The following is a 143,864-nucleotide window of genomic DNA, read 5'->3' on the forward strand; positions in this document are numbered from 1 at the left end:
GACACTAGGAGAGATTCAATATCTGTTTTGCTTTTGTTATTTAAAACACACACACACACTCTTTCGCTTGAAATAATGGAAAACGGAAGTTTAAAAGTGATAACCCTTGATTCCATGCAATAGTTTTTTTCAGTTTTCATCTGCTTTGAGAATTGACAACATATGCTTCTGTGAGTTTGTCAGGGGCTGAAGTGAGTTTGAGTTGGGAGCCATTTATTTCTTTTCTTGTGTTTTTAATCTATTTGTTTTTAAGATTACTTTAACTAAGTTTTTATAATAAACTTAGTTCTATTATTGTTAGCTGTCTTGAATAGCATTTTTTGGGGTGGAAAGGATCAGTATGTAAGAGCCAGTTAATTCTGAGTGCCTGGCTTCACACTTCAGTGGAGACTGGGCAGTAAACTTGGAGCAGGTGTAAGTCACTTTTGTGAACAAACTCTAAAAATGTTACTTACCTTCTCTGTAGGTATCAACATCCCTGGGGACATTTTGCAATAGCTTTAGGCAAATGGGATAAGATAGACTAGCTACTGCACTTTTTAAATATCCCGATGAAATTAGCACACTAATGGCTTCAGCAATGAAATAAGGAATAAAAGACTTCCTAAAATAAACCATTTATTGAGAAAAGCTTTTAAATTTCATCAATCAGCCTTTGCATAACAAATCTGAAGCTGGCCAATAAAAAAACAAAAACAAAAAAAGGTAGAAGTTCACAGTCAGTGCACTCAACAAACAGGAGATTAAAAACAAGGTCCAGAATGCCTGATATAACACTAACCTTTGCTTTTTTCGAACCTAGAAAGTTCAAAAATACTACATATTAACATTACAGTTCTCAATCATATGAGAAACAGAAGGAACAAAAATAAGGTCAATGGTCCATTATACAGTAGTAATGGCACTTTCACTGAAACATGCAGCTTCTTTAAACTCGTGGGCGCTGTCACGGGAGAAACGTGTACCAAGGGAAACGTACAAGAGCAGCAGTAGAAGTGACACTGGTCACTTGTGCAGTCTTCAGTCACGGTAAGTTTTGAGTTGTATTCTGCGTCTGAACACAGTCTTTTATGTAAATATTACATACAGTAGTGATTAAGAGATACTTCACCAGAGTACAGGAGGCCATGTGTTGCTTATAACTTCATTCTTCATCTGTGCACACCTGGGATGAGTTCAAGAAACAGGAGAGAGAGAGAGAGCACATTCATTTATTGCACACAGATCTAACCAAGGGTCTGAAGGTCTATGCAACTCTCCCTGAAGCTGGTGTTTCTCACACACTGACCTGGACCTTAAGACATCTCCCACTGGAGATCAGCAAGTCAAATGCTATTACTACCTCGATAAAATTAAGTCATTCCATTTTTATTTATGAAGAAGGTGAGAGTCCTCAAGCATGCGGCGAAATTCTTCAAAAGTATGAAGTAACCAGGCTGTTTACAGTTTAGAAAGAAACTAGAGCCCAAATCCTGTATAGATGTCACAAATTCATCAGGTTACTATAAATTAACATTAGGAGTGACACAACCAGGGCTTTTTCTACACTTACCAGGCTTAAATTTTAATGCTATAGGATGGGATAAAAATGTTTTAAATAAATAAAATAATAAATACGCTATCTTTAGACAAATCCTATATTAACATCTCACAAAGGGTATGTTAACAGAGCACAGCATCTTTAATTATAAACATGCATATTTGCAAGGGCCTATGAATTATTTTTCTCAAGCAGGAAGAGTTTCTTAAGTACTTTTTTATTTCAAGAATGTTTCCTCAAACTCAGGGATGAAATCCTAGTGTATAATGCACCACAACAAATGTATTTGAACATGTGCAGTGGAAATGGAAAGGAGGCCTAGCTCTGAGCTTGCATGCACATTCTCTCAGGCCTATATAGGCTGGTCTGAAGGCTCAGTTCCCAGGGAAGCAAAGAGAGTTCAGTGTTAAAAAGAATGGCTTCAGATGAACATGCCACATGCCTCTTCCTGTTACTCTCACTCCACATAAACTTACAGCTAGATGATACCTTTATGGTGCAATCCTGTACATGTCTGCACAGAATTCCCTCACACTGCAGACAATGTGGGGTATAGGACTATGGCCTTATAAGGAAGAAGGGAATACTCTAGCACCAATAATGCTGGGGCAAAATCAGGAAGCAGCTTTTACTGCTATGAAGGAAAGGTACATACTCCAGCCTCTTGCTACCCAATGTGGAAGAACTGGGGCAAATGGTTTGTGGAATGGGCTGGCTGGTCATATTCACCGCCATCAAGAAACAAGCTTAACCAACCTTGACAAACGGATGGTCGAGGAGCTGGCTAGCTGTCCATCTCATCCTTGGATCGCTTTCCAGGCAGTGAGAAAGGAAGTCTTTCCCTTCTGGGCTTATCCTTTCTGGTATGGGAGGTTTATGACCCATTCCAACCCTATACATGATCTGGAAATTGTGTTCAAATTCATGCCAGGGCCTCTGCAATAAAGTAAGAGTAGTGGCGTTGAAAGGCTGAACTTGCAAATGATTTGGTTAGCTTATGCTCTGTGCTGCATTTCTCCTCTGATAACAATAAGCCCTTAATAACATAATTAGCGAGTCTGACTTCAGATACGCACAAATTAACAGCACATTCTTTTGGAGAGAATCTCAATCAGTACGTAAAACATAGCTATCTTCCTATTCCGTTAAATCCACTTAAGAAGCAAACTGTATACTAGAGAGCTTTACATAACAATTCCTTAACAGGCAGAGAAGATCTCTGACAGCCAGCCATAAGTATAGCATGAATTAAAAGCTCAACTGGTATAGAAGACACTTTTGCATAAATACACAAACACACTGTTGTTGTTGTGAGGATAAAATGGAGAGGAGGAGATTATGTATGCCTCCCAGGGTTCCTTGGAGGAAAAAAGGCAGGATATAAATGTAATAAATAAATAAAAGTTCTCTCTTACTGCCAAGTAACTAAACCTTAATTATGCTGTATCTATGAAAACATTTCAAAGATGGGATGGGATAATAAGCCAAGATCCAGATGAGCCTTTGGACTCAATTCTTTGGACTCAATTGCACTCAATTCTTACTCATCACTTCCTCGGAACAGAAAGCCAGGAAGTCTTCAATAAACCACAGTGTCCTGTAACATCCAAACCAGGAAACTATAGTCACCAGGTTTAGAACAAGCCAGGATCTTAATCCCCAATTTGAAGTTCTTTTAAGATTCTGCCTTATTCCAAAACTGGTAACCATGGTTTCCCGGTTCAGATATAACAGGCAACTATGTTAACTGAAAATGTCCTGACTTATTGTGCTGTGCCAAGAAAGGAGGAGGAAGGGGTCACTGTGGGTGGGCACAAGGATTATTCATATCCTGTTTTATTAAGCTAAGATCTATACATCTGAATCAGGCCTCCCTGTGACAAACGGGGGAGAGTGCACTAAGCAAATGAGTCAAAGCTTTGTTGGAGGGAGACTGTCTCTCCTCCTTCCACCCATGGCCTTTAAAAGTTCAACCAAACAAAGGAATGTCAAGCCACCAAAAGTTTAAAGTACAACTCCTCCAGCAAAAATTCAACCAGAGGTTGTTTTAGACCACCATACAGCTTTGTAAGCATCCAAAGTTGTCTTAATCTCATGCAACAGGCTTACCTTCCCTGTGACCATTTCAATCACAACACAGCCTAGGCTCCAGATGTCAGCTGCACGCCCGTGGCCTTCTCCTTTAGCTCGTGTAATCACTTCAGGAGCCATGTATGCTTTGAAACAACATACATGATCACATCAGATTATGCAACAAAAGGAACAGGAGGCTTCTAAACAAAGGGATTAATCTGAGAAACCAAATCATGGTCAACAGTTCAATAGTAAGTTACTTAAGAGTATTTCCGTGCTAGCAAGCACAAGATGGTCAGTGTGATGGAGTGGTTAAAGTATTGGACTGGGAGTCGAGAGGTCTGGGTTCTAGCCCCCACTCGGCCATTGAAACCCACTGGGGGACTTTGGGCCAGTCACAAACTCTCGGCCCAACCAACCTCACAGGCTTGTTGTTTTGAGGATAAAATGGAGAGGAAGATTATGTACACCGCCTTGAGTTCCTTGAAGGGAGAAAGGCAGGATATAAATGCAATTGTAAATAAAAAAAATGCTTTCTGGATGATCAATTCTCCAGCAGCTTCCAGGTCACTGGGAAAGGGAAGAGGCTGAAGGCATCCACCCACCCACCCCAGCAACCACTTTCCATGCCGCCAGTAGTGATGGCAAAGCAGCTGTCTCAGCTGCTTTGGGGTCACTGGGGAAAGAGGGAAGCCTCCCCCGTACCTCCCAATCATGACTGCTGATGAGCTGGGCTGCAGGGAAAACTGGATATGAGCCCTGCAGGTTAGGCGGGCCACAGGGAGCATAGCCTTATTTCATTAAGATAAACTTGATATATAATGAAGAGAGGGAACCTTGCCTAAAGCCACGTACTGAATTCATGGCAGAGGTGATATCTGAACCAGGAACTTCCCAATTCGCACCTCAGTCTCCAAGGCACTGCTCTGTAGAAGTTCTGGAAACTCTCTTACATCCCTTTCCAGTTCTGGTACTATTTAGCCACCATGACAGGATCATCATGCACATTTGGTGCATATTTTGTGTGTGGGAGAAAAGTCTCTTGCACCCACTAGTGAGCTAACAATGGCATAACAATTGTTGCCATGCTTTTAATAGAATTATCAAGGTGCTCAAGAGGGCTGTGTCCAGGTTCACTCCACAGACTTGACCATACATACCCTCCCAGGGCTATGTATGAGAGCTCTAGACAAATCCCTCACATTCCCTGGCATTATGTTTTTTCATGCAGGTTAAATCTGCAGAAGAGGTTAGCGGGGGATACAAGAAGACCCTTGCATGAGGACAGGGGGAAGAGAGTGAGGACACTTTCAGCCAGAGGATACCACTACATGCATGTACAAACATGGGCCCTTGAATAAGTGGGGTAAAATATCCTGTATAATTTTCAAAGACAGACAGGGTTTAAAGGCCTCATTGTAAAGCAACTCAGAGGCATGCACACTTCAGGCAATTTAAATAATAATTGGAATTGTCGGAAGTGTGCATACCTCTGAGTCGCTTTCATTTTGTGACCTGTAATAATAGATCCACGTAGCGTTGCCACCCAATGCTGAGTAGGAAGCATTTGTCTAAGCTTCATTGTAGTTTAATCCTCTGAGACTTTTAAGCATTTTTCTCTTCCCTTCCCCCCCCCCCCCGAGACCAGTCTAAATCCATTCAAGATGCCCCCATAGATCACTTGCAGACACAGGCAGCTCTTTTCATTTGAGATGCCGCTAAGTCACACACACACACACACACACACAGAGGAAGCTGTGTCTTATTGACGAGAGGGGAGTATATGGGTGCCTGTGTGGGGATCAGAGCTCACATTCCCATAGTACAATAATGGTCTACAGTAGACTATTTCAATGATCACTAGTGAGCGCTACACACAAAGAAACTTAACTGGGATGTCTTACCTGCAGTCCCCAGAGTACTGTTCACCTCGCCAGGCATTGTCTGTGTATTATTCTTTAATTTTACTGAACAGCCAAAGTCTCCTAGCTTAATCAGCCCTGACGAGGTAAGAAAGATGTTTGCTCCTGCAGGAAAAAAGAAAGTGACTGATTCCTAACTGGAAAGTAGATATGATTTTAAGCTCAAAGAAGGCCATTTATTACAGATCGATCAGCCTGGATTAACAAATTGATCTTTAATTAGAGATATACAAAAAGTTTACATTCCTGGTCAGGAGAGCTAGGCAACCCAGCACGTTCACATACAAACCTATGGAAACTCAAAGACTTAATTTTAGATCTAACAGTGTTGCACGTGATTATGGGAGGGTCTTCACCCATGCCTTGACTCATTTGCCTGAGCCTTGCCTCTCACCCAGTGCTCCAGCACTCCACAAACACAGGGAGGGAGCTGCCCATTAGTAATTGATAGTAAACATCAACATCCACCAAATTACTGACATTTTCCATCACCAGGATGGGTCTGAAGTCTAAAATTCTAAAGAACTCATGCCATATGTGCCTTTAAAGATCGCCTTCTGCCCTATGTGCTATCATAACCTCTAACAACAATCCCTCTTCCACATATCTGAATACACATTCTAGTTAATCCAAGCACCCATGTTCTAGATTACTCCAAGCACCCTTGACATCAGCCAGGTGCAATCTTGGCAGCAGCTCACCTCTGGGCAAACCACCGCCAATGGAGCATTTTGGCTCCAGAAAAGAAACAGTCAGAATTACCTTCTGGAAGCATTAAACTCTGACAGGAGAAATGGAGAAGGCTGATACTGACATAGCACGTTATTTGAGATAATTTGTGGCTTTTGTGTGACTTAATTCTCATGTTCTCTTGTGTTCTGAAAGTTCATCTTTGTATTTGGTTTTAAATGCAACTCTGCAGATCGGTTCAGGGCAAAAAAAAAAATCATCTAAATAGTGCAAGAGCCTTTTTACCTTTGATGTCCCGATGCACTATACCATGTTCATGCAGCACATTGATGGCTGTTGTGATCTGCTTCGTGTAAAGCCTAATGACATGTTCCTGGAGGCCCAGTCGTGACACTTCCTCCAGAGTTCCCTCATCACAGTATTCCATGAAGATGTACATTTCTTCCTGTAGTTCGGGAGCAAACAGCATCACTTGGTCTTGTTGCATCTTCAATATGTAGGATATGAATCTTTCAAACACGCATGTTCCAGGAACCAATGAATTGTGTTTTTGTATATAGTGTATTTATACCCTGAAGCGCACTTGATATCAGAACTGTTCTCTATAGACAGCAGCTTACATTGGGAAAATAGGGCAACTATTTGCTGTAACAGATCATGAATATGGTTACTACTTATAACAGAACAAAAGTTGGAACTGCTGTAACTAACATAAGAGGAGAACAAGTTGCTACTCACTCCAAGCTACTATTAACTGCAGAGAGAAGAAAAACAATATGGATACTCAATGTTGCATTTGTGTTTCCCACTCACCCCTTGCAGGGGGAAATGATGAATCCTTGCTCATCCTGAATCCAACTCCGCGCCCACCATAACAAATAAAAAGATGTTGGGAAATCAGATCACAAATCTCCCACTTCACATGTAGTTTGGCCGTTAAGTAGCAAATATCATTCTAAAGAAAGTCACCCATCAGCAACTACCACAGGTAATGCACACAAGAGATATGATGAAATGCAATGTGACATTTAATTTGTAACATAAAGCAGGGAATGAAGATTATGTTCATTCCTGTTAATTAAGCTGATTATAATTGGTAGGTTTAACCTATTCGTATCCGTGACCAATATTTGCTTACCCTATGGAGCTCTACACCAAAGTACCGAACCAGGTTAGGGTGCTTAATGCCTTCAAAAATTTTCAGCTCGTCTGCAGTTTCTTTGATTGTTTTGTGATCATTTGGTTGAAATCTTATCTGCAAAAAGTAGTAGTTCTTCTTGAATACGGTTGCTAACACCAAGCATAAAACAGCAAAACAAATGGGAGAAAAGCAACCTAGATACTTCCAGTAACAGGACAGCAAAGAGGATTCAAAGTCAATTGTCTTTATTTAGATAGACATTCCCATTTTGCCCTTCTAGTGCCTATACATACTACTAAGGGCAGCCTATAACAGCTTAAAATCACCAAATCATATAAGCCAATGCATTTAATAGAAATGTAACAGAGGCACATGCAACAGACAAAACACAACAAAGGAAGTAAGCAAGGACCTGCCAGAATAAAAATGACTTCATCAACCAGCAAAATAGAGAGGGAATCCCATGTTTCACAGGACAAACTGTTCTTCATTCTTGGTGCAACCACTTAGAAGGCCCTATCTCTTGTTACCATCAGCCACTTTTCCTCCCCAAGGAGGACACAGGAAAGGACTCTCATTTTGATATTAGGAGGAAGGAAGGTTGATACTGGAGGAGGCAATTCCTGAGGTATCAAGAAGGGAGTCCCACTTACTGGGATTACTGCAATACGCTCTGTGTGGGGCCACCCTTGAGGATGACATGGAAGTTAGCAGCTACTACAGAATGCAGCAGCTAGATTGCTGTTGGGAACGGCTTATAGAAATCATAACACACTCAGTTTAAAGGAACTCTACTGGCTGCCAACACGCTTTCAGACTGAGGTCAAGTTGTTTGTGATGACATTTAAAGCCCTAAATGTCTTGAAATCCCAATATTTAAGGAAGTTCCTCTCCCTGTATACACTTGCCCAAGAATGAAGATCTGCTCAGGGGGCTCTCCTCTGCATCCCACTATTGGGAACTGTACATTATGGGGCAACACGAGAGAGAGAGACACACACACTTTGTTGAATGTGGTGCCATTTATGGAATGTTCTCCCCTTGGAAGCCCAGACGGTGCTGATGCTGGTTTGCTTTGGCACCAAATAAAGATCCGAGTGATTCAGTCTGAAGTCTTATTGATTATAGCTCAATTTTGATTCATTTGCTCGGGTTATTAATTCTGAGTTGTGGTTTTATATTGTACCTTGCCCTGGGATCTGTTGATTGATTGATTCAGGGCAGGGGATAAGAAATAAAATTAAAAGGAGTAGCCATTTTTAAAAGCAAAATTAATTGTGCTTTACAAACACAGTACTTACTTCTTTCATAGCCATCAATTCACCGGTGTCAACACTGATACAGGTATAGACTTTCCCATACTGGCCTTCTCCTGCAGAATTACAATAAAAGTAGAAGGCTCAGTTCAGACAACACGTTATATTATTTATTATTTATTTATTGCATTTGTATACCGCCTCACAGCTGAAGCTCTCTGGGCAGTTCATATAAGATAAAAACACTTAAAAACAATGTACAAAAATTAAAATTCGCAACAACAACGTGGAACTCTGCCTTTTTTCATTCTATGTCTTTTATTGATTTCTTGGGAGCTGCGATCACCCTAGAGGCCAGGAGGGAATGAAAAATGGGGCTACAATTCAAAAAGCGATATGGCAAACCCCCGGGCAGAGGAGGCTCCACGCCCCCCTATCCACATCCCACGTCTTGGCAGTAGAACTCCGACAGGCTTTCAAAATCTTTATATTTGAGCTGTGTACTTCTGCGAGGAGGACCTGCTCAGCCTTTAGCACACAGAGTTCGCTGAGATGCTTTTTCAAGCCGGTGTACTTCTCGTCCATATTCAGCCTCAGCCTGTATAGACTATGGCGGAGGCGGCGGAGCCAGGTAAGCCCCCCCCTCCACTTACCTGCTTCCATCACGGTCCAGTGGCGGCTTCAGTTGAAGCCACTGCCGGACCGCGACAGAGGCAGGTAAGCCCCCCTCCCCCCTTACCTGGCTCTGCCACCGTCGCAGCACTGACTGCGGTGGTGCCAGGTGAGCCCCCCTCCCCCACACACTTACCTTTTTTTGGAGCTCCGGATCGAGGCGAAGGATCCGCTTTTGTCTTGATCCGCTTCGTCTCGATCCGCAGCTCCCCCGACTTGATTCGGCTCCGCCTTTGGCGGAGGCAAATCAGGCCGCTCCGCTACTGCTTCTACGAATCAAAGCAAAGTGGAACACAGCCCTAGTTTTTAAGTAAACCGACCAAATTCGCACTTCCAAGTTTATTTTTCCGTATCGGAGCATAGTTAACCTTTAGATTCCACACTTCCCGAAATTTTGCAAAACAGTTTTCCTCTCAAATATTCTGTACAAAAATGCGGATATTATGGAGAGATACAAAATGAGTGTTAGGGAAAGATATACACAAAACTGCATATATTTGGGGAAGGTGCATACAAAATGCATGTATGAGGGAAAGTTGGGGGACTACCCTTTAAAGGAGGCCTAAAATAATTTAAAATAAATAAAAGCTCCATATGAAAATAAATGTGGATTTTTGTGCAGTTATTTTAAAATGAATTTGCAGAAATGATGCAGAAATTAAGACAGAATGGACTTATGATGGAATAAATGCAAAATGATACAGACTGAATATGGAGCAATTTGTACATCCCTACTTGTAATTATGCAGAAATGGAAAATCAGGTTATGCTTATACATTTCTTCTCCTACACAAAGATTATTTTCCATCAGGGAGGGGGTTGCTCTTTGTGTTACAATACAAGGAAGCTTGGAACATGTTGCTGCATGAGTACAAATTATTGCTGGTCATTTAGAAATAAAATTTGACCTGTTCATACAGCTGTGTAAAGAGAAGCAGGGTTGATTGCTTTATTATAAATACACAGGTTGATAATGAAAAGCAAAGATGCTGCTCCAGATAAGGAAATCAGGATCATTTTCTAGATCGACAACCACATTTGGACGGCACCCAAAAGCTGCATTTCTCCTCCACATGTACAAACTCACATTCGTTCCAGCTTAACTAGAAACATGCATATATCATGCTGATATGCAATGAGAGTTGGATCAAGGCAAAAATCTCTTAAGATAACCAGATTTATCACGCAACAGTGTACCAGGAACTTACCAATCTTGTTTCCTCTCTGCCACTTAAAGGTCACTTTTCTCAAGCCTACATGCATGACGTTATCATAAGATTTAGGAGTGTCACAGACTTGGCCAATAATATTTTTCCGCCTCATTTCTAGGTACCGCTGTTCTTCAAACACCATGACAGATTTCTGAACTGCTTCCATGGGTCCCTGCCTGGAAGCAGTGTCTAGAAGCCAAGAGGAAAAGGCAACTTCACAAACAAGTTTGGTTATCATAACATGAACTACCGATAAACTGCAGCCTTGCTCCTGTGCTGTTAAAATGGAATATAATGTCATTAAGGATCCATTACAGAATGGGGTTGTACAGCAGAGAACACGCTAACCCACACTCAGTGGTTGAGTGTGCGTTGTTTTGAACCATGGGTTGCTTGTTAAACTAAGGGTTACTGTGTTGTCTGAATGCAACATGTTTTCCACTGGACAATACAGCCAAGGTGGCTTCTGAATAACCCAACAACAAACCATGACTGTGTTTGGACTACTGCAATGGGGAAAGAAGCCACTGTGGCTTCTCCCCTCAACCATTGTGTGTACAACCACCATTTCCATAATCCCCGGTGATGCAGCATGGGTTGGCACGTTGTGGCTTCGTACCCACCCTACAACCCACTAGTAGAGGTTGTAGGGTGGATACAAAGCCACCCCTGCCATGCCATGCCCCAAGTTTGGTTGCCATGCCAACCCATGTGGCATTGCAGGGGGTTACGGAAATGGCGTTTGTGGCACGCATGGTGAGGGGGGAAGAAGCCACGATGGCTTCTTTTCCCATCATGATGATGAGAACAGGCTCCATGGATTCACAAGTGGCTTATTCAAAAAAATAAGTCCCACTGCATGGCTAACAAGCCCCCAACGGGCTGCAGTCAGATAACACGATAACCCACAGTTCAACAAACAATTTACAATTCAAAACAACCCACAGTCAACCACTGAGTGTGGGTTAGCGTGTTGTGTGGACAGCCCCAATGCGTCTACGTAATGAGCTTACTTCAAGTCACTTGTTGAGCTAAAGCTGACTGATTAAAACGTTTCTTATTTTATGAGAGAAAGGTAACATATTTTGAACATAATTTTATCCTGGTTGTGCTTTAATATTGTATTTTATATCATGTTTTTATACTGTTTGGTTTATACTTTGAATGGTTTTAATTTTTGTGAACCGCCCAGGGAGCTTTGGCTATTGGGCGGTCTAAAAATGCAATAAATAAATAAGTATAATCCCTTCTCAAGGGAAGGCACAAAAGGTAGGATCCAGCTTCCTCTCTCCAAGGAGAAACATTCCCTAAGCAGAACTCCACTCACATGCTCCGATAGCTGGAAGAAGGGGGAGGCAAGCGTTGCCAAAGCCTCCTCAGCTCCACCTCCCACATCATTTTGGAGGGTCCCCTTATTTGCACAGGAGACAAATTCTGGATTCAATCAATTTACCCCAATGGCTGCCTGAACTTCAAGAAATGTTGCTCCCATCTTTACATAACAAGTTGTAACTGAACATAAATGAATGATAAAGGCATACAGAAAGCCAACCCAGACTACATCAAAGCGGGGTTGGTTAGGAGGTGAAATAGCAGGAGCTGAAGTTGACTGATCAGCAGCTGACTTGCAGGGCCTGGGAATAACCTGGAGAAGAACATTGTGTACCTCTGTGAATTGGCGCAGGTGTCTCCTCTGCCCATTACCTACAATCCTGAATGCAGATGGCCATCCATGTACTCGGGACTAATCAAAGAGGGGCTCTAGCTTAGAGCACCCTTCCCCAACCTGGTGTCCTACAGGTGGTTGAGCTACAACCCTGCCTGGGGAACATCAGCTGGGGAAGTGGTTAGAACAGATGCTTTGCTCAGGTCTCCTAGGTTCACTCCCCCCCACCTTAAGTTAAAGGGATCTTAGGTAGCAGGGTGGGAAAGACCTTTACAGGGAATCTTGAAGAGCTGGTGCTAGTCAGGATCGGAAGCACTAGCTTAGATAGTCTGACTCAGTATAATTCAGCGTCATGCACCCGACTGCCAGGCATTTGCCTAACGTATCAGCTGCAGTTAGAAGGGGACATTTAGACAAAAAAGCAAGCAAGGTGTATAAAACCATTACTTATGTGTTTAAGATGTGGTAAGTGGCAATGTTTTTGGCAGATCTGATGATAACTCTTGTTACCCTTTAAATCAGAGGTGGGGAGCCACTTTTAACCTGCAGGCCATATTCCATTTTGGAGAATCTCTCAGAGCTGCATTCCAGGGATGGGTGGAGCTCAACACACACACACCCCATCCAATCCCATTGTTACCAATTCCTAGTAGGAAGTATGTCTACTCAAAAGTAAGCATCAGCAGCATGTCTACTCACAAACATAGAGGACAAGCTGCTGCACACTTACTCAGAACTAAGCAGGACTGAATCCCAAATATCAAGCCTGTGCATATTATTATTATTATTATTATTATTATTATTATTATTATTATTATTTATATAGCACCATCAATGTACATGGTGCTGTACAGAGTAAAACAGTAAATAGCAAGACCCTGCCGCATAGGCTTACATTCTAATAAAATCATAATAAAACAATAAGGAGGGGAAGAGAATGCAAACAGGCACAGGGTAGGGTAAACAGGCACTGGGTAGGGTAAAATTAACAGTATAAAGTCAGAACAAAATCAAGTTTTAAAAGCTTTAGGAAAAAGAAAAGTTTACCTACTCAGAAGCAAGCATGACCATCATGTTCACTTATGAGTAAGCTTTTATCCTGGGCCCCACCCCCTCTGTTCTACAGGGAAAAGTTCTTACCTCTGATCAGCAGCTGATCAGAGACCATGGCCTTAGCTAGACCTACCTGTTATTGCACGACAGAGGGATGAAAATCTTGCGATGTTTTATCACACAATCTCCCCTCTGTTTACACGCAGCATGTGACAACCTCAGAGGGAGAGGCATTGCGCCCCACCATTTTGTTTTGTTTTTAAAGGGGAAGATGCGCACGAGCCCTCGTGCGCAAAAGGTAAGGTGTTTGTTTTTTTAAAAAAAAACTTATTTTCCCTGCCCCCCCCCCCCGTGATGGGCCCAGTGCTCCTGAGGAGCTCTGCGCCCCGTGCGCGGCTCCCGGCTCCTCACGAGGAACCAGGACAAACCGCTACGCCCGGCCTCACATTCCGCAGTCTCGGGCTCAGCCTGCGACCGTGGAAAAACCGGGCTCAAAGGGTAGGGTGAGATCCCGGGGCAAGGGAGGGATCATCCCTCCCTGATCCTGGGATCCCCTGTGCGTCATGTGGATGCACAGGGACGATCCGAGGGATCGCCCCGGGATTTTGCCCCGTCTAGCTATGACCCATGCTTCCTCTTGATTAACACTGAGAAAGGGATTCTTTTTCAATGCAAAGCAGGGAAAAGCTGGATGGGGAACGCCTGTGGGCCTTATCAGGTCCGGGGTTTGAAGGTTGTCTATTCCTGTTCTAAATTCAGGCCATCAATGTGATTAGATAAAGGCTAGACATTTTTGCATCCTGCTGAACTTTCATCGTGTAAATCTGAGGCAGTGTGCTGCTTATGCGCCAGCTGTACCACCTCAGGTTTCGTGTGGACAGGCACTTGTCTTGCCTTTGCCCTCAAGAGAAACCTATGATGCCACAGAATAGGCTTCTTTGAGACTGAGCAGTTTGAGCTGGCAAAAAGAAGTATTATTTAAGTGTGCTGATTTGTTCCAGTACTCAGGATGAGAAAGTTATAGTTTTGTGACAGTTTACAAGAAAAGCAACTAGTATTTAGAGAATTCCTAAAATCAGTGCTACTATTAATGGTCACTTAAAACCCAATTCTTAACAAAGTAACTGCCTCATATCTTTACCTTTGGTCTGACTGATAAGAGTCCGAAGCTCCCAACTCCTTCGGGCTGATCCGCCTGAATCTCCTTTTGGATAAGACGGCTCTATGGAAACAAAATACTATGAAACACTGATGGAACCAAAAACAAGCCGCAAACTGATTTTTCACCTGTTGTTCAGCAGTGTTCCTATTTATGTTACGATACGGAGAGGTTAGTCAGGATATGAAGGTGCTGCCACGGATCCACAATGGGAGATACTATTCATACACAAATGGAGCAACTCTGCCCTAAAGAGTTCACAATCTATGTAGTTACTATGAGGGTGGAATAGCACCACCTACTCTGCTGGGCCAGGTAAAAGAAGGGGGCAATGCTGTTAGGAACAGCTCTTGCGTCCTTCATGCTGGACTCCTGGCCCTGGAATCAATGGGTTGGGCCTACAGAAGCACGTGTGGAACAAGGCTTTCCTGCCCCTTGCTTTGCACTGCAGGTTCCAACGTCCTCTGAAAAGATACTCTTGACAGTCAGAGGGCCCTCAGGAATACTGCAGGACATGTCATAGACTTCTGATTGGGGAGGTGCTTACTTAAAATCATGTCCCCTTTGGGACCTCTGGATCCAATCCAGTTACTTTCTTCTTTCAACATGGTTAAATGAATTTAAAATGAATGGAATAATTAGTAAAAAAATGAATAGGCAGTACTATACAACATTCATTTTACAAAAATTTCAGGCTCAACACAAAAAAGTAACTGTGCACAAGCACATAGTAAAATGGTGAATTATTAGTTCTAAGTTCCATTTAAAAGAAAGATGAAAAGTAAAATGATTGTCTGAATTAAACGCAAAAGGGTGCATCAACCTGAACAGTTCTATTTCCCTTTCATGTGTAATGGATTGGACCTCAGGAGTTTGCCATCTAATGGAGTATATTAAGTAGGAAAAAAGCCCAAAAACGTTTGTAAGAATATAAAAGCGAATGTATCATTGAAGTAAAGACTTCTGATGATGTCTGTGACAGGAACGACTTTGCATGTTGAGGAGGAGCAAAGACACCTGTCTGGAAGGAGCCAGAATTGATTTTACAGATCAGGATTTGGCACCTTCTACACAGCAGGAGTCCAGTCGCTGGTCACTGCTTAGACAGTGCTGAGAGGGATTATGATTTGTTTTTGCTTTTTGTGTGAATCTACTGGACTGGTTTAGGGCATCTGTGGCCAAACCATCCATGGATTTCTGAAGAATTGTGTGAAGCCATTCAGACAACTGTGCTTGGTAACACTATGAAGGACTCTCTGACGTTGCCTCTTTACGATACGCTGCTGGGTTTGGATACTTATGCTTAATATTGTATTTCAATGGACACTTTATTGATTGATTTCTCTTTGTCCAGATGTAAGAGAAGGGTCAGCTGCCTTTGTAAGTAGCGAGCCTTGAAACACACGAGCAATAGATAAATCTAGAACTAACAATTTCTGGATTGGTCATATACTTCATAGACTGAAGTCATCCAAATAAGGGCAATTTCCCATATTAAAATATTGCCTGGGAGGTTTTTTTCCATCTACTTGCAAAAAAATATTTGAGGTAATCATGTACAGCCTTCTCAATAGTGGTGCTTATATTTATTGTACAAATATAATCTCCTCAGGAAGTCTATTTGGTTTCCATCATGTCTTGCCTTTTATGATTTCATCCAGAGCCTTTTTAATTAGGAGTTCTCTCAGTTAGTTAATTAACTGGTGGCTCCCTAGGTTTACAGCTTCTCATATGAGTTTACTGGTTGTTAGACAGCTTTTATGGGTGTTGATCTAACTGCAAATCTTGAAGTCTGGGAAGCTTGTGTCCAAGGGAATAAGTCATGCAAACAGAATCCAACAAAATGAGAAGCCCCCAAACAGATCGCCCAGAAGCAAAAAAAAAGTGTTATATATTTATTTTATATTTTAAAAATGTTTTTAGATATTATGTTGTCTATTGTGCATGCTGTTTATATGTCTTTATGTAAATGGTTTTCATACTTCGTATAATGTATTTTAATGGTTTTTAATTTTAAACTTGTATGTGGTTTTTAATTTTTAACTTGGTATAGAAATAAAAGGAATGAAATTAAATGAAATTCTGAACAGTTTAACTGCTTCAACATCTTTCAGACCTTCTGGAGAATTTTCTACCATAAACAGCATGTAGTTTCTAAGCTATCAGGTTCTCTATACACGTTATGGAATGAGAATACCCCACTGAAAATTAGGCAGAACATTATTTCAAAGTAAAATGGCAAGTTACTTTAAGGGTGTGTGTGCATAAACGTAGTGTTACAATGATAGCAGCCATCACCTTCACGTTCTTCAGTGGGACTGGAGTGGCGGCTTAATGACCGAAACTGCAGTTCAGCGGCGATTGAAGCCAGTCGATCATTTTCAGGGACGCTTGAACCCCTGTTTAAAAAGAACACACACCACTGCTACATTAATTAGGACTTCCACTCCTTGCTTTTCTAAAGCGCCACAGCATTGGAAAATAATATGGAAGTAGCCATGACCCAGTATGCCAGCGAAAGCCACATATTAGGAATGCAAAGGAAACTTTTATAAATTTTACCTATCCTCAAAGAATCTCACCACATTTTCTTTTTAGGAAGGCTGCTACTAATATTTGGCAATATACAAAGGAACCATTGCATGTAAATTAGGCTGGATTTACATGTAATAAACCAGTCAACAACTCTGTGAGAAGGTGGTGATCCAAGTTCTTTCAAGCCTCAAGCCATCAGAGTCTGACGCATAAACTGCAATTGGAGTGAAAGGTGGGATAATGTACACTTCATCTCTCTCTCTCTCTCTTTCTCTCCCCCCCTTATAAATCTATATGAATGAGAGAGAATGAGACATTTGGTGTCATGTGATAATGTTATGCCTTTGGAGAAACAAATAATTCAGAGATGGCACTATCACTGTTCCAGACACAATTGTCTCACTTTTGGTCTTTCTATCAGAAATATGGGGTACTAGAAAGAATAATAAATGAATTACAGTAGTATATATGCATTATTTAGTGCTCCAAAAAAAGTCTTATGGTGGATTTTTCACCAGTTTAGGTTTAATTGTTTAAAGGTTTGTACTAAATATATGTCTACATGTGCTCATGGGAAGAATTTTATAAAACTAATTTTCCACTACTGTACATATTGTAGCCTCTCAGTTCAGTATGAGTTCAGTCACCACTAGCTACTATAAAACTGCAAAGGAACTAGAGGAAATGAATTGCACGTGTTAATGACACTAAAATAAAACAAATCTATAATTTGTTCTCAAACATGCATGGTCAAAAACATGTGTGTGTTTTTTTTAAAAAATAGTTGAATATATAACATGCACTTAGTACTGGTTCCCCCCCCCCACCCCCAGCCTGAATAGAACCAAGAAAGTAATGGGGAACACATCATGGAACCAAAAGGAACACTGGGAACTAAGTGCAAGCAGTTTATATGAGTGACGTGAACAGGAATGAGTCCGCTACGTTGTGGAGTGGAGCTACCTGATATCATTTGCACTGCTGACAGGTTTTGGCTGAGTTGAGTCACCACTGATGGGAGTGGGGCGACTAAGAGCAGGACTGCAATGGTTCCGTACATCGCCTGGGACACTCCTTGTGCTGCAGTGAGAAGAAGAGCTTCAGGAAAAGGGGGTTTAGGTCCATTTCTAAATGGATTTTTAAAACACGGTGACTTCAAACGGCCGTCAGGAAAAAAATCTTGTGACCCATTAAAAAAAAAAAAAAAGGCAAAATGATTTGAGACCAAAATAGATTTAGTAGCAGATCATGTCTCTAGATTGCTCTCTAAAATTATGGTTGCAACTGAGAATTTAGATGGGGTTCAGCATGCAAGAGAAGATCTTATAAATATGGAGTATTGAAAACAAAACTGGAAAGGAATATAATGAAGGGTACGAGCCCCTACAAAAGTGCCTTGTTGAGTAATAGCACATAATACGACAGGCCTGAAATGAAATTTTTGATTTAATTTTGTAGCAAAAACTTTTATAGACGTGAAGCGACAATATTCATAAACATTAATTTGGCAATGCTCTAATTTCTAAGATGACAATTTGCCACCATATTCAGCTAAATTTCATAAACTACGAAGCAGCAATATCACAGTTATATGCATGCTCATATATGCATATTAAAAGTGGGAAGCATAACAGAAACTCAATTTTTTGCATCTCAGTTCTCTGAGGGCCATGATCTTTATCAGTAGCATTATACTAGCGCTATTACTAACATAGCATCATTAACATGCTATCCTGTCATCACTAATGGATTTAAGAGGGTACATCTGCATGGGAAATAGACATGCTACCGTTTGCAACCTTTAGAGTTGGAAAGAAAGCACAGCTACTATAGAAATGGGGGGAAATGGTAGGATAATACAGTGGTGGGCTGGGGAGTGGGGAGACAGAGAGTTGCTTCACCCTTGCTGCTTTTTATAAATTAGAAAATAAAAATGCAAAAACTCTATCTCCAGCACTGTAGTAGCATATCGGCGAAGCACATACATGAAGGAGGAAAAGAACTTTTGTCAGAACAAAAGTTCACAAAATGGTTCAGGTACAGGGAAGGAGGGGGAGGTGTTATGTCACTATATCACTAAATGCTCACACAGGCACTATCCAATTCAGGACTGCCACATTTCATGCAGGACTCAAAATGGCAAGAAATGTTAGTTCCGGGGTGGTGGGGTATGTGGAGGAATATTGTGGACTTGATAGAAAGGTTCAGATGGGTGACGTTGCTTGAACAGCTTCAGAAACACCCGTTTTCTCTGTACCAGGGGTATGCAACCTAGTCGCCTTGCGCCCTGTTCATCTAGAGAGCACCAGTTGCCTACCTCCACTCTAGACCCTAAGCAATGAAAGTGTGGGTAAGCTCTTAATACCTGAACCCTTCAGGCGTTGGGATGATGAGGTGAGGATTTGGGGGATCACTATGGCATCGAGGTACTTTCACAGGACGGGGACTATTCCGATGAATAGCTACAAACAGAAAGAGACAGAAGGAGATCATTCAGATGGTTAAAGCAACACCAAAAACATGCAGGAGCATTGTTACTGAGGTCCAGTTCATGCAAAACTGAAGAATCTGCACCAGTTCACTGTGAGCTGGTTCACATGTAATGAGAAGCCACCATGGGTGAAACAGGGCTTCTTGGTGCAGCGCCGGCTGCCATTTTGAAAATCCAAGTCGCCACAGCTTGTCGTTATATGTGAACCTGGTCGGAATGGATTGTTGGTTAACAAGCCACCCACAAACAGGCAATGGATTCTGGGTGACTTGTTAACCACCCCAACGACCCACCCTCACCAGGTTCACACGTAATGCAAGCTGCGATGCGCGCCAACCACAGCTTGAATTTTCAAAATGCAAAACAATAAGCCCTGGAGGGAAATTCACCCACAGTGGCTTGACATTACATGTGAACAAGGTCTCTGAGTACAGATTTACTGACAGACCATGACAAGTGGACTGAATGAAATGGATCAGCCCAACCCAAGCAAGCTAGTTGTGTGGAGATTTAGTGAGCTATGAAAAAGCAGCACAAATAAGCAAGTTATTTCTATTTTTTAAGGTCATTCGGCATAGAAAATTAGAAAAAAGTTGGCAAAAGTAAAAAGCTGTAAGAAAACTCCAATTCAGGAGATTTGTTCCATATATTCAGATATTTAGCTTGACTACATATACTTTCATAATGGACCTAGACTTGTTTGAACCGAAACCACTCACTCTTCCAGTCCATCTGTGATGATCAAGTAAAACACAATTTTAAGTTTCCTTCTTTTCATCTCCCAGTGTAGCCATTATTTCTTCAATATACTAGACCATTAGGACCCGTTCAAGCTCAGCCACAAGTAGCGAGAAAGAACATCCATTGATCTCACTGGAACCGTTCCCGTCATTTGAATGTTTTTGTTCTATAGCTGTACATGTCATAGTAATATTGGCATTTCTCAACATTAGCATCTCTCTTGCTTATACCGTTTTCTTGCAGGAGAAGCCACCGCCAACTGTGTATGTGAGACAAGGCTCCACATTTGATTGCATGCAGTTCTGCTGTTGTTGTGACCCACGCAGTCCAATGAAGGCCACCCACCCACCCACCAAGTATTTGATTGGGTTTGCTACTTGCCAGCAACTGCAAAAAAATGATGGGAGTGGGGAGTCTTTCAGCACTTGGAATATACACAATACATGGCTGAAGGGGTGTGGCTTGTTAGGTCATAGGGGGTGCAGGCTTAAGTTGAACATTCTTTGAAACAACTCTCCCACCCTATAGGCCTTCAAGAGGCAGCTGGTCAACCATCTGTCAGGTATGCTTTAAGGTGGATTCCTGCATTGAGCAGGGGGTTGGACTTGATGGCCTTATGGGCCCCTTCCAACTCTACTATTCTATGATTATATGATTCTAAGAAGGTCTGGGGAAGACATTTATGCAAATATTTGAAGAGCTTGTTTTAAATTTTGTATTGTACACTGTCTCGAGAGTCATTGACTAAAAGGAAGTAAAAAAAATAATAATAATAAAAAAAGAAAATTTCCAAGGCTCAGTTGGCAGAAATGTGCAAAACGACCTTCTCAGTTGCTGAATCAAGACTTTAAAATACCATACACTAGGAGAGATGCCTGGCTTGCTACCTGACATCATTCCAAGCAAAAGTGAAAACCTCTCTATTCTGTCACGACTTGGCCAATTAGATGTGTATCTTTGCCATTCTGTCTGATTCCCTGATTATATTTCTGAGTTTATTGTCTGGTACTCATTATATTTTTTAATGTTTTTAAAATTGTATTTTTAATCAATTGTGGTCATATTGTTAGCCAGTTTTGTTATACTGAGACAAAAAGGCAAAACAGAAATGCTTTAAATAAACACACACACACGTGCTTTGCTGTAATCCTTAAGTGTTTTAGATGAACACTTACAATTAAATCGTCACATTTCAATAAATTATAGCTGTAAAGTTCCAGAGGAAGAGACTGTAGCTGCTGCCTTACCAAGGTACAAACCTGTAACGGGACTGTGAGGCTTTCCGATGACATGGCCAATACATTCATTCATCAATGCCTGTAAATTCTAGAAAACAGAAAACAAATAGCATTGAAACAATAAAAAACACATTTTTAAGTGGTACCTGCAGGCATCTTTAATCCACTGAAATGCGTAATTTAGGAATACATATTGGTGAAGGATGAATGCTGATGAACCATCAAAATGCAACCCTTCTTTCCCAATAGGTACTAATCTGGTCTCAAATATAGGCAATAATGCTTGTTAACTTAAGACGTAGGAGTACCTAATGACCTACCAAGAAGTCGTCTTCAGGCAGAGCTGACATAAAGGCTGGCTCAATGGCTTGAAGAAAATCAAAGCCCTGCGTTGCCCACCTGTTGAGCAGAAAGAAGTTATTTGTTAACCAGGAATAATTATATAAGGACTTCTATTTATTGAGAGAAACTATCTCTGTTGCTATACTACTTAAAAATCTTGCCTTTCTAAGCATTATGCAAATATAAAAGAAAGTGTGCTCAAGGCTCTGTTCCCTGCAGCTATATTTGTATGGATATTCATAGGAAAGAACACTGCATTCCCAACATTCTTAATTAGAGGTGTTTCTAAAGAAATCACATGATCCTGCAGGTCATTGTCTCTCAATCCAACCTCGTAAGGTTGGGTTTTTCTGTGTACAAAAAGAGGTACGAATGGCAAAACAGAGTGAAAAGTGCTAGAGAAATTACTGATAGTAATGATTGGAGATGCAATGTTGTATCTGGACAGAGAAGGCAGGGCTCAAATTATGTCGCACTGGGTGGCCTTGGGCAAATCAATTTATATAAAACAAGAAGATTTGTGATGGTTGCTTTAGATCATCCTTTCACCAACCTGGTCCCTCCAGACATGTTGGGCTGCAACTACGTTCATTCCCATTGTCACACTGGCTGAGAATGATGGGAGTTGCAGTCCACTACATCTGGCGGTCACCAGGATGGGGAAGGTTGTTTTAGATGCACATACGCAAAGCATGCTCTATACAGCAAGACATTCACATGCAGTTATTTGATTTTACCAGGTCATTACACAAATGGTGAAATGATCAATACCACATTCCCTATTTGGGTATTGCAAATGAGTAAGACTAACTAAATTGTGTGATAGGCCTGAATGATAGTCATACTTTCCTGGAAACCTTTGAATAATCCGGGTTTTGGATTATCTAAGGTGTCTTATTCTTACCTAAATGTTGTGACATTTAGCATTAATAACATTCCTCAAAGTGATGTAGAGAGTACTATTACAATCAACATCTGCCCGCACCCCAAGGGCCACCGCCAACAGATCCTAGGAAGGTGGCAGTAAGGAAAAGAGTCTTTTCAGTGGTAGCCCCCTGACTATGAGCTCCCCACTGAGGCCCTCCTGGGACCAACACTGTCATCTTTTTGGCACCACGTAAAGACCACCCTCTACTACCAGGCATTAAATGGTATATGATGAGGCATCTACGTCTGCAGTTTAGAAAAAGTCTATTAGGAAAAACATTGTTTATTCAAATTCTTTTTAGCTGTTTACATTCCTTTACATTTTCTATGTTAACATTTTTAGACTATTTTTATTACGTTGTATTTTGTATTTTTACATATTGTTGTAAATGGTCCAGAGATCTTTGGCTATGGAGTGGTATAGAAATGAAATGATTAATAATAATACTGCTCTGTGTTTAAAATACAGAAGATCTCTGAAATGAAAGGGATCAAAGGTACCAAAAAATGTCTGTTTAATCTTTACCTGGGTTTGGTGCCCCGACCACTCTCACATTTGGTAAGGACATAATTCATCCACTTCCTTGCAAAACTGATGTACTGGTCTCCGATTTTCTGTCTGAATTCTCCAGACATCAGGCGAATGACTTCTTTGTGATACTATAATGCATTAAAATTATCCTTCAAGGCACTGAAATAAATATTGCTATTTTCAAGCATTAGCTGCATGCTGCAACAGCATTTTTTTATTTCTTAAAATTCTGTATCTTGATTCACAAATGCTCAAAATGACCCAACCCACAGAATAGCTACTCTGAGAAACAAGCAATACAAAAATGTGTTATATCTGTGTAACAACTTGCATACTACTCCCGTTCATATCCACAGCAAAATAAAACTGTAAGGTCAGATAAAATGAAACCATAAAAGAGGTTCAGCATCCTTTAAGAGGCCAAGCTGAACTGAAAAAGCAGAGACTGCCGGAGTCTGTCTTCCACCCTAGAGCATTTCCCACAGCCGGCAAACCAAATTAGAGCTCTCACAGCAACGGAGCCCCAGTATATGATATTTATAGATGAGTTGTGATTGGTGGACAAGGCTGTGGTCTCTGCCCAAAACACAGGGGATTGGTTCTCTTCTCTCTTTCATTTTGGTGCACTTGCTACACAGCCTCCAATACCGACTTCTCAACACAAAGCTTAAACTTTCAACAAAACTAATGTTCTCATCATGGGAAATATATTTCAAGTTCTCTGCATTTTGCATTTGCACAAAATGGCAGCAACTGTACTGATTCTACACACTCTTCTGCTCTCAACTAGGCAATGCTGTGTTTCAACTTTTCCCTGAATTGCCTGAAGTGAAAAGCAATAATGCAATCCACAAGCTATTAGAAAATATATGACAAACCTGTATAGAAATATAATTTCTTTTCTTTTGAAATGACAGAAGAGTTCTTCGGTCACCTTGCACTGTGAAAAACTACGCAAGAAATTTCTCCTGAACCCACCTCAAAACCAAAGTTATAACACTGAATCATGGCTTCCCGATAATATTGCTGCAAGGTGGCAGATTCTGATTCATCAACCTCTGTGTCGAATTCAGATGTGAACATTTGATCAACTCTGTCAATGGCACAGCTTATCTTATTGCATAGCTGCAAAGCATCACTCTGGAAAACAGGTAAAAAATATCGGCTGAAATGTTATTACTGTAAAGACACATGATGCTGCAGGAATTTTATGACAATCCTAAATGACTACTTCTTGCAATACAAAAAAGTAACCAAAATCTTTGGGTACCATAGGCTGCAATTCTATACAGTAAACCTCACTGAACTCAAAGGGACTTACTTCTGAGCAGACATATACGTTTGCACAGTTAAAGACTTTAATGGATTGTAGCATGAACTTTAAACAAGACTCTACTACATCAGAAGCATGACATGGGTTCTTCCCAGTGTATACACCCAACAACCATTGGGTAACTGTCCACACCCTCTACACAAACACCATTAAGAATGAGATTATACCCCACGTAGAATGTTGCAAACCCCCATGTTGTGTTTTGGGGTTTTAACTTTTGCAAACCACCCGGAGAGCTTTCCTTAAAGATGGTACAGAAATGTAATAAATAAATAAAAAGTAATTATTTTCAGTCCTGGACTAGACCAGCTCCCAAGCATTTATGGCAACTTCTAGAAACCTGTAGCACTGTGCAAACATTTATGAAACTTGTAACAACAGTAGTTATCATAATCTGCAAGTAGTAAAGCTCTTTTAGGGAAAGGTTGCCCCCCACAACTATATTTTGCTGTTATGCCATGCCAGTTCAACAGTGGAATTCATATTTTCAATCTAAATTTTTGGGAAATTGTTCCACATCAATCAAAGTATAAAATATGTCCTCCCAATCTATACATGCAGCCTTTTGCAAATACTATACTCAACTTCTTTGCCTGAAACTGCAGTTGCAAAACATCTTTTTCTGTTCACTTCACAAATAGGAGGTCTCACTGGGTTGTTACATGTTTTGTAACATCACTCAACTTAGCATGACCAACAAGCCAAAAGATGATAAATCAGAAAGGCGCATACCTTCAATTGCTGCAAAGCTTTGGCAATGACAGGCTGGCTGGATGTTTGCTCCTGATGCAAAGAGATCAGCCCTTCAAAAAACTGCTGGAAATTTTTTCTCAGGTTCCCAAGATGAACAGGCTGCATGACTACAAGGAGGAGGTTATCAACCTAGGAATACAAGGTTAACTTATGGTATTGCTGAAAACCTGCTCTTAAAGTTGTACTGTTGAATTCAGTAGTAGATATTTTGAAATGCAAAGTACTTCCTTCACTCTGAAATATTTAAAATGGTACTTCCTTTCTTCCCACAACATTGCCAATTATATGGAAAATCTTTACAATTATAATTTTGGATTTTCTAAGGAGGTCTCTTCAACACTCAGTATGATCTATTAAGTGACAACTCCAGATGCAGAATCAGATTTCTATGCATGGTTAGCCACCGAATATGCACTACAGCAGTCTTCCCCTAGCTAATGCCCTCCAGATTTTTGGATTTCAACTCTCATCAGCCCCAGCCAGCATTGCCAATGGGTAGAAGTCCTGGGAATTGTAGTCCAAAACATCTGGAGGGCACCAGGTTTGTAAGGCTGCACTAGAGGCTGCTAGTTGAGGAGGAAGAATCCCCAGTGCCATGTCAGCAGTCCATGAAACTATCAACACCATAACAATATTATATTTTCAGTTATGTTGTTTCAAGCTTTGTTTCTCGAAGAAATAAAAAACATGCACAGCTGAACTTAATGCATGTTGTTAATGACAGCAGTACTAGTGGTCTCAGTCTCTTGGTCTTTCACTGTCTCTCTCTCTCTCACACACACACACAGCACACAAACACAAAAGAAATGGGAGAATTTGACATTTTTACATGGAGGCAAGTTTTCTCAATCAGAATCGTAGCAAAAACATTGAAGGCTCTTAATCACAGCCTCTAATGTGTTCTAAGTATATATTGACAATGTATTTGTCATCCATTTTATGAAACGGAGACCTATTTCACAGCAAATTGTGGATTAATTAACCCACAATTAGCTGAGGTGCATGCCAGGCATGTTCCGCAGACATTTGGAATATTCTACCTCCAATCAGGGGTTTCTATGCGATGCCTGAACCTAGATACTATAGGTTAATCATGGCTTGAACAAGCTACAATTAGTAGCTAGGCTAACTGTGCATTGTTTAATCCTCAGTTAAAATTTAAAAAGACTGCAAAATACGCCCAGTATGTGCCACGACAAATCTTGTGTGAATTAACCCATGATTTGCCACTGTTAAGTGTAAATAGCCTCAGAAACAAATCTTTTTTTTTTTTTTTTGCAACATGAGCATCTCGATCCAAAGGGAGAGGCAGGTAAGAAATAAATTATTATTATTATTATTATTATCATCATCATCATCATCATTATTATTATTATTATTATTATTATTATTATTATTATTATCTTTTGTAAATTATTGCCCTTATAAGAAAAGAATTCCTAAAAACAGATGGACAAATTCTCAAGTCCCATAATCCTAGACTAATACTATTTCTGATATAATTTAGCTGTGAAAAAAACAGAGCATCTCTTAACTTTTAGAGTCCTTACCCACTTATCAATTAGAAGAATTTCAAAGACTAATATAAAAAATCTTTACCTGCATACTTCTCAGTGTATCAATAGTTTCCACCTGAGGAACTATTTTGACTGGCTGTCCTTCCCAAGTGCTCCAGTTGTCATCAACTTCATGATCTTTATCACTATGCTTTGTCATAAGCAGAAACGGTTCACCTGCAACCTCATCAGAATCTTTGGAACAGTCTTTTCCTGCAGCTGTATTAAGCAACTGCAAGATAATAGACTTTTCCCCCGCAAGGTTAGCTGGCACAAAGATCTGTAAGTTTTCAAGTCCAGGGATTTGCACCTGAAAAAACAAACCAATGTGTCTCAAATCATTAAGACTTAGAGCTGCACCAAATTTTCACAAATGAAATTCTAAATGTACCTTTATGCATCATGAAAAAGGGATGCAGCTACTGTGTCTCCCCCCAACATATGCACACACTGCTATTCCATCTCCATTTTCTTCTCCCTCACTGCATGATCTCAGCCAATCAGGGATCACATAGTGAGCAAGATTACATAGTGTTGACACTGAATGCAAATGAAGCAGCATTACTCTCGTCCCAGGGAGTCAAGAGAATTCATCCCTATGGTGCTGAGCTAACCAGGCTAACATGCATCAACATAGGAAGCTGCCCTTATACTGAGTCAGACCATTGGTCCATCTAGCCCAGTACTGTCGATGCTGATTGGCAGTGGCTCTCCAGGGCTTCAGGCAGAGTTTTTCTAGCCCTACGTGGAGATGCTGGGGATTGAACCTGCGGCTTTCTGCATGCAAAGCAGATGCTCTAGCACTGAACTATGGCCCTTCCCCAAATATATCTTACCATGCTACCTACCCACAAAGTACATGAATAGAGGAACACCTGCTGATTGTCTTACCCACAAGGTGACACATTCCCTGTGCTGCTGGGCATTGAAACGTCAGCAATGTAGCACCTCACCAAAGAGGGAATGCCTTCCTTTCCCTTCTCTCCTACCACAATGGTGAACCCTTTTGCATATCAGGGAGATGGTCAGGCTACTACCCTTCACCCTGACATACTAGTTGTTTTCTATACAGTTGTTTTCTATGTGAAGGGAGCATTTTGTAGGGAGACCATTCCATCATGTGAACATCCACAGGAGGTTTGAGATACAGTCTTATCACCTCAGTGACAATAATGCTCCCATTTACTCAGGGGAGGGAAACCTCTTTCAGCAGAGGGCTGAATTCAGTTTTGGAGAAGCTGTTGGTTCCCCCCCACCCCCAATGGTGGGGAGGGCCAAAGACAAAATGGGGCAGGGCCAAAATACCAATCACCCCCCCACTAAAAAAATCACCAAGCATATATTAGGTTAAAGCTAATCACTAAGCTTTCAAGAGTCATTTAGACCTTTTAAAATGGGGGGAAACGTGCAAGAGCTGGAAAATCACTAAATGATCAACAGTCAAGTGAAAGGAAGCATGGCTGTTTGGGGAACACCAGAAGGCTGGATTTGGCCCACAGGTCTGAGGATCCCCACTCCTGCATTAACTGTGCCTTTGGATCTTGGCCTTAGTAGTTAAACATGCACAAAATCCATACCTCACACATTTGGTTTATTTTCCCATTTAACACATTTAGGCTGCAATCTTAGGCATGTTTACTTTGGAATAAGCCCCAGTGAGCATTACTTTAGAGTAAACATGCTATTAGCATTCCAATGCCATTAAGTCCATAGGTGATTTTACCTTCATGTACTGTTGAGCTTTCAGGGCACTGAGGAACTCCCGCACAGAGGCAGATAATGTGAACTCTGCTGCTATTTCAAGGTCCTAAGAATAAAGAGAGAAAAGGAATTTTAAAAATAAAAATTGTCACAAAGGAGATCCAGATGTGCTATTTGTTTGTTGTGCCCTTGGATGTATTTGACACTGCCCTGATACCTTGGCTCTGAAATCCATTTTGTTCTGGAAGGCAAGGCCGGTGCATTTGCCAGGAACGAAAATGACTCTGGAATGCTATACAGTGAAGAGCCATTTTTCTCTGCTGTAATGTTTGCGCCTGTGTGTGTTTGAGAACAATCTTGGTAAAAATAAATCTTGTTTTGCATTTCAACCTAGAGAGAGTGTCTGAGCTAATTTCTCTGAATTAAGTGTGTTTGACCCATGTTCTCTGCACTGAGAAGCAGCTTTTATTTATTTATTTATTTATTTATTTAATTACATTTTTATACTGCCCAATGGACGGTTCACAATTTGAATACGAGTGTAGCACAAACATCTGCCATGACCATACCACAACTCTGGCAAAGTCCCTCTATAGTCCTACGTTCTACGTACGTACACGTGAAACCTGTTTGTCGAGGTGTACGTGTGGGTGCGGATGTGAGGCAACCAATTAGACTGCTAAGTATTTCAATGCAACTGAATTTGGTACATTATATAGAATCCCTTGTTTTACCTTTCTTAATCTCTTAGCAAAGCCAAGAGCTTTGGATGCTCTCTCTCTAGCTTCATGAAACAGCTCTTTCAGTGCCCGGCTGGTCTCTATAACAGATCTCCTACAAAAATTCAACAGAATGCAGTGATTTCAATACAGTTTCACACACATATTCAAATGTGTGAAAGAACACCACCACATGGTGTTGTTTTGGAATGCAAATATGTACAAACAAGAAGCTAAAAATGTATCTAGGACTGCTAAAATGACACATTCTACATAAAAATATACAACCAAGTTAAGGAAACAATGCATAAACAATGTTCTCTTATCCTTAACTGTGGGCATTATTAGGCCTACTATACATAATTAATTAATTTTGGCTGCAATTTTAGAAAACAAACAAGCAAGGTTGTAACATGGTAAAGACACTTGTAGTGCAGTTCTTGAATAAGAACTGAAAGAGCATTAAAAAAAAGAGAGAGAAACTATGAAGATTTGGGATTACCTGATTTCATCTGAAGCAGAGCTGTCATCAGCACAAGCCCAAAAGTCATCACAGCTGACTTGTAAGCCACAGTCCAAAAAGATACCTGTTGATTTTAGCAGCACTCCTGCAATGTCACTAAGAAAAATAAAAATGGAAACAACGGTCATTACTGCACACAATAGAGACAAAGGTTTGTGCGTCAAAACTTCCAAAGCGCTACAAGGTTACAGGGCCAGTGATATGAAAGTATTAAAAATAGTAAGGCGTATGCCAAGTAGTTCAGGCAAAAGTACAGCATACTAAACTCTTATTATCTTCCTTGTTATTATTTTCTTAAGTAAGTGAGGTACATAGAAGTCAGGAAAAAAATGGACTACTCATGCTGAAGGAATAAAAGCTAAAGAGAGGTAACATCATTTCTCACGCACATTTTTTTTACAAAGGGAAAAAGAAATAAACTCTGTAAGCTAGAATCAAACATTTCTGATGCAGTGACTTCAACAGTGTTTAATTTTTCATATAGCTATGGAAATTGCTACCATATTCACTAAAACATTTTTTAAATAATATTTTTTTGTATAAGAGCTTAAAACACTGTAAAACTATAACCAACACCATACATATGTGCTGTATTAGGCAAACACAGCACATATGTAAGAGTATCACAAAATATCATATTCACATACAAATTCCAAGAGACAAATATTCCACAGATGTGTATTATGCCAAGACTTTCTTCTTTTATTATTGAACAAAAAACAGCAAGACAAAGAGACCAGTTGCGAGGGTGACAGCTTCAGACATACTGACTGGGTTCAGATGACAAGATAACCCGTAATGGGTTAATTAAGCCACAATGGCTTAATTAACCTCTCATGGATTATTGTGTCTGCGGGTGGAAGTTTTTTTAATCCACAGTAGCTTATTTGGCCAAAATAAACCACTCTGATAACCCACAATCTCCACAGTGGGTTATTTAACCCATCATGGGTTATTGTGTTGTGTGGTGGTCACAGTGGGTTATTTTGGCTGGCTTCAGAGCTGTGCAGCAAGAGCAGTCAAAACAGCTGCCACTCTGCTCTTCGCTGGTTTACTGATTACAAACATGTTAAAGGAACAAAGCCAGCAGTATAGAGGAGGCAGGGTATGAGGTTTGGGTCTGATCCAGCAGCCCCACCCCCACCCCCAGTTGTTATAGGCATATCCTCCTTTTGCGTGCACTTGGGATTTTCACTGCTTTCAGAATTAAGGCACTGGGTTTTTATAGTGCATCAAGTGCCTCCTTAGTAGAGGAGGATGGCTATGAGATTTGGTCCCGATCCTGCAACCCCCCAAGGTTTTCTAGTCACTTCCCTCTTTTTGGTGCACTTGGGATTTTCCCTCCTTGGTGTGTTACTGCACAGGGGTTTGATGGTGGATTGAGTGCCTCCTGACTGGGGGAGGCTGTGTATGATGTTTTGTCCTGTTCCTGCAAACCTCCATCACTTCAAAGGTGAAACAGCGCCAATGCTCGGGCAGGAGGACTGCAGCAGGACCGCAGGCAGGGGGTGAGTCAAATTACACACAGTAACTTAATAAGATACTCACAGTAGATTATCTGTCTGATTGAGTGGGGGATAACAGTAGCTTATGTTCAGAATAAACTACTGTGAGTATCTTATTAACCCATCATGACTTAAAGTGACGTCCGAATGCAGCCAATTTCAGGATGCCGTACAGGCAGGGAAATCTTTGGCCACAATGACAAGGCAGTCTAGTTTACTATCTATTTGGAAGTTCTCCCTAAAGCACCGGAAAAACAAGCTTTTTGGAAAGGACAAATGAAAGCATCATCCCTGCCAGGCAGAATGCTTGGCCCATGCTACTTTAGCAACTGCCCCATCCAAAATGTGGAGTGGTGAATAAAAAGACAATACAAGCTCAGCACAGGCTAAGATTGATAGTGGCCAGGTATTCCTAAGGCAAACCTCTATGTTCCTTCAAAATTGTTCACACATGCCCTGCTTAATATTAAACACCTACTAGCTATAAGTAGCTAGCTATAATCTATAAGCTATAAAACTAGCTATAAGCTATAACTAAGATCAATTTTTCTTTTTGACAAAACAAGAAAATTGGGAGATATACAAGTAACTTGTTAAGAATTTACTGCAGTGTTTAAGGGAACTGTAATAAAAGGAAAACATAATTTTAGTTTTATAACAACTACTGGAACTTCATATCAAGGAATATTTTCGAAAGCCATTACATTTCCAATCAATATCATTTAATTTTGAGCTAAGTAGACATGAGAATCACAGTAATAGGGAGTTGTACCAGAACAGTTTTCCAGCTTGAGCTTCACCGCCCCGTATGTAAGGAGTGATTTCTTTGGTGAAATTCCATTCTTCCTCCAAGAGATTTTTTAAACTATGAGATGCTTGAGGTAACTGCTGTAGCATTTGGATCCAGCTTCGCATATAATCAAAATAAACCTTGAAATAGGAGGAAAAGCAATTTAAACAGTAGTTTCACAACATGCTTGTACATTCAAAACGTGCTGCAGCAAAGTACTCACCCATAATATGAAGGTGGCTTCCTAAAATGGGAAAAGGCTTACAAATACAAGAAGAGCTATGCTGGATCAGACCAAGGGTCCATCTAGTCCAGCACTCTGTTCACACAGTGGCCAACCAGCTGTCGACCTGGGACTCACAAGTAGGACACAGTGCAACAGCACCCTCCCACCCATGTTCCCCAGCAACTGGTGTATATAGGATTACTGCCTCTGATACTGGAAGTGGGACACAGCAATCAGGACTAGAAGCCATTGATGGCCTTCTCCTCAAATAAATAAGATTTGAGTAAGATCTCAAAAAAAATCTAACTGTAGAAAGTCCCTCATTTTTTGGTTCAGAAAAACAAGGCCTATCCATGTAAGGGATTCTGTTCTAAATCTGACCTATACCCGTGACAAGACCAGGGGAGACAAAATTTGTTCATTATTGCTTATAGTTAAGAGAAATCAAACTTGTAATATTAGTAGTATTTACTTTTCCATCCCCACTGTATATGAATTTTCAAATAGGGGTGTCCCAACCCAGATGAACATACAGTGCGATTGCCTTACACAGGGAGACTTTTTACAACTAGATCCTAAACATGTTTACTCAGAAGTCCCATTGAATTCAATAGGACTTAGTCATTGCTTAGGTAGTTGAAATGAATTTCCAAGATTCTGTAGCCAAAACACACACATTCTATGAGCAAACAAAAGGAGGTCTCAAGAAATTTGCAATCCTTCCTATTAACACAGCACCCTTTCATTTCTAAGAACATTAACAGAAACTGGGCATGCACCTATAAAGCAGAGTTATTTTTTAAAGGTATTAAAAAGAGACAAGTGGAAAGCTGCAACAAAATGTTGCAGTGTATCCCTAGCCCCAAACAGGAGGTCCCTTTGTCCAGGGCCCGAAAACCTGCAACATGAGCCTTACTACTCCCTATGTCTTCCCACTTTTCTTTTCTCCCCCCACCCCACCCCAGGACACCTTCAGCATTCTGTGGCTCAACTACCCTCATCATTCCATAGGCCCTAGAACCTGAAAGGTCTTTTTAGTGCCCATTTTAGAAGTTTAATATAAACCTCTCTTTCAATTTATTAAAATTAATGCTTATAAAGTGCCTACATTTTCTAAGTGCTGTACAGATATTAAAAATGCAGACCGTCCTGCAAGCTGACAATCTAATCAACATGATACAAAAGGGAAAAGGAACAGGGAGGGAAGAGGAAAGCCAACACTGAACCTCCAGTGCCTGATGGATGGGGCCACATTGGTCTCCCTCTTGCCAAGAAGTTCTTCCTGAGAGGCAAAGGGGCATAAGTGTCCCAGTGGTTCTTGGTCGCCTGGCCAGTGGCAGAGTTCAGAGTGCACGGGCTGGTAACTTCAAGGCTCGACTTCTGCAATGCTCTGTACATAAGGGCTACCTCTGTGCCTAGTCCGGAAACTTCAACTAGTTCAAAATATGGCAGCCAAGTTGGTCACTGGCACACCTAGGGGTGACCATATTACCCCAACTTTAAAATCACTCCGCTGGCTTTCAATTAGTTTCCGGACGAAGTATGAAGTACTGGTCATTACCTTAAAAGCCCTACGTGTTTGGATCCAGTTTTCCTGCGGGATCGCCTTCCCTTGTACAACCTGCCCTGCACACTCAGGTCCTCTGGGGAGAATTTACTCCAGTCATCCAAAACTAGGCTGACAACTGTTACCCAGAGGACTTTTTCTTCTGCCGCCCCCAGACTGTGGAATGGCCTGCCGGGAGAGATTCGTCAACATAATAGTCTTGCCAAGTTTCAGACAGCCATAAAGACTGATCTCTTCCGGCAGGCCTACCCAGATGTTTTTTAATATGTCCAGTTGCTAATCAGTTTTATATGTTTTTAATCAGTTTTATGCATTTTATGGTGATTTTGTATTTAATGTTGTTCCCCGCCTTGATCTAGAGGGAGAGGCAGGTAAGAAACAAATACTCTATTTTATTCGATTCTATTCAGCTCTGCAATTTCATAGTAACTTGCATTTGGAGCAGAGTGTTCGTTCTAGCTGTGGCCAGGGGGAAAGAACCAAGCTCCCTGCAGCTGCTGCTTTTTCGGCTGTGGGATGGAAACAAGTTGGTTTCCTCCCTTGCCATGATGTTCTTTCTGGGAGGTAGGGGGTGCAGCCTCCACTGACCCTTAGTATCCTGGCAGTGGCAGAGGCCAGAGTGTGCCTCCCTTTGGCTACACAGTCCCAGGGTAACACAGCATTCCTAGGAAGTCTCCCAAATATGTGGAACACACACACACAACCTTATTCTGGGGTCACCCTGCCTTGCTTGCAAAGCAACAGGCTCAGGATCGCAGGATTCCCATTATATGCCATATGATTAAAAAAGAAAACAGTTTCTGCAGGCTATAGAAACTCTTGGCTAATGAAAATAAACTGAAAACAGTCTATTCAGCACTAGCTGGACAAGCTTATAGACTTGAACCACTAAGTTATGATAAATTGTTACTTACCATTAACATCTTATGCAAGTCTTCTTCAAAAGAGTCGATGTTGCAGTTGTTCTTCTGTAAGTCATCTAACACTTCACGTAACATAAACTGATAATATTGCTTCATTAACAGACCTCCTTTCAGGACCTCTTTACACTCTCGCACTAGCTGCAAGGAAACAGTCCATAAACAGCAATCAATCCAGGGTTTTCAAATCTGGAAATGCAAAAGTTCTCTAGAGATTCTAATAGAGTCTGAGGACATTTATGATATTAAAACCTGCTGATTCATGAGGTGAAAGGATCAAGCAACTCAAATTCTACCGTGATAGAGCAGCTGGTTGCTCATGGTTGATTTCTACAGATCATTAAATCTACCAAGTGTTTTACAACCCTTTTCTCATTCATCCTCCCATTGATCCCGTGGCATAGGGCTACTCAAATTCTAATAAATACTGCAAACAGAGATTACCAGTGCTAGAATTTGAAGCCAGCTCTCCCTGACACAAATCTAATCATTGTTAAAAGTTTGGAATTTAAAAATATATTTTTTAAAAAATCTCCCAGATCTGCCTTCATTTTTTAAGCTTGTCTACTTGAACCATGGGGAAAGAGGTGCTTGTGCTTCATGCTCTCTCTCTGTGTGTGTGTGTGTGTTTAAATGAAAGCAACTTCTAAAGAATTTGGATTTTGTTAGCTACCATGAGCATTTTTTGGGCAGAAAGATGCTGGTGAATAAGTGGCAGCCCCTCTAAAGTGCCATTTTGATACCGTTGGAAGAAAGGGCTGCCCCTTGCCAGGGAGGCTTGAGGCAGCTCTGGTGCAAGAAATTGGGAAGAGCAGCAGGGTTTTTCTGCTGCTCTCACTGAGTAGCTCTATACCTGATTGCCGCAACCCATGCTGGGTTGGCTCTGCCGGGTTCGGATGACATGACAACCCACTGTGGGTAAAACAACCCCTAGAAAAAGATATGGGTTGTCAGGGGGGCTTATTGGCAAAAAAAAAGCCACCCTGAAGGAAGCAGTCTGGGTTTGGATGACACAACAACCCACACGGGTTATCATGTCGTGCAAACCCAGTCAAAGAGTATGTTAGAATTAACGGGTAATTCAGATTGTAAAACTTCTGGACAGGGTATTATACAGTAACTCAAGGATGTTAATCTCATTAAATATATAGGATTGATGCTTAACTTTCATTAACTAATAAAACACTTTCATTTAGTTGCAAAGGATCAAGAGATCCTCTGCAGAATCTTCAGTAATTGTACATTCTTACCCGAAATAAAACTTTTGGTAAGAGCAGGGAATTCTTTTTTGAAGTATTAGAATTATCCACAGATAATCCCTTCCTTCATCATCTTTTAAGAGTGCAATCCTATACATGCCCTTATCTAGCTACAGTTATCCATAACCTCTCATCTGGATTACTGCAATGCATTATGCGTGGGTCTGCCTTTGAAAACAGTCCAAAAACTTCAGCTGATCCAAAACTGGGCAGCAAGATTGTTAATGGGGACTGGGCAATGAGTCCACATTACGCCAGTACTTTCCAACTGTACAGCCTGCCAGTCCATCTCTGGGCCCAATTCAAAGTGCTGGTATTAACATTCAAAGCCCTATACAGCTTGGGGCGAGGTTATCTGAAGGATCACCTCCTCTGATATGTGCCTGCCTGGACCCTAAGATCATCTTCAAGTGTCCTTCTCTGTGAGCCCCTGCCCAAGGAAGTGAGGGGGGTTGCTACTAAGAGGAGGGCCTTTTCTGCTGTACCACCCTGTCTGTGGAATGCGCTTCATAGGGAGGTTCACCTGGCACCTACATTGTACTCTTTCCAGCACCAGGTGAAGACCTTTTTATTTTCCCAGTAATTTAGCATTTTATCTTCCTAGTTTTTTTTAACTCTGCTTTTTCAAATCTGTATTTTAAATCTGTAAAATCTCTGCATTACTGCTTGGTTTTATTCTGGTTGTACTTTTATATTGTGATTTAAGTGTTCATATTAGACTTCAAGCTGTACTCTGCGGTTTTAATTTTTGTGAACCAACCAGCTATTGGGTGGTATAGAAATGAAAAAAGAAATAAAATGCTGGCTGGGACTTGCTGGGAGTTGTAGGGCTTTTTTCTGTCTAAACATGCATAAGATTGCTCCCTAAGTGTTGTTTCATGCTACTGGAGAATATCATCAACAATCAAAACACAGACTGTACATTCTTCTGTGGAACATTATTAACTTTACAACAAAGGATAGGGGGAAAGTCAAGAAAACACATCAGGCAAACCTGCTTAATACTCAAGAGAGATGGCTCCCCGGCAGGCCGCTGTTCCAACCTTAATTTGAGACACTCATGGATAACATTGAGAAGGACTCGGCAAAGAACTAGAAATGCAGGCTCAAAAGATGGCAAATCCATAGATTTCAGCTCTTCCCATGACACAGTACTGCATTTTTGATCTGAAGAAGTCGGAGAATTTGACAACTGCACGTAATCTGAACATAAAATGGGATCTGGGTACTCTGAAAACTAACAAAAAATAAATACTATATAAAAAAACAAGTTAAAAGTCTTTCTTCCTCCCACCAGGTTAGTAGCTTATCAAGTGTAAATGCCCAAAGCATCACCTTAAACAAAACTTTGTTGGAAGGCCAAAGAAGTTGATGATTCAAAACAAAATAAATAAATAATCCAAAAGCCTATTAGCTGCATGCAACCACTTGGGGTGTATCTACAATACGTAGTTTGGGAGCTTGAGGATATTTTAAAAAATATAACAAGTTTCCCCAGAAAACAGCAATAATGAACAAGAACATAGCAATTAGCCACATGCGTGTTAAAGAAAACACCCTGCCTAATTCTAATCTGTAACTTTCCTAACTTTGAACAATATTAGGAGAAATGCAGATTAGAATTAAGGACCTCTGCCAAGTGTCACTAAAAGGAGGTGAGGTATACGTAATGTTAAATGTTAATGACCTAAAGGAATAGCTATATGAATTGCCAAAACACTTATAATGTGTTAAAAGTGCCACTTTCAACAAGCTTGTCTTTGAGCTATTAATTTTAAACTCCCAATATTGGAGAATTTGGAGCAATCCAATAAAATTGTTGCTTGCTGAATTTTTAGGAAACTGAAGTCTATGAATTTCATAAATAAAAAGATACCGTCACTGGGGAAGAGATATGATGTAGGAAGTGATTGAACACACATGTGTATGATTGTTATTAAGTCTGTATCCACAGTTTGAAGTGGGGGAGATCACAAACTCTGTACTTAACTACCTATTTTATCCCTAATGCTATGGGATCAACATGGCAATAACATAGAAGTACAGAAGTGCACAGACAAATGAGTCTCCATATAGACATAGAATTGAGAGGGCTAATACCCAATCCTTCTCCAAACTAGTGTCTTCCAGTTGTGCTGGACTACAACCCCCAACAGCTAGCTGGGGATGATAGGAGCTGTAGTCCAACACATCTGGATGGTACCAACTTGGGGAAAGCTGCCTTAGACTGTTCAATGTGTAAATCAGGTCTGGCTCCAGGTTTGAGGGGGCATTTGGCGAAGTGCCCTCTGGTAGTCCCCATCATGAGAACTTGGCAGTTCTAGCAGCACTACAAGCACAGCTGGGAGCTGCCACTGCCATTCCCCCAAATGCCATAGAGCACCTGCCATAGTGTCACTCACTCCAGGCACTGTGGGCAATTAAAACAGAGGCTTGTAAACTGAAGGTAGTGCCCAATGTTAGTCCTATGTAGAGTAGACCTATTGAAATGAGAGGCCCAAGTAAGTCTTGATTAACTTAAGTCTCATTCATTTCAATGGGTATATTCTATGTAGACTGGCTACTACCCCGAGCGGCCCAGTGTGGAGGGTATAAGCGCTAGCAGGCTCTGTTAGGGCACTGGGGCTGCAGAAACTTCCCTGGGATGCCAAGTGCTGATGCCAGGTTTGATGTGAAGAAAGCCCCTTTCTAGCTTTCAAATCATATTCCACAGTGTGCCATTTGAGCATATTCAGTTTAAGTAATAAACAATATGATTAGCATCTCAGTTCTTCATCTCTTTTCTTTCCAGACTTAGAAAAAGACAAGACACAAATGAGTGGGGAAATGTAAGTATACTAATCCAGAACTTTAAATTTACTCAATATCTTAGATTTTACAACATGCCAGCATCAATTGTTTTCCGTTATATCCTTCCAACATACACATGCACCCACACTTTTGACATTTCCTTTGTGCTCTGACAGTTAAATAATTGCTCCTCATCACAGTATAATTTCAGACCACAGAATCAGATGTCAGGAATGGATATACTATGAAATATACCATTGCTAAAGTGTACATTTCATTGAACATTCATTAGTTGATCAGTATTTTCCAGAGAGCAAGCGCTGCATAAGAAAGAAGAGTGGACTTACCTGCATTGGAAACCTCTCAATTAAACAGCCCTTTTAAATATTAGATTGTGAAAATAATGAAAGCTTTTCATCCCAGCTCTAGGCACAGCGGTGAGTAATTTGGGGAACATGGATTCAGTTCAGAACCTCAATGTTGTTAAACCTCATTGTTCACCTCCATAGTTTTCAAGATGGGCTTCTTAAAATCACATGTAATTTCATTTCCCATGGTTTAATTCTTTATAAAAATAGCAGAAAAACGTGACACCCTATAAACTATTAGTAGATACCTTATGTTATCACTAAATGGTTAAAACAAGTGCAATAATAATTTCTTCACATTTACATTTCAAAAAATCTGAATGGCAGGAAAGCAAATTAGATATTAGGAAAAACTTTCTAAATGAGGTATTATTTTGACCATGCAACAAGTTGCAGAACATTCGTTGGGCCATTTCAGAAGAAGCTACGTTATGGCAAATCCTCTCTCAAGGCAAGGACTGGCCTTATAGTGCCTTTCAATTAAATGCTGTATTTCATTCTATTTTATTACTTTCAAATTGGTTTGAAACTATGCTACGGCAATTCGGTATACAAGGCACAAATAAGGCATTCATGATATCTCCATGTATATTTACAATACCATACCCATGTCAGTTTTACAGTATAAATATGCTAAAATTCACATTTTAAAAGAAAACCAACAGTTTTAACTCAAATGTCAGGTTTATCTTCTCTTAGACATAGCATATTCCCAAGGAACACCTTTCTATAACATTTGAAGGTCATTCCCCACCATTCAGTAGGAACACATAAATATTGGTGTACTTTGAAAGGTGCTTCTATAGTCATGGAAGACTTTAAATGAATGGGGATGAGGTGTAGGGATGAGGTTCACGTGTTGGACTAGGACTGAGGAATCCCAGATTCAAATCTCCACTCAGCTACGAAATGTACTGGGTGACGGTGGACCTGCCACTATCTCTCAGCCTAATCTACTTCACAGGATAGTAGCAAGGATAAAAGAGGGAGAAAAATCCATGCATGCCCTTCTAAACTCCTCGAAGGAAGGGCGGAATACAAATGCAATAATTACTCAAATTTCTTTGTGACAACCCATACTTTCAGTTTTTAAACTGAACAGATTCCATGTACATGGTACATACTGTTCCAGCTCTTGTAGACACTCCCATAGAAGCTTTGGTACCCTACACTTTACCAATACTGGAAAGTTTCTTTTTTATTCTGTAGCACTGTGTCTCGAAATCCACAGTGTATCAAGTCTTCAAAAACCAAAATCATTAAGACAAAAAAGCAGCAAATAAAGCATCCTATTCTGAACATTTAACCTTCATTTCTAGATTCTGTCCATCATTATTAGTAACAAGACTGCGATTCATTATCCATCAGCTACTAGCCGAGCAAACCGGGGGAGCAGGAGGAAAGTTGAATGAAGATCCAGCAGGGAGGAAGAGAGCTGGGTAGAGAACCACTCGGCACCCTACTAATCTTCCACCAATTGCAGTAGCAATTCAAGGACCAAAACCTCACGGATGCATTGTGGCTTCTCTATGGTGCCTCAGAGAAGCCACAATGCATCTTTTATTGGTTCAAGTCCAGCATATCTGACATGGGAGTTCTATACTGCGGTTTTAAGTATGATACTTCACTCAACACATTACAGTAATATAGATGACTCATTAATAAGATATTGTATATCACAGAACAACTATGTGAATGTGTGTGATATATACACACAGCCATACAACAGAATATTTTTTTGAAGAGAGAATTTGAACAAATGGAACTGTTGCTTGAAAACCTTTGACCAGCAAAGGCAAACCAATTGCACCAACTACCTCCCCAAACCTACCTCCAACTGCTGGTCATTCTTTATCAATGCCATTCGGGCCCTTTGCAGGGAACCATGCATTAACTTGTGCAGTCTTAAAATTAGCTTTCGCAACCCCATTTGTTTCAGTGCTTTATCTACAAATGGCCTATAAATAGAGGTCAAACAGTGTCTGCTGCAGCCTGCTTCACCGCTGCACTCTGTAACGGCCCAGCAGGTTGAGTCGTCCTCAGATTCAAGCCTCTCAAGCTTTCTTGAAAAATGGTCTTGTGCCTCAAAGTCAAAATTTGGCTTATTGGCAAAATTATTTTGGATGGCTTGTCTGAGTTCCTCCACATTTTCCTCAGAGATTTGTTCTTCATCTTCACTTTCCTCTGTGCATGCCCCCGAGGTTTCCCTATCATCACCCTCGTACTCTGGATTATTGTCCCTGAATGGCCGAGGAGAAGGGATTTCAAACACTGGCCAGCCAATGTCAGATAGATCCTTGATGCCCAAAACAGTTCCCATAATCCTTAGTTTCTGGTTTAAGTCTTTTGTAATATTTAGCCAGAGACAGAGTGCCTGCACCCTGTCCTGAAAATCCCTGGCAGCATACTTTTCATAGTCACTTTGAAGGGCCTTCAGAGATGGATAAAGTGCTTCTACGTATTCTAGCAGCTCCATTATCCGCTTTACCTGTTCAAATGAGACCCGCTGGCGATGGAGGTGTTCATGGTAGCTTGAGTAGCCCATAGTGCTAGCTCCATGGGCTGCTTTACACTGTCCTCCTGATGTACCATTAAGACTAGCTCCACTTCCTACACAGGAGAGGTTCCCATAGTTAACTTTGAAAGTGAGGATTTCATTGACAATATCTGGGATGGCTTGACGGGCTGTGTACAAATAAAAGTCTTGGTCCTTAATTGTCCGGCCTGCATGCCAAGCTTGCAGTTCAAGCCAGATCAGTTCATTGGATCGGTTTAACTCAACGGAGGAAGTGCTTTCTTGCCCTTTCTGCTCTTTGTCCTTTTTCTTGGAAACTGAGGTAAGCTTTAACAAAAGCCGCAGGGTTTCAAAGAACTTTAAGCGGTCCGCTGGGTAATCAGTACGAGAAGTCTGGCGTGTAGTTTTGGCTATAGGCACAGGTACAGATACTGGAGGCTTAGCATTGCTGCAGCCAAGGCTGAGGTAAGGCTTATTGAGATCAACATCTGGAATCGACTTTTTTGGCAAGGACGCACTGACTGACTCCAACATGAATGAGCACTGTACGTTTTTCTTGTGATCCCTCTCAGTTGTCCTTAGGGTGGCTCGGATCTTTTTCCCCTGCTTATAGCTGTGCTCTTCTGTGTTATCGAGGGTTTTGACATTGTCTTTGTTAGACAGCTGGTTTGGTGAGCTCATCTTCTCTGAAAGTCATAAAATAAAATAAAAAGCATTATTGTTTTTTTGCACCAGAAATAGTTCCCCTTAAAAAAAAAGTTACTCATACCCCATTTTCTTTATCCCTTCTATTCATAGAAGCTTCAGTTCTGGGATAAGTTAAATGCACATAGCACAAACTCGTCAAAGTTCATATTCATGATAGTCCCCTAACATTATGTGAAGAGTTCAGAAATTACTAGATTTCAAACATAACACAACTGGCATTCAAATATTCTCCCTTTATGTTTTCAAGTTCATTGTAATAATCAACATATTAAAAACCGTGAAGTGCAAATCAGTATTTAACAGATAAAGTGACAGAATGTGCATGGTTGACACAGGCTAGGCAAGGCAATCGTACAGCCATATCCCACATAATTAAACAGAGCACAATGGTCCCTTAGGGGCTAAACCAAAAATATTCAGTGGCTACAATTGTGAAACTCAGATTCAGTAAGTTCCAGTTATCATACAACTACTCTCAAAATTATTTTTCCCTTTAACCTACAACTTTGAACTGCAAAAATCTTGTCAAATAATACTAGATGTCACAAACTATTTGTATGTTTTCTGTTTCTAACTGTTGAACTTACACCACAATCTACCATTAAATCTCAAAAACGTGTATTTTATTGAATAGTCATGAATGATTTAATAGTAATAAATTATCATCACAGAAAAAAAACACTGAAACCCATTTCACTCACAAAAATCAAGACAATGCTGAATCACTTCATAACAAAAGGAGACATAATTATACTGTGGAGCTTTTTAAATAATAGGTTTAACTCTGAAACCATGCTAATGGAAACATTCTGTTGAACTAATTGTAATTATAAGACTTGACTTCTCATTATAATTATCTCTTTTGCTGCACATGGCAGTTGGAATCAGTGACTAAGCAACAGTCCGGAGAGCACACGACTTGATGGAGTGAATGGAGATGGAGGATTTGAGTTCTTCGGCACCTGATTAGATCTTATTAAAAACACATCCAATGCTAACAAGTTCTAAACTTGGAAATTGATGGTGTTGCATATATATTACATATCTACACGTTAATTTTATTTAAAAAGGCATACTTTAGCAACCTTTTTAAATACACTATCAAATTTATGCATATAATTGTAAATGGATACACAGTTTTGGCTGTCCCAGGTCCATTACCTTCTCAAGGGCACTGCTAGGCTGCAAGGGATGGAGGGAATTGCTGTTACAATTTCTTCAACCCTTGAGTTCATTTGTACTGCTGTAATGCTCTTGAGGGAAAAGAGGTTTCAGTGCAGTACAAGCTAATCCTTCTTCCCCACCTCCTTTTTGGCTTCCAGAACCTTCTGTACAGTTTAAACTTCACTGCTGCAGTCATGAAACACCTACTTTATGCATTATACACCACTCTATGCAAACACCCACTCTGGCTCAGTTCAGACAACACATTAGTCAACGCAGTGGGAAAACTCCATTCAACAGTTGAGTTTTTAGGGGCTACTCCCCACACAACATGTTCTAACTCCACCGTTGCGTGACAGTGGGCTACTGTGAAGTTGAGTAAAATCCACTGCGACATTTGATTGACAGTTCCTCTGCCCTCTCTCCTCCCCCGGTCCTCCTGATGGTATCCCATCAGCCATTGGTGCAAAAAAACCAATCTCCACAGCTCTCCTAGAGCGGCACTCTCTCCTTTCGCAGCTCTTGCCAGGGAACTCTATAGCCAGTGGGGAAAATTAACTCAATGCAACAGAAAACTCCATGGAGCCTGCCACACAACACGCAACACAACGGTCGTGCAGGAACTCTCCTCTGCACACCATGGATATTCTGCATGGAGTGTTTTCCCAAAAAAAACTCCACCATGGGGTGGAGTTTTCCAGCAAGACAACATATTTCTCAATGTGGTGCAAAAACTCCACATTGAGAACTAAACCACCATTGAGAAATGTGTTGGCTGAACTGAGCCTCCCTGTATTATACATTAATGACTTTAGTATTGACGTGCATGTACCTGAACCACTAGCCAATCTCCTGGAGAGTTCTGAACTCTCTCTTCCCATTACAATAAATAAATACGAATTAAGTGTTATGTGCAACTGAGTCAGAGAGTAGGCTTACTATAGTGGCTAAGAGACTAGTCTACAAAAGTCCCAAGATCAAATCTTCCCATACTTATGAACTCAGTTGGTGTTAAGTAAACCACTCTCTTAATCTCAGACACCTTTCTGCAATTACGGGGATAATATATTACTGACCTACTTTAAAGGATTGTTCTAAGATTGCATGTTAATTTGACGTACTTGTGACGTTCGTACACCATTTTACAAATGTTTACAACATACAACTAAGAAGCAGCGGCAATTCAGAACATAATGTATTTCCTAGACTCCTAGAATTCAGTTATTGTGCCTGAAATAATGCTAACTATGATGTCACGCCACATCAGTACAAAGAAAAATATGAGATTTAGGTAGTACCAACAGTATCATATTAGACAGCACAACACAGAAAAAGCTATCAATAGTAATGCTGTGCATATGGACTCACACAGCAGAATGAAAGATGTTCTATGCTCGCAATCTTCCAATACTATTTTTGGAAAAAGTACCCAAGCATGAGGTATTACTACCAAAAAATCTGTAGATAAAAGCCTCTCCCTAATCCTCATGGGGGTTAGCCAATATGATACAAAGGTATTAAAAATTCAAGACTGTTCCTCAGCCACTATCAGAGTTACTAGCAGGGGAAGGAGGCCTTGCATGCAGAAGTTCTAAGTTCAATACCGAGTATGGAAACAATCCCTGTTGTTCACAAAAAAGGTTACAGGCATGGACTTTCTCTACCTGAGATGAATCTGGAAAGCTGCTGCAATTCAGAATAGACAATACTGAGCTAAACAAACAAATACTCTGACCTGGTATAAAGCACCGTTCTATCCCCTACCTTTTTTACACTTCTAACTGAACGTCCATCATTACTGTTAATACACTTGGTAACTATGGCAATCAATCAGCTCTCATGTTCTTCCGCTCTACTGTGCCAGGTGCACTGGAACACAGCAGGCCACATCACAGCAACCCGAGGCCCTCTGATCCTCCCCACTGGAGCATCCAGTAGCTCAGCCGTTCCATACCACCCTTGGAAGATTTGGCAGAAAAAGTAGACTCTGAAAATGGAGGCCTAAGCCATCTGAAGCTGTATTCGGGAATAGGGTAAAAGAAGGTTTCAGCCCACCATGGCAGATATATGGCGACCATCATCCAGCAGGAAAAAAGGATGACTTGCTACACCTCTTTATCGTCCTTCTAGCTCACACACAATGCTAACATCCCACCTTCCCAGCCTCTGCTATACTGAATTGCTAGAAAGTCGTAGATAATGCCAGCTTCCACTTAACTGTCTAATATAAACTTAAGAGAAATGACAGCGCAGATTTCCAGTACCACTTAAATGAAGAACACCAGAGAAGTGGTAAGGAATACAAAATTACGCATTCCTGGCTTCTCTGGTCTTTTGAATACAACAAACAAATAAAAAATTCTCACTCATACCTTTCAAAGCAGTACGGCTGGTAGATCTCGCCCCCACATTATTTTTCAGGTGCTTCCTATAGATGCGTTTCATCTGCCGCGGTGTGCTAGGAGGAGAGGTTCCATAGAAAGTTTCAGTATTTGCTTCATCAGATAACTCCTCAGGATCAGATTCTGAGATCTTGCAAGTGACATCTTCAGACTTGCACTCTTGCCTAAGCAGTAAAAGGAATTAAGATATAGAGGTCAGTTAGAAAAGGCAGCCCATTAATATGTCTCCACCCCAACAATGTGAACTTTCTGTACTCTTGCCACTCCCATGTGACATACAGAAACTCTCCCAACAAAGCAGTTTTTTCCAGCTTCTGGTAGGATACTGCTTTTCAATCTTTGGTTAGAAAAGACTGTGGATTAAATTCTGTTTGTGAGAATTTTCACCCACCTCTTGCCAGCAAACAGAAAGCTAGAGCTGGCAATATTCCTAGAACTTCATGCTAAAACTACATATAGTAGTCTACTACAGAGAGCTTCGGCTATGGAGTGGTATATAAATTTAATAAATTAATAAATAAAATAAATAAATATACTCTTGTGTCCATAAAGTAGTGCATATCACAAGGCAAACATGGATAAACATTAGAATTATACTGCATGTGTTGAAACAAGCAAATCCCCCACAAATTACACATGCTGCCTTAGTAAGGGCATTCACACATGCAGAGAGAAAAGTAGTGCACCACCAAATCATTCAAAGGCCACCAATTTCCACGTATATGCTATACAGACCACCTGCCTTACTGAAGGATAGTAGATACCCACTAAGAAAGAAAAATTATCATATCTTACATAAAAATATGAAGGCCCACCAAAACAACAACAAAAACCATAATAAATAAATACTTAAAAATTCCGGGGGAAGTATGTGATCCCTCCCCATTTTTTCTTTGGAATAATGAGTGGAGGAACTATGAAATATTTTCCCATTTGGAATGAAAGAAACTCTTTTTAAGCTAAGGTTTTACTCACTCCAAATGTATAGTATGAAGATTTTATGTAAGATAAACTTACATACAGCATTAAGAGATTAATTCTTGCATATATTGTGGACATACAGAACACTCAAATCTGAGATGCATTATTTTTTAAATTCTGATTTAAAAGCTCAAATCACACTTACTTCCCAGGAAGGGAACTCAAGGTGGCCAATAGGCAAAGGGCAGAATCCAATGTTATGTGAGTAGACTTCTGTTCACAAAATGGGACTTTCTTTTCCTCTCCTCCATTCATCCAGCCTGCCTGAAAATCTGGCCCAGGTAGATCCCCAAACCCTCCAAAACAGATTTTGAGGATGTTCCGGGGGTGGGTGGGTGCAGGGAAATAGGGCATCACCCCATCCCTGGTTCCTCTAACAGAAGCAGTTCTATCAGTGGAACAAGCTTCACCAGCAGTATTTAAAATAACTTCCAACCCTTATTCAAATAACAATCTTAAAAAGTCCAGATTAATAAACACGTTTGTAAAAACACAAATTAGCATGAAGGGCTCAAAAAAACACCCCGAAGTTATTAAAAACTTTAGCCAAATGCCTTCTTAAAGCAGCCAGGTTTTTACAAACTGTTTAAAATAGTACAATATAAAGGTCTGGCAAATCTTGGTTGCCAAAGCATTCCACAAAGTGGGTGTAACCACAGAGAAGGCTGTAGTTGTTGTTACTGCCTGCTAGCTTCAGGAGGCTGGTGGATCTGAAGCAGAATACCAGATCAAGAGACCTTGAGACAATAGAATGATCAACAGTCTGTCTGAGTATAAGGCCGTTTCCTATGTACTGGCCTCGCCCTCAGGTGAAGCAGACAGGGGTAGGGGAAAATGTTTGAAAGGGCCAGAATCATTGGAGAGAGGCTATGTGAGAAAAGATGGAAACTTGGGCTTGTTTTCTAAGACATTCAAAGCTTTCAGTTGCAAAAAGGATGACGGACTGAATCCCTAATATAATTAGGTTTCTTGGGCATTATCCATATTACTTAGTACTAATGATAGCCTTCTTTAGCGTATACTTAGGAAGAAATAAAGATCAATCTATTAAAGCAAAGGTCATTGCCCAGTTCATTCTGGGACAAGCTCTCAGACACAGCATTTTATACCCATATAGAAATACTTGTACACCACATAGTGTTTTGGACAAATATTGATCATGCAGCAATATATGCAAATATGAAGTCATCCAGCTGCAAGTAGCTAAAGATTCTCTTTGTGAAGCCTTAACAGGATTTTTTTCATGCTTCCAATATTCCATAATTCACTGTGATGCAACAGAAGTTTGTTGATTCATGCGCATAACCAACTTGTGCTTAATTTCTGTTCAACAATTCATCTGAAATCATTTATATTTTTGTGTCCACTTCTGCAGCTTATAACCACACCCACAAGCACCTGGTTAAGTTCCAGTCCTTATTAGACCTGTATCAATTATACTTCACCACAGATAGTTCTACCATTTCACCTTTGAGAACCAAAATTATAACAGAAAACAGTCCTGGATTCATACTACTTTTTAACTTACTGTGTAAAACACTGTGCTGCATTCAGACGTCACACTAGCCTACGATGGCTTACTTAATAAGTTACTCACAGTAGCTTTTTTTTTAAAAAAAAAAAACAGCTCACAATCCCCACCATATGACCAGGCTAGTAAGCTACTGGGACCAGCTTATTAAACTACTGTGTATAATTTGACTCACCCCCACAGTACTCCCGCCTGAGCAGTGGCGCTGTTTCACTTCTGAATCTGCACACTCTAACCTCATGCTGTCCTTCAGTAGCTTCCGCAATTTTAAAAAAATCAATACAAGACAATGGAAAACCTACTGTAATAGCTGCATTAGAAAAGAAGTATTTCTAGTACACATCAGCTTTTACTTCCCGCTGGGACTGCTGAAGGTAGGTATACGGATGTCATCACAGGTTACAAGCTTAGCTGCAGCAATTTCAGCAAGGACAGCAAAAGCTGATATGTGAATGAAGTGGTACTCTGTCCCCCACTACACCTGTTGTGGCTGAAGACCAGAGAAACCATGTGTTTGGCTGCAGCCCCAGAACTGCTTATACCATAGTTGCAGCAAAACTATGGAGAGGCATATAAAGGTACTGAACTGCACAGCTCAGCATCAGCTTAAGGATAAGATAAGAGAGGTTAAAACAAGGTTTCCGTTGTTGAGGCAAAGTGTTACAGCAAGTGCACCAGGAACAATACAAGACTGAGGATACCAGAGTATACATTTTGGGTAGCTGCAGAATTTTCCTGGAGGTAAAAACCATAAGTTATATACTCATAACAAGATGGAATATGAGTAATGTACCCACAATAGCATTGTATGCTCTCACTAAAAGATGTCCTAATTGTATTAAGATAAATGTTTTGATAAAAGCTATCATCTCCAATTACCAAAATGAGCATTTCTCTGTAGATCAACTAACAAGATATATTATCTTAAAGAGAAAAAAAATTCTATAGAAAGACAAAATGAATAACAGTCAGTTACATAATTCAAAGAACAACTGAAAAGAACAAAGTAATTGATTTCACCAGGGGGAAATACCTGCGATAAATGTTGTAGATAGTTTATAGTATCCTTTTTAACTATGTTATAATGCTTTCTGATAACAAAAGAAGTCAATTCTGGAATTTTTAGCATTTATTTTTATGATTCAAAGGAACATTCTAGGTCAAACAGTAACTCAAGATAAGATGTTTTTAGAGTATTTACATCAGCATTCACAGTTTATTAGCCTTTTACTGGTGATTAATTTAATACAAAACATCCCTCTTCTGTAAAAACCCGAAGAGGTTGTTCTAAATATCACCAATACATACTTTGTAATCCTAGTGAAATGCCACAATTGACATTTCAGTCTAAGCCAAGGAAACGGATAAAAGAGCAAGTGCTTATTTTATGTCTGAGGAAAAATGAACTGACTTGTAATGTCACCATCTGTCAGGCTAATGAGGAAGGGAGGAACAATCCTCTCCTCTGTCATGATAAAGTCAGCTCTGAAGCGATAAGAATGTGGAAGAGCAGAAAATATTTACAGCTTAGAAACAGGCTGCACTGAAAAATAAAGATGTCAGTTCTAAAGGAACTAGTAATTACCCCCAGAATAGGAAATGACATTCAGCAGATTAAGTTTTACTGTAAATCTAGCTGCTCAACACAATGCATCACAATATGTGTCCAAAAGAACATAAAGGAATCATGAAGGCCAACAATGTAAAATTTACCCCGTTATTACACATCTCTGACTACCACAGCATGAAAATAGCACCTACATATAACACTATGAGACCAGTGACCACTTCCCCAGTATTCTTTGAAGGATCATTTATAGGTTGAGCTGAATCAAGGAGGGAAGTCTTGCCCAAATGAGAACAAAAAGAAACACAAACTCTGGCAAAACAAAACATTGACAATAAAGCAGAAAATAAAATAAGGATAATATGGCTTAACCCCACCACCACTAAGTTCAATTCAACAATAAACAATTCTTTACATGCATCAGAAAAACTGCAATGAAAAGTGTGCTATAAAGGGACACGAAAAGTGTCAGGGGTATTCAAAAAATTCTTTCTACCTTCCTTTGTTGCAAAATTTGTAGGATATATACCCATGCCAGTACAGACATTTTCAGGGAGGGTCAAATGAGGGTGTTTCTACCTCTATGCTACCAATTAGAAGGCATTGTGCATCTATTACATTGTTTTTCTTTAACAGATTTTCTGCAGTAAGAAAAAAGACAGAAACAGCGGTGGGAAAACATGAGAGATTTAGGCCACAGCTAGACTTAAGGTTTATCCTGGGATCATCCAGGGTTCGCCCCTGCCTGAGCACTGGATCCCCTGTGTGTCACCTAGATGAACAGGTTTGACCCCTGGACGATCCGGGGATAAACCTTAGGTCTAGCTATGGCCTTAGAAGTGGAAGATGATGCCTGACTCCCCTGTAAAATTCTGGGAATGAAGCAGGGCAATGGCACTAAAACAGCGTTGTCTGGAAGCACCCGGAGTCAAATAGAGAAGCAAGAGATAAAGATCTATGATGCATCAATAAAAATTAAATTATCAGGCCTGGACAATATCTACGTGAAATTTCTTAAAGAACACAAAGATGCAAATGCTGATCTTCTAACAAAAATATGTAAATTACTACTAAAATTTTAGAGGACTTAAAAGTAGCTACACACATTTAAAAGGGGATCTAGGAAATTACAGGCCAGTTAGCTTATTCTCTAAGCATAATTAAAGAGAAAATGATCATGCATATAGAAGAACAACTCTTGCTAAAGAAGAATCAGCATGGCTTCTGCAAAGGCAAGTCTTGCCTCAATAATATTTTGGAGTTCTGTTTGGTAAGAAATCTGTGAAATCGCAGAAGGATGGGTGCAGGGGGGTTTACTAGGTGCCACCAAAGTTGGTTTTGGTGTGGGAAGAAACACAAAACTTGATTCAAAATAAAAGCTGTAGGACTATATCCAAAAAGAGGGTGGGATTGGGGAGAAGGAAAGTAATGCTGCCTAAATAATTAGTTCTAACAGCGAATCTAAAAAATAAAACAGAAGAAAGATCAGGGCAAATGGATGGAATGAAGGACTGGTTGGAACTGGAAGAATAAGGAAGGAGTCAGTACAGAAGCCAGCCACAAACAATTCCTCTCACACAAAACCTTCAGCATGTTACTGTTCTTGACTGAGACAGAAATAACAAAAGGAGTAGGGAGCAGCCTTGAACAAAGGATTTTATAAGACTCAAATCCCACTCCACAAGCACAGTAGTTGGAGAGGCCCTGTAAGCCATTCCTTGTGATTAGAAGGTACACCTGTCAGTCACTCCACTCCCCATCTTCCCCTCTCCTTGGCATTTTCCATTTATAGAAAAATAAAAGTAAAGTAGCATATATATTTATGTACTTTACCAAACAGAGAGCTTCACCTATGGAGCAGTATAGAAATAAAATACATAAATAAATAATATATTTATTTTTGCAGACAGACAGTCTGCCTTTCCGTAGCTCTCAAAAGCACTGAAGTGCACATGAAGATTAGGAACAGTCCAGCTTTGGTTCTGGTCACTTCAGAGGGAATTCTGTTTCACCTCAGAATCTCTCTGAAGCAGCCCGATTTGACTTGAGATTCAGCTAAATACGATGCATACCCCATCTTTATACAGATCTAATGTGTGACCACAACCCATGAGCTGTTGCTGGATTATTTGAGGGTTGTTTCCCACTCAGATAAGCCATGCTGCCCGGGTTCAGACAGCACAACAAGCCACACCCAGGCAGGTAATTAGACAAAGGGGTCCAGTACACACTGCGGCTTAAACAAGCTACTATAGCTTGTTTAAACTGCAGTGATTGTACCAACCAGGTCACTGTGTGTAGCTCTGGTCACTCCATCTCAAAAAGGATATTGTAGAGAAGGAGAATAATAGAATTTAGGATTGTCTCAAATGACTAGCAGGAAATTCAGGGAAGTAAAAATTAAGTACTTCTTTACCCAATGCATAATTTATGGAATTCATTACAAAATGTGATAATGGCTACTAGCTTAGATGTCTTTAAAAGTGGAACTAGACAAATTCATAGAGGATAAGTCTATTATTACCTATTATTTGGGATGAAAATATAGACCCGAAATTGGCAGTATGCCAGTTGCTAGGGAGGATATACTTGTAGAAGCCCAACGTCAGCAGCGAGCAGCAGAGCTGGGTTCAGGAGAAAAGAGTTTGACTCACAGGGGAAACAGGCTTTCTAAGGATGCGTTATATTGACTGAGGAGGGGGAGCAAAAATGAAGCTGGGACTGTCGCAATGCCAGATTGGGAGTAAAAGTAACCCACTAAGGCAAACAGAGACCGTCTGTAAACTGCGCAAGAAAAATAAAGTTTTTATTTGAAATGGCTTATTTTGGGTTGCTGTAACATACTGTATCCGATTCACCAGACAGACAGTAGTCCAAGAGTAACAGGGGAGTAAAACCAACCTGTGAAGGCGAGTGGCATCTGTAAAAATGAAGGGTGAAGGAGATTTGCCTAATCAATAACCCGCTAAGGCAAGCGGCATCCGTGAAAGCAGGGGTGGGGACTGGGTTAACAGTCACTTGCTAAGGCAAGCAGCATCTGTGAAAGCAGGGAGAGGGAAGGAGGAGGGCAGATCACCACTCTTAAAGCAGGCAGGAGCAGTGAACACAGCCCATGCTGAAGTGGTGGTGAAACTGGGGGAGGGAGGACAGCACTGGGACTTTCACACACTGTTGCCAGGCAGATTAGGGGGAAGTGAATTTTTGCGAAGCGGCAGGTTTATTCACTGCTCTTGCCAGGCAGTTCTGTAGCCATGTCCAACAAGCCAAACCAAAGCCACAGTGCTGGGTTCAAACATCATGACAAGCCACCCTGAACAACCCAACAGCAAGCCATGGATTCTCAGGGTAGCTTGTGCGTGATTAACAGACGGATCAGACATGTTGACCATGGCTTATTGTGTTTTGTGAACCCAGTCAATCACTGGGTTCGCAACATTACGAGGTGGGGTGGATAAGCCATGGTGGCTTATTTTCCCTCCCCATACGTCCACAAGCACCTAATTAGCATAATTACCCTCACTGGGCATAGGTTATCATGCGTCCAAACCCAGTGAGTTTGGGTGACTGAGTCAGATATCGGGGCTGTGCACACAGCATGCTAACCCACACTCAGTAGTTGAGTGTGGTTTGGTGTTGAACTGTGGGTTGTTTGTTGAACTGTGGGTTAGCGTGTTGTCTGAATCCACATTTTCTGCAGGTTGGTTTGTTAACCAAGCAGTGTGACTTGTTAACCACCCTGAACGACTCAATAACAAACCTTGGATTCTCAAGGTGGTTTGTTTGGGGAAAATAATCCCCACTGCATGGTTAATAAACTACCGGCAGAAAATCTCTGGGTTTCAGACATGCTAACCCACAGTTCAACAAACAACCCAACTCAACCACTGTGTGTTGCGTGGACAGCCACAATGTCTGAACCCAACAAGAGTGGGTGGTAGGTTCCAGGGTGATTTGTAAGCCACCCCAACCAACCTCGCCAGGTTTGGACAGCATGAAAATCTGCACCCATCAAGTATAATTATGCTAATTAGGTGGCTTGCAACCAGCACGTGTGGGAAGGTAAAATAAGCCACCATCATTTATTTTCTCTCCATGATCATGCAAACCCACCCAATGAATAGTCAAAACATAGTTGCTTTTTAAAGACTGTGAGGCAAATATAAATTAATATTCTTTGATCCAATCCTGCTATTTCTCTTTTGTATTTTAGTATTTGTTTTTAAATATTTTAACACTGCATTTTTAAAATTGTCTTAAGACAACTTAAAGGTGGGATAAGAAATGCCAATAAATACATAAGCAACTTGTGTTTTTAAACATCCAAATTAATTGCTCTTAAATCTGAATGGCATTGTAGTTATTTCACTGTATTTCTGGGAGTTCATTATTTTTTTTAAAAAAAACCTTAAAATTGGCAGATGGAAAAGAAATGTAAGATATATGATTTGGAGAACTGAAGGTCATTAGAAAGTGACATGACAAGTAGTGAGTGAGACTGTATGCTTTCTACTTTAACACAAGGAGGGGGGAAGGAGGAAAAAGAAATTTGCCCTAATTCTTACCATAAGCAGAATTTTAAAATTACTTAAGCACTTACCAGACTTCTGTGCCTCTGAGATCACTAGCTAAATAAATAAAGCCCTTTAACATTTTTGGCAGTTCTTCATGTTCTCACAACAGAAGACTATAATCAGAACTCTTAGTTCTCTCTAACTGGCACAATTAGAAACTGATAAATATATTTTTTCTCCATATTAGATTTTTAATACACATGTGAACTTTAGCACAAACAGCAAACAAAAGATTTAATATTTTGAGATTGATGGAAAAGTTAGTACAGAATTATACAATAATGTTGCGAACAAAAGGAAAACTTGCATCCATTTTCCGCATCCCCATTTTTAAATACCATTTATTACAAGAGTCTTAAAGGCTGCATGAGCAGTAACTGACCAACTGATTTACAGCTCCAAATCCGGTTCAAAAGAATGATTGTTGCATCAACGACTGATCCTTAAAGCAGAGCATCAGCTGCAGCTACAGGAGAAGAAGCAGAACCGGTGGTTGCATTTCTCAAATCCCTTTCATGACCAGATGTTTCTCAACCCTCTAGGCCTCTTGATGACAGGGCTTAAAAGCTGACAGGAGAAGTTTGGCCTTTATGTCTCTATGTTGTATACTTGTTTCCCCCACCCCACCCCCAAGTGGTGAGCTATTGCCTATGCAACACGAAGCAACTTTTTGTAGAAGGCATGAAAAGAACATTTCATAGTAACAACAACTTTTTGACACCATTCACAAACCTATTTCAATTTATGCAGACACTATACAAAAATGTGAACTGGTCACAATTAGAATTTTCATGGTAGCTATTATCCCCTCATATCCAGCCTATGTTCTTACAGAATTACTTACACCAAAATCATGTTATTGCATTCATACTGGGCTAAATCCAACGCTGTACAAACAGACTTTTGCTTGCACAACAAGAGTTTCCTTTCTTTCCCCATGCACACACCCCCATCACCCCACATCTGTTCCAGGGGATCCTCAAAGCATTCTGCTAACAGAAGTGTGTATTCTTCTGGCAGAAGTTAAGCCCTGGATACAACCCACTGTCCCCTATAATTTAGCCAATTATTTAAAACAGTTGTATTAACAAATGGGAACCGCAACAAAATGTTGCAGTGTTGAGTATGCCTATTTACTGTTCTAATCAGTCAGCCATGCTGTCCTCCATGATAATCCAATCTACTCACTCTATGCCCACTGAGTACGCACTGTCCCCACTGAGTTGTTTCTGGGGTTCCCCCAGACGTGGAGTTGTATTTGTACAAACCTTGGAGTTCCTCTGAGGCTTCCAGTACCTCCCTCTTGTGCCGCTGGTGATATTTTGGTTACATAAAGAATGCACTTGCCTTTGAACTTCAGAAAAAGATTATATAAGATGAAAACAAATTAAAAAATGGGAAGTTGGGAGACCCTAAAATAAAGATTCAGTGTTAAAAATATAGGACAAACTTTTCACAGGGTTAACAACATTATTTGTGAGGAAATTGAGCTCTCTTTCTTGCACACTGGATAGTAAGAAGGGACGATGGATCTCATAATATTAGTATACCCATGCCCACTATAGAGCCCGTTCTGCAGGGTTAGCCCACAGCAGGTAAGTTGATCCCAAGGGTGCTTTGCTGGGAAGTGTTATTTGTTGACTTTCCTTTTTTCTGACTGCAAAACCTCTTTCTCCTCCTCCCAAGATTTTTAGGATATAACAGAAGAGACAGCGCAAGTATTCTTCCTTCCACACTTGTCCTCTCCCAATTAAACAATCAGTTCATAAACACAAGTTTATGGGAGAAAAAGTACAAGTGCTGATTTGTGGACTCATACTTATTGCGCACTGATCTGTTTATCTTGCCTCCTTGATTGTGCACTCATAGGATGAAATCCAACAGTGTTCGTCTGCCAATAGAATTGACAGCATCGGTGGAACAGTTTCCATCTGCCACTGCAGGTTCCCCAAATTCTCCTCCAAAGGGGCAAAGCAGATTGGGGTTGCACAGGGATGAGTGGAAAGGGAAGTCCCACTGCGCAAGTGAAAGTCTACTCGCATGACACTGGATGGAATGGAACCCATAGGTTCGTTCCCTCCCTACCCCCCAATTAGTAATTTTGATTTCTTATGTTCAACTGTTAGCAATATTTCAGTTTGTAGTTGTACAAAACCAATGGTAAAACCGCTGAAGACAACCCAAATGGAAGAAATCAAGCCTGGCACAGCATTTATTTATTTATTTATTTATTACATTTCTATACCGCCCAATAGCCGGAGCTCTCTGGGAGCATGAAAAGACACTTGCTAGATACAAGAGGAGAGACCTCAAGAACGGGAGCCCTTATGTTTTTGTTTTTGTTTTGTGAAGCATGAAAACTGGGTGGACTGATTACTTTAACTATGAGAAAATAATTCTAACATTTGGAATGTGCAAATGTATACATATTGATGTTTTGGAAAGACTGAGTCTTTAGCCAAGGCCAAATGGACACAGGCCTCACAAAGTGACTTAGTGCAGACATAATACAAATTATGCTTTGCCATTACAAGAATTAACTTGGTCTCCTGAGCAACCTCTTTCCCCTGTACCCCAATTTTCAATTTAAGAGCAAACCATCATTCATATCTGAACCAGACAAACAACAGTTTGCACAAATCATAATTTGCTTGCAAACCAGAATTGGAAACCACATTCAAACTATGGTTGCCAATTATGATTTGAAGGAATACTAAGGTTTCTGCAAACCATTGTTTGCCCAGTTAAGATGCAATGCTGAAATGCCACGAATGAGAAGTCAGGGAGAAAATCAGAGTATATGAATGGAGGGGGAAGCACAGACCCATGATTTGGCATTACATGAAGCAAGTTTGGCAACAATACTACACATTTTCTACATGAACATACATGAACAGTGAAAAGATATCATTCAGAGAAAATTAGCAGGTCTCTCTTTTGTGGCAATTTCTGCATATTTCAACACAAGGCTATTTCAAACAAAGGGTTTCCCACACAATGTAGTGAAGTTGTTCCATGATCACTTCATTTTGTCCAAAGGAAATGCAAACACACACACACATATTATGAGAGTCAGACACCTGGCCAAGATGCCCTAAGAACTTTATAAGGTAGCCTATAAATATACAAAATAAACATCCTAGAACTCTGACCTTTCATTCTTCTTCCAGCAGTTTAGGAGAATGGATTTCTTACCTATCTATTACCTACATTTCCAGTGTCTTCCACTAGGAAGCAACTTTTCTGAATAGAAAAGACCAATGCTTACTCACATTTATTCACATTCTGTTTGCATGTTTTTCAATAGTTAGCAAACCTAGAACAATTTTAGTTTTCGACATATTGGATTGGCTCTACAATCTAAGTTAACTGAACTTCGCTCCTACTGAAATCACTGGGACTTCTTTAGTCATAAGTAACTTTGCACATTGATTTCAACAGGACAATTACAAATAACTTAACATGGATCCAACCCATTATAACCACAAAAAACATGTTTTTAAAGCTATATGCAATTCGATAGGGCAAAGTGAAAGAAGACCTTCAATTATTCCTAAGTATGAAATTCTACCGACATTCACCCAAATCTTTTCCTTGAACATAGACTGCTTTGTCACCACAGTGCAGTCAACATTCCAGAAGGGCCAATGTCTCTGGGTTACATAACAATATACTCAGCCTTGATACTGAAAGCACTAATTAACATATATGAAAACAACTGCGACAGCCAGACAATGCAAAGTAATCCATTTTGCTATGACTGTTGAACACATATCAGGCAGCACTCCATGGGTTTCTCACTGGGTAGGCAAGTATTCATCTAATACTGCACACGTCCACAACAGACTGCAGTGCATAAAAACATAATGCCTGTCCTTGGCTCTTTAAATCCATTGAAAATAAGGAATTTGTAGGTCTCCTTTTCAGTTACTTTTTCATCTGGAAATATTACCTGCAGTACCAGATTATCTCAATTCTTTTCACTGATCATGCACTATTTAACATGCATGTTCCAAATGAATCAACGTGAGAAGCATGTTAGTTTCAATTACAAAAGCTTAACTCCCTGAACAATTCCTCAATAGATTAGAGCCTGGCTATTCAATGCCTTCTAACAAATGGAACATGCATCTCTAGCCACTAGGGAATTCACCCAGCATAGGTGGCGCAGAGGCCACTTGATAACTCCAATCTGCTCTATTCATTGCTTTGCCATTCATCACAGGCATCATGTCATAAAGGAAAGAGGGTGATAAGCAGCCAGATGCAAGTTAAGCTGATGTCCTATATTCCAGTTCAAAGACCAACACAGATAGTTTAAGACAATCTCCCCCCACCCACCAACCTCTAATCTTATTGGATATTACAAAATAATCTTCCAGACAACAGAAAAATTAAAAGACAAAAATGTAATACTTAAGAAAATGCTTAAAGTATTGAAGTCGGTGAGACTGAATTTTAAAGACACAACAATCAGTATCAACATCATAAAATCAGTTGTCAGAGGGCAATCACATTATGTAACCACTCACATAAATTATCTTCTGCACAACAGTTGATGACAATTATTCTTCAATTACAGGTGTTCATATCAGTAATACAAACACCAATGACCATTTTATATGGAATTGTTGTCTTGATTTGATACTCTTATTGAGCATTTTTGGTTATCTTCTATGCATAACTTTTATTTATCATACTTGTATGCTGCCTTTCCGATGAAGAATTCCATTTTATCTAGACAACAATTCTGTAAAGTAGATTATGCTGAAACACAATGGGCCAGTTCACACATAATGGCAGCAAAACATGGCTTAATTAATCCACACTTTGTAGCAGCATGTGCTAGGCAGATTCCATCGGTATTTTGCATATTCATAGTCAACCTCCAATCAGGCCAATCAGAGGTTGCCACATGACATCCAAACCTGGACACTATAGTTAATTATGAGTTAAATAACCCAGTTAACCTAACTACTTACTGTAGGTTAACTGCGGGTTGTTTAACCCACAATTAACCTATAGTGTCCAGATTCAGACATCATGTAGCAACCTCTGATTGGCATGATTGGAGGTTGAATATGCAAAATGACTGCGGAATGCACCCAGCACACACTGCGGTTGTAGCAAATCATGGGTTAATCCAAACACTACTGGTAATGTAGCCCCTGTGTTATAACTATTACTAAATCATGGGCATATATAAGTATGCAAGCCTAGGGGACCTGGCCAGAAAGTATTCATATTTAAAACATGTTCGAAACATTTACTTGCACTGAATAACATTCTGAATACTTTATGCCTCAACACTTTTTAGTGTTGCAATTTACAACACAATTGCAGTTCTCGTTTAACATTCATAAACAAACATTCCTCCCCAAAACCATTAGAAACATTTTACTATGTCATACTCTTAGGCATGCCCATCCATTAAGTTCTTAAGACTTGTCTGATCTAGTTGTTATCCATGTACCAATATAATCTGACAATTTGCAGAATAACATGTTGCAAGTGCTGCAATCTAACATCACACTAGATTTTTTTTAAAAAAAAGATAGCCTGAAGTACAGACTTGACATAAGTATGCCAACAGAATGACTGGGTCCAGACAACACGATAACCAATGGTGGTTTAAATAGTCGATGGTTAGCTATTTAACCCGCTGTTGGTTATCATGTTGTGTGGAAGGATTTTTTTTAACCAATGGTTGGTTATTTGGTCGAAATAACCCACATGAATAACCAACACCGTGCAGAGTTGACTGTTTGGACCATCATTGATTATTGTGTTGTGTGGCGGGCACTTTTAATTATTTCGCTGGCAACTGCTGGCTATTTTGTCGGCCACTGAGTCATGAGGCAAGAGCAGTCAAAGCTACAGCTGCCGCTCTAGTCCACCCAGCAGGATAGTTTTTCAGCAAGGGCTGATGGGATACTAGAGGGAGGACTGCGGGGGGAGAGAGAGCAAGGGAAGAGTGAGTCAACTCAGCATGGACTAATAGTCAACTCAACACTGATCCTAATCCACACCACAGTTGATTATTATCATGTTGTGTGGGGAGTATCCCTAGATAAACAACTGTCAAGTTGATTGTTATCCCACTGTTGACAATCATGTTGTCCGAATGCAGCCAATGGCTAGGTTCAGATTTAACGAGAAAACATGGCTTCCCATTATGTGCATAAGCCTCAGGCTCATCCACTCCCTACTCCACTCTGTGCCAGAAAAGGAGATGCCAAGGGACCCTCCTCAGGAAAATAGCCCTCATCACAGCCTGCCACATTTGTGAAGGGGAGGTGACCTAGGACAGAGCCTTTGGAAATTAGCTCACCATATAGTTAGGCCCAAAAGTACAAGCTTTTTTTCACTATCCTTGCCAAGGCAACTGTGCCATTATCCTCTGGTTGGCATGCCAACAGCATGACATGAAGCTGCAGAGACAGATGGGGATCATCCCAGCAGCTTAAATGTGATCCCTGCCCCTCCCCACTCACAAAGTTAGGAGAAAGGCTAGGGGTTATTTGGCAGCTGTGTGACCAAGTTGCCCAGAGCACTTCAGCCACACAGAGTCAAACCAACAAGCCTCCTGCCCCCCTTTCCTGCCCTGTCAGGAGAGAAGAAGCATGAACCTGGTGACTTAAATTTTTGGCTAGTGACAATCCAAATTTAGTCCCCTGCATATGGCAATAGGTTACAAGGAGCCACCGGGGTAAGTGGGAGTTGGGAGTGTCAAAATTGAAATGAAAGGGATTAGGCATAAAGAAAAAAAATCATAAATTGCAACCAAATGTTTCAGCATAGCATCTGCCAATTTCTTAATTAGTATATAAAACCAATATGCATAATATACATATTGGTATATGGAGAGAGAGAGAGAGAGAGAGAGGGAGGGAGGGAGGGAGGGAGGGAGGGAGGGAGGGAGAGAGAGAGAGAGATGTATTACGAGCACCTTTTTAATCTGACAAGTTATTAAATTCTCAGACTAAGGTCTAATTTACATAATCAACTTTGTTACCTTTTCCCAGTGTATAAACATATTTCCCCAGCACTAAAACCAGTTTCATAAATCATATGGCCAACAATTTCATATCAGTAGTCAAGCATTACAGCCATATAACAATATGGATGCAATTCTGAAAAATGCATGTGGTAGAATGTGCATGCTAGAAAATGCTTCACCACTGACAACACATAAAAGTATATTTTTGGTAATTAAGGAGAATTCCTTATAAGGGTACAGTGGAACTTAAAACAGTGAAAGCATCCCTAACCTTTACTAATGTCCCTTTGATATCATTATAGATTATCAACTCTTGCCATTCATGACAAAACAATTATTAATGATGCACAGAGAGTAATTCAAATTTTCTGCTTTTAGAAACTAAGTCCCTAGTCATAAGGATATTAAAGCAGTACTGCTAGATCAGACCAAAGGTCCATTTAGCCCAGCATCCTGGTTCCTATAGTGGCCAACCAAATGTCTTTTGGAAACCCATGAGCAGGGCAAAAGGCAAGCACCCTCATCTCTTGTTGCCAATCCCACCACTGGGTTTATGTAAGGTGCCATGATTTCACCACTTGTCCAACTGGATTGTTTTGGGTTGAATTACACAGGATTTTCTACATTGATTCCCAGGGTGTCTCACAAATAAGAGCACAGTACAAGAACAGTACAGACAAGCCCCACATCTACTTAACTTGCATATTCTAGAAATGATTTGATTGATTGATTACATTTATATACCTCCCCTGCTGAAGGTCTCTGGGCAGTTTACAAAAGTTAAAAACAGTGAACATTAAAAGTATACAAAATTTAAAACCATCAAAAACATAAACGGTATAAAAAAATGATGACAAATCCATATTTAGAGCATAGGTACATATGAATTACAACAAAGACCACCAAGCAAGTACAATATAGATTGTTAGTTGTTGGAAATCAATTGCCACACCACATTCAAATCAGATTATTTATAAGTAAGATCCATTATACTAGAAGTAACCTTAATCAGGAAATGCACAGGTCTGTTTCATTCATAACATAGAATAGTGGCACAAAAAGAGCCTTTGATCAAGTATTCCACTTGTAAGACAGTGGAAACACACAGTCTGTCCCTTTGCTTGTGCCAGTATCACACACCACTGAAAAATAAATTGCCTGGTATGCATATTTACATAAAGGAAAACAAGTGCGCACATACATGCACTTAATTTACATTCCCACACTGTAATTACATAACCACCAATTATGGTTTTCACGTGATTTATCAAGGTCCAAATCCTTAAGAATCAAATCACAGGTCCCATAAATCAAGATTGCAGAATAGTACTTCTTACCTGCAAAAGTAACCATTGAGTAACTCAGTCTTTCCCAACCTGGTGCCCTTCTACAAATCCCATCCTGACCATTGGACATGCTGACTGGGGCTGATGGGAGTTGTAGTCCAAAACACCTAGAGAGTGCTACATTAGAGAAAGCTGGATCATCAAATGTTGGGATGATTCTATGCTAAGTTAGGCAACAGCAGTGTGATCTCTATCTCTACTCTGAGGCAGTCACAACAGTGAGCCCATCTATGCAAGTCTTTCATGGGTTAGGCACACTGAATAATAGAACCTGGGATAACCTAATGAAAATAATGTACAACAATAGTTTCAGGCCAGACAAAATTAAACAATTCTTCACACAAGCAACACATAATTCATGTATGGCGTTCACTGCCACAAGATATAATGCCACTAGCTTAGTTTAGCTCATGAAGGATAGGTCCATCTATGGGTACTAGCCATAACAACTAAGTAGAATATCCACGTTCAGTGACTCTAGTTGTTGTTGGGATTGACAATGGTGGAGGTGGGGGGGATGGCATTTATGCACTGCTTGTGGGCTTCTCAAAAGCAAGTGGCTGGCCACTGTTGGAAATAGGATGCAGGAACAGATAGACACTTTTATTTGATTCAATGGGGCTCTCTTAGATAGGATTGCTACTCTAGATAGGATCCTCAGAGCAGCTACAACCCTCTAGAACTGGAACAGCAAAGGGCATGGGTAGATCACTGTTGGAAGGATTTTCAGATGCAGGAGGGAAGGACTAAACTGTTCTGTTTCATTTGCCTCACTAAGGCTGCAATTAAGGCCCAATTCAGTGAACTTAATTCTTAGTAAATGCATTCAGGACAGGACTGTCTAGCAGATACACATCTGATAACATCACTGGTGCTGAAGATGAAGTTTGGGTGAAAGTTGCTGGGTTGTGTTTAAAAGTTTCAAAATTGTAATACTTATTCAACTGAATCCAATATGTAAATTGTTATCACCAAATAGTATTGCATGTTCATGTAGTGTTTGTTGCCACACTTTTACATTTAAACTACCATCATTCACAAAGTACTTAGGACTCTGGACAACATATAAATTATGTTGCCTGTTATACAGCACTTTAATACAGAAGCAGAACATGCAGACCAGGCAAGGAAGTCTTTAAAATGCAACAACTTTAAAAGGACAAGACAGTTTTGCTACAAAAATGTTAGTGTGAAACTCCTGTTGCATCAACACATCCACATTCTATTCCCCAATCCCCTGCTTTTTGGTCATGACCTTTACCCCCTTAGGCCTGCCAATCATAACAATACAAAAATAGGAGAGGCCATAACAGCTCCCCTTTTATGTAATTCTTAAAGCTACACCAGTGACGTGGGGATTTTGACTAGCTTTCCCCAACCTGGTGCCATCCAGATGTTGTGAACTTCAACTCCCATCTGCCTCAGCGAGCATGGCTAATGGTCAGGAATCCAGGGAATTGTCATCCAAAACATTTGGAGGGCACCAGATTAGTAAGGAGGACTTTGCCTCTGCCCTCCACACACATTCTTCCCTATATCCTGGGGCCTCTTCTCAGTCCTCAACTATCATAAAGCCACTATTTTCCCTAGAGCCTCTGTGGGGTTTAATTCCTGCTAAAATGACAATTCCCCCTTTCTTCACAGAAGCAGGGCTGCAAACATTATGATACCATTATTCCCTAAGCAGTTGGAATGTTCACAACACCTCAGCCAATCAGTAAAGATTTCAATCTACCAGAAAAACAAATCATGACTTCTATTTTAGCACTTGACAAAGGGGACTTTCATTATCGTTACAAGGTGAATTTTGTAAATGCAGACCTAGCTGTTTCCTCCAGATGCTGAAATTGAGTTTCTTTATTTTTCCATCTTGTATTGACTGTGCACACTGCTGGATTTTTTAAAAGGAGGCATTTCCTGAATGCCTACTGGTGAGAAGTAAACTGAATCAACAGGATGTTATCTAAGCAAGAGAAATAATTGCTTGGGAATTACTAAGAGTTATGCAGTACTCTGACAGTCAGCTGGAAACCTGAAGACATCAAACCCACGAGGTTATTTTCATTCCCATCTCTAAAGATCAATCCCCACTAATATAAGTGTAGTTATGCAATGCAATGATCACATGAAGTTTGCAATTATATGTGGACTCTACCAAAAAAATGGCTATCATTTCAAACAAGTCAACCTCACTTATCCCACTGCTACTGAAGCTTTCCTTCCCCAGGTATAGAAGGTTATATTGTCAATTTCACATCCCCCTATTAAGCTTCAGCAGTTATAATTGATTCTAGGGTTGGATATATAAATTCCATTTTACTCTTCATCCACAAATGCTCACTGCCTAGGGCAAGCCACCATCTCTCATATTCATCATGCTATCCTACATGGATACAGGAGAACTGTTGTTGTTATTGGAAGTTTGGAGTTACAAACTAAGAGATACACAAGTGAAGTGGTGTACATTGCTCCTGAGAAACATAGTTGCATGCATAAGAGAGTTTGGTGGAGGACTCACAGGTCTATGGATCCAGGTCAGGATAGCGAGTGTCCAAAAATAGAGAGCAGGGCAGGCCTGGTCTTCATACTGAATTTCTGTCCTGTCTAAAGGCACAATCTTATATATGTTTACTCAAAAAAAGTCCTACAAGTCCCAACATTCCCCAGCTAGATTTATAAGATTTCCTTCTGTCTAAACATGCATAGTATTGCACCCTAAATAATCTAGTAAACCATAGTGTTTGAGAGTCCTCACTTTGTAATGCTACATCCAATCTAGTCTGCACCATCTCCATTTGAAAACAGGTGTGCAGGTCTTTGAAAATGAATGGTAGAGCTGTGTTCTGAATATGCACACTATTTTTCATTTGAATGAATCAATCACCAAGGAATACAGAACAGTGCATTGTGTCTCACACTTGAAACTGGCTTGAAGGAGCTTAAACTGTTATTTGAACTTGAAACACAGAATTGTGCTCTGAATGTGAGCCCTAAATTTAATTCTGGTGTTCCAATTCTCATTAAATAAACTTATGAACAAATAGAACCTCACTTTACATGGCCAACAAATACCTGGGGGATACTTTGAAAGACGGACAACTTGAATGTGAGCATATTCAGGAAGCAGCAATGAACTTGGGTCAACAATGAAAAGAGCAGAAGAGCTTCATATATAATCACTGAGATACTATGATTTTACATGAAAAAATACAAGATCTTTGTTACTTTTATTTATATTACAACTACTAGTTGCATTCTACATTCCTATCTAGTGATGGGAGAAGAATCAATAAGCAGAGACAACCGTAGCCTTGTGAATTCATTTAAAAACAACTCTCAGTTAATCTAGCTATCAGGGCACTCAGAAGTGGCATTATAGAATGCAACTAAAAGCCTTCAAGCATTCAATAAGATAAATGATCACATACTTACACCAATGTTAAAAGGGGGGGGCTCTGTCACACTGCTGCTATTCTCACTGTTACATCAACAGCTGCAACAACTACCAGAAAAGTATTGCCTTCACAACTTTCTCCTGTAGGGAAAAGGGCCTGAAGCAGCACGCAGGGGCTGCAGGAGTTTTCACACTAAAGAATGACAGGAACTTTGGCTGCAATTCTATGACCATTTACTTCAGAATTCAGTGAAATTATTCCTGAGTAAGATCTGATAGGGTCCGGATGTTGCATGTATACTTTTTGTTTTCCATCTGAGCCATAGAAAAAGGGGCCTGAAAAGAATCTTCTGGGACAAGACGAAGAAAACAACAACAGCACACCACGTATCCGGATTAATGTTAGCGTTTTAATAAATGTCCCTTAAACCAGAACATAAAACTTCCGAGATGCTCACTTTCACCAAAACACTTGGAAGTCCAAATAAAATAACACAAATGAGATTAGGTGCTGCCCCTCGTTTTTAGTATCGCTAAAGGCAAAAATAAATAAAATAGGATCTATCGATCCAATTGCTCCAGAGGCAATCCAAGTAAAATCAAACGCACTGTTTGAGTGTGGCTCGGCGTCAGCAGCAGCAGTGGTGAAGCTGAACATCGGGCAGCCAGCCATCCACCCTGCTTTCCCAGAGAAAGATCCCTTGCAGAAACAGCAGGGTAGGCGGAAGCTGCAGCGGCGGCGCCTATTGTGGACGCAGGGGATGCAGCAACCTCCTGCTGGGCGAAGCGGTGACCGCGGGTCAGCTGCAATTTTAAGCGACGGGTGTGGGTGGGAGAGGAGTCAATAACCACCCTTCTCACCCCCAATGCCCACCCATGCGCTACTTTGGGGGGCAGCCCCCTCGATGTCTGACCTGCTGGCCGAGGAGCTGCACTCCGGCTCCTCCATGGCTCTGGCGGCGGCAGCGGTGGCGGCGGCGGAGTCTCTCATGCGTGCACCAATACAAGCATAGCGTCAGCGGGAGCCCTTGTGCAGCCCGGTCCGGCGAGACGAAGGCAGCGCGCACGGCGAGTCCAGAAACCGAGGCCGGAGGTGTCACTCACGACCCGGCTGCAGAGGACCGGCCGCGGAGAGCCAGCCGTGCGGCCGCCATCTTGAAAAGAGGCTCCGAGAGGAGTGAAGCCGGGAGCATCGGTAGTACGGAGCGCGTCTAGGGACAAAGCCCGCCACAGGCGATCTCGTTCGCTCTTGTTGCTCAGAGAATGGAATGGAGCGCCGCCCGGAAGGCGAGAACGGAGCAGAACGTTCTGTCTACTCGCCGCCGCCGCCGCCGCTGCAGCGATTACTGCCCTGGAAGCGAGACGAGGGTGGGAGGAGGGAGGGACAGAGATAGGCAGAGCGTCTGTGGGAGGAATGTAACTTTACTCCTTTCGAGATTCCTTTTCCTTACAGGTCCATGATTCAAGCTCATCGTGCGTAATTTCTACAAAATGATTGCTATTACAGCATCAGCGCCTCGCGGGCTGATGGCTGGTCTCTTCTGACGGAGAGAAAGCTCTGTGCGTTATCTCCCAGCGATAAGGAGGGTAATTTGGAGCTTAAAAAGTGGGATTCCACAGTAGCCGTGGGGCGTGGGGTGGGAGGAATGACTTTTTTTAAAAAAATAAATAAATAACGCTGGTCGCAGTTTCTTCTGAATGCCAGCTGTAGGAGAAAGTACAAGGTAGGGGTCACAGAGAAGCTAGCTTACTCATACGTCTGCCTCATTGATTCCAGTGTGATTTACTCATTATAGCTGCAATTGTATACGCATTTACTTGGGAGTAACTCACACGCGCACAGTGGTGCTTACTCACACGCGCACAGTGGGCCGCTGGTCTGGACGTTTGCTTAGGGTTGTGGCTGCATCACCTTATGGGGCTTCTAAAGGACGGCTCCTAGTGCTACCAATTGGAAAGCATCACGCAGCTAGTCTGTCTTTTTCTACGAACAGATTTTCTGCAGTAAGAAAAAAAGAAAACGGAAGAAGCGGCGGTAAGGGTTGTGAGAGGAAGGTGACAATGTCTGGAAACCACAAGCATGCACATCCAGTGAAATTTTGAATGAGGCAGGGTGATGACGCAAGAAATACCTCATCTGGAAGCACCTGCTATGCAGTAGTTCCATCATTCCCTCAGCTGATTTTGGGGTGATCCTAGACGAGGGTGTTATCATGTAATTGCCCTGCCTCATTCATGGAATTTTACATTGGTAAGGGGTGTCCAGCTGACATCTTCATCTTGTAACCTCCTCAGTTTTCCCACTGCTGTCTACCTTTTGTCTTTCCACCAAAAAAAAAAACACTGAGGAAGAATATGGAATAGCTTGCACAGTGTCTTTTGATTGATAGTGCTAGAAGCCTTCCATCCAAAGCACCCTTTGGGGAAAGAAGAAGTGCTGGGAAAACAGAAGGGTCACAAAGATGACGATGATGTCCTCTGGACTCCCTGTAAAAATATGAAAGAGGTCAGGCACTGGCATGATAAGAACCTTGCTGGAAACATCCTTAGTCTTCCCTCCTTAGACTCTGATAATGGCATTTAAGATTTCACTAAATATCACCCAATACTCTTATTAAACTAATATTTCAAAGGGCTTTTTCATACATGAAATCTGTTCTTGTACATGTAAGCAGTACAAGCACAGATTTCATTTATGAAAATGTCATTAAAATGTTAGTTTAACAAGAGTGCATGTAAGCAATCCTGACCACCCCTTGGTACAGATGGCATGGAATAAGCATCTCCATGATTACAGAAATGGTTGCCAGCCAGTGATCATCACACAATGCACTTCTTTAGGCTGGTGTATGGATGCATGTGTCCAGATGGATCAAGACTGCTTGTGTGTACACTAACAGCGGAGTGGGAATCCGCCTCATAGTCATAATGCAGACCAAATAAATCCAAGATCCCTTAGAGTGTTTGGTCGATAATAAATGTTAGCTTTACCATTTTCTCAGGGGTAGGTGAACTTTTCTCTTAATACCACACAAATAGATGTGTGTGTGTGTGTGTGAGAGAGAGAGAGAGAGAGATCAAGGATGGAGGGTGATATCAAGCCTGTGATGAAAAATTAATAAATTCTTTTTTCTTTCAAACTGTCAGTACATCCCACTAATGTTGGCTTGTTGCACTGAATTTGCTCAAAACCCTCACCATTTTGTATTTAGTATTCACCATGAGGATTGCTTTGTTCTCTCTCTAAATGTATCCAAGTGGCAGACACGTTGACTTTGTCCCCTGCTCATTTATAAATTGGAAATATTTAGCAGGCAGTGCGTAATTATTAGCTCTATTTTTCATCCTCAGATAGCTTTTATCCACAAGCGGCAGCAACATAAAATAAACCATCTGTGCACTAGCACAGCAGATGGTGTCAGATTGTGAGATCTTTGGTTAGTAACAGATTAAAGGTGCAATCCTTTGCATGTTTACACAGAAAAAAGTCCTATAACTGCCAGCTTTCCCCAGTCAGCATGGCATGTTGGGGAATGCTGGAAGTTTGCAGGGGGGTGGTTCTGTCTAAACATGCATAGGATTTCACACTAAATTTGCAATCCTATGCCCACTTAATTAACTTCACTGGACTTAGTAAGACTTAGTAAAAGCGTATAGCATTGCAGTTGTTTGTATGTACAATGTAATATGGAATCTGGCAAAAACATCAGTAATTTCAGTGTGCAGACTGCCTTATCACCTTATTTAGCAGCACAATAATTATCGATTCCATGTTGAGTAAGTGCAATGGAAGTAATTGGGGATTACTTCTGAGTTTGGCAGGCTGTTTTCATGACAGAGGTGGATATTTCAAAGAAATGACAGTCATCTGAAAGCACAGGCTCATTTGGGGCAGACGAAAAAGTATTAACAATATGCCAAGGTGCTGTGCTGATTGAGGTCCCAAAGATTTGCAAGATGGGAAAATCTGTCACAAAATGAATTGGCAAAACTGTGACTTTTTACAGCATGAAAATGTGCACTTACTGCAGGGAGAGGTGAATATAATTTATTTATTTATTTATTACATTTCTATACTGCCCAATAGCCGGAGCTCTCTGGGCGGTTCACAAAAATGAAAAACATTCAAAGTATAAAACAACAGTATAAAACCATAATATAAAATACAATATAAAAGCTCAACCAGATAAAAACAGCAGCAATGCAAAATTACAAATTTAAAACACCAAGTTAAAATTTATTTATAGACTGTTAAAATGCTGGGAGAATAAAAAGGTCTTCACCTGGCGTCTAAAAGGATATAATGTAGGTGCCAAGCGAACCTCCTTAGGGAGCTCATTCCACAGCAACACCAACTGTAATGATTGAGCCAAGTGAAGGAAAGTAAACCAGCTGCTCTTCCTTGTTAGGGCTACAATCATAGGATTCAGAGACCCTCCTGGTATTATCATCCAGAAGAGTCATAATACCAGTCCAGGCTGTGTGTGTGTGTGCTATGCTGGAGCCAGACATCATCCCCAGAATGGGAAGTCTGCTTTAGGCAAAAGAGGTTTGATTGATGAGATGAACCCCTTTTCTATCAAACCATGGTGAAAGTAGAGAGTACTGTAGACCTCGTTACTGCACTTGCACTATAGAGTTAGGGTAGGGATAGGCAACCTTTTGGGGCCCAGAGGCACATTTAACAATTTGAGAACTTGCCCTGGACACCACCACAAACTGACTGGCATGGCCGGTCACTATCTTCATTTCCTAAGAATGTCTCTGAACCCCAACATATCGCCTAGAGGCATTCGTGAAGATGGCAGCAGCTGGAGACCCCCATTTTGCTTTGAAGTGATCCCAGCTGCCAGTAAAATAAACTAACACAAAAAAAAACTGGAAGAGATACAGCACCTTGGAGGGTGCCAGGAAATGTGTCTTGGGACGTATTGGTGCCTGCCAGTACCACATTGCCTACCCTTGAGTTTGGGGAAGGATATTGAAAAGTAGACAGGAAGAGCCTTTGCTATGGATGATAAAGATAGTAATCAAAACCTCTGCACACGGTTCCTCTGGCCATACACATGCATATTCAAAAACTTTGCCAGTCCATCAGCACATCTGCTGTCATGCTTCTCTAATTTGTTGCCATATGGTTTGTGCACTGGAATGAGGCATATTAATCTCTCAGAAGGAATAGCTACATTGTATAGATGAGTGTGCCAGCGGTTGACTGAAAGACTGAGTGTAATGCAGTTCTCAAATTCCCTCCCACAGAAACTGCCCCACTTATTATGATGTTCTATTCATAGCAGTTATCATTTAATGACAACCCAGCATATGATCTCTTTATGAGGGCTTGAATAGTTTTAATCACTGTTGCCATTAATTTGGTATAAGAACCTAAAAGTGCAATTTTTTTTCAAATCCATGTTTCTTTCAAGGAGCTCCAAGTGGCATATACGCCACATAGGGCCGAAGGACAGTGACTGGACCAGGGTCACCCAGCAAGTTCATAGATGAACGAAGATCTGAATCCAGATCTTCAGTGCTATCCATTGCTGGGTGGGCTGAGAAAGGAGTATACAACAACCATGCTGTATAGTTCAGTCATACCCCTTTTGCAGGTTGGAGGCTATGCCAAGAGAGAGTAGCTTAGAGCAGTGTTACATTGTAGTCCACTGTTAATATTGCTAGACAAAGGTGGAGCTACTTAAATTGCTCCTCACACCTCTCCCCAAGCCAAAGCAAGCACTCAGTTACATGGAGAAGCTTCATGTTCCACTGATTTGCATGCAGACTGGTTGCATTTTTAATTGTTCAAAAAGTTAAAAGAAATCTTTTGCACCTGACATAAGACTCAAGGTAAAGCAGGGATTCCTCTCTTTGATGATAACTCTAGTTTTCAACCCTCTCAGCCATAGTCTCAAATATCACCTGCTTTGCATGCAGGTCCCAGATTCGATCCCTGGTAAGTCTAGGAGATAATTATGCCTGGAGCACTACTGCCCGTCAGTGTTGACAATATGGGTTAATATGGATTAATAATCTGACCCAGTACGGCAGCTTCCGATGTTCATAACACCTGCACACCAGGGATACATGGCAACGTCTTGTTGTGAGGTCTCACGTGTTCTCTATATTCTCTGCATTTAGAGGGAAAATGGCACCACACACACACACACACACACACACACACACACACACGGGAGATATCAACAGGCTTGGCTGGAGGAACCCCAAGGTTTGCAGAAGTACAAACAAACAAACAAAATCTTTAGGGAAAAAAACCTTAAGTGTGCAATCCTCTGCATGGGAGTTGTAGGGCTCTTTTCAATCTAAACGTACATAGGATTGCACCCTAAGGAAAGGAAACCCTCCCCACCCCAAAAAAGACAGTGCAAGGAGAACTAAACATACTAAGCAACCACAGCATGCAGGGGGAATGGAATGGAGTCTCCTGGAGGAGGACATGGCTGACTAACTGGAACACTGCCCAGAATATTCCACACTGCAACATTTTGCTGCAAGTCCCGTGTGTGTGTGTGTGTACATTATATCTAATAGTATAAGCTTTTCCTCAGTCAAAGGTTTCTGATGCAATACATTCCTTTTCTGAAGTCTATTGTTGCCAGTCCTGCAAAGTTTGATAGCTAGGATATGTTAGGAGCCCCCACCCACCCCACAAAAAAACCTTGACAGAGGAAAGGGTATTTTGGGCTCAGCACTGTCAGCTCACATTCTCCATGTCAGATCCTGCTAGTCTTTGGTGCCATTAAGTCATTGCTATTCTAGGAGCATTTAAGTCATGATACCATAAGGTCAGAAACATTCTTGGGATTCATCCCTTCTTGCTTCTGCCAGCTAAAGTATTCATCTCCACTTCCTGTCTTGAAAAGCAATTAGACATTACAGCGCATCTGGTCTTATGTAATGGCTATTCGTTTTGTCAATTTTGTTGGCAGATAAGGTCAATTTCTGTACATGGAGACACTGTGGGTTGTATCCAAGGGTATCCTTCCATCAATGGGATGGACACACCACTGTTCCAGAGGTCGGGGGATCCTCTGGAACAGATTTGGAGGGTGTACGGGGGGAGGGAAGCGACTCACCTCACATTTCTGCTACAAGTGCCAAAATCCATTCCCACTGCCATAGACTTTCCACCATTATTATTATTATTATTACATTTCAAGGAGCTCATGACAGCATCCATAACTGTTAGCCTGATTTGTTTTCCCAACAGCCTTGTGAGGTAGGTTACACTTGAGAGATGGTGACTGCCCCAGATGACTGAGTGAGATTTCGTGGGCTTTATTTAATCCAGGTCTCCCCACTCCAAGTCCAACACCACACTGCCTTTCAGCACAGGGTGCTATGCGCAGGAAGAGATTAAGCTCAATGCCCTCTGACTAATTCATTTGACAACAGAAACAAGTTCAACGCAGCAACTGCCAATGGACACAATAGGAATTGAAGCACTGGAGATGGCTGAGGTTTGGGCTGTCTTTGCTTTTAAAGAGTTGACATCACTTTGGTGTCAGTTTCCTCTTTTGCTGAACTTGTGTCCTCATTCGACCTTGGCTTTCCTGTTTGCCCCATATCTTTTTCATCTTGTTAAATTTTTTTTTAAGGAAAGTAGAACTTACTGCAACAAGAATAATGGACAAGGGGAATGATATGAGAAGTACAGAAATACTGAACTGCATTTGGTTTGAACAGTGTGGCAAATCTGCTAAAGATGACACACATGTCATGTTCAATATCTATGAGGTTTCCTAGAATGATTGCCCTGTGCCAGTTGTGCTTTTAAGTCACGGGTACAGAACCTAAGGCCTGGGGTCCAAATCTGACCCCCTTCCTGGGCCCCAAATCTTCCCCACCCCCTTTACACCACCCACCAATCATTTGGTGGTTTCCTGGCTTTTGTGCAGCTTTTCTAACATTTATTTATTTACTTATTTATTTCATTTATATACCACCCCATAGCCGAAGTTCTCTGGGCAGTTTACAAAAGTTAAAAACACTGAACGTTAAAAACAAATATACAAAATTTAAAATCATCAAAAGCATAAAAGCCACTCCTAAGGCTTAGTTACAGGCAATATTTTGGTCCCACCCCCTTTCTCTATCGGCCCTGCCCACCACTGGAATGCACACACACACCTTGAAAGCTTTTCTGAAATGGAAATCCAGCCCTCAGACTGAAAGAGGTTCTGCACATCTGTTTCAAGCCATCGATGACTTCCAGGGTGCATGCAGCTGTGAGTCAGCTAGCACCTTATTTATATAGCGTTGCTTCAGGGTATTATGGGTAACTAAAATGGTGAGCAGCCCGCAGAGGGAGGGGCAGGGCTGGCATTAGCAGTGGGTCCCAACAGGGCCCTGGGAGCTCCCCTATGATGGTGGGTGCTGATGCTATCCCTAATAAATGATCCAACACCTAGCAGTAGAACTAGATACTTTGACCAAAAAAAAATTGTGTCAACAAAAAGTTGGCACAAAAACATTTCTTGCTGAAAAGTCCATCAGCAAAAGACTTGGTTGGACCAAATTGTTGAACATTGGAAACTATGGGTTGGATTAATTAAACAATATGTTGACTGCGGGGAAGGATCAGGTGCGGTTCACACATTAACCTTGGGTAGTTGTGAACGAGTGAGAGTAATTGAGTATATTAGCTCCTGGCTGTTCACCCACTACTCCCACTGAGCTAAATAACCAAGAGACATTCTATCCCTGTGTTGTTTATTGTGACCTCTGAATCCAGTATTGGAGGTTGTTGAGGGAGGAACAACCCATACATGTAACTCAGAAACAAACCATGGAGCATCCCTGGGTTGTTTAGCTCTACCCAACTGCAGCAGTAAAAATCATGTTGCGAGAACTAGCATGAAGGTTCCACTTCATTTTCAAACAAGCCATATTTTAACAAACCATGGGTTGCTGCGACTTGTGAACTGTGTCAAGTCCCCCCTTTTCTCCAAGGAGCTCATAGTGTGATAGTTGTCATCCCCCCTCCAATAGGACCCCCATCTCATCCTATTTGCCACATCCAGTCCCTCCCTGACAACAGCTCAGCATGTCTACCAGCTCCCTGAACTCTGGCATAAAGTAGAGATAGAGCTGGGTGTCACTAGCATCATAGATACTGAAGTCCAAATCTCTGGACAATCTCTTTCAACAGTTTGGATGGAAACCATTGGAACCCAATAATTAATCAACAGCCACAAGTAAGAGCAGCAATACCCCTGCCCTGCCCCTCCTCACAGCATCATCTTACCCTTGAGGAATGCCTGGAGCAACCATGAACCTGTGGCTCCAGGACCTTTCCTGCCAGGTTCCTACCATGGCTTGTTTTCAGATTTTCTATTAGTTAGATTTTTAAAAAACAACAACAACAGTTGAGAGGGACTGAAGTTAAAATACGAAACGTTGATTTTTCTGCAGTGGCCTCAGAGCTATGGCATGCACCATCTGGCTCATTTTTTCCAGTTTAGAAGCAAGTGAAAGTGATTCATATTCCACCAAGTTTTGGGGAGCTCTTGTTTTAAACTTGCTTTTGGTCTTTGTAAAATTTAATCGTTTTATTCTGTAAGCCAACTTGGAAACTTTGTTAGGAGGGAAACAACATGAATAGCAGGTGCCATCTTTAATGGTGTTTTGGCACCTGGTGAAAATGCATTCATTTACTCAGGCACTTGCTCATTTTAATACCTTGCTACATGTTGAGTTTATTTTGGAGTTTGTTTGTTTTTATCTTTACCTTATATTTTAATTGTAATCTTAATGGATTTTGTACACTGCCCTGTGATTTGGTAATGAAGGGCAGTAGATACATATTTTGTATATGTTAATTAGTTCTCAAAATAAATGGGATAAATGAAATTAAATCACATCAAGAGAATGGGAGTCAGCAAATCCCCAGCTTGATAGAAGCCCATATGGTAAATTACCCATCTGATTCTAAAGGGTCTTCTAGATTGTTCATCCAAATGATTCTCCAAGAGATTCACCAACCACCTTTTTTTTATTAGGATTATATGTTACTCTTCCATCTAACAAAGGATTGCTGACAAACCTGTCTGTTGGTCTATCAAAGATATGACTAGTTACAAAGTTCTGTCCAGAAGTTACATAACTGTATCTTGCCTGCATGAGGTCATAAAGCTATTTATCATCCAGCTCCCTAATTAGGTATTTTAAACTTGAGTCAGTCTAAGTTTAGCCACTGTAACCTTTTGATCAGCTTCTTGATGGGAAGCTGCTCTAATGTAAAATCTAAATGATAAGCAGTGAAAAGAAATTAAACTCTTTTTTTACAAATAATGATAATAATAATAATATATTTATTTATTTATTTCTTACCCGCCTCTCCCTCTGGATTGAGGCGGGGAACAACATTAAATACAACAATACAATATATAAAACTGGTTGAAAGAGCATATAAAACCGATATAATATTAAAATAACAATCACAACATCTTAAAATCCATTTGGGTAGGCCTGCTGGAAGAGATTAGTCTTTATGGCTGACTTAAACTCAGGGAGAGTATTAAGCTGACAAATCTCTTCCAGCAGGCCATTCCACCGTCTGGGGGCGGCAGAAGAAAAGGTCCTCTGGGTAACAGTTGTCAGCCTAGTTGTGGCTGACTGGAGTAAATTCTTCCCAGGGGACCTGAGTGTGTGGGGCAGATTGCATGGGAGAAAGCGATCACGCAGGTAATCTGGACCCAAACCATGTAGGGCTTTTAATAACCAACACTTTATACTTCGCCTGGAAACTAATTGGCAGCCAGTGAAGTGATGATGATGATGATGATGATGATGATGACGACATTATCATCATCCGTATTTTTTTCCAGCTTCTCCCTCTGGATCGAGGCGGGGAACAACATTTTAAAGTTGGTACCTATATAAATGAACCTGATACCTATATAAATGAAGCAGAGCCATGGATTATATAAAACTTAAGAAATCAAATTTTCTTTATTGCATTTGTATCTCATCCTTCCTCCAAGGAAATGTGAACTTCTGAGAACTTTCTTATTCACAAAGGTTGCAACTCTACACACCATAAGGCTATTTAAGCAGCATTACTCTATCAAGATTGCAGCCAAAGACATTTTAATTTATTTTTGTTGCATGGTCACTGTTTAACCATATTTTCCAGTTATTGATATTATTATTATGTCTTTTTATTCTTGCCTAATTTTCTTACTTAATTTTTAATTGTGAATCTTAATACTTTTTGTACATCATTTTGAATAATTCTGGAAGTTCTGATAGTTTATGAATAAATTTTATTTATTTATTTATTTATTTATTACATTTTTATACCGCCCAATAGCCGAAGCTCTCTGGGCGGTTCACAAAAATTAAAATCATCATAAAACAACCAACAAGTTAAAAATACAAATACAAAATACAATATAAAAAGCACAACCAGGATAAAACCAAGCAGCAAAATTGATATAAGGTTAAAATACAGAGTTAAAACAGTATAATTTAAATTTAAGTTAAAATTAAGTGTTAAAATACTGAGTGAATAAAAAGGTCTTCAGCTGGCGACGAAAGGAGTAAATAAGGATCCCAGAGTTTTGTAACAACTCTTTGAGATGTTCCCCAACCTGGCACCCTCCTGATGTGTTGGACTACAACTCCCACAATCCTGAGCCAGCATGGCTCTGCACTGGAACATATGAAAATCTACCAAGGAGGAGGGGGGCCCTGAGTATACACAGACTTTTCCTAGCTAGCCCCTGAGTAAATCCCAATCTTTTTATTGCGGTGAGATTGTTAAGGAAAGCTCTAAGAATGGGGGTGTGTTCTGCCATAGCTTTAATCCAAGCAGGGAGAAAGTAAGCAGTGCTGAGAAATTAAAGGGCAGGATAGTATAGTACTACACAGCATTAGGATTTCTTAATATCAGTGGAACCCCAAGTTGCACATTTACCATAAAGTCAAAGCACTGTCTTCTGTCATGCTTCACTGAGGTCAACAGCTGATGCCCTTGATTTAGCTCTAAACTGGAAGTGCGTAAAGCAGCCAGGAGACATCCCTCTACTTAGAATCAGCCACCCAGGCTGTAGGACCCACACTTGGAGCATCTTTTTACTGCTGGCCCTCAGTTCATGTGAAGGAACATGAGAAGTAATAAAGAGTGCCTCTAAGCATACCCAGAGTAAATTTCCCCTGCCTCTGAATAGCTTCAGCCCACGGGGTTAAGAGACAAGACTGCTAGGTCAGAGGATACAAATCTGAATCAGGGAGACTAAGGACCAACAGCTCATTGAACTATTGCTATAGATCAGCCTTCCTCAACCTGGGGCGCTCCAGATGTGTTGGACTGCATCTCCCAGAATGCCCCAGCCAGCTGGCTGGGGCATTCTGGGAGTTGTAGTCCAACACATCTGGAGCGCCCCAGGTTGAGGAAGGCTGCTATAGATGGTGAGCCTTCCTTCTCCAAAATCCTGACTCTCAGTGTTTTCCAAGCTTCAGAGAGCTGGCACACTTATTTTCAGAATTAAAAGAGCAGGTTATTTACTCTCAACACACTCCAAAAAGAAACCTTTTGGTGTTGAAGAGCAAGATTTACCCACCCTCAGGGGAGCCAAAGCAATAGGAGAGGGGCCACAGCTCAGCAGCAGAGCACCTGGTTTCCTTGCAAAAGGCCTCAGCATCAATCCCTGACACCTCCACTTAGAAGGCTCAGGTAGCAGGTGATGGGAAAGCCTAGACAATACTGGATTCAATGGACAAAGAGCCCCATCCCATCTAGGTCAAACATGCGGCTCCTGTCGCTTCTTCTGTCACCGCTCCAACATGGCTTACTGAAAACAGGACATAATTAGGCTCATTCAGGTAGCAGAGAGCAGCAACCGGATTTTCTCGGGGGTGGGTGGGTTTGCAGCGCAACAAAGGCTAGAAGGGGTGGAAGACATGCGAGAGGCTGACGACATCATGTGAGTAATCCGTGAGTGCCCAGTAACGAGCATGCGGTAAAGTGCTCCTCAGATGGAGCTTAAATACTTTGAACTGGTACTACTATTCAGCTTCCTATGTACAACACGAGCATTTCTGTATGAGTCACCGATCAGGGCACGACTCCTGACTGGAGCAATGACTCACACAGACATAAGCGAGGCAGTCTCTTCTTTTTTAACAAAGAAACAAACAAACAAACAGGTAATTCACTCCCATCGCCATAACATTAGGAGCGACTGAAAACTCCAATCACACCCAATGCAGAGATACAGATCCCCTCACCACTAATTCTAGATCCTTGTACAACCACCAGCACCCTAATGAAAAGAGAGAGGGGAAAATATCTGTCAACACACACACACACGCGCACACGCACACACACACACACACACACACACACACGTTAAAATCACCTTGAAGGCAATTCTTGGGTGTGATACGGCAGTGTTTGATTCACCTGAAATTAGCCAGCTTGCTCTGTACATTTTGTTTAATGTACCCATTTTTTATTATTATTTCTCAGATGGGGGATATGCAAAGAGTCAGAGCTACTGCATGCCTCTTGGACTGATGTGACACCACGGGCTATTAATACACATAAGGCTGCTTCATTAGCACAGGCCTGTAGCTCAGGGTTACAGCACATGGTTTGCATGTATTATGTCCCAGGCTTCGTCTCCCACATGTCCAGGAGGGCTGGGGAATAAAGACCCTTGTCTAAAACCCTGGAAAGTAACTGCCAGTCAGTGAAGAAAAAACAGTGATGTGGGTTTTCCGGGCTGGGGATGGGTGGGGATGAACTGGATGCTAAAGAGGCTAATTTGCATAAGGTAATTTCCATTGGAAATTTTTCTGGTGCCCTAGAGAGCGATCTAATAATTTAGCGTCTTTACTAGTATTTCTTAAGCAAAAAAAAGTGATACCAATAATTTGTCTCCATATACCACAAGTAAATGTTTGAGTGGGGGAAGGGTTTAAAATAATAAATAAATAAGTTAAAACGCTCTTAAGGTGCAACCCTATGCATGATAAGACAGAGAAAAGGCCTACAACTCACTGGTATGCCCCAACCAGCATGGCCTTTTCTCTTTCTAAATGTGTATAGGATTGTGCCCTTCATGTGATTTAAATGTTATGTAGAACAGGGATGGGGAACCTCCAGCCCATGGGCTTCCTCCATTGGCTCTGCCCCCTCTGCTCCCCAAGCCCCACACCCGCTCCAAGCCACACTTTTGCGAGCCTACTGGGGGATGGGGGGGGGGCAAGAGGTGTGGAGATCAATCCACAGTGTTATCTCCAATCTGTCCTTGGAAGTAAAGTAAGGATTCCCCTTTGCACTGCTCCCCCATTCAATCTCTGAGATAACAGCAGGGATTCCCCTGACTTAGCGCATCGCTCACCCTCCTACCTGAGCGAGTGAGCAGTGCATTAATTGCTTCCCAGGCCAAAGGCACTGGGTGAAGAACAAATCCTCCATCTGGCGTCTCAGCGGGGAGACTTCCGCTTGTGCCTGCTTTCCCTGTCTGGGGAAAGCACACACACACCCTGGAGCCAGGGCAAAGGGAACGGTTTCTCTCCTTTTATTTAGCGAAAAGGAAAGAGTCGTCTTGGCACGAGTAAAGTGCAGGTTTAACTTCAGTCAAGTCCCACCAGCACTAAGACCTAGAATTTGTCGGTACCATTGCTGTGTCTCAGAATATATACAGAAGCATTAATGCCTCTGGACTCAAGACACTTCCTCATTATTAAATATATTCAGAGAGAAGGGCCTTAGGAATATACAAGGATGAACAGCTATTGGGACTTTCAACTAGATCAGTAGAAAGAGACATCCAGATTAAAGTGTAAGGTTTTTAAACGTTGCAAAGCAAACATTGAACATTTTTTTGAACATTCCTTGTTTCCCAGAATGTTCCACTGGAAAGGTTTTGTTAAGAAGTGGGACTTCAAGTCATCGTGGGGCATGTCTACACCTTCAGGGTGTAGAGGGAAGGAGGGGGAAGGATCGTGGACTTACCTGCTTCCGCGATCCTCCCCCAGAGTCTTGACAGTCGTGTGACATCCCAGAAGGAAAGAGGGACATTGCAGTCACATTTTTTTTTCAAACAAGGGAGAAAAGTGCCATTGCGCTCCTCCGGAACTGTTAGTAAACAAAAAACAAAAAACCCAACCCCACTCCCCACCCCCCACGGGGACACACTGCCCCTGCACAGCTCTGTTCCCATTTTAAGAGCCCTGCTACTCTTGGGGAGGAAGGGATGTAGTGGCCACATGGATGGTCCCGGGATTGCAGAAAAATTGGGTTTTCCACAGTTCTCAATATCCTGGGGAAAGTCCTTGGTCGTCCCGGGTTGCCCCCGGGATCCCCTGTACATCATTTGAATGCACAGGGATGATCCGGGGACGACCCCAGGATATAGGCATGGTATAGACATGCCCATGCAGAGTGAGCCTTTGCATGTTTACTGAGAACATACACTAAGGTGATGTTGCCTTGGACTGCAACCTCTAAAGCTGTTTCCAAATGCAGGGAGAGGCAGGATAGAAGCCCTAGAGACTGGTGGGGAAGGAGGTTGACAGCAGATTTGCAGAATAAAGGGGGCTATAAGGGATGTAAAGAGGCGCAAAGAAGGAAGTGCTGCCAGAGACAGAGGTGGAGTGCTCAAAACCTAAGGACTTAGAAGTTTGATATTGGGCACCAGAATTGTGTTAGGAGCATGAAGCTAACGGCAACAAGCTTGGTGACAGAAATGAGTCCAGTAAACAGCAGCTACTGTCGCTTATCCTGCTCTGTCTCTGGAACCAATATGGCAGCAATGCTTCTAACAGCATCAGCGAAGATGGTTATTAAATGGGACTGAAGCTTGTTGGCCTATAGGAGTGAAAGGTTAACCTGTCTTATCCCCTGCCCCCATTTCCTTTTAATGTAATGGTTAAGGAAAGAAACAAAACTCATAATGTTCATAAGCTGCAGGAGGGGATACATAAAAAGCCCCTCGTGAGTGTTACAGTTGGACCCCTGTGAAAAGAGGAATAGCAATCTGTGTCCAAAGAGTTTCCTTTCATATTTCCCTGCCTTCTACAAAGAAGCCTCTTAAGCTTAGAATTTTTTCTATTAGCAGAATAAATGTCAGCTATTTTTAGAAATAATGGGAAATGGTTTTAAGATCACAAAGTGGAGGACTCCTAGCACATGTGCATTTGCAAGAAGTGGAACATTTTAATTGTGCATTGAAAATGGATGGCTTGCATAGCAGCAACTCTTTACACAACGCCCTGAATAATAAGCTATCCAGTTGCTAAAGTCATCTTTTTCTGAAAAAAAGCAAGACATAGTTGTAGAAGTTTCTGTTAGTGTCTGGTCCCAATGTCTCCAACTCATATTAATTAGATTCAAATGCCAATTTATCATATAGGTAATGATCATGCCCACCCAGGAACCGGCCTTTGTGAACTATTCCCACCCTCATTCCGCAGCTGACAGATGTCTATGGTGGAGTGCAGGTCCCAACGGCATTGCTAGCTGGAACACAGACAGAACGGTTTGTAAGCAATGGGTTAGAACAGAAGAAAAGCCATGTTGGATCAGACCAAGGGCCTTCCTAGACGAGGCCTTAGCGCGCCTTCTGGCCCGGCTTCCCTGCTGTGCGTCCAGATGACGCACAGGGGAATCCGGCGGCAGGCTGCGCTGAGGCCTCCTCCAACGCGCCATAAGCGAATGCGCTTATGGCCCGCCTTTTCCCCAGCTCCGGCCTCAGGCCGGAGCTGGGGAACGTCTAGGGACTTCCACAGCTTTTCGCAGCTCCTTGCTTACTCGCGAGGAGCCGCGAAAAGCCGCGGACTTGGCACAGCGCTCATAGGAGCGCTGTGCCCATCGGCGGGGGGGGCGAAGGCTGGGAGGGCGGGTGGCAGGGTGGGTGGCACGGGGGGAGGGCGGGTGCGATCGCGCCGTGCGCCGCCCGGGCAATGCCTGGCATGGGGCGGCATGCCAGGCATTGCCCGAGCTTGGGCGGCGCGCGGTGCGATCGCACCCGCCCTCCCCCCGTGCCACCCCCCTGCCACCCCCTCCCAGCCTTTGCCCCCCCCCGTAAAAAATAAATAAACAAAACACTTACCTTGTCCGCTGTCATCGGGCCGCACCCGGCCCCTCTAAAATAAAATAAAAAATGGCGGACGCCGCAGGGACGCGACGTCCCTATACGTCCGCCGTGTGGTAGCCTGGGGGAGGCGCGCTAACGTTAGCGCGCCTCGGCCCCGCCTCCCTGCCGGCATAAGCCGGCAGGTCTAGCAAGGCCCCAAGAGTCCATCTAGTCCAGCATTCTCTTCATACATTGGACAACCAGATGCCCATAGTTGGCCAAGGAAAACCACAAGACGGACATGAGTGCAATAGCACTCTCCTGCCCATGTTCCCAAGGAACTGGTGTACATTGGTATACTGCCTGTGATACTGGAAGTAGCATCTAGCCACAAGGACTAGTCACCATTGATAGCCTTATCCTCGAGGAATTGGTCCAATCCCCTTTTGAAGCCATCCAATGTGGTGGCCATTGCCACATCTTGTGGAAGTGAATCCCATAGTGTAGCTATGTGCTGTCTGAAGAGGTTTCCCCTCTTTGCTAATAAAACTTCTTGAAACATTCTGTGTCAGTTCCAGTCAACTGCTAGGTAGGGATGTACCTATTTTGTTAAATCTGTTCTGTCTCTGTGCTGTGGATTATGAGGCGTCTTTCATTCTGTATCTGCTCATTGACAGAATCAATTTTTGTAGAATTTCTTTCTATTTGTGCAATTGCCCATCATGAGCACTGATGGGCAATTGCACTAGTGTGGAAATGCACTAATGCTTATTAACTAACACACATTACCACTAATATGCATGAATGCAAATCTCCCCAGAAGTGAAATTCCCCCCAAATCTGCATTTTCACACGTTAGCCTACGAGGGAAATGCACATTTTTAGTTGGTGGTTTTTTCCTTCATATTTGTGTATGACTAAATTTGCGTACAATTCCTAGAAAGTAAAAAAACCAGTCTGCAAGTCCACTGTACCAGTGTGACTCAGAAAAGCCAATCAACTATGAAATCTGTGGGTCGGACTCATAGAAATCTGAATTCATTTGAATCTGTTGCAGATTTCTCTGACATCCCTACCACTAGGGTTCAAGCAGAGGCAGTGCATCAACAAACCATTTCCAAAGCATTGGCAAGTTTAGCCAACAAAGAAGAGAGATGAATGAGGTGTTGCCTGTGAAAGCGATAATATCTCAGACAGAGAAATTGTAAGAACAGTTGTTTCTCCCATTGCAGCTGTAGTTCTGGCTTCAGCTCACTGCCCAAGTAACCTGCCTTCTAGTTTGGGGTGCTCTGGATACTCTTTCATGGCAATTGAAGATTTGAATGAAGAAGAGCTATGAGAACAGTGTGCTTTGCTTAGGATGCAACCTTATACACCAGCCTTCACCAGGTGTGTTGGACTTCACCTCCCAACATCCTCCAGCCAACATGGTTGGCTGGGGGATGCTGGGAGTTGTAGTTCAAGATAACTGCAGAGCCCTAGGTTGGGAAAAACTGGTACACACACTTACCTGGAAATAAATCCCATTGAGTTCCTTTTTGTAAATATTAGAGGATTGCACTATTAACTGGGTGGTTAATTATTTCAGATTTACTATACTGTAATGTACAGGTAGATTTTCTTCATCCTTTCAAAGTATGTTTAATCCACAATCTCCTACTACTTAATTTTCTCCCACACACATGCACAGTTCAATATCATGCATCCAAGGTTTCCTTTTTGTCCTCACTTGCCCCACTGCCCTAAGGTGTGTTGATTAGCTCACTTAGTTGAGCCATCTTGATTGTTTTGGTGAACCACTTCTCAAGGAACTCCTTATATAACTTGCAAGGGTATGAACCAGCCACAAGACTTGATTCAGGCCCTGATTCAGTGATTCAGAAAACAGCCTGATTCAGCAGTCGTCTGCCTTGATTCAGGTCTGAATCCAACTCCTGATTCAAAATTCACAATCTTCATGAATTCCATTGACTCAGTAGAAATCAACAAATGCCTATAACTTCTTTTCTATTTGTCAGAACTGGATGGACTTTGCAGGCACTGTAGACCCTTATGAAGGCATTAAGCCTGCCACCTTTCAAGACAAATAGGTGCAGGGTAAGGGGTGTTGTGCTATGCACCTTCATATTTTTATTTTCTTTTTTTAAGGGAAGTGCCGATCACTTAAGAACATAAGAACATAAGAAGAGCCATGCTGGATCAGACAGAGGGCCAGTCTAGTCCAGCACTCTGTTCACACAGTGGCCAACCACCTGTCAACCAGGGACCAACATAGCAGGACACAGTGCAACAGCATCCTCCCACCCATGTTCCCCAGCACTGATGCACATAGGCTTACTGCCTCAGATACTGGAGGTAGCACGTAACCATCAGTGCTAGTATCCATTGATAGACTTTTCCTCCAGGAATTTATTCAACCCCATTTTAAAGCCATCCAAATTGGTGGCCATCACTACATGTTATGGTGGTGAATTCCATAATTTAACTATGAGCTGTGTGAAGAAGTACTTCCTTTTATTTTTGCGGAATCTCCCACCAATCAGCTTCATAGGATGACTTTTCTATTTCTTGGCTGAATTAGATACAATTTGCAGGGATAATTGCCCCATTTGAGGGCATCAAACCTGTCAAGTTTCAGATGAATAGGTCCACAGGGGTTCAGGAAGAGCAGGGTGACATCCCTGCCTATTTACCAGTGTGAATACCCTTTTCATAATGCCTATTCCACAGCAGGCAACACGTTCCACCACACACATCGTAATGCTGCCACCAGGACCTTTACCTCAAGTCCAACACCTTTACTTCTCAAAATGTGAGGAAACACTGGCTTTTTATTCTGATATATTTTATTGTCTTCATCACTTTTACCCTTTGGGTAAAAGCCATAGGAGTAGGATTTAAAAAAGCAGAGATTTATCATTTACAGAATTAAAGTGTTAAACAGTAAATAGCCACTTTACTCTCCTCCTGCATGTAAATAATTGAATTACACTAATAAATCACTTTAAAATCCTTCTATAAATCCTCTCTCAGACATACACTCAAAGCTCCATCACACCAGGGGTTAACACATTCCCTACCTTTGCTTCTCCACCCATGTTTTCATTCCTCCGTTACTTCCTCTTTTCAAAAGAGGAAGTACAGAATGAGCAGGAGGCCCATTGAGTCCACTGTTCTAATGGTGCTGCTTCTCCTGCACACAGCAGAAGAGAGCAGCAATTCCGAATTTTTAAAAAATTGGACTTAATTAGGGTTTTTTTGTCACGCAAGGAAGGCCAGAAGGGGTGGAAGAGGTGCGGGAGGCAGACAACGTCATGTGAGGGACCTGAGCAAACTCCGTGAGTGCCCAGTAAGGAGCGTGCAATAAAATGCTCGTCAGATGGAGCTTTCAGTCACCACTCTAATATTATAGCCATAGATCCTAGGCATTATCTATCTCCTCAAAAGCCCTATCTATCTCTTCTCTATCTAAAACTCCACAGGCATTCCTCCCTGATTATATATCATGCACCACTTCACACACACCCTCACTCGGCCAATCATCTCACATATTGCAAATACCCTATTTCTTCAATTCTAAGACGCACTTTTTCCCCCATATAAACATCTCTAAAAATGGGATGCGTCTTAGAATCGCGGGTGTGTCTTAGGTTTTTTTTTTCTGTTGGTGGTACTGAAATTAGTGTGGGTCTTACAATCGATGGCGTCTTACAATCGAAGAAATACGGTACGACATACCTCCTGTCACTCATTCCACTTATTCTCTAGATCTACTAACCAGAAAATACTGAGACATGTCATTAATATATATTTATATGCATAAATTCAGAACATATATACCTGTGACATCACAAGCAGCTTTACAGTTTGGGGGTTTCCAAAAAAAGATGTGATTTTCCTCTATGCCACATAGAGGTGGCCGTAGTTGAGAAAAGTGCAAAAAATTCAGAAGGATACCTGCAGCACTTTTTGTGGAAATGGGGGATGTTATTTATTTATTTATTACATTTTTATACCGCTCAATAGCCGAAGCTCTCTGGGCGGTTCACAAAAATTAAAATCATAAAGAGCATAAAAACAGCCAACAATCTAAAAACACAAATACAAAATACAATACAAAAAGCACAACCAGGATAAAACCACACAGCAAAAATTGATATAAGTTAAAATATGGAATTAAAACAGCAAAGTTTAAATTTAAGTTAAATTAGGTGTTAAAATACTGAGAAAATAAAAACGTCGTCAGCTGGTGACGCAAGGACTACATTATAGGCGCCAAGCGAACCTCTCTGGGGAGCTTGTTCCACAGCCGGGGTGCCACAGCAGAGAAAGCCCTCCTCCTAGTAGCCACCTGCCTCACTTCCTTTGGCAGGGGCTCACGGGGAAGGACCCCTGTTCAAAAATTGGGGGTGGGGAGTGATTCACACTTCCACTTAGTCCTCTCCATGTTTTTTCCCCAGCAATGGCATATGTCATAAGCAAGAAAGCTGCAAAATTCCTGAAGGTTAAGAGCAGGGAATATGGAGCTATGATAAATGAAAAACAGTTTAAGACATTTTTGTTTGACAGAAAGACTCATAAAGTGCAATAGGACAGCCATGGATGGTGCATGTTGACAATAGAGTGGCAGAGACAGGACTCCGACGTTTTCCAAGCAAGCACCCAGCGCTACACCCTCCCAGATCCCACAGACTCCATCAAACCTCTTTTATTGTTCCTGCAACTGAGAAAGAGAACATGCAAAGAGCACTGAACACTGGTTCCTGCGATATATTACCTCAAAATCCCTCCCTCAAAGCACTGGGACTGGAGAGCCCTAGTAAAACCATTCACTGTGATGAGAAGATAGCACTGCCAGGCACAAAACTACACCCTCTCCTCCCCATCCCCGCAACTGTTTTCCTTATATGGAGAGTCTGGGGAGAAATGCATGAGGTTTTGGAGACACAATGTCTGTGTCACTATGATTCCCAAATCTTCAGGCGTGTTCAGGTTCAGTCAGCTTCAGAGAAGCCCTGCTTCGATCCTCTCCTGAACCTGTCAGAATCAGCACAATTTGGTTCAGAATTTGGCTGAATCTGAAGCACCACCCATATAACTTAGTATCTATGGCTGCCACCATTTTTCTGCTGGGGCTATAGGCAGATATTCAACAGGTGTAGCTTTTCTTCACTGCTTTGTCAAGCTGGGAAAATTCGCTTTTGAATTTTCTATATGCAGCTGTTCAAGCAGACCTTTTCCTTATTCATTTTTATTTAATATTACAGTCATATCCCAGGTTTTTCCTCTTGTAAGGCACTGAGGGCAGCTTATATAGTCCTCCTCCTTTCCATTTTAGCTTCAGAGCAATGATGTGAGGTAAGTTAGGCTTAGAGTCAGTGACTGGCCCAAAATGAGTTTCATGACCGAGTTTCAGATCTCCCGAGTCCCAGCCCAACACTCTAACAACTACACCACACTTGCTCTCACCCAGACCTTTCCACCTGCACAAGATCTACTTCTACAAGGGTCCTCCAGGAGGCTTATGCCAAAGGACAAAGGACAACAATGGAACCAGTTACCTAGGGAGGTTGTGGGCTCTCCCACACTAAAGGCATTCAAGAGACAGCTGGACAACCACCTGTCAAGTATGTTGTAGGGTGGATTCCTGCATTGAGCAGGGGGTTGGACTCGATGGCCTTTTAGTCCCCTTCCAACTCTATTATTCTATGATTCTATTGTTCTCATCAGAAAAAAAATGACTTGTATTTTACAAGCACTGTCCTAGATGCCACAAGTAAATAAGAGAATTTGAATTACTACTGCAAATCCTTAATGCACCGTAGCCTTCTTTTTGAGAAAACATGTTTAGGACCAGAATATTAATATGAAATATAGAGATGTTTCTGTTTGAAAAGATTTAACATGGAGAAAGCCTGTCCACTCAATCTACTTCACCCTTATTTGGCCTTCCCCAACATTTTTTTCCTGGTATCATCACTGGATATTATATACTCACTGGAATCATAGAGTTGGAAGGGACCTCAAAGGTCACCTAGTCCAACTCACTGCTGATGTAGGAAATCTGCTGCTATGAAATCCCTGATAGGTTGTCTTCTAGCCTCTGCTTAAAAACCTGTAATGAGGGGGAGTCTACCACCTTCCCAGGTGGTCTGTTTCTGTGGGCATGTCTACACCACCCCTATATCGCAGGATCATTCCTGTACATCCAAATGCCGCACAAGGGATCCCAGGAGCTGGCAAGGACAATATCTCAATTTTCCTGGGATAACCCTTAGATGTAGAAAGGGCCTGTATTGAAAAGTGTGTACTAACATTAAATGAGGTTGGGCAACCTCAGACCTGTGGTCAAAATCTGGCCCTCCACGGTTCCCCAGATAGCTATGCTCTTTTTCCTAGCCACTTCACCTTTCCCTCATTGCCCATTATCTGGTGGTTTTCCAGCTTTTGCATGCTTCTTGCCCAGTTCTAAAAGGTGGGAACATCTCTCCTAATTGCTGGCAATATGGGCTTTAAGCTGTGCTGGTATTGTTGGTATTTGAGCCCTGCTCCTTTTGCCTTTGCCTCATTGGAATGCGGCCCCTGAGAGTACTTTGAAACAAAATACGGCCCTTGGGCTGAAAGAGGTTCCCCACCCCTACATTACATGCACTTGTTACTCTGGTACCTCAATAGGGATGTCTCCATGACCTGTATCATGCATTTAGTCTGTCAATCCGACCCCCAACACCAAAATGCCTACTTGCCACACCCTTTCTGCATGCTCATGGGTAAAGCATCAATCAAAAAGTTTTAATTATAGCATTCGTGCAGTACACCCATAGGGCCCTTTCCCAGTAATGTGAAACTTGTGGTCACTGGGATTGCGAATGTGGCTAGGAGGCTTGCGGGGGAGGGAGCGTGGCCAGCATGACTGACACAGGCCCAGCATTTGTGATCTCTTTCCAGCTGCAACATGACTTATGATTCTCCCCAGGGGTTCCTGAACCACAGTTTGAGCATCTAAGAGCGGAAGCAATTGCTGTTTGGCATGATAAGAGGTAGTGTAAATGTAATGGCTAACAAGCATGATCTGTGAATTAAAAGGTGCCTGGTTCAAATTTTGCCTCTTCCAGGTACCCAATAGCTGGGTTAGGAAAGCCACCATCTCTTATCCCCTTGTCTGCCATATGGAAATAAAAAAGCTGGCCTACCATATCGGATTGTTGTAAGGATTGTTAAGCTAGTTAAGCACTTCAAGCATTCAAAGACTGAGCATTGTTATGATCAGTTCTCTAGTTTATTGCCAGAGCATTGTAGGCCCAGAGCATTGTAAGCAGAGCTGGCTCAAGCATGCAGTGTTTCCCATGCCATCTTAAACTACCCATCTCTTCTGGGAAGGGCCAAATGAGCATTTAATAATCAAATGCACAGCCCAGGCATTCCTTTGTTCTCTGAGCACTTCAGGCAGCTGACTAACAGCCTACCTGAACATGTAAAAACTTATTCAGTTTAAATGTGATCTAATGTTGTTGAAAACCAACCCTGGTGAAAAGAATCTCCTGAGCTTGAAAACTGGCAACATTTCCTTGCTTAGCCAAGTTGTTTTAATATAGATGGGTCCCGATTCAGCAAGCAATGGAGCTTCTGTGCATAGGATTTTGCCCTAAGGGCTCAATCCTATACCCACTTCCACTAACTCAAGAGTGAGTCCTACTGCAGTCGGTGGGACTTACTTCTGAATAAGCATGGACAGGATTATTCAAGTATGCATGCTTACTAAAGAGTAAGTCCTACTGAACTTATATCCAAGTAAAGATGCATAGGATCAGGCTGCACAACTTGGAATATGGTACCTTCCCAAGCTGGGGGGAGGTAACAAGCGGGGTACCGCATGGCTCAGTCCTGGGCCCAGCGCTCTTCAGTGATTTTATTAATGACTTGGATGAGAAAGTGCAAGGAATGCTTATCAAATTTTCAGATGACACAAAATTGGGTGGGATAGATAATACCCTCAATACAGAAGCGAACTTCAAAGTGATCTTGCTAGGCTGGTGAGCTGGGCTGAAAACAACAGAATGAAATTTTATAGGGATAAATGCCAAGTTCTACACCTAGGGGAAAAAACCCCAAATGCAGTTACAAGATGGGGGATACTCAGAAATACTACAAGCGAGAAGGATCTTGGAATTGTTGTAGATCAGGAGCTGAATATGTGTGATGTGGCCACAAAAAAAGCAAATGCATCTTGAGTATTGCATCCAGTTCTGGGCACCACAGTTCTAGCAGGATGCAGATAAGCTGGAGGGGGTTCAGAGGAGGGCAATGGGGATGATCAGGGGTCTAGAAACAAAGCCCTATGAGGAGAGACTGAAACAACTGGGCATGTTTAGCCTGGAAAAGAGAAGGTTGAGGGGAGACATGATAGCACTCTTCAAATACTTGAAAGGTTGTCACACAGAGGAGGGCCAGGATCTCTTTTTGATCATTCCAGAGTACAGGACACGAAATAATGGGCTCAAGTTACATGAAGCCAGATTCCAACTGAACATCAAGAAAAACTTCCTGATTGTTAAAGCAGTATGACAATGGAACCAACTACCTAGGGAGGTTGTGGGCTCTCCCACATTACATGCATTCAAGTGACAGCTGGACAGCCATCTGTCAGGTATGCTTTAAGGTGGATTCCTGCACTGAGCAAGGGTTGGACTCGATGGTCTTATAGGCACCTTCCAACTCTACTATTGTATGATTCTATGAATAGGTGTTGTGAAAGCTCCCATACAGACACTGTTAATCAATCCCATAAAAGATATAATCTCATCCATCCTAAATTTCTTAGCACACATTTACTCAACCTGGTTACAGAAGGGCCATAGCTCAATGAGCTATGTACCTGGTTTGCATGCAGAAGGCCCCTGGTTCGGTCCCTGGTTCGATCCCTGGCATCTCCAGGTAGGGCTGGAAAAACTCTAGCCTGAAACCCTGTAGGACTGCTGTTAGGACTAATGGTCGCAGTTGCTATGAGGCAGCTTGTATGTTCCAAAATAAGTACGACACACACTTTTCAAATACAAATCCGCAAGCATTACGGAAACGGAGTTAAGAGAGGCAGATGTTCTAATCCCTTGCAGCAAACGCAACTAAACATCTTGTGGCACTTTAAAGACTCACAGATTTGTTCTGGCATTTCAAGCTTTCAATCATCTGACGCGGTGGAAACCGATGCCGCAGTAATAGCGGAATCCAATGCACGCGCACAAACGAGCAGAAACAGGACTGTATCCTGAATCCGGTGCAGTACAAATCCTTTGCCGGTTTACTCAGAGGTAATTCCCATAGTGTCCAATAGGGCTTACTCCGTAGTGAAGCGTGTTTAGGATTGCAACCTTTAGTCTTTAAGGGGCCTCTTTGGAGCTGAAGAGAATGGTTTGGGTTCTTTTCTTTTCCTTTCTTTCTTTTTCCTTTTATTGTCTCTCTTCCCCTTTTCCTTACTAGCGCTCGGTTGTCATCTAGTTTCCCACAGATCAGAGCAGTGGTTGGAAAAACAATGCGCCCACATTACTCCCGTGTTCTTCCGGCTTTGGGAACCCTAGAGAACAACGGGGCGGGTCACTCACGGCGCTCCCCAGTGGCCCGGGTAAGAACAGAAGCCGCTGAGAGGGCCCCTCGCGGTTCTCCGCCCCCTTCCTCCGGGTTCATCAGGCCAAACGAGACCACTTTGAGGCGCTTTCCGCTTCCTTTCGGCTCGATTTGGAATTGGCGGGAGAGGGCCGCTGGGTTTCCGCGTCAAGCGGCAGCTGCGAGCTCGGTGGGATGGCTGGCAAACGGAGCGGCAGAGGGGAATGGCGGGCCGCCTGCCGCGAGCCTCTCCAAGACCTGGAGCATCTCAGCGGATGGTTGCTGAGGTGCGCGAAGGAAGGCGCCTCGTCCTCAGCGCTCGCTGTGAATTGCTGCCCTCTCCTGAGCCCTCTTGTTATGGCAAGGCTTGGCAAACAACCACCAGTACCATCGGGAGAGCTTTGGAAAAAGAAATAGAAAAGTGAAGCCATCTGGGCCGTCGTCACCCTCAAAACCTCAGATGTTGTTGTCATGGGGGGGGGGGGTCTCTGTAGTAAAACTCCGCAAAATGATGCCCAGGGAGTTAGATTGGTCCGTAGTTCTACTCTAAGGCAGCCTTCCCCTCCAGTTGTTTGGGATGTCATAAGAAGTGCCCTGATGGATCAGACCAAGGGTCCATCTAGTCCAGCACTCTGTTCACACACTGGCCAACTAGCTATCGGCCAGGGATAAACAAGCAGGACATAGTGCAACAGCACCCTCCCACCCATGTTCCCCAGCAACTGGTGCACACAGGCTTATTGCCTCGAATACTAGAGACAGCACACAACCATCAGGGCTAGTAGCCATTGATAGCCTTTGCCTCCAGGAATTTATCCATAAGCTGGAGCTGATGCCAGCATAGTCAGGGATGATGGGAGATGTCGTGCAAAACATCTGGAGAGCACCAGGTCAAAGGTGGCTGTTGTAGAGTTTCTCTCATGGCTCCTAACAAGCCTATGACCTTTTAGCAGGGTTCCCTCATGCCCACAGCTTACTGATGATGTAATGTTTGAATCTCTGATACACTGATTACACATGCTTAGTCTTGGATCTTGAAATGGACTCAGTAGAGCATGAGTCTTATGTGAATAGTGTCATTATGTGGGTTTTTCCTAACCTGGTGCCCTCCATATGTTTTGGACTATGCAGTAACTGCCAGCATTCCTCACCACTGGCTATGCTGGATGGATGAAGCCAGGAAATAGTTGTATTTGTGTGGAGACGGGAGTTTCCTGTTTGTTTCCTATAGTCTCTTTCCAACAAGAACAGTACAGTTTTTGCCTAGCTCAGGGTGGGCAGAAAGTAGCTTTCCAGATGTTTTGAACTATGAGCTTTTCTACCCGAGTCTGTTAATTTGCTGTATCTACTTTCAGTTTTGTAGCAAATGAGCATTGCACAATAAGCTTTTCCTTTCCTGCTTCTCCACTACATAATCTCTAAGTGGCACTGTGGTGTAGTGGAATAGCACAAATACACAGGCGGAAATCATGCTTTTTTCTGCTTTTATAATTAAAAATGTAAGAACATCCATGCTGGATTAGACAAAGGATACATCTACTTTAATTTTTGTTCAAACAGTGGCCAACCAACTATCGATGGGAAACCCATAAGCAGGACACGAATGTAACACCACCCTCCTGCCCATGTTCCCCAGCAACTGGTGTACATAGGCATGCTGCCTTTGATAGTGGAGGTAGGACAGAGGCATCAGGACTGGTAGCCATTCATAACTTTCTCCTCCAGGAATTTATCTAACTCCTTTAAAACCATCCAAATTGGTGTCCATCACTACATCTTGTGAAAGTAAATTCCATTGTTTAACTATCTGCTGTGTGAAATAATACTTTCTTATGTCTCTCCTGAATCTCCCACAAATCAGCTTAATGGTATGACCCCAGGTTCTAGTATTATGACAGATGGAGAAAAGTATCATATTTTTTTCCGTTCTAAAAAAAACTTGCTGAAAGTGCTGGGCAGGATCTACACTACTACTTATAACGGTTTATAAGGGTTATGACAACTGTTCAGGCCCAGGACACATTACATATACCGTTTTCATACTGTTTTAAAAGTGTTATATCCTGCCTGGTGTAGATCGGCCCCTGGTTAGACACTGAAGTGAACTGGAGGCCACAACAACATTGTCTAAAATATCCCATAAACAAATGTGAATAGGAATGATGAGTCCACAATGAATGGCTCATGCAGAAAAGCGCTATAACTCCCAGCATTCCTGACCATTGGCCATGCTGGATGGAGCCAGGAATTAGTTGTATCTGGGTAAAGTCAGGAGTTTTCTGTTTGTTTCTCATTCTCCCCTCTCTCCAACAAGAACAGAACACTACAATTCTTGTCTAGCTCAAGGATATGCAGAAAGTAGATCTCCAGACATTTTGGACTTCAACTTCCAGCATTCCTGACCATTGGCCATGCTGGCAGGGGCTACTAGGAGTTGAAGTCCCAAATATCTGGAGATCTACCTTCTGCCCACCCTTGCTCCAGCTTCCTGTCTGGTGTGTCTTCTAAGCCTTCATGACAGGTGAGATCAATATGTAAGAATTCAGAGGTTACTTTACTAGCAAGTATATAGACCTCTTCTACACACACCCCACCCCTGAAAATTGCCCCCTCTCCCTACTTTGCCATTAAATTTAGAAAAATGTCCAGTGGTGCCAATGGACACTCAGGGCGCTGGGACATAGATCTGGAACTCTGAGAAATAGAGCCAGGACCAATGGGCTCAGGGATAGCAATGCCTCTAACTGATAACACTTTCTCTTGCAGAACATCTCAGTGGTGAAACAATTATTCCACTGAAATGTTTTAGTGGAACGTTTTCTTGGCATGAGCGAGCTCTATTTTGCCTTTGCTCACACACATCCTGCTGAATTTTGCTTTGTGCTGTGGTGCCAGCCAAACCACTCTTTGAAGTGTCTCCTGCCAACTCTACAAGCCTGCTGTTTGCATACTTCAGTATTCCAATCTGGCTTTCATATGGAAGTGGCTGCAGTTCGGGACTTCAAGAGCCTTCTGTCTGCCTGCATTGCCGTAACACTTATGACATATCTGCAACTCCTTTAATAGTGAGCTCTGTTCCCCAGGGAACTTCAGTTGTAATAGAGAATTCTCAGTACTTTCGCCAAACTACAATTCTCAGGATTCTTTGGGGAGAAGCCATGAGAGTTGAACTGCTTTAAAACCAGTGTTCGTTTGAAGTTCTGTCGTTTAAGTTTTGCACTGCATTGAAAACTAATACTTCAACTACTGGAAATGTACTGGGCTAAAAGAGGCATGGCATTCTAAAGATTCATTACTGTATTGGTATTATGAGCTTCATAGGTTTATCCAAGGTAAAATTCAATTATTCTGTTTTGGTTTGGTTTCTAAGCTTTCTGCAAGAAATCCTTTTGCCAGTCAGAATCCTAAATGTTAAGATTTCCCTGATTTCTTTTTCTTTCCTGGAATATATACAAGTATATGTGTTGTATTTGGGCAATGCTCTCATGATCTTTCTTTCTTTCTTTCTTTCTTTCTTTCTTTCTTTCTTTCTTTCTTTCTTATATTAGTTGCATCTAAAACAAGTTCTCTAGAAGCTGACACAGGATTAAACAGAAATCCCACAGCACCACCTTCTGGAAACAGCCTTCCAGGTATGAGTGGAATCACCGCAAAGCCATCCCACCCACCCACAGCTCAGACAGCTATTCCAGAAGGATACCAAGATTGATAGTATCAGAAACCACCAGGACATCAATGAGAATTTACAGGGTTATGCTTACCGCACATAGCAAAAATTACTGTTTCAAGTGCTAAAACCAGACTTAATCCCCTGTTGAAATGGACACAGAAAATCAGTCTCATCCAAGACAGTCCGGTCAGGTGAGCCACTTAAATACACCAGGTTGAGTAGAAATCCCATGGCAGCACTTTCTTATATTGACCAGCTTATACGCCCAAGGCCTACCTGAATAAAAACATCTTTGCCTGACAACAGAAGGACAACAGGCCAACACTCTTTCCATTACACTACACTGGCTTTTATGGGGCTTATGCTTGAGATTTTAACATGATTAATGTGGGCTGGATCAGGATGCTATGAAAAATGTGTGCAGTGCATTCCACATTGCACACCATATCCTGTTTTAATTTGCATCAGTGTCAGCTTGTCTTGTTGGGGGAGTCCTGCTTTAAGCAGCACCACTCTTGGTCTTTATTTCATACAGCACACAAAGGCAATGTGGAGCTAGGAGTCAGCAAAGGGGCAATTTCTCAAAGGCGAGGTCCTAAGAAGATCCTTAGAATACACAATGTCCAAAAAGGCAAGTAGGTACCAAGGGGATGCTAGACAGAAATCTGGGAATTGGATCAACCATTTGTCCTGACCTGAGGGCTTTAAAACTTGAACTTTCCGACCTCCCCCAACCCAGGCTTCAGCTTCAGATCAGCAGAGATGCCTTGGGAAATTATTACGTGTGAGGAGAGCTTTACTCATGAGTAGTCCTTTGTCATGAGGGGTTCTGAATATTAGGCAGATTTTTTTCATCTAAATAAATGGATGCCCATCTTTATTTTATAAACTGGAAATGTTATCGTTTTTATTTCAAATGTTTTATGCCGATGTTTCTATTATTATTATTTTTAACATTTTATCTTGTAAACCAGCTTTGCCTTGATAGGTGACATGAAAATATTTTAAATAAACCAATACCAAAAAAAAGCACAACATGATTATTCCAGCACAACTATATACATGCCTATTCAGAAGGAAGCCCTACTGAGTTCAATGGTACTAGTTCCATGGGCAACCTAGTTGGAATGCAGCTAGGTTGCCCATGCATCCTACTTTACAGAGGATAGTCCGCTGTTTGAAGAGCTGTTAAGAGGACAGTTTTCTGTTTAAAGGTGTCCTCTCTTTAGGGGGCTGTCTAGTCCAAGTTGGGTTTAAAGATAAAGAGCCATAAGAATGGAGAGCAGCAGGGGGTGTCGAAATTGCCCATCCACAGTTTATTTATTTATTTATTTATTGCATTTCTATACTTCCCAATAGCCAAAGCTCTCTGGACGGTTCACAAAAATTAAAACCATGAAGTACAATTCAAAGTATAAAAGAAACAACAGTATGAAAACACAATATAAAAGTACGATATAAAAGCACAACCAGGATAAAACCAAGCAGCAATGCAGAGATTATACAGATTTAAAATACAAATTTAAAACAGCAAAGTTAAAAGACTAAGACGATAAACTGTTAATATACTGGGGAAATAAAAAGGTCTTCACCTGGCACTGGAAAGAGTACAAGGTAGGCACCAGGTGAACCTCTCTAGGGAGCTCATTCCATACCTGGGGTGCCTCAGCAGAGAAGCCCCTCCTCTGATAGCCACCTGCCTCACTTCCTTTGGCAGAGACTCGCGGAGAAGGACCACTGAGGATGATCTTAGGGTCCGGGCAGGTATATACTGGAGGAGGTGTTCCTTCAAATAACCTGGCCCCAAGCCGTTTAGGGCATTGAATGTTAATACCAGCACTTTGAATCAGGCCCGGACCTGGACTGGCAGCCAGTGAAGCCGGAAAAGGACTGGCATGATGTGGTCTTGTTGGCCAGTCCCTGTTAACAAACGTTCTGCCCTGTTGTGTACTAGCTGAAGTTTCTGGACCATTTTCAAAGGCAGCGTCACGTATAACACATTGCAATAATCCAGTTGAGAGGTTAGTACCTGGGTAGCAGATTGGGCAGGTAAACAGATTACCTGGTCACAGTCTTCTCCACTATGGTGAGATGTACTATAATTCTATTTAGATATAGTAATAATTTTTAAATGTGCATCCATACATATGCATCACTATGGACACATCTTATGTCCCCTTTAGTTTTGTGCTCTTTGGGGGTGATGCATAACTAGCCACCCTACAGCTTCCCCATTGCTCTACTTTTCATGCTGTGAAGCAATTCAATAACTAAATGTTCAGTTTCCAAAATGATCCCTGGACTCATCCAAGACTGTCCCAGTACTTTTCTGTTCATACTTGCATATGGTTCCTTCTGCTCATTGGACTTCACCAAGTTTATCATGTGTCCAGTTCTTTGTGCCTCTGTCCACCTTACTACATTTACACATCTGGGGGACCTTGCCCTTGAAACACATGAACTTTGGACATGATTTTGTGGTTGTCATCTTGGCATTTGGAGATATCAGAGATTAATGAAATAATATGCATAAAGGCCTTAGCCAACTGGAGCTAGTTATGATCTCTAGAGTATTTTCATCTTACAGTAAACAAACTTCCAACAGGAAATTGTTACCTAAAAAAGTGCTCTGCAGCTAATTATATTTTAACCATTATCTCAGATAAACACCATCCTTTAGGCAAGCCTCTGAGGATATCAAACAGAAGAGGGCAAACATGACTAGATCAACATCGTTCCAGAAGGGGGATGAGATTGAGACAAGATACCTAACAAGCCAAAACAACAAACAAACAAACATTGAGGCACGATACCTAACAAGCCAAAACAACAAAATAAACAAAACAAACAACCCTCTTTCCTGTTTACAAATGAAAGCATTCTTCAGATTTGGAAAACTGTCAGTGTCTTAACAGCTCCACATGAAAATGAGCAATGATGACATATACAATGCAAACATCAAGGCGGCTGAAAATGCATTATTTTCTTACAGCTTGCTTATTAAAAATGATGTCTATGAAATTTATCAATTTAGTGCCTGGCTGGTAACTTGCATACTGAGTGCAACATTACTATAGATGTAGAGACCCAGTATTTTATTATTGAGAAGTCTTCAGTACATGTTTAGATCAAAAGTTGTCATGTGAATGTGTTTTTGATTTCAAGTACAATTGTGGAAGCATTAATTGATAAAATGAAATTAAGAATACATAAGATGCAAAGATCTTTGGCAGTGTGCATAAAAAGGTTTTTCTAAGGAATATAGTGTAATACCAGGGAAGGACTAGGGAGGTTGACCTTACTAGAATTTCCATCCATGTCATTTGTACCCCTTTTGTACCAACTGCTCCACAGATCCGGCAGATATTCATGATTGTCTCATTCCATATGGGCACATTGAGACTCTTTGTTGCCTGTGGTTCCATTCCATTATGTGAATGGAACCAAATTCAAGATTTTGTCATGTGGCTACAGTGTGAAAGCATTTTCTGCTGCTGACTTCCAGCACTTTAGCTTATGGTGAGGTGCACACATCTGCTAACACATGCTGAATTTGGCTTTTGGTGCACCAGTGTTGACCCACACTAAGGGGGTTGGTGGTTGCATCCCATTTATTTATTTATTTATTACATTTTTATACTGCCCAATAGCCGAAGCTCTCTGGGTGCTTCACAAAAATTAAAACCATGAAGAGCATAAAAACAACCAACAAATTTAAAACACAAATACAAAATACTATATAAAAAGCACAACCAGAATAAAACCACAACAGCAAAAATTAATATAGGTTAAAATATGAGATTAAAACAGCAAAGTTTAAATTTTAGTTAAATTAGGTGTTAAAATACTGAGAAAATAAAAAGATGCAAATTCCTAGTTGATCATAGCCTGAAGCATCTGGAAGTCAGACTTGGCTAGGCTTTTCCATGGCTGCCACATGTCAAACTGGTTGTGAGAATAGGCCCTATCTGAACTGTGCATTTAGCCATTGAATTCATAGAGAGGCGAAGGTGTGCTTTTTTTTTTTGTAACCCAGAAACATTCCACAATGCTTTGAAATTAACTAAAGGAAGATAAGAACTTCAGTTCAAAAGTTCTTACATATATCAGGAAAGTTGTTCCACCTTTCCCGAATGTGCAGTCAAACAAGTAAATATTATTTTGTAAGATCCTGAATTCAAGATAATATTTGAACATTTACACCAGAGAACAGAAGCCCAACTTACCGAGAGAATGTTTAACTCAATTTGCCTATGTCGTTTGCTTGATGCTTATCTAAATCTAAGCTGAGTCAATAAAACTTTGTCCACTGAGACACAGAGCTTTCAGCACACAAGCTGCCTGAACCAAAATGGGGTCCTACAAAGATATCTTTGTATTACTTTTATTTCTCTATACAGGTAAAGTTACCTTTACATTACTTTTTTAAGAAACATAGGGTTTAGCAGCTTTTAAACTAAACCCTGGGGGGAATCCAACAGGAGCTGGGAAGCATCCAGTTTAGATTAAATCATCCCAAGGGGGTGAAAATGAAAATGTCTTCAATTTGCCAAATGTAAAAAGGGAGCAAATCGACCATGAACATCTGGTGAAATATAATAGCCAATCAAAGAGGCCTAAGTGCCATAGCAAAAGATGCACACAGCAGAGACATCTGGGGAGGGACACCATGTATAGGGGAGTTGAAGTGCCTGGTTTTATGGAAACCTGCTAAAATGGAGAGAACCAGCGGGATACAGTCATCCCTGGATATAAATTCCACAGGAAGTACAGTGAAGGGTGTACTGGAGGAGGTGTTGCTCTGTACATCAAAGAGGACATAGTGTTGAGCAGAACAGAGCACCTAAAAGGGGCAGACTCTTCCACAAATGCGCTGTGGGTGACTATCTTGGGCTCCAAAACTAATTTAGTACTAGGAACATGCTGTCGTCTCCCAGACCAGAATGTTCAGGGTGACCTTGAGATAGAAAATGAAATCGGGGAGACTCCAAATGAGGAAGTGTTTTATTAATGGGTGACTTCAGTTACCCCCATATTGACTAGATGAATGCATGTTCCAGTCACAACAAAGAAGTTAAATTTCTCAATGCCGTAAACAATTGCGCCCTAAAACAGTTGGCCATGGAAAATACCAGAGGAGAGGCCACACCTGACTTAATCCTAAATGCCATTGCCCAGGACCTAGTATGAGTTGTATATGTGCTTGAACCAGTTGGTAACAGTGATCACAGTGCTATCAAATTTAATATATATTTAAGTGGGAAATTGCCATGGAAGTCCAATGTAGTCACATTAGATTTCAAAAGAGGAAATTTCTCTAAAATGAGGGAACTGGTGTAAAGGAAGTTGAAAGGGGGAATTAAGAGAGTTAAATCCCTTCAAAATGCTTAGAGCTTACTCGAAATCATAATAATAGAAGCTCAGCTAAAAAGTATACCGCAATTTAGGAAGGATAGTTAGTACCAAGTTAAAGAGGTCACTGGCATGGTTAACTAACAGTGTCAAGGAAGCTATTAGAGAAAAGAGGGCTTCTTTCAAAAAATGGAAATCTTGCCTAAGTGAGGAAAGTAATAGGAAGCACAAGCTTGCACAAAGGAGATCCAAGTAGACAAAAAGATATGCAAAAAAGCATTTTGAAGCACATATTCCTAACACTATCAAGGCCAACAATAAATGGTTCTTTAAATATATCAGAAGCAGGAAACCAGCTAGGGAGGCAGCTTGCCCAGTGGATGGATAACAATGGAGTTAAAGGAGGACTGAAGAAGGACAAGGATAAAATAAAAAGGCAAACTACAAGTTAGGCACAATTAGGAAAGGAACGGAGAATAAAACTGCCAGTGCCATACTGCGCTTATATAAATCTATGATGTGACCACACCTAGTATACTATGTACAGTTCTGGTCATCACACGCACCCCCCCCCAAAAAAAAGTTTATTGTAGACCTGGGACAAAATTATCAAGAGGCTGGAGCATCTCCTTATGAGGGAAGATTACAACAGGTGGGGTTGTTTAGCTTGGAAAAAAAGGTAAGGGGGGCATGATAGAGGTATACAAAATCATGCGTGGCGTGGAGAACATGGACACATTCCCCCTTCTCTAATAATACTAGAATATGGGGTTATTCCATGAAGCTGATAGGGATTCAGGACAGATAAAAGGAAATACTTCTTCACACAACACATGGTCAAACTATGGAATCCGCTACCACAAGACATGATTGCACTCATGTGCTGCTTGTAGGTCTCCCCTCAACAGCTGGTTGGCCATTGTGTAAACAGAGTGCTGGACTGGATAGACCCTTGGTCTGTTCCGGCATGGCTCTTCTTATGTTCTTGTGAGATTGTGAGAGAGCTTCGGCTATTGGGCGGTATAAAAATGTAATAAATAAATAAAAATTGTGGGGAAGTGTTTCAGAAATAGCTTGTAATCCTCAAACCAACATCATGCTGGATTTATCCTTTAGACATGCAATAGTCTGAGCCAAGTAAAAGCTTGAAGTGTAGTGTCCTTATATGTTAAAGGTTTGATAACTTGGTCTGATTTATAAAAGCTTACATTATAACGACTTCTGATTTTTCAAATGCTGTGTAATCCCAAAAGCTATGGTGCTAAAAGGTTGGCTAAGGCCACATTATATATGAGATTTGCTGAACTTCAGGCGGGTTTTCAAATTGTGACCTATATATTAATGCTCAATGATCTATGTAAGAATACATATTATAAATGTTGTTGGAATTGATCTCATTCACAATGTGTTATATATATATAACACACACACAACACACACACTCCAGGATAGTGTACACATATAAGGTACACGCCTTTTGTGTGCATTTATGTCCCATTTATGGTTTTAAACTGTAAAAGAATAAATATTCATAAATTGTATTGCTTGCTGTCCAGTTGTACCCATATCAACAAAGAAAGAAGTGTTGTTAAATATGAAGCCAAAGAAACCCATTGTAGAAAAGATACATGAATCTCTGTAGTTTTTGAGGGATTAATTAGGAATTACCCTTAAAAAAAACCAATGGCCCATACTGTGAAAGCTTGTTTCAAAAACTGTACCTGCTAAATATTATGATGCAGATTTGTTCACCTGGTAGCTGTGTAACTATAATTAGTTTGATGCCAAGTGGCTATCTTAAAAACCAACTGAAAAACAAAACTTAAATAATAATGTTCCACATGGCTGAGTCTCTCCAAGTTTAGCTTGGAAAAAGGAGGCTAAGGGGAGACAAGATAGAGGTGTACAAAATTATGCATGGTATGGAGAATGTGGATAAGGAGACATTTTTCTCCCTCTCTCAAAATACTAGAACCTGGGGTCATCCCATGAAACTGATTAGTGGGAGATCCAGGACAAATAAAAGGAAGTACTTCTTCACACAACGGATAGTTAAATTATGGAACTCACTACCACAAGATGTAGTGAAGGCTACTAATCTGGATGGCTTTAAAAGGGGGTTGGATAAATTCCTGGAGGCGAAGGCTATCAATGGCTACTAGCCCTGATGGTGTGCTATCTCCAGTATTTGAGGCAACAAGCCTGTGTGCACCACTTGCTGGGGAACATGGGTGGGAGGGTGCTGTTGCACCATGTCCTGCTTGTTCATCCCTGGCCGATGGCCGGTTGGCCACTGTGTGAACAGAGTGCTGGACTAGATGGACCCTTGGTCTGATCCAGCAGGGCTCTTCTTATGTTCTCTGTCCATCTTCTGCTGCAGAATTGCTTTGTCAGTATGATTTGGATTGAAAAGCTGAAAGAGAGGGGAAGATAGACTGCCTTTGGAGAACCCCTCAGATGCCACATCCTCCTAGGAGCTACACAGGGAAATACTATGCCTTACTTTAGGAGCCATAGGAATCTTTGTAACCGAAATAGCAATAACTTATACTTCACATTAAGGAAAGGAACAAATTTATTTTATTTGTTGTAAAAATTATATCCTGCCATTTGGCGGGGGGGGGGGGGGAATCTCATGGTATCTTGCAAAAATCAATAAAATGCAATCCCTAAAATACAAGGAGATTAAGACTCCAAAATAAATAAAAAGAGCATTAAAAGAAATGTAAGAGCTATTTCTGAAGGAAAAGAGCCTGCGGGAATAAGAAGGGTTTCACCTGACACGAGAAACAAACAAAAACCAAAGTAGTGCTAAGCAGATGGTGGCCGTACCAAGGAGAGGACCTCCAAAAAAGAGCATAACATTTGGTCAGGCTTATATGAAGGCAAGCAAGCTTTGGGAGACTGTGGTCTAATCTACACCAAGCAGGATATAGCGGTATGAAAGCAGTATATGGTATGTGTCAATGGGCCCCAACAGTTGTCAGTGCACTTCATCCCGCCATAAAGCAGTAGTGTGGCTCCTGCCTTTTATATACCATTTTCATACTGCTTTCATAGTGCAATATCCTGCTTGGTGTAGATTAGGCCTATATCTTACTTTGGGAGACTGCCATCTTTTAGAGTCTTACCATTCACATTCCAGGACGTGAACATTTACCAGTTAAAGGATATCAGAGATCGTTTAATCTTCAAGGTGAAATATTTCTCTGATACAATTCATAGTAGGATTAGATCCCTTATCAAAAGTGGGCATTTCAAGTGTGGAAAGTGTTTCTGTTGCACACAGGGCATGTCTACGCCACAAGGGTGTAGGCGGAGGATTGCGGACTTAGCGGCTTCTGCAATCCTCTCTGGGTGTCCAGATGGCCACATGGTGTCCCAGAAGGACGTCACGGCTGCCATTTAAAAAAAAATGAAGAGAGGAGCGCACTTGTGCTCCTCCACCAAAGGTAATATAAATAAAAATAAAAACATCCGATCCTGCTTCCCCCCGATGGACATGGAGTGCCTCGAGAGCTCCATGCCCAGTTCCTGCCTCCTCGCATTTACTCGTGAGGAGCTGGGGTGAAACTGGGTTGGCCGCCCACACCTCCAGCAGTCCAGGCCGATCCCAAGACTGCAAGAAAAATCAGGCTAAAAGCCATCCCGGTTATCTCAGGAAAATGGAGGGATCATCCCTCCCTACCCCTGGGATCCCCTGTGTGTCATGTGGATGCACAGGGATGATCCCGGTACGATCCCTGGGTGCAGACATGCCCACAGTCTTTGTGGCTGAACCCATTTGTTAATTCCAGAGATAAAAGGGTTTACATTGAGAGGTTTTTCCACAGCGAAATCATTCGGTGGAATCCCATGGGATGCTTACACCTCTGCTGATTCCCTCATGTCCTACCAATTCTTGTCTGCATGGGGTGCACTGCTTGCAGAAGGCAAGTTAGTGCTTCCAAGGCAAACAGAAACAAACAAAAATGCTAGTTTCTGGTACAGGGCTTGTCAGAAAAGTTTGCATAAGGAAGTTCTGCTGACCTGTGCCAATTGAGGAACAGGTGTTTCTGCTCATTCCAGGGCTTCCTCTGAGAATTGCTAAGTTACTGTTGCGCAAGCACTGGGTCCCACTCACACAATAGAATTGGCAAGACCCACTGCTTTTAAGGTACAAGAGAACTGTCAGAGGGTGTAAGCACCCCATTGGGTTCTATCATATATGATGTTATGCTCATGCTCTTTGATGTATGTAGTAGGGCTGTCCATGGAACCCTGGATTCAGTCATGATCCACTTTGGACTGATTTGGACCCGATCCAGCTCTTTTTGGACCCTGGATCTGAAGCAAAATTCTGAAATCCAAGTTATTCAGCTTTTACATTTTCCCATTGATTTGTATTAGAAAACAGAAATGGCCACAATATTTTTTAGTTTTATGATAAATACATAAAATTTGGAGAGCTGTCAACCATCTATGGAGGTTATTGAACTTGCCAAGTTTCAGACAGATAGGTCCAGTAGTTTTTCTGGTAGCCACAGGTAAAGTTTGCTTTTTTCAAGGAAATCTATCAAAGCAAAGAACTATTTTTTTTGTGTGCTTCCACATAACTGCATGGAATTTGAGAACATGGCAGCCACTATGGCAGTGACTGAACCTGCCAAATTTAAGACAGGTCCTGTGGCTTCAGTGCTAGCTATGTATAACATTTCCTTTTCTCAAAAACTAAAACAAAAGGCAAAAATAAATAAATAAGGAAGGTGTTTTAAGAAGATAACAATTAGGAGGTCACTATCCCTAATCTCTGGTGTAGGTTTTTTTGAAGTGCAAAATAACTTCTCTCCCCTAGTACTTTCCTTTTGTCTGTCCTGAATCTACCACTCGCACAGCACACACACAAGACTAAAAGAAATGCAGATGCAGAAAGAAAAATACTGCAGCTAAGGTGAAGAGGGGGAGGGAAATAACACTAACTATCTAAAGCCTACCAGAAGAGGATTTAAAAAAAATGAATGAAGATGAAGAGTTGAAAAATGGGAAGTGAAGGAATAGTAATTGAGTGGCTGAGGGGGTGGAGCCAAAGAACAAGCAGTAAACAAAGCAAGGAAACAAGCGAAGCCTCATATCTAGAAGAGAACACACACACACATACATATATGGCAACGAGGGACAGGGCCTTTTTGGTGGTGGCCCCCAGACTACGGAATGATCCGGAATAATCTCCCTGATGAGGCTCGCCTGGCACCAACGCTGCTATCTTTCCAGCGCCAGGTTAAGACTTTCCTCTTTGCCCAGGAGTATGGCAGCACATCTTAATCACCCACATGCTTAGTTTTTTAAAATAGTTTTTAATGCTTTATGTGTGTGTGTTCTGTGTTTTAGAATTTTAAATTTTGTATACTTGTTTTAATCTTAATTTTAGAATTTCTGTAAACCGTCCAGAGAGCCCTGGCTATGGGAGCGGTATATAAGTGCAATATATATATATATATATATATATATATATATATATATATATATATATATAAATCTAGATGAAAGATTTAAGGGAAAAGGAAGACTAGATATGGAATGCCAAAATGGTGGGGTAGTTACCATGGGAAGAATGAACAAGTAAAGCTGCACTAGCACAATACAATAATAAAGAATTCTCCTCCTTCTACCAACTCTCTTCCACACTGGGAAACAAAATCAGAGGCCTTTGCTAGACCTACTGGTAAATCAGCAATGGAGGAGGGGAGATCCCGCGATGTGAGTATTGCGGGATGTCACCCTCGTTTACACATTAGGCGCGGCAACCTCTGGAAAAGAGCTGTTGCGCCTGCCATTTTTTTCTTGTCTTAAAGGGGACGAAGCACACGAATGATCATGTGCAAAGGTAAGAGGTTGTGTTTTTTTAAAGAGTTTTCCTGCTCCCCCCACCCTAGCCCCGATGGGCGCAGCGCTCCGTGTGCAGCTCCCGGCTCCGGAGCCGGGAAAAGACACAAAAACGGGCCACACGCTCACGGTCTTGGGCTCAGCCTGAGACAGCAGGAAAAAGCGGGCTTGAATGGCTAGGCTATATCCCGGGGCCAGGGAGGGTTGATCCCTGCCTGAGCCTGGGATCCCCTGTGTGTCATCTGGATGCACAGGGACGAAGCGTTCCAAAGCTAATCAGATCCAGACTGATTTGGTCTGAATCACCCTGCTTTGGTTTGGAATTCAGATCCAGAACCAAAGCTGTGCACAGCGCCCTACAATTACAGTTTGTGTTGAGTTCTACACATCATAGAAGCTAAGATGCACAGCCCCAGTGCAAGCTGAATAGGGAATGTAATCAACCAGTGCTACAGAGAAACTTAGCTGTTGTTTTTAAATTAGCTACAGTGTTTTCATTCTGTCATCTCATCTACTCACTTTCTTTTAGTTCAAGGAGATATACTGGATAACTATGTACAAACAAATGGAGCTTGGATAATTAGTCTTCAAGAAAACACCTATATAACTCTCAGTAATGAAGAATGCGCTGAGAAATGTGAAGCTGAAACAGTATTTACCTGCAGGTAACTTGGGCAATAGTACAACTTATGAAGAATGCCCAAATGTTCAAGGATGAGCAGAAATGTTTCTTAGATATATTGGGCTATATCCAATGCTAGTCCTACTTAGAGTGCACCCATTGAAATGGATGGGACTTACCTTAGTAATTGCTAATTTAAGTCCCATTCATTTCAATGGGTCTACTCTAAGTAGGACCAACATTGACTACAACGCCAAGGCTGCAGCCCTAACTCTTATATTATGTTTCATAACGAGCAACACCTGCCTTTTTGTAATCCATTACAAATGCCTTTCACTCAGGGCTGGCCCAAGTCACTTTGCTGTTTGAGGGTGAACTGCAAATGTTGCCCCCCCCCACCACCAACCACCCAAGTCAAGGTGCATAGTACCTAAAGCCAGCCAAGTTATTTTGGAACATGAGGTAGAAAATACTGTAAACACCTCTCTCCATCCATGGCAGTAGAAATACAATAATAACAAGGTAAATAACTAACAATTTGCTGCCCTTTATGATACACAAAATCTGCTACCTGAGGCAATTGCATCACTATGCCTTGTGATAAGGGCGGCACTACTTTCAATGAGTGCATTCAGTACAATTTAAGATTGATAAGATAATTCTCTTGTCTCAAAAGTGTTTTTCAGTGCTATATGTCTTATTCATTGGAGTTTAACTTGCTCGTGCGTAAGGGTTGTATCTGTTAGCCCCTCCGGCCAATGGAATCCCTACCCCGTGGAGCTGGTTCACATATAACGCCACCCCATTCTGTGGTTGTTGAATTGTAGGTTGTCATTACATGGGTTAACTATGGGTTGTTAACCATGCAAAATCCATGAAGACAACCTATGTTTTGTTGTTGGGTTGTGAACTCTGGGTTGTTTGAACTATGGGTTGTCATTACATGCAAACCCAGAACTGTAGGTTGTTGATGGGTTGTTTCGCGAAGCTACAGAGGAGACAGACAAGTGGTTAAAAAACAACCACCAGCCACTCTATATATCAGTACCACAGGGCTGTGAAGGCATTTGGGACACAGGGAGAGAGCCAATGGAAGGGATGGGAACCAAACAACCCAGGAATTGACTAAAGAATCAGCAGTTTGCTTGATTGCCTGGCAGACAAAGCATGGGTTAACTCTGGTCAAGGCAACAATGCATGGATTAATTAAACAATAGGTTGTTGTTATGTGTGAACCAGATCAATTATTTTATTTATTTATTTAAATTATAGATTGGCATACAGTAATTTTATGTAATTTTTAAATCTCTTTTGTGATTTAAGTATTTTATGGATATTATTATATGTAAGCATTCTTGTGTGGGCTATGTCCCCAAAGGCAATGTAAATACATTTAATAAATACAAATTTCAAAAAAAATATATGTTCCTCTCACATCTTGCCATTTTAACAGGTCTTTTATATTTGCCTCCAAAGAGCAAAGGTGTATTACACTGGCTAGCAACACCGAAACAACAACTGTGTTCAGAAGGGCAGATGCAATTCTCTTTGAAAAAAGAAGTAAGTGTAGAGACTTTAAAATTTATCTGTAGCTCCTGAGGCAATGTAATGTATTCATGAAAACTGCTATGGTTGCAAGATGGGGCAATTTGAAATGGGTGGTAAGTATTTTTGTCAGAGGAACATTGACCTGAGGAGAAAATGAGCAGTAACCAACGGTTCCTCCTCTGCTGGTTCCATTGTACTTCTACAAATTAATGAGATGAAATGCCTGTTTCTGGATTAAAGCAGGTCAGCAGATCTCCCACCTATGAGCTCTGCTGACTTGCCCAGTTTCAGAAACAAGCATTTCTGCTCGTTTCAGGTTATTTTTAAAAATGCCAAAGCCCCGTTGTGTGAGCAGGAGATCCTGTGAGTGCATGGGCCCAATAGGGTACTACCCACATGGTGTACAGCACCATGTACATTGATGGTGCTATATAAATAAATAAATAAATAAATAAATAATAATAATAATAATAATAATACCCAAGAATTATTTATTTATTTATTTATTTATTGCAGTTATATATCCCATAGCCAGGGCTCTGTGGGCGGTTTACAGAAATTCTAAAATTAAGATTAAAACGAGTATACAAAATTTAAAATTCTAAAACACAGAACATAATTCCAATGTAGAAAGAAAGAATTCCACAAAGAATTCCAATGTAATTTTGTAAAATATGTTATTTTCATGGTAGGGAATGAAAGACACCAAACCTTCATGCAGCCATTCTATGCCTCACCGTTTCTGACTTGGCTCCTTAGATTTTAATATTAGATTTTAGCTTTCAGGAAGGAGGTATTGAGTTTTGGGGCCATGACTGTTAAGGCATTATCACCAGGACCTGCCATAAAGATTGGTCAGAAAGAAGTGTCTGCTGATTGGGCTATGAATTTCCTGTAACTTCAAACTGGAACGACTGCAAAGCTACACACTGGTTAGGAACGTCTGCCCCTAGTGACCGAAGATGTTAGTGCAGACAAAAATTAATTAATCCATATCTTTAGGGTCCCCTTAATACAAATGCCAAGTTTCAGGCATTTACGTTTCAGGGTCATGGTGCTATAGCGAAGACACACACACACACACACACACACACACACACACACACACACACACACACACACACACCTTCTTTTATTATTACAGAACAGAGGTCCTAGCTTTGAATTTCATTTTTCCATATTACAAGACCATCACAATATTATATTCCTGGAAGCTGGTGGGAAACCCCCAAAAAGAACATAAGAAGAGCCATGCTGGATCAGACCAAGAGTCCACCTGGTCTAGCACTCTGTTCATATAGTGGCCTACCAGCATCCTGTGCGAAACTCACAAGAAGGACAGGAGTGCGCTCTCCTGCTCACGTTCCCCAGCAACTGGTATACATAAACATACTGTCTCTGATACTGGCTATTTAGCAGCATATTGCCATAATGGCTAATATCCTAGGATACTTGTATACATACAAATTCCAGTTGGTAGGCACACAAAAACAATATGAGCCTGTTCAGACAACACACTAAGCCATGGTTACGCTGCCAAGCCTTTTGCTGCAAATGGTTAGTGAGCGTATTTAAACTGTGATTATGTAGCCACCGTGGTTAGGAATGGTTCACGTGATAGGCTAAGCCATAAAGTTTAGCTCAAAATGCTTACGTACTGTGGCTTAACGTGTTGTCAAACATGGTCTATAACTTTTCAATTTGACCACATTGTATTTTAAGCTGAGTAGATAAATAGAACCTATATCTCCTCTCATATTTGTTGATATTACTTCTTTATGGGAGGGTTAGAGTTGGAAGACAATGAGATTTGGACGAGCCTCCGGTAAATTCTGTGAGGTAGAGAAAATTCTCTTCCAAAATACCAGTTCCCTGATCTTCAAAACAGCCTCATGGAGACATGCATGGGGACATTTATATTCAGGACTAGCCTTAGGGATGGGTGAGCTAGGCAGTTGCCCAGGGCGCTGAGCTGAGGGGGGGCCCACCAAGCTGAGCAAAGGGCAGTGCTCAGCTGAGAAGGCACACCAAAATGAGCTCAGTGGCTGTGGTTTTTTTTAACGTACTGTCTGCAGTTAGTTAAGGTGGAAAGAAGCAAGTGTCTGTAACCTTTCCCCCCACACACACCAAGGTTCTACAGGTTGTTTCGTAGTAACTACAAAAATGATCTGCTTTCAATTAGCTTTAAACTATGTTTCTTTTTCAATTTCTACTTTGATGTCATTTGCACTACGTAAACATCAGTGGTACACAGCTTTTCTTTGAGGCAACGTTACCAAGTATTTTACCCTTCTGTAAGCTGTGAGAGGTTAGCTGAATACCCTTTTTATTTATAACTTGTCTTTATTATTTTTAAAGATAAAAATAATGGATAATCTAAAATAAAGAATACTTACCAAGAGATAGGATCTGCTACGAAACAAAAAGAAAAAGAAAAGAAAAAGAAAAAGAAAACCTGTGGTAGTTCTGCTGTGTTGCACCCCTAAACTCAGCCCTGCCACTGCTCAGAATGTGCCTTTTTGAGCTTTGGCTTGTATCATTCTCAACGGATAGGAAAGCAGGTCTTCCAACCAGAAGACCTGTGAGACTGAGCCCCAGGAAGGAGAAAGACGTTCTGCCAGAAGGGATTTCGAATTCGGAGGAGGTACTCAAGAGAAACACAGCCCAATCCCGCTTGCTTTAACTCATTGAAAGAAAAAAAATGAAGCATATCTATCATTCTCCTTGATCTCAGGTTGAGGAGCAGGAGCAGGCAAGAATTCTCAAATGTAGTCCGTACATGCAATAATTTTCACATGTGGCCTGTAGCTTTGTACACAAATGTATGGATCCTTGTAGGGGGCAGCAGCAGGACCCCCAGATCACACTTGCACCAGGCCCCATGTACCTTCTCTGTAGCCCTGCAAAGTTGACCACAGGGGGCGAGCACCAAAGGAGCCTTGCCCAGAGTGCAATTTATTCTAGGACTGGCCCTATTTATAGTATCCTGTTTCGTTAAACCACACACACACACACACACACACGCTGATGCACACTGAAACTCCCTCACAAGCATAGGGATGCATATATAATTCAGTAATGGTAATTTATTGTGTGTGTGAGGGGATGGTGTTTGTAGTAATAATAAATAACATATATTTTCTTTCAGTTTTTCTACTTGAATGCAGAAGAGGAAATGGACAGGACTACCGAGGAACTGAATCTAAAACTCAGACTGGTGTATCATGTCAGCGTTGGGCAGATGAGAGTCCTCATGTACCTAAGTATGACTTTTTCCCCATTTCAGTGAGAACTGCTTCCCATTTTAGGCAGCCCTGCAAGTCGATAAATGATTGACCTGAATTTGATATGGGAAACATGTAGGGCACAATTCAGAAAACATTATTCATGACTAAGGCCACAACTCTCTGCTTACTTACTTAGGAGTAACTACCCATATTGAATCCTGTGGTATTTATGTCTGAGTAAACATGCATGGATTTGGTTTCATGTGCCATTAATTAAAGCCCAATGCTCTGTGTTGTTCTTCAGGAGTAAGTCCTTCTGAATTCAATACAATGCATTCCCAACAAAGTGTGCATAGGATGGCAACTTTAGTTACTAACTTTTGCTTGATGGTGCCAATAAAGTGTGAAGGGGAGATATGTCATGCAGGGGACCCATACTGCAACATATGTGCCACTACTTCTCAGGAACAAAATACGATGTACATGCAATACTGCATAAAGTATTGTTATGCTCCTGCACCCCACTCCTGAAAGGGAATGAATATATATATATATATATATATATATATATATATATATATGGTTTATTTACACTGTGCTTTAGATGAGGACCCACAGTATCACTAGTCCAATCAATCCCTGCTTCCCCTCAGCTGCCATGCGATCTTTTTCTAGACTACGGCCAATACAATAGTCAATGGTGGGTTAATAGTCAACTCCACAGTTGATTGGTACCCCATCAGCCATTGCAAGTTCTGGCAGCTGGACTAGAGGCAGCAGTTGCTGCTTTGGTTGCTCTTGCCAGGACACTGTAGTCACCAAAAATAACCAACTGTGTGTGACAAAATAGTCAATGGTGCTCAACACACGACATGATAACCAATGGTTGTTAAAATAATCAACTCTGCACAGTGTTGGTTATTTGTATTGGCTATTTTGGCTGAATAACCAACCTTGGTGTGAAAAAGTCCTGACAGACGACACAATAAACAACCGTTGACTATTTAACCCACCATTGACTATTTAATCCACCATTGGTTATCATGTTGTCTGAACCCAGTCCTAGACAAAAGCAGCTCTCATGTTTTGCCTTCGGCCAGATCTATACCTTATTCCACATTACGAATGTGGAATAAAAAGCAGGAAATAACACTATGAAAGTGGTACATGGAATGTCAATTGTGCCTCAACAGTTATCAGTGCACTTAATACTGCTATAAAGCAGAAGTGTTGATCTAGCTTTAGATTCACCCTTTTCCCAGCCTTACTTCCTTCTATTTATTTATTTATTTATTTATTTATTTATGTATGTATGTATATTTATTTATTTATTACATATTTATACTGCCCAAAAGCCAAGGCTCTCTGGGCAGTTTACAATTAAAACCATTGTATACAAAAATCAAGATTAAAACTTTTAAACTTGTAAATGTCATATAAAACCAGTCCAGCAAAAGCTTGTCTTAAAAGATATGTTTTCAGGAGGCGTTTGAAGGATATTACATTTTCCGCCTCCCAAACTGCACGAGGGAGGGTTTTCCAGAGGGTGAGTGCCGCTATACAGAGGGCCTCCCATTGAGGTACTTCGTGACAACATTCTGTTTGTCTTGGAATGGCTAGCAAGGCCTCCTCTGATGATTGTAAGTGTTGTCTGGGTGCATATAAGGGAAGGCTGTCTGCTAGGTATCCTGGTCCCAAGTTGTTTAGGGCTTTATAGGATAATAGCATAACCTTGTATGCGGCTCAGTAGCTAACAGGTAGCTAACAGGCCTTCCTCTGCCCCTCCAACTGGCCTAGTAGAGCAAAAGTTACCAAGAGATTTGCAATCTCTTTTTACACAGAGACACTGAGTTGTAAGGGATCCCTGGAGGCAATTTAGACTGACCCCAAGCCCATAACAGTATGAAGTGGCTCTTACTTTGAACTATTCCTTTCAAAACTCACCATGCTAAGCATACAGAAACAAATTGAACGTCATACATTATCAAAATTGTGCACTAATCAATATTTTTAAAAAGATATTTATTTTTGCTGTTTCTCCCTGTTAATCTAATTTCACAATAGCTTGCAACAGCACATACATTTAAGGATGCATGCATTTTATTTCACTGCAATTCAACCTGTGAGCCAAGTTGCATTTATGCACTTCTTGACTGCAATGGCACTAATAGGTGACAAAAAGATTAATCAGCCGCTACGTTATTCTCCTGGCAAATTCTGAGGGACAATAATTTATAGCTGTTGAATGGGAAGCAATTAAGTCTGAATTACTAAACTGACATTTAGATTGGATGGGTGAGCAGCTATTCATTTCTCAATGTTTAATTAGTGTCTATTTGCATTGCCCATGAAAATATTTTTCTATATGAATTGACACTCTTTTAAGCTATGCACATTGGAACAACACATTGTACAAACTCACTGTCACATGTGTGGCAAAAGCGACAGGGCAGAGCTGGCCATTATGGAGGGTGCGTGGCTGTCACTGAAAGCAGCAGCCCCACATCTCCTTCCTGCCTGGTGATCTCTAGTATGACAAACTTATGGCATAGTCATATAGCGAGTGTGCCAGTTGAATGGGATTGGGAAAGTCAGAATGGGATGATGTCATATAATAATAATGTGACATGTTCCTCACTTCCCAAGCAGTGAAAGGTTCTAGGGGCAGCACTTACAAGGGCATGGCCAACTTTATTCAAGGGAAACCCACAACGATATTTTCATTTGTATAAAACATTTAAAGTGGACAAAGTGTTTCATATACACTAGGGGTGGGCAGAATGTAGATTGGGAACTACTGATATCTGGGTGGTTTGATGTAGATCTCAAGGATTTCTGACTTTAATGAGAGCAAGGGCTTCAGTGAAAAGCAACAAACACTCCTCCGTCATGGCCAGCTTTCTGCTAATTGCTTATCTTTACATCTCAGCCTTGTAATACAAAAACACAATAGAACCAGCAACGCTGAAGTCTGTCCACCCCAATATATGTTATCTTGTAATTCTTACAATGGGCCTACAGGCTAGGTCGGTACTATCAATCTGGTTTTTCAGCTGAGGGACTGAGGCTGAGAGTGGCTAGCCTTAAGGCCTGAATGGGAGCTTCTTGCACACCCACCTCATTCAACAAGAATCTTGAAGCATGGAAAACAGTACCATATAGTAGGGATATCTAACCTCAGACCAGCAGGCCAAATCTCACTTGCCTGCAGTCCCAGTTTAGCCTTCTGGGGTTCTCCATATTTATTTATTTATTTATTTATTTATACATTTATATCCTACCTATATCATAGAGATCTCGGGGGGTGGGGCATAGACATAAAACCAATTCAATAGTTTAAAACAATAATGTACATATGAAACCATTAATCAAGTTAAAGCTGGTAGAAAATTTAAAAGCAATAAAAACAACTAAAACTAGCTTTAGGGAAATTTAGCCCTCAAGGCTTTGATAATGATGTGGGATTTGCACATTCACAGAGAATCCGCGTGGAAGCCATATGACTGGCCATGGAGATTGAGTATTCCTGGACTCAACCAATCAACATTCCTGAGTTGGATGTAGCCATACAATAACCAAACATACTGATTTCAGTGCAAATGGCGACTAAGCTGCTGCTTCAAATTTTAGAGCAGAAATCAAGTATAATATGTAACATAATGGACATGTTTAATCTCTGACGAAAACACCACGCAACATAACAAGCTATCTCTCTCTCTATATAAAAGCCCAGACTGCTCCTCCAAGCCAGTTATAGTTTTTGCCCTCTGGTGCCACCTGGCGACGTTTCTCGGAACTGCGGCCTTCTATGGAAGTTCCAAGTTCCGAGAAAGATAACGGCCAGGAGCTTTCAGCCTAGCAGAGGGGCCAAAACCCACTAACCTCCTCACCAGACTGCTCCTCTACACCTGTCGTATGATGGGCATTTTTGCTAGTATTATATAACTTGCATGCATTATGCATATTTGCTTTATATTTGCCTAATTTATTCTGCTTTTGCTAATCATAGGGAGAGAGGAAAAAATGTTGTAGGTCCTTGAGATCATGCTGCCTGATCTCTGGAAAGACCCATTTGGGGTTTTGAGATTCACCAGGTATTGCCCATTCACTTTCAAGCCTATTGCCACTCAAGACCTTGAGAAAAAAAATGTGTGGCCTCTTTAACAATACTCTTTGTCTTTGTTTTTTCTAGTTTCTCCCCTAACAGTTACCCCAATGCTTCATTAGAAGAAAACTACTGTCGGAATCCTGATAATGACAAGAAAGGCCCCTGGTGCTACACAACAGATCCTGAAACCAGATATGATTATTGCAACATCCCAGAATGTGACGGTGAGGATGCACGCACCAGAATTTTATTTTTTGCAAGGCAATTTTAGATGTAGTATACACAGGCATAATTCTTATGAAATCTCTTTTCCTCACTGGTACTACCACATTATTTGCAAAAACGTGAGAGCAAATATTGTAATAGCATCTTTTAAGAAAGAAACCTTATTTTTCTGAGTAAATCTCACTAGTGTAAGATACTGGGATAAACATTGTTGGGTGATTGTCAGTGTTTTGTAGTAATTGGTAAGTTCCCCAAGTTGCATCTTTTTTGTTAGGAGCTGCTGTGGAGAAGCCTGTGGACCATGATGGGTGTGGATAGGGCAAGTTTAACTCTTTCTCTCCCTGCCAACAAAAAACGCCTCTCCTGAGTGTGGGTTGCATACTGGAAAAGGTGGCCACATGTGCCCTGCACCCTCACTGTGGGTTAAATAAATATAAATATATTTGCTGTTCTACTTAAGACCCTGGATGCATATTGAGGAAGGCAATATGTATGGATCAATATGAAAAGACTAGCGCCCATCTGCTCAGAGGCACTTTCTGAGGTGATTCAGTTTAAAACCAGATTTTCATCATGTTGTATTTGCTCCCCCTATGGCACACATTTCCAGCTAATGCATTATACAACCTGTGGAAAAACCACTGTTGCTGGACAAACGTCAGCAGGGAAAACCACATTATTCTGTGCATATGCGGGTAGAGTCCCATGACCAAATGACACATCATCAACAAGTATCCAGAAAGAGAGAATTGGGAATGGATGGGGAATAAGTGCAATTGAAGACCGTGTGATTTACTTCCGAGTGCACATATATTATGGAGGCTACCTACATTGAGCAGAATGAGATGCTCTGTAAGTGCGATGCAGCGAATGAAAAAAACAATTCCCCACTCTTTTCTCTCCAGTGCAATTGAAGACAATGTGATTTACTTCTGAGTATATATGGAGACCATTCACACTGATTTTTTTAAGTAATTCCAAAAGCAATTTCCAATTCTGCACTTCTTTGCCCATGCTAACATCATTTACTTCTGAGTAGAGGCAAAAAACCAACTGATCTTGGTCAGTGGAGGATGAACTTGACAAGGAAAAGTTTAATGCCTCTCCTTCAAAGGGTCCACCCTTCACTGGCGGCGATCCTTTTTTTATGCCCTCCACCCACATTCCTGCACCCCTTTGCAGCATCACATAATGGCAGCTGCAGATTTAGAAAGCAAGGGCCATAGTATTCCTGAGAAAATATTTAGATCTCCTCGACACTGATGCGGGGAGGTGCCACCTTAGATCTAGTCCTAGGAACTCTCAGGAAATGGGAAATGGTGGACACAAGCTGCAAAGGGGTGGATTTAGGAACAGTATAGCTACCATTATATGAAGCTACAAAGGGGCAAGGCAGATCAACGGAAAAGCACAGTACTGAGTGCAGTAGAGAGGGGGGAATAATTTTTAAAAGGACAGCCCACTTATGCTGATGAAATATCAAAACCCCGCAGTGTCGGGGCACAGACACACCCCTAGTCACAACCACTAACCCACATTTAGTTGAGGGATATGGGGTACATTCAAACAGAACCACACACAAGCTGTGTTAAAGGGGAAATCCATCATGAAACATTTCCCCCCAAATGCGCTTCTATGGCAGGGAAACATGTGGTTACTGCGTGAAGGATGAGGAGCAGCAGCACTGCAGTAAATCTCCCATGTAGCTTAGCTTAGTCATATCCAAGGAAATAGTCCTGATATAACCTAGCTCTAAATTTTCCAGTGGACGTAGCCCAGATACTATTAGACTGGGAACTTCAAACTATAGTGTACAAAATACTGTAGTGTACAATAAGGGGAGAGCAGAAGGATTTAAGATCCATCATACCTATTACTGTAGGACAAAACAAAAAAAGCTTAAGTCAAATCTGCATGACTCAAAGATATTTACACTTACAGAACAGTGCATGTACTGCAGTGGGGAAAACTATCAAGGTAAAGTTTCCCAAACAGAATCTGGGCTTCAGTGCCAGGCTTGGGTTTCTCAAGAACCTCACTTTCATGAATACATCCCTTCAAAGTAAGTCACAAATTGTACCTCCATCAATTAAACTCATGGACCATCAAGGGGCACAATTGAGTTGGGTCATTTGAAAACTGTAGACAGACATGATTTATTTATTTTTTAAAAAAAATACTCTATTTTCAGCGGTAGGTACCCAGGTCACCAGAAAATTCTTCCGCGTTGGCCTCACTAAGAGGAATGGAAAGTGTGCAAGACTCTTGGGCCTACACACCAGTGTGGTGTGGAGGAACCATGTGTATGAAAACCACAGGCTTTGTCAGGTCACAGATATTTGTACATCCTAAATCTTTGGCACTTTGGGCAGGATCTACACTACTGCTTTATAATGGTTTATAACAGTTTTGACAACTGTTTAGGCCCAGGACATACTCCATATATAGTTTTCAAATCGTTTTCAAAGTGTTATATCCTGCTTGGTGTAGAGCCGGCCTTGGTTTCTAGTTCAGTTGTAGGGCACATGCTTTGCATGTGGAAAGTCCTGGGGCCAAGGATGCAGGTGAGGAGAAAGAACTCTGACTGAGAGTCAGTGACAGCTGTCAATGCTGAGCTAGACAGACAAAAAATGTCTGATGTGATATAACAACTTTCCCCAACTTGGTGTCTTTCAGATGGGTTGGACTGCAACTCCCAGCATACCCAACCAGCATAGACAGTGGTCATAGTGATCCTGTTCAGACGACATGCAAAGCCACGGTGGTTAAGCATTTTGAGCGAAACATTATGACATAGCTTATCACGTGAACCACGACTTAGTGTGTTGTGTGAACACACACTAGTGTGTTATGTAGCCATCCTAACCAGGATGGCTACATAACCATGGTTTAAACATGCTCACTAACCATTTGCTGCAAAAGGCTTAGCAGCCTAACCATGGCTTAGCATGTTTTTTGAACAGGCCCACTGATTGGGAATGGTGGGGGGTTACAGTCCAACTCATCTGGAGGGCACCATGTTCAGGGAGGCTGTGGTATAAGATAGCTTTCTATTTTCTGGAAAAGACATAACCAATGCCAGTGTGGTGTAGTGATTAGAGTGCTGCACTTGGACTGGGGAGATCTGGGTCCTAGTCCCCATTCGGGCCATGAAGCTCACTGGGTGACTTTAGGTCAGTCACTGATTTCAGCCTGGCGAACCCCACAGGGTCGTTGTGAGGATAAAATGGGGAGGAAGAGGGCCCTGTAAGCCACCTTAAGTTCCTTGTAAGAGGGGAAATGGTGGGATATAAATGTAATAATAAAAAATGGAGTAATAAATAAAAATAACCATTAGCAATCAATTGTCAGAACCTTCAGCTTTCTCACCCAATACTCAGTTTTCCAGAAAAGAATCTCAGGTCAAATTACTGCCGTAATCCCGATGGCGAGCCTCGTCCTTGGTGTTTTACCACCAGCCTGACTAAACGCTGGGAATTCTGTAACATTCCACGGTGCAGTAAGTTTCATTTGGATTATCATTTGCAAGCTACCTCTGATGATAGTGTAATACATGTTCTTTCTCTGGGGGACATAATTCAGTACTGAAGAAGTGAGATGGCTTGGGGAATGTGTTTCTGAGCTTCATCCCACGTACCTGTTTCCCTCGAATTATCCCCTGTATCACTAAGCTGTTGCTGTTGTTGTTGCTACCGGGTGGCTAGATCCTTTGCATACCAGGAAATGGGTTTAAGGGGGGAAATGTAAAAAAAATCATAAAAAATCAACAGATGACCCAATCCAATTCAAATTTGGTATGCTTAAAGCTCTCCTTAATATCTATTACTGTGCCAATTTTGATGTCTTTATCTTTAAAGCTTAGGCAGATGTAAGGATTTGTTTAATTTTTCTTCAAATCCTGCTCCTGTACCCCAGTGGCTGCTCGGAAAACAACAAATGATACGTTCGAAAACTAGTAGCAAAATATTGCACTTCTTTTGGTTAAGAAGCATAATTAAAGCAGGATGCATGGGAGTACTTCACAATAAAAGCAGATTATAAGCTGGAAAACTTCGGAGTCCTTTGAAAGCAATTCGCAGTGAGTGCACAGCAGAACGCTGGTGTGATAAAGCTTTCTATCTCATAAGCTTGAAGTAGCTTTTTGGCAACCGTACATATGGGGATAGGAAATAATGTTCCACTCAAGTCAAATTTTTTAGCTGAGTCGATTCCTCTTAGGTGTTTTGAAGATGCTGATTTCACTCACCTTCTCTTTTGTGGTACAGCTTCACCCCCACCAGACCCCAGCCCAGGGCGCCAGTGTCTTGCGGGAAGGGGAGAAGACTATCGAGGGACTGTTGCCCTCACAGCATCGGGAGAAAAGTGTCAACCCTGGGCAGCCCAAGCACCTCACAAACATGCAAGAACTCCAAAAATATACCCTTGCAAGTATGTTATGTAAATCCATTGTCACTTGGGCCTTGTAGCTGTGTTACTGAATAATGTGTGCAAATTAGGAATACACAACATTTGAGAGGCCTTGCTTCAGATAACATATTACAATCTATTTTGCATCTTCCCCTCCCGGAAATATGAGAGATGGCTGGTGAGTAGAACAGGTTTCATGCTTCAGTCAGAGAGTTATGTTGTAAACGCAGTCTCGACTTCCACTCTGATATCTCAGTGCTCTATTACATTGCAGTCTGTTTTCCATATCCTGCCCTCCGTAAAATCAGGTCTAGGGATTGTTGATATTCAGACTCTGTCTTCTAGAGTGACTGTAACATATCTGGCATCTTTCTTCAGAATGCCTTAAAAGATTTACATCTCTCTGGTCAATTTTAAAACAAACACCAGTTGTTTCTATGGACATTTTGTTTCAGAGGATTAGAAGAAAACTATTGTAGAAATCCTGATGGAGTGACCAGTCCTTGGTGCTTCACCACTAATCCCAGGAAACGATGGGAATACTGCAATATTCCTAGCTGTGATGATGCAGCAGTAGTTGCTGGTAAGAAAAGTTGCATTTGTGCATCTGTAATTGATGTGGACAGAACATATCATTTTGAATTTCAAAACCACACAGCTCTTGGGAACAAGGTTTGCCTTGCAAAAAGTAAGTAAATAAAAATGTGACAAATCTGGTTATTATCTCTAGGCTGAATTTGTAAAAGCAGATATGGAGTGAATTCAACCTGTTTTATGTATTTATTTACTTTACATTTTTTTATTTAAAATTCGTTTTAGGACATCTTCAAGGGCATATGGTCTCAAGGGCGGTGTGCAGGATAAAAACCCTACAAAAACATTCATAAATGCAATAAATATACATCATCATCATCATCATCATCATCTCATTTATTACAATCACAGGCCAGAAAAGTTAATATAAAGCATGTAAAAGAGCGTTAAAAAGTAACGTAATAGCAAAATACAATTTTGAAGAATTCCTTCTCTCAGGAGGATAGCAACATTTCCCCCTAATTTGCACTGAGGTCATAAGAAACTTAGCAATCCTTTCAGTGATACAAGACGACACATCCCTTAAACAAATTAGTACCAAAGTTGTGGAGTTACTTCCAGAAAAAGCTAACAATTGAGAAAGTAATTTCTTTCTGCATTCCTTATACATGTTACATGTTACAATACAAAAGGACATGTTCAACATATTCTATTGTTCCAGCGCCACAGGGACACATCCATTCATTAAATTACTAAGTAACAAGGACATAGTCAACAACACTACTCCCTAACAAAGAACTGAAAATAAACTCACCCATCATATCACCTGGAGTACTTCCATTGAAGTTAATTTTGTTATGTCGACATGCAAAAAGAGCTAAGCATGTGCCAGCAAAATTAATTGTAGCGTCCTTAGAGTGTCTGATATATGGAGGTTGCTCTATTATATGATCAATTCCTTTAAGATGTCAAGATTCTGCTAGTGTATCAGGGCCAAGCTGGGCCTTGAAGTCACTGGCCATGAGGACCTGTGCTAATGGAAACTTTGCATCAATATGTTCCAGCTCTTCCCACTGGGATTTCTTACCAGTATAACATGTAGTTGGAGGAACATATACAATAAAATACTATACAAACAATATTGTAATTCTAATTACCAATAAAACCTTCAGTCAATGAAAATAGGTGGGTCTTCAGAGCCCTCCTGAAGACTTGCAATGTATTGAGTTTTCAAAACATATTTATTATATTGATTTAAACTGTTGTATTTTTATTTGTTCCTATCAGCCTGAGGGATGGACTGAATTAGAAATGTAAATAAAATAAATATGTTCTGGACCCTGCCTTTATGGAGCCACATTGGCAACGCTCTGCCGCCAAACTCCGCGATATCACTGCTGCGGGGTGGCAGCAAGTAATCCTCAGTGGACAAGGTAGAATGGGCTTTCCAGTGGCCATTTGTCTCACTGGGCCCACCCCCCTGCCCAGCTTCCAGTGACGAATCAGAGGTCACCTTCCACCCAAGAATACCCCCAGCGCGACTGACAGTGGAAGAGCCCTAGTGACCTCACTCCAGCAGGAAAAGTCAGAGTAAGTCCAAAGCTTTTCCAGTGCACATCCTCACAGGAAAGCCCCATGGTGGCTGTGAGGTAGCTGCTGCATCGTAGAAACCAGTGCAGGGCTACTGTACAGCCGCTGCGGGGTTTATAAAATGTATAGCCAGCTCACTGTTCCTAAGACCACAATCCAAAGCATACTTACCAGGAAGGAATCCCATTGAATTGAGAGAAACTTAATTCCGAGTAAAAGCTGCTTAGGATAGCTGCTGTGAGCTCTACTGTAAAGCAAATGAACAGGAAATAAGTGAGGATTGGGCTGCAGAAAGCCACCGATCGATCTACAATCAACAATGGAAGGCTATCAGTCATTGAGAAGAGGTCCAGATGCTCTTAAGCTATGCCTACACCATCTCTTTTCACTTTGCCTTGTTCCTGAACATTTCTCAGTATTTGCACTGCTACAAATTCTACAGAACTTTGGGCTTTAACGAGACTGGTGATAGTACATTTGGAAAGAACCAATATGCTGCTCATGTAAGGTATTTTTGTTCTATTTTGATATAGCTGTAGCTCCTGCTATTCCTGTGCAAACTACAATTATCGAGGACTGTTATCGGGGCACTGGAAGTGGTTACCGGGGTACCACAACATTGACCGTTTCAGGAAAGAAATGCCAAGCATGGAGCTCTATGACACCCCATCATCACGCTAAAACCCCATCTATATTCCCAGATGCGTACGTTCACCTCAATCTTAAACAGAAAGAGTGTGCAGTCGATTTTTGATGGGGCTAGGAAATAACTTAGAATTGCTTAAGGTTAAATGAGACTTTCTTGGTGAGGTTCCCACCTTTAGATTGTTCTCCAATGGCTACTGCTCTTAGAGATGGGGAAACCTGCAGTGTAGATGACAGCACATCATGTATTTTTAGTACTGCACATTACCTGGGAAAGGGAGAGAAGAAGATAGGGCAGGGAGATGCTGTTTCCTGTGGCACATATCCACCATTTCATCTACATGTGATGTCACTGGTGGTCTAGAGCAGCCTCCCCCAACCTGGTCCCCTATAGATGTTTCTGACTACAACTCCCAGAATTCCTGACCATTGGCCATGCTGGCTGCGGATGATGGAGTCCAAAACTCCATCATCCGCAGCACCAAGCAAAGGAAGGTTTGCCAAGAGGCTCATTGGCATTTTTCACTTTCTTTTGAGGCAGAGGAGACTGGACAAACTGGACAAAGGATATCAAATGGAGCCAGAGAACAAAATTCTCAATGAATAGGATTCATGTGCATTTATCATTGATGCTGCCACATTGAAATTAATATTTCAGTGGCAAATATAACAAAAATATGACATAGAAGTAGTGAACACCACAACAAAGGTACTGGTGCTCAGAAACAGGTTGACAAACGATGCAACACCCTTGTTAAATTACTACATAAAGAACTGCTTTTGCAGCCAATTGTTAATAAATGAATGTTGCCCATGGTGTGATAACACAAAGGACGTTGGAAACAAGCTCTAAGGGTTCTCATTGTCTTTGGCAATGAAAGTGGGCCTCCAGTCAAAGGCATTACGCGTACAAACGACATTGAATGACATGACGTAAAATGTTATTCTCAACATTTGTAAATTAAGAGGGGAGATTCCCTGACTTCTAAAAGAAGCATGATTTCTGAAAACATTGGCTACACACCCTCATGGAGGAGAATTGCTGTCATTCAAGCTCCAGTTGATGTAGAGGCAGAACTATTGATTTCTCTACCCCAATTGTTTAAGCAGATGATAATGCCAGAACATTCTAATCACAATAAAATCAAGACTATTTGTCCCAACTTCATAAAAATAATGTTCAGAAAGGAAATGGTTAAAATACTGCAGTTTATAAAGTTTTTTTCTGAAATTGCAGTTTTCACCTGTTTGCAAGCGAATTTTACACACCCGTTCTCGTTTCCCCCCTCTTTTGCTCATGTGTGGAAACAGCTAAAAGAGTTTTGTTCCTGAAAACTCATAATGGAATCCTCTTATTTCGCTTCTACTAGATTTTCAACAGAAATAGTTAACATGTCAAGTATAAGAGCCGATATAAAAAGCAAATGAAAAACAACCACCATTGAGGTCATAAAGAGTTAATGCCTTGTTCTATGTTAACATCAGATGCTATCTCTGAAGTATTAAAGCTTTCATAGTTGTTCTGAGTAGAACATGATGCATATATTTGTTTAAATTGAGATGTAGTGTTTCTCAGCATCAGTGTCACAGAAGACTAATTTATATATCAGACTGCATTGTTTAATGCTCTACAATGGGGATTATATCATATTTTGTATAGATTTCTCATCGTTGCCCCAAATAATTTGAGGTTGGCCATCATTCTGTAATTTTTCAATTTAAGCTTCTAAAAAAAAACCTCTGGCAACTCGTCTATATGGGAGCTTTACCCCGGGGTAGCTTCAGAGTGGCAGCAGGTGATCTACATGTGCAGCTGTCACGCCGAAGGGTCCAGGGACAAAGTCCCAAAACTCTGTGCTAAAAAAGTCAGGTACTTACCCCAACTTTTTTAGCTTGGAGCCAGGCTCTGCACCTCTGTGGAGCCTTTTAAATAAATAAATCAAAGGGGGGCTTGAAGGGGCGGACAGGGAACTCTGGGTTCCACACATTTTAATGAAAGGGTGGGTGGGAGGAGAGGAACAGGGAGCTGGGAGTCAGCTGCTGCTACTGGGACAAGCACCAGGGTGGGGAGGAATGGGGCAGCCTGCTCTCCTCTCTCTGAGTTAGCTCTGGCTGCTCCATTCCTCTCCCCCCCCCCCAATTTTTATTTTTAATATGTAGATGCGAACCTTTGCATCTACAAAGTAAAAATAAAAAAGGGGGAGAGAGGAATGGGACAGCCAGAGTGAGCTCAGAGGGAGGAGAGCTGGCTGCCCCATTCCTTCCCTCTCGTAATTTCTGCCAGTGGCAGCAGCAGCCACTCTGAATTGGCGCTCCTTCCCATGCAGATGCTGGGAAGGAACGCCAATTCGGGAGCCCAGGGCCTTGGGGCACAGACCTGGGACACAACATGAGGCCTAACATTAGCTTGCCCCCAAAATCTCATCAAATGTGGTTAAACAATGTGGCTGCAAGGTCAGGTTTCTTCTGATCAGAAGTTGACATCAGCTATCTAGCCTGCCTCCCAAGGCACAAAGCTAAAGTGTATTGCTTAGGTACAGGCAGCTTTGGTTTCAGCCGGCTGAGGAACATTTCAGAAACCCTCAAGCAACTAGCCTCCAAACACAGGAAATCTTTCACACCATATAATATTACATTCTGCATCTATATTTATAGTGATCTGAGGAAAAACTACTGCAGAAACCCGGATAATGATGATAAAGGCCCCTGGTGTTACACTACTGATCCCAGTACAAGATGGGAGTACTGCAGTCTGCGAAAGTGTGTTGATATCGTGGAACAACCACAACAACAATAAAGAAAGGATTTTGCATATTGACCCGACAATGTCAATAGGGCTTTATCTTTAAAGGAGGCCGACAAATAATTTGAAATAAATAAACAAAATAAAATGTATGCTTGCAGTGTGTGAATACGCACAGTTACTGGGATTTATAAACAGTATGTATTTAACTGCCATTAACAAAAAACAGGTCAATGATAAAAGCTTCATATAAGCAAGCTGACAGTATCAATCTATGACAAAGAAAGCTCATTGGTGTGGTCCGATGAATTGCCTCTGAACTAGACTTGATAGGGAAGACAGAACTGCCAATCCCATGTCAAGTTCTTCATCCTCTTCCCTTACCATGTAGCCACAGAAATGCATGACTTGAAGTCATCATGCAATATCCTTCCCATAATGTAGAGTGGAGAAGAGGAAACGTATGATGTCGTGATAACATGTGGCGTGCATCCATAACTGTACGTTATGGTGAGAAGAGAGGGAAATCAAAATGAAGCTGCCATTTTCAGCAGGAGTCCCATGTTAGTCATAATTCCTGGTTCCAGCATTATGCTTGAAATGGAACTTCAAAACATTGAAAGTGAAATATAATGAAATTCCTAAGTCAGGGATGGGAACCACCAACCCAGGGGCTGGATGAAACCTCTAGTACCTCTGGATCCAGCTCATGTCCTCCCCACCTCAGTTTGCCCACCTGGCAATTAGACTTAGGAAAAAGGCTCCCGTTTGCACAAACAGGACTTCCTAAGCCTAATTGCTGCAACAGGGCGGGGAGGAAATTTGGTGGAGAACAGAGGGGCAGTGGAGTGAAAGACAGAGTATGGAGAAGAGGAGAAAGCAGAGGAAACAGAGAAGAGGACAGAGAATATGAGAGAGAAGTGGCTGGTAAAGAGTGGAAAAGTAATAGAGTGTGGAAAACTCATAATCACCTCCTCAATTGCCATCAAAGTAGCTTTTGCGGGAGAAAGAGCATCAGGGCAATAGGCTGGGGGAGTGCATCGAGTGCCACATGAGTGAGTCAGGCATTGAAGTTCCAGGATAAAGTACACATCTGGCCTTTGTTCATCCTCCACCTTATTTTAAAAGAAATGGTTGCCACTTTTCCAGAGCTTAAGCTTCTAAACCATTGCTCTAAAGACATTGTGTCTGGCTTCACCATAGCAACCTGATCATATACCTCAAAAATAGGACTTACTTCAAAGAAAACAAGCTCAAGACCAGGATGCAAGAGACACAAGTAAGGATTAAGGAGAGAACATGGAAGTTAGACATCACTTTATTGATTCCAGCTGTCAGCGATACAACCCAATATCCAGCGTGTTCATAGCATGGTTCAGTGTAACACAAAAATGTAATAGTAGGAGGAGTTGGAAAGGTCACATGTTTCTAGTATGTTCCTACTTTCATGATTTGGGATGGGAGTGAGCGGGTGTCCTGGGGAAAAAATCAGGAGCTGTTGCCCGCAGCCAGTTGTTCTGAGTGCATTTGTTTGAAGGGCAAGTGCTGTCAGGATCACAAAACTAGTTCCATAATGGGTGGAGTAGCTACAAGACTAGGAGTCCCTAACGTGGTACCTTCGGGCACCATGACACCCACACGGACCTTCAACAGTGCCCCACGAATGTCTCTCCTCCCTGTCCCCTTCAAAATCTTTTTTAAAAGAACCTTGGAAAACGTTAGGGAAGTCTTCTTTCTCTCTCTTTCCAGCCTTGCTATTTCTACCCCACATTTTAGCTCACTGTTTCTCCCCCTCTTAGCTTCTAGCTGTGCTCTTCCGCTGCCCCTTACCTTCCTGTTTTCCTCTTCCTCCCGGCTGCTAGTTTTGCTATTTCTCTCTGCACTTCTTAACCATGCTGTTTCTCTGCACTCCCAGCCTTGCTGTTTCTCCCCCGCTCTCCTTTGCTTTGATATTTCTTCCCCCCTCCCAGTCTCCAGGCTTACTATTTCTCTCCCCACCTCTTTACCCTGCTGTTTCTCCCGCTTCCACCCTTGCTTTCTCTCTCTCCTCCACATCTTTATTTTATGACACTTATATCCTGACTTTTTTCTTCTTGCAAGGAATCTGAGGCAGTTTACACAATCTTCCTCCTCTCTATTTTATCCTCACAACATCTCTGTGAAGTAGATGAGGCTGAGAATCAATGACTGTCCCAAAGCTTCATGGCCGAGTGGGGACTTAGAACCTGGATCTCCTGAGTTCTAGTCCAACACTTGAGCCCTACTTTGCCTTGTTATTTCCTCCTCCCTCCCAACTTCGAACTTCACTATTTCTCTCCCCTCCCCCTACCTACACCTCTTTAGCACACTTTTGACTAGCCAGCCCCCCCCCCCCAGCAGCCATTATATGAATTATACCTATATTATACCATTATATCAATTCTTGCTGTGTGGTTTTAATCCTGGTTGTGCTTTTTATATTGTATTTTGTGTTTGTGTTTTTAAATTGTTGGTTGTTTATATGCTTTTCATGGTTTTAATTTTTGTGAACCGCCCAGAGAGTTTCGGCTATTGGGCGGTATAGAAATGCAATAAACAAAATAAATAAATAAATTTATGTGACTAGCCACATCCTCCATGGGAGCCATTTTGTGGTGGTACCCACAGCACTTTCTCTAATTTCCAAATGTTCCCATGGGCCCAGAAAGGTTAGAGACCCCTTTGCTAGACCTACATCCATTGCTTCAGGTGAAAGAAGACTAGCATCACATTAATACTACAAACCTGCCCAGTGCCACCTCACTGACTGAAATTTAGAAAACAGCATGAATGTAATGCAGCCTTCCTGAACCTGGAGCATGGACAGTGGTCAGGAATGCTGGGAGTTATAGTCCATAATGTCTGGAGGGTGCCAGATTGGTACTGTCTCAATAGAAGTGAAGGGAGGGGAAGTATTCAAGTCAACGCATGTTTGTTGCCCCTCTCTGCCCATGTAATGCAGCCAATAACAATTGCACCAAAGACAAGGAAACAAAAGCCTTGAGTAAGCAACACAATTTGCCTTAATGTAGAGATGCTCTAAGAGAGGGAAAGGGCTAAACGAAAGCCGTTCCAAATGTAGCATGAAGCAGGGCATCAGGCCTACATACTGATGGAGAAGAAGGTTGACAGATTTGCAGAATAGAGGGGGTTATAAGGGGTGAAAAGAGGAGCAAAGAAGGAGATGGTGCTCAAAATCTAAGGACTAGAATCTTGATATTGGGCACTGGGATGCTTTTAGGACCATGAAGCTAACAGCAACAAGCTTGGTGACAGAAATGAGTCCAGTAAACAGCAGCTACTGTCGCTTACCCTGTTCTGTCTCCAAAACCAATATTGCAGCAATGCTCCTAACAGTATCAGCAAAGATGGTCATTAAATGGGATTTGTTGGCCTATGGGTGGAAAGGTTAACCTGTCTTATCCCCTGCCCCCATTTTTTAATGTGATGGATGAGGGAAAACAACAACAACAACCTGTAATGTCTAATAAAAGTCATAGTGTTCATAACCAGGGAGTGGGGGAGGGGAATACATGAAAAGGCCCTCACAAGCATTACAGCCAGATTCCTGCAAAAAGTGGAACTCCTGTCTTGTGCTCTGAATGGACAATTCCCGGTTCAGAGAGTTTCCCTTCATATTTCCCTGCCTTCTACAAAGAAGCCTCTTAAGCTTAGGATTCTTTCCTCTTAGCAGAATAAATGCCAGCTATTTTTAGAAATAATGGGAAATGGTTTTAAGTTCACAAAGTGAAGGACTCCTAGCACATCTGCATATGCAAGAAGTGGAACATTTTAATCATGCATTGAAACTGGCTGCCTGGCTTAGCAGCATCTCTTTACACAACGCCCTGAATAATAAGCTATCCAGTTGCTAAAGACATCTTTTTCTGAAAAAAGAAAGACATAGTTGTGGAAGTTTCTATTAGTTTCTGGTCCCAATGTCTCCAACTCATTTTAATTAGATTCAAATGCCAAATTATCATAGGTAATCCCAAAACAAATGCCCACCCAGGAACCAACCTTTGTGAACCATTCCCATCCTCATTCCACAGCTGACAGATGTCTATGGTGGAGTGCAGGTCCCATTGGCACTGCTAGCTGGCACACAGACAGAAAGGTGTTTGAGCAATGGGTCAGAACAGAAGAAAAGCCATGTTGGATCAGACCAAGAGTCCATCTAGTCCAGCATTCTGTTCCTACAGTGGCCAACCAGATGCCCACAGTTGGCTTCAGGAAAACCACAAGGACATGAGTACAACAACACCCTCCCGCCCATGTTCCCCAGCAACTGGTGTACATTAGTATACTACCTGTGATACTGGAAGTAGCATATAGCCGCAAGGACTAGACACCATTGATAGCCTTATCCTCAAGGAATTGGTCCAATCCCCTTTTGAAGCTATGCAATGCGGTGGCCATCACCACATCTTGTGGCAGTGAATTCCATAGTGTAACTATGTACTGTGTGAAGAAGTTTCCCCTCTTTGCTAATAAAACTCCTTAAAACATTCTGTGTCAATTTCAGCCAACCCAGATGGCTTCCTCCTAAGGATGTACAGATATGGTGAGATCTCTTCCACCTGCATTTCTGGATTGACAGGTATCTTTTATTCTGTCATCCACTCATTGATAGAATCAGATGTTTTTCATTGATAGAATCGGATGTTTTGTAGGAGAATTTTATGAGAGAATTTCCTTTCACTTGCATTAATTTGCGTGAATACTTATATGCACTTGTACAAGTGCTCAAGTATGCTAATCAACTAACGCACATTAATGCAAATTTGTACAAATCTCTCAAAAAATTAAAGAAATGCAAAAAATGCACAAATTCCCCCCCAAATCCGCATTTTCACACTTTTGCCTATGGGAGAAATGTGTATTTTTGGTTGGTGGCTTTTCCCCCTGGGCATTTTTATATGACTAAATTTGTGTAGAAATCCTGGAAAGTAAGATAAAAAAAGGCCCATAAGTCCATGAAATCCATGTGACACAGAAAAAGCTGATTCATTGAGGAATCCATGGGTCAGATTCACTCATTTGAATCTACAGATTTCTCCAACATCCCTACTGCTAGGGTACAAGTGGAAGTAGTGAATCAACAAACCACTTCCAAAGCAGTGGTGAGTTTAGGCAACAAAGAAGAGAGCTGAATGAGGTGTTGCCTGTGAAAGCGATAATATCTCAGACAGATATATTCTAGGAACAGTTGTTTCCCCCACTGCAGCTGTAGTTCTGGCTTCAGCTCACTGCCCAAGTAACCTGTCTTCTAGTTTGGAGTGCTCTGGATACCCTTTCTAGGCAATTGAAGGTTTGAATGAAGAAGGACTATGAGAACAGTGTGCTCGCTTAGGATGCAACCTTATACACCAGCCTCCTCCAGGTGTGTTAGACATCACCTTCCAACATCCCCCAACCAGCATGGTTGTCTGGGGGATGCTGGGACTTGTACTTCAAGACAACTTGAGACCCCCAGGTTGGGGAAAGCTGGTACACACCTGGAAGTAAGCCCCATTGAGCTCAGTTCAGATTCAGATTCAGGAATTCAGAAAAAAGACTGATTTGGAGGCCATTTCCCTTGACTCAGGTCTGAATCCAAATCTTGAATCAGAAATCCAAATCTTCATACCTTCCATTGACTATCATTGGAAATCAACAAATGGCCACTTGAAAGAGATCACTTTTTTATCATTGGATGTAAAATTTGGAAATACAAGTGCTCCTATGTAAATGTTAATTTATCTGTTTTGTATTAAATTTTGTACATTTCATGGTCCTTAACTTTGTTCTTATCAATAATTCTTCATGGATTCTAGTGTTCCTTGGAAGGGTGATGAACTAATAATACTCACAAACAAGAACAAGAGGTCCCAAAAGACCCTGGGAATTGGAGTATGCCAAAACAGAAACATGTGTTCTGTACTGTAGCTGCTGGAAGTAGAGTTGTCCTGTCCTGCGCTGAACTGTCTGCTGAAAGGGACTATAGAGAACTCTTGTTACCCAGGCAACATTTTGCTGAAGGGCTGAGAAGGAAGACATCAGTTCAAGGGCTGCTGAGGAGAACTGTAGCTCCTGGAGACAGGCGTTGGAGAGCAGATTGCTTTGCTAGAGCACATGCATCACCTGCCAGACTTCTTTCTCACAGTTAAGTTCAAATCTGTGCCTCCTGCTGTTACACTACAATGCCTCCTGCTGCCTCACCAATGTTCTCAAATGCTCCTTACTCTTCCTGCAACCTGGAGAAAACTGGAGAAGCTCACAATACTGTTTAAAATCTGAATCTACCATATGCACTTTTAGAAAAAAAATAATAGGATTCATTTAAGTTGCATGGAAAACAAAGTCAGCCAATTGCCTTCCCATTCAAATCACTCCAAATAAAACAATTCTTCAATTAATTTGTATCCCACCCACAGATGGGGTAGAAAAACACACACAACACCCCCCATTAAGTTTAGAAAAAGTATCCATTGGCACCAAATGGACGCTCAGGGCCCTAGGAGATAAAACCAGGGCATGCCCACTGGGCCCAAGCATGGCAATGCCCCTAACTGATAACACTTTCTCTTGTACCATATTTCAGGGATGAAACATCGTGGCATGAGAGAGCTCTACTTTACTTTCATTCACACACAGGCCTCAGCTAGACCTAGCAGTCTAGTGGGACGGAGGGGTGAAGATCTTGTGATATTTTTTATCATGAGATCTCCTCCTCTGTTTACACGAGGCGTGCGATGACGTCGGAAGGCAAGGACGTCACGGCCGCCATTCTTTTTTAAAAAAATCTTAAAGAAGAAGAGTGCACGAACGCTCGTGCACAGAAAGGTAGGGTTGTTTTAAAATGTAAACTTAATTTTCCCCCTCCCTCCACCCCCAATGGGTGCAGAGCTCCTGAAGTGTGCGGGTCTTGGCTCCTAGCGAGGAACCACGAGGAACCGGGACAACCCGCAATGCCCACCCACATGTTCCATGTTCTCAGGATCATCCCAAGGCTGCAGAAAAAGCGAGCCTAAAGTGTAGGGCGAGATCCCGGGGCAAGGGAGGGATCATCCCTCCCTGATCCCAGGATCCCCTGTATGTCATGTGGACGCACAGGGACGATCCCAGGGATCGCCCCAGGATTTCACCCCTTCTTGCTAAGGCCACATTCTGCTGAATTTCGCTTTGTGCTCTGGTGCCAACCAAACCACTCTTCTTTGACGTGTCTCAAGCCAACTACAAAAGCTTTTCTCCCTAGGGAACTATAGTTGTAATAGAGAGTTCTCAGTACTTTCACCAAACTACAATTCCCAGGATTCTTTGGGAAGAAGCCATGATAGTTGAACTGAGATAAAACCACTGTATATTTGTAGTGAAGTTCTGTCCTTTATGTTTTGCACTGCATTGAAAATTAATACTTCAAGTACTAGGACTGTACTGTACAAAAAGAGGCATGGCATTCTAAAGAGTAGTTACTTTATTGGGTATTATGAGCTTCATAAGTGTATCCGATATTCAATTATTCTGTTTTGGTTTGGTTTCTAAGCTTTCAGAATAAATTAGGAAAGTTTCTGCAAGAAATCCTCTTGCCAAGTTGCTGGTCAGAATCCTAAATGTTAAGATTTGCCTGAAATAGCAGGCTCCTTCTTCCTTTTTCTAGGATGTATATCCCAGATATACATTCCAGAAAATACATGTGATGTATTTTGGCAGTGCTGTCCTGATACTACTTTCATTCTTTCTTATATTAGATTCATTATTAAAATAAGCCCTCTTGAAGAAACTGACACAGGGTTAAACAAAAATCCCACAGCACCACCTTCTGGAAACAGCCATCCAGGTATGAGTGGAATCACCGCAAAGCCATCCCACCCACACGCAGCTCAGACAGCTACTCCAGAAGGATACCAAGACTGATAGTACCAGAAACCACCAGGACATCAAGGAGAATTTACAGGGTTATGCTTATCGCACTTAGCAAAAAAGACTGTTTCATTGCTAAAACCAGTGTTTAATATATCAGGGGATTCTTCGCTGATTGAAGCTGTTTATTACAGCTGCCATCTGAATCCTCTTGACATTTGCATATAGAACAGGGTTTAGCAAAGGAGATTCTCAGAACCAAGCTGTTCCAGTATTTTCATTATTTTTACTAGCTGGCAGCAGAGGAGCTCAGGGATTCCAGAAGCCACCGCTTTCTGTTCAGTGGTGACTGTCACCAACTCTCCAGCCAGATATGAGGAGTTTCACCAAGACCCCATAACTGGAAGAGCCTTACCCAGCACTTTCTCTTTGGTGATGACTGGTGGCAACTCATAATAGGACACTATGGCTCCAGGGAGCAGAGATGGGGTGGGGGTGGGGAGAGACCTGGCCTCCCACCTCCTCCCACTCCTCTCTCACTGCTAACAGCAAACCACAGTGATAAGCTGACCTTCTCAACTCTGAAAAACAGAGCAAGGACAACACCTGGGAGCTTCAAAAGTACAGAGGTTGTTATAGTTTGCTTCAAGCACAACTCCAGCACTTGTGTACAGGTTAAACAACTGCACAGTATACATGACAGGGCATAGAAAATTATTCACAAACCACAGGGGGAATGGAATCCCTTCTCTAATCTCCCCACAATGAAGGCTCCCCTTCGCAACCCTTCCTGTGCCTATTTGTCTGAAACGTGTTAGGCGTCATGCCTTCAAAAGGGGCTACTGTCTTGCATTGACTCTTGCAGTTTCAGTGATAGAGCTGACCACAAGGCCAAGTAATAACCTGGGCCAGTGCTCCAGCAGACAGGTTTCTGTTCAAAGGAGTTCAGGCAAAGCAAGAGTGGTTAAACAGACAAAGGATCACAGCACAGTTAGGCAGTCCAATACATACACAATCCAGTACCAGAGTCAAGCAGGAGTCCAAGGTTGTCGCACAGGGGCACAAGGCAGGGGTGGGAGACAAGGCAGGAAAAGCTAGTGAGGCATTGTTTCCAACAACTAGCAAGCTCTGACTGCAGGGTTTTAATCACAAAGACTTCTGAGCCCCACCCAGGCTCAGCTCCTGTCCATTAGAGCTCTCTGGCCAGAGCTCTACTCAAGAGGAGTCACTTTCTCCTCAGGAGACAATCTTTGTAAATTAGCACTGCTTCTTCCAGGAGGCATACTGGCTTGTCACTTGAGGCAACAGTGCTTCTGGGGGTCAGGGGGTTGCTCAGCATCTGTTCCACAGACAGAGCCTCCTCCTACTGAGAGGGAAGGACCTGGAGCCATCTCCCCTGAAGGCCCAGGCTCCTCCTGGTCTGGTGCTAGTGACTGATGTAATCTCCCCCTGGTTTCTGGAGGCTCTTCCTCGGAGGAGGATTCTCTAGTGAGGGCGTGACATCTACTATGCTGGTACGTTGCATCACATTCTGACAAAACATTAAAAAGAATTGAAGCCATTTTTTATTTATCCCATTAAAATAAATGGGAAGACACCCAAGATTTCAGAAAATGAACCAAAGTGCACATCAGTCCAACGCTCTGAGATGAAGTGGTCCCATGTCTGAAGCAGGTCTAAAATCGAGAGTTCTAAGGGAAGCGATCGCCTGGGGTCTGTTACCATTTCTGTCCACAGGCCCGTCTACACTTGTCTAGATGAAACGTAACAAGTTGGCAGAGATGACGTCAGCAGTCACGTGATGCTGTTGTTGTTACGTTTCTTCTGACTTTTAAAACCGTTCCACTTTGTGTTAAAATCGTTTTAAAACTAACAATGTGCCCCAACCTTTCGTTGTTTTCAATGCCGTCTTTCAAAGTCATGTCTCGTGACCATGGTCTTTGCTTCCTGATAAGGACGACTTCCGGTAGGCGCCAAAAGCAGCTGTTTTCTCCTCAGCGTGAGTGTGTATGTGTGAGAGAGAGAACATAAACTACCCCAATCATAGAATCATAGAATAGCAGAGTTGAGATTCCGTTCTCCAGCCATTACATCTATCAGTGCAACCACCAAAGCAAGAAGTCCTCCAAAGATCCCGCCTGAAATCATTTCAAATGGGGAGGATGCGAATTGCAAACGGCCAAAGGCAGAGGCGCACAAGTGAGGGCTTTTCTAGACGAGCGGAGGGAGAGCTGGCACAACGCGATGAGGGGGAGGGGGGGCGGTGAAAGAGGGGACAGAGGCTTAATTTTTTTTAAAAACCGCTTATCTTTCGGGGCGCACGTGGCCCCTTTAAGACGCTGCAGGGCTTCCCTCGTCCCTACGCATCGCCCCGCCTCCCTGCCGGAAGCCAGGTCTAGCTCAGAGTCACCGGAAGAAGGAGGTTTACTTCAGAGCCGGTATGAGCATAATGAAGAACGTTCTAAAGAAGAGTGTGCCGGGGTAAAACGATAGAAGAAAAGGTATTTCGATTGACTGGGCTCAAGTTGCATTTTGTAACGTAGCAAGGGAGGATGCAACAATGCACTTAAACAACGAATAGTGTAATGAATAGTGTAGATCCTGCCCACTACTTGCATCCCTGCAAAAGGAAACCTTTAATATTTTGGATATACTTATTTGCATCGGCAGTGCCTATTGGGCCCAAGGATATGGATGAAGGACAGTGCAGTCACCAAGAATCGGTTATAAATGGCAACAACTATATACAGCTCAGAGAGTTTTAGTGCAGGATAGGTCATGGATGCAGTTATTAGGCTGCCCATGTTCACTGCCCCAGCCTGCTTGCTGGGTTAACATGGGGGGAAGGGGTTAGCAGGATTTGGGGCCCACCCTGGCATGAACTGGGTCCCTCATGAAACCTGGGTGTGCGACAGGTATGCCAGCCCCTGAGCTGGGCTGGAGCTTTGAGGTCCCATCCCTATGGGGACCCCCTTTTGGGAAGTGGGGTACCCTGTCCTCAGTAAGTTAGGGACTTGGGCTTGTTTCTTGCTAGATAACTGCCCATGATACCTGGAGAAAAGGTACAAATTTATGTGGCCGCAAAATTGGTGTGAGCCGATTACGAAATGTGGTTAATTCTTATCTGGGATGCAATCATTTACATGCAGCAATAAGATAAGTAACAGCTTGAGATAAACATTAGAGCTGGCCTTTCCATAAAGAGACATGAAGCTGTCTTGTCATGCAGCAAATGCAAAGAATGGTGGGGGACACACTTCTGCTGCATCCAATTTCATTGAATTCCATCTTTGTGTACTGGGAAAAAATGGGGGAGGGAGGGCAAACATTCACTCAAATTAAAGTAAAACCTCAAGATCACGTGATTTTAATATTATTGTTGTTCCATTCTTTCCATACCTATGAAATCAATAGATGAGGTGGTGAAATTTGTTTCTGGACTAGACTGCTTCAGACTGCAGGTGGGGAAAATCTCATGACTGGATTCTTCTCCATAGAAAATACTCTCTGCACATATAAACTAAAAGTCAGGGAGATATATTTTAGCCTAAACTTTTCCAAGTTACATGTGCTTTGAATGTGAAAGGATTTTTTTCCTTCACTCCAGGAACAGGTGTGGTTCCACCCACCTCACCCTGCTTTGATTCTCTGGGTTTAGCAAGAAGACTGTAAGGACACACCACAAGTAAATTCTTGTTGTTACATACCCTGCAGCAACAAATGCAATTTGTCATTTGAGAACCGTGAAAGATATGAATGGAAATACTTTTCATAAATTACTGGCTCACATATTATGGATCACACACAGCCATAAGTTAAAGAATCTTTCTGTTGACCTTCCATATCATCGTATAAGTGTGGAGGACCCAAAACGTTGAACATTTAATAACGAAGTGGACCTCAAACATTAATTTCCTTCCATGCTCTTTTAGCATCTTCATTTGAGTTGGATAGCATTTCTTTTCACTACATACAATTGAATGAAATATCAAGGGAAAACAGCAAGATTGGCCAGCAATCAAACCTTGAGTAGAGAACAAAAAGGTAAAATGGAAAGTGCTGGCCCTCCAGATGTTTTGACCTACATCCCTCACCATTGACAATGCTGGCTAGGGCTGATGAGAGTTGTAGGTCAAAACATCTGGAGGGCCACATATTGCCCCAAGCTCTGTTCTAAAATGTATAGACCATCAAGCAGGTAAAAGTGCTGTTTCAGCTGTAAGTGGCAGAACTCAAGACGTATCAGTCTATCCTGATTAAATACCGAACATTGCAGATTGGAATGGCTCTCTTCTGCTTCCTTGTAGTTATGAAACAACTTGAGTTGGGGAGAGGCGAAAGAAACCAACATTGCTTTATCAAAATTAAATTCTTTATTTACTTGTACATGCACAGACACACACCAGTTGCCATGAGTCAAAATCAGTCTCCCAAGAGTAGAATGCAGGTTTTTCATAGACTGAGTGCCCAGACCATATGCCACATTCAATGCACTAGTGATTCAGCCTAGGAAGATATATGGACAGTTTGCCTATTTGTAATAAATAAATAAATAAATAGAAAAAAGTGAGAATGAAGTGGCCCAGAAACATAACACCCAGAACCACCGAGCCATCCTTTTGAGGAAGTACTCAAAACTCAAATTTATAAATAAAATGTACCAAATAGTTAATTCCCCATTTTACATGGCACAGATATGTTAATAATTAAATAATATCCTTCAAATCAACTTTCACTTCAAGCACCCCAAATGTATTATGCAAGATGCAATTATAAATAAATACTGCCATAGCAGGGCTTAAGATGTTGCAAAATTTGTCTACGTTGAAGTGACTGATAAGTCACACAGAGGCACTGGTATGTGCAATTGTAATGTTAATCTTCAAATTTAAGATGCATAATGATAAGTTCTATGACTCCCACTATTATTCCCATAAAGCTATGTGTGGGGCTACCAATGGTGCTGAGGTGAGATTTGAGCTGAGAATTTCCCAGTTCATACGCCCCAGTTCTCACTCCTACATACATCCCTTCAGTAAAAATGAGAAGAATCTTACAAACTGATACCATACACTGATGATTGAAGTTGAAGAAGGGTACCACTCAGGACTACGTCCAAGAAGTTAGATTAGGTTTACTCAAACCCACGTAGAGGATTCTCAACAATCTGTGTGACTCAGGAATAGATGTACATGTAAGTCCTTTTGGCTTTCCAGTTTTTATCACAGGAATGCAATTACTAAGTAGCCCTCAAGCCCATCATTCATTACTAATGCAGTTTCACTTTTTCTCTTCTCTGTCTCTACCTCCACAATGCACATTTGTGCTGTTCATTTTAAATTTGCCTATTCTACTTCTTCGTTGCCTTCCTGGTAGTTTCTGCTTTGAATTTTCTGCTCTCTCAGTCCCATGTATTTCTTTATCTCACACATCTGCTACCTGACTATCATTAGTTTTGAATACCAGTTCTTACCAGGGTGGATATAGCTTTTGCACCAGTTAAATTTTGCATGAATTTTAACTTGAAAGATCTGAGCAAAATTAAGCACATTTAAATGCCAGTGACTTCATTAGGCGAGATTTATGAATGAGCTTAACATTACGATAGAAAATTATTTGTTTACTCATTTCTTGAATATTTTTTATGCCACACTTCTTCCATGGAGCTCAGAGTGGCAAACATGGTGTTGTTCCAATCACCACTTTATTATCACATCAACTCTACGAGACAGACTAAGCTGAATAGCTTACTGCCCATTCCGTAAAAAAAAAATGTAATGGCCCATGGTCAGCCAGTAAGCTTTGTACATTTTGTCTGTCCTCTTTTTCAGAATAACTCGCACAACTGGCCATCCCCATTGCTCTGCTTTTCAAGCGGTGATGCAATTCAAAAACTAAATGTTCAGTTTCCAAAATGACCTATGGACTTATCCCGGATTGTCCCAGCACTTTTGTACTCCTATTTGCATATGGTTCCCTCTGCTCATTGGAAATTTCCAAGTTTGGCATGTATCCTGTTCTTTGTGCCTCTGTGCTAACTATGTTTCCACAACTGGGGACGTTACCCTTGAAACACATAAACTTTGTACATTATTTTGTGGTTGTCATCTTGGCATTTGGAGATATCAGAGATTAATGAAATAATATACATTAAGGGCTTACAAACTGGAGTTCCCATTTAGTAGCTAGTTATGGTCTCTGGAGTATCTTCAACTTACAGTGAACAAACTTCCAACAGGAAATTGCTACCCAAAAAGGTGCTCTGCAGCTAATTATATTTTAACCATTGTGCTAACTAAAGTACCCCAGATTTATCTCAGATAAACATCATCCTTTAGGCAAGCCTCTGAGGATATCAAACAGAAGAGGGCAAACATGACTAAATCAACATTGTTCCAGAAGGGGGATGAGATCGAGGCAAGACACCTAACATGCCAAAAAAAAAAGAAAAAAAAAACAATACAAAAACATGTTAACAAATGAAGGCATCCTTCATATATGAAAAACTGAGTCTTAACAGCTCCAGATGAAAATGAGCAATGATGACACATACAATGCAAACACCAAGGAGCCTGAAAAGCTTAACAATACATTATTTTCTTACAGCTTGATTATTAAAAACTAACTGATATACCTGGCGTTGCTCGGGCCCCTTAAGACATATGTCTGTGAGGTAATCATCTTAAAGTAGCAGGCCAGTGCTAGGCCTGTGAGCTAACCTTTAAACAAATTAAATTCATTCCCCCCCTCTCACCCTCATGACAACTCTGCAAGGTAGGACAGTCCCAGGCCTATGAGGTAACTTTGAAACAAATTAAATTAGTTTCTTTTCTCTGTCTCTCTCCCCGCCCCTTTCAGTACACAGCCAGGGCCACCTTGAAGCTGTTACAACTAAACCACAACATTCCAAGACAGAGGCAGGAATTACTGAATAAAGATTATGATTTTTATGTAAAGCCTGAGTATACCATTCAAACAGAAGACAATGGAGGAATGACTGATAGCTGAGGCTAGAATGGAATGGTGGGCAGGGTGAGTGGCAGTTGGAGAAAGGCAGGTAGAAGGAGAACAAAGATTGTTAGTGAGAGGTCAGGAACGTGGTAGCTGATTTAGGATTGAGAGATAGTGGCCTGGTTTGCACACAGTGACCTGGTTTGCTAACCCATGTTTTATTTAAAATCAGCCACTCTACATGCCAGTACCACACTTCCTAGCATGCCTTTGGTGGCCCACAGGTGCCCATGCCCTCTGAGAGGCACTTTCCTCCTCTCATTGCCGATGCTGCTCCTTCAGAGAGCATAGAGGAGTAGCATTGCTGAGGAGAGGTAAGCATCTCTCAGTGGATGCGTGCAGCTCCAGCCAAGTCCTGGTGGGACTGCCTCAGCTTGCACTTCTCACCCACCAAATGCTCCTTCAGAAGCCTGTACTGAAGGGCTGGGGCTGACTCGGGCACTTGCCCCCCTTCATCAAGCCTGTTTCTGGGCATGCGCAGAGTGCCTCCCCCTCCCTCCCTCCCTCTTAAGGCCACGTGCACACAGCCCCCAGATTCTGAGAAAACAATATCAGGATGGGGAGCCTTTGAGAGTTTGGCCTGTCAAAGTCACACTGTTATATCAAGTTATGATTTTAAAACCATGCATAGTGGGTGGGAGGAGGCACCACAAATAGACGCAGACCATTTATGTAGGTTGCTTCCTTTCACATGGATTTGGTTTGACCACTCAAGAACGACCTTAGGAGTCTAGGTTGTGAAAGGCATGCAGCAGCCACCTGTCTGTGCACTGACAAAGTCCGTTAAGTCTGGCCTCCCACCCAAGGCATGCTGGGAGTTGTAGGTGTAAACCTAGTTTTTTATTAAATAATTTTAAAAAATACTTAAAACCCCAAAATTCATGTTTTTAGATTTCTCTGGTACATTGTATAGCCAGACCTATAGCTGACTTTAATCAATTTCCTCTGCCTGATGAGAAGATTGTCTCTCGCAGGCAAAGCTACCTTCCAATCAATGAGCAGTAAATCACAAGAAACTCATGGTGCATTTGCTCCTGTCCAAGTTTCTAACTCATCTGGAAGTGGGTAAACATTTCTGGACATACGTGACACACACATACTTTCCGCTTTATAGAGATGACGACTATGCAATTCATCAATTTAGTGCCCAGCTGGTAACTTGCATACTGAGTGCAACATTACTATTGATAGAGTATAGACGTAAACACAGTATTTGATTATTGAGAAGTCTTCAGTACATGTTTAGATCAAAAGTTGTCGTGTGAATGTGTTTTTGATTTCAAGAACAATTGTAGAAGCATTAACTGATAAAATGAAATTAATAATACATAAGATGCCAAGATCTTTGGCAGTGTGGATAAATAAGTTTTTCTAAGGCATATAGTGAAATACCAGGGAGGGATTTGGGAGGTTGACCTTACAAGAATTTCCATC

The 143,864-nt window shown here is 41.6% G+C and overlaps 2 protein-coding genes across 6 annotated transcripts; one reads left to right on the forward strand and one right to left on the reverse strand.

The window, feature by feature from the left end:
- Window positions 1-605: 605 nt before the first annotated feature.
- On the reverse strand, window positions 606-67,514 carry MAP3K4 (mitogen-activated protein kinase kinase kinase 4). 4 transcript variants are annotated; one of them, XM_063124466.1, is made up of 27 exons: window positions 67,293-67,514; window positions 45,959-46,152; window positions 41,031-42,400; window positions 37,036-37,278; window positions 34,777-34,923; window positions 32,052-32,209; window positions 29,754-29,870; window positions 29,267-29,366; window positions 28,555-28,638; window positions 26,875-27,141; window positions 25,255-25,404; window positions 24,168-24,329; window positions 23,184-23,317; window positions 21,709-21,787; window positions 21,410-21,476; window positions 19,284-19,380; window positions 17,882-17,998; window positions 16,682-16,782; window positions 14,366-14,446; window positions 10,503-10,694; window positions 8,668-8,738; window positions 7,364-7,480; window positions 6,511-6,670; window positions 5,518-5,640; window positions 3,650-3,756; window positions 2,297-2,476; window positions 606-1,165 (listed from the first exon to the last, which is right to left on the reverse strand). In XM_063124466.1, exons 1-27 carry the CDS (start codon window positions 67,367-67,369, stop codon window positions 1,145-1,147), a joined length of 4,716 nt encoding a protein of 1,571 aa, XP_062980536.1. In that variant the 5' UTR covers window positions 67,370-67,514; the 3' UTR covers window positions 606-1,144. The 4 variants fall into 4 exon arrangements, with proteins under 4 accessions (XP_062980536.1, XP_062980535.1, XP_062980538.1 ...); XM_063124465.1 differs by having other exon boundaries at window positions 21,398-21,476; XM_063124468.1 differs by lacking the exon at window positions 17,882-17,998 and having other exon boundaries at window positions 67,293-67,513.
- Window positions 67,515-101,006: 33,492 nt separating this feature from the next.
- LOC134397638 (plasminogen-like) lies at window positions 101,007-127,724 on the forward strand. Of its 2 annotated transcripts, XM_063124470.1 has the most exons (11): window positions 101,007-101,096; window positions 108,440-108,575; window positions 109,986-110,092; window positions 113,229-113,343; window positions 117,500-117,639; window positions 119,582-119,702; window positions 121,021-121,139; window positions 121,906-122,068; window positions 122,503-122,630; window positions 124,705-124,876; window positions 127,472-127,724. In XM_063124470.1, exons 1-11 carry the CDS (start codon window positions 101,048-101,050, stop codon window positions 127,611-127,613), a joined length of 1,392 nt encoding a protein of 463 aa, XP_062980540.1. In that variant the 5' UTR covers window positions 101,007-101,047; the 3' UTR covers window positions 127,614-127,724. The 2 variants fall into 2 exon arrangements, with proteins under 2 accessions (XP_062980540.1, XP_062980541.1); XM_063124471.1 differs by lacking the exon at window positions 101,007-101,096 and having other exon boundaries at window positions 108,444-108,575; window positions 110,009-110,092.
- The last annotated feature ends 16,140 nt before the right edge of the window (window positions 127,725-143,864 follow it).

Source organism: Elgaria multicarinata, chromosome 4, assembly GCF_023053635.1.
Source record: "Elgaria multicarinata webbii isolate HBS135686 ecotype San Diego chromosome 4, rElgMul1.1.pri, whole genome shotgun sequence".
In the NCBI taxonomy this organism is placed as follows: domain Eukaryota; kingdom Metazoa; phylum Chordata; class Lepidosauria; order Squamata; family Anguidae; genus Elgaria; species Elgaria multicarinata.

Coding starts and splice junctions, on each gene's coding strand:
- MAP3K4 (XM_063124465.1), bottom strand. CDS start 67,369: ATGAGAGACTCCGCCGCCGCCACCGCTGCCGCCGCCAGAGCCATGGAG. Junction 42,401..45,958: donor CAGCCGTACTGCTTTGAAAG/GTATGAGTGAGA, acceptor TATGACTTTCAG/AGAAGATGAGCTCACCAAAC. Junction 14,447..16,681: donor TCCCACTGAAGAACGTGAAG/GTGATGGCTGCT, acceptor TTGTTTCCATAG/AGCCGTCTTATCCAAAAGGA.
- LOC134397638 (XM_063124470.1), top strand. CDS start 101,048: ATGGGGTCCTACAAAGATATCTTTGTATTACTTTTATTTCTCTATACA. Junction 110,093..113,228: donor AATTCTCTTTGAAAAAAGAA/GTAAGTGTAGAG, acceptor ATTTTCTTTCAG/TTTTTCTACTTGAATGCAGA. Junction 122,631..124,704: donor TGATGCAGCAGTAGTTGCTG/GTAAGAAAAGTT, acceptor ATTTTGATATAG/CTGTAGCTCCTGCTATTCCT.